Source organism: Crotalus tigris, unplaced genomic scaffold (assembly GCF_016545835.1).
Source record: "Crotalus tigris isolate CLP2741 ecotype Arizona unplaced genomic scaffold, ASM1654583v1 scf7180000017639.5415321, whole genome shotgun sequence".
Lineage (NCBI taxonomy): Eukaryota > Metazoa > Chordata > Lepidosauria > Squamata > Viperidae > Crotalus > Crotalus tigris.
In genome coordinates this window covers 4,496,050-4,629,329 of record NW_024096532.1, presented here as the reverse complement: position 1 = coordinate 4,629,329, position 133,280 = coordinate 4,496,050, and the positions used below count along the sequence as shown (strand labels likewise).

At 41.1% G+C, this 133,280-nt stretch overlaps 3 protein-coding genes, 1 long non-coding RNA gene and 1 other non-coding gene across 10 annotated transcripts; 2 read left to right on the top strand and 3 right to left on the bottom strand.

Moving 5' to 3' along the window:
* Positions 1-19,173: 19,173 nt before the first annotated feature.
* On the bottom strand, positions 19,174-29,694 carry LOC120304554 (integrin alpha-M-like). The gene is made up of 7 exons (XM_039335288.1): positions 29,537-29,694; positions 26,923-27,003; positions 26,078-26,205; positions 24,165-24,310; positions 23,776-23,926; positions 20,802-20,946; positions 19,174-19,510 (listed from the first exon to the last, which is right to left on the bottom strand). The coding sequence occupies exons 1-7, from the start codon at positions 29,586-29,588 to the stop codon at positions 19,338-19,340; spliced, it is 876 nt and encodes a 291-aa protein (XP_039191222.1). The 5' UTR covers positions 29,589-29,694; the 3' UTR covers positions 19,174-19,337.
* Positions 29,695-32,585: 2,891 nt separating this feature from the next.
* On the top strand, positions 32,586-51,038 carry LOC120304406 (testicular acid phosphatase homolog). Its single transcript, XM_039334904.1, has 11 exons — positions 32,586-32,672; positions 36,108-36,203; positions 36,365-36,451; positions 38,363-38,500; positions 41,186-41,284; positions 46,410-46,505; positions 47,162-47,294; positions 48,642-48,724; positions 49,482-49,588; positions 50,266-50,435; positions 50,523-51,038. The coding sequence occupies exons 1-11, from the start codon at positions 32,586-32,588 to the stop codon at positions 50,606-50,608; spliced, it is 1,182 nt and encodes a 393-aa protein (XP_039190838.1). The 3' UTR covers positions 50,609-51,038.
* Positions 51,039-52,269: 1,231 nt separating this feature from the next.
* LOC120304553 lies at positions 52,270-56,287 on the bottom strand. 2 transcript variants are annotated; one of them, XR_005555749.1, is made up of 4 exons: positions 55,891-56,287; positions 54,387-54,567; positions 53,314-53,415; positions 52,270-53,139 (listed from the first exon to the last, which is right to left on the bottom strand). It is a non-coding gene; the product is annotated as an uncharacterized LOC120304553 (long non-coding RNA). The 2 variants fall into 2 exon arrangements; XR_005555750.1 differs by having other exon boundaries at positions 55,973-56,287.
* Positions 56,288-58,190: 1,903 nt separating this feature from the next.
* LOC120304586 lies at positions 58,191-58,282 on the bottom strand. Its single transcript, XR_005555759.1, has one exon. It is a non-coding gene; the product is annotated as a small nucleolar RNA SNORD88 (small nucleolar RNA).
* A 1,063-nt stretch (positions 58,283-59,345) lies between these two features.
* Positions 59,346-130,684, top strand: LOC120304552 (protein kinase C and casein kinase substrate in neurons protein 2-like). 5 transcript variants are annotated; one of them, XR_005555748.1, is made up of 11 exons: positions 64,260-64,673; positions 97,021-97,088; positions 98,731-98,887; positions 102,013-102,248; positions 102,655-102,816; positions 107,691-107,866; positions 111,968-112,088; positions 114,745-114,842; positions 125,260-125,354; positions 129,519-129,788; positions 130,288-130,684. XR_005555748.1 is itself a non-coding variant. In XM_039335287.1 (11 exons), exons 3-11 carry the CDS (start codon positions 97,029-97,031, stop codon positions 129,632-129,634), a joined length of 1,221 nt encoding a protein of 406 aa, XP_039191221.1. In that variant the 5' UTR covers positions 64,565-64,673; positions 66,403-66,555; positions 97,021-97,028; the 3' UTR covers positions 129,635-130,684. The 5 variants fall into 5 exon arrangements, 4 of the variants coding, with proteins under 4 accessions (XP_039191218.1, XP_039191217.1, XP_039191221.1 ...); XM_039335287.1 differs by adding an exon at positions 66,403-66,555 and having other exon boundaries at positions 64,565-64,673; positions 129,519-130,684; XM_039335284.1 differs by lacking the exon at positions 64,260-64,673 and adding an exon at positions 59,346-59,382 and having other exon boundaries at positions 129,519-130,684.
* The last annotated feature ends 2,596 nt before the right edge of the window (positions 130,685-133,280 follow it).

The following is a 133,280-nucleotide window of genomic DNA, read 5'->3' as shown; positions in this document are numbered from 1 at the left end:
GGAAAACTGCAGTATCCACATACTAATGTTCCTAATTTAACACATCTCTGCCATCACCATAACTATTTATGTATATTTAGCAATAGGGGCATTAAACAACCAAGAGGATATTGCTCAATCATGTCTTGTTCCCTGCTCAATGTTAAATCATTTGCTAGGCATTCCATTTAGTTTAAAACTTGCTTTACTTTCATCATATACCAACAGGCTTCAAGTCTATACTTGCACAATAACTCAAGGCTGTTCTGTTTATCATATGTTTTCTTAACATCCACAAATACGCAATAAACATTTTTTTTCTCCCCCTGACCTGCTGAGGAGAAATACCCGGTTTGCACTCCTCCAGCTGACATGAAGCTATAGTGCACTTCCCAGAAGTTGTTTATGGTTTCCTCTGTACCTTCTTGATCAGAATTCTGCAAGACACCTTCTTAATAAACTAATGCCTCTCGTTTTTGCATTTGGTGTTGCCATCTTTGTAAACAAAAATGACATTTTTCCAATCCTCAGGTAGAGATCCTGCCTTCATGTCAAACAAGTCTCACAATCACTATATGCACTTCAATTTTGTAACATTTCTCTAATTATACCATATATACTCCAGCCTTACTGTTTTTCAATATCCTCATAGCTCGTTTTGTTTCCTTTTCAACAGTTTTTTTCTGGGGCATCAACTTTAATAGTATTTCTGCTCTCTGAGATATCACTGTCATTCCTATATAAATCTCTGAAATGTTTCTTTCGGTATTTCCTCCCTTCAGCTTTATCCCAGCTAATTCTATATTCTGCTTGCTTGAAACTCCTGATTTAGCTGCCTACACTCTCTTTTAAAAATATTATTTATATCCATTAAAATTGTTCTACATTTTCTCTGCCTTTTTAAACTTGTTTCTTGTTTTCTTCTAATAATTTTTTGCAATTTTTTCCTTAATACATTTAGGTAGTTTTCTGGTTACCAACTGCCTTGTTTAGTGACTTTTTGAAGTTGTAACAGTTGAAAAAAACCCTAGATTTGTGCTGAACCTTTGCATTGCAACATCTGTATGGTCACATGATCAATATTTGGGGGGTTTTGCAAGCAGAAGGCATTTACATCTGTCTCAGCGCCCCACAGTCATGTGATCATCTTTGCACTAAGAGATTATTCCACTAAGTATCTTTCCACTGTTTCCACAAATTTCTATGGCAGCTGGTAGCGTCCTTTTCCCTCTCTTCTGAGGAGCTTCCACATTTTTATGTCAATTTTCAGTTTGTCCTACTAAGAAATTAATCTGACTTTTAATACTTTTTCTCCCTGCAATGATTCTACTCTCATTCTAGTTTCTTTAACTACTTTCAAGTTCTTCTCTGTTAATTTTCTCCCAAGATCTGCCTAACATTTCTCCCTTTCTGACTTGAAAATGGATTTTTTCATGAATGCTTTCTAATGCTAGAAACTGACTTAGCAGCAGCAATGAACACCAAGTTAGGATGGCTTAGGACAGTGATGGCAAACCTTTTAGAGACCGAATGCCCAAACTGCAACCCAAAACCTACTTATGTATCATCGGATGCCAGGTGGGTGTGGTCCATTGGGTGGGTATGGCCAATTGGATGGGTGTGGCCAGTTGGGTGGATGTGGCTGTGGTGGTAACGGCAGATTGGGTGGGACTAAAAAGTTCAATCAATCAATTCCAACTTTGCGAGATCTTTTTTTTCCCTGTGAGAAGTTGAAATTGACTGATTGAGGGGTTTTTCTGCACATGGCGGCAGAGGCCTAAAGCAAAAAGGTTTTATAAAACCCAGCTGAAGTCCTAGGACTGGGGCGACAACGTGTGTGCCCACAGAGAGGGCTCTGCGTGCCACCTGTGGCACCTGTGCCATAGGCTTACCACCATGAGCTTAGGAGGTAGTCTGCTGCCTTCCAGAATTTGCACTGCATTATTTACTGTTTCTTGCCATTTGGGGATAAAATGAGCTAAATTTAGTTGTAGTGCCTGGCGGGTTTTTTTTTTTTTTATCGGTCAGTAAAGGCCATGAGCTAAGTTCGACATGTTAATTCACAAACAAGCATGCTAAGTTATATCTGGCTTATTTTTGTACATGAACTAATCTTCGGTAGTGACTGGAGGTTTTTTTCCAAAGGGAAAAAAGTTTACATAATAAAAATAGATTGTCGTCTGACTAGTTATAAAAACAAAGTTTAGATCAGTGGTTCTCAACCTGTGGGTCGGGACCCCATTTGGGGTCGAACAACCATTTCATGGGGGTCGCCAAACAAGGCTGTCCATCATTTTTCCCCCTTTTCTTTGGCCACACCGCTGGCACCGTTGATGTATAAGTGGTTGGGGGTCATCACAACATGGGGAACTGAATTATGGGGTCGCGGCATTAGAAAGGTTGAGAACCACTGGTTTAGATCATGTCTGCTTCTCCGTTTCCAGTTTGCTGCCTTTCATTCTAGATAACAATTAGTGAAACAAGGTGATATTACCAAGCAGCTGACATATCCATGAATGCTGAATGCTATAAATAATTTTAAAAAACCACAACTAATATTCATGTTATAAATAATAAAAAGAAATCTCTAAACTGAATGGAGACAGCAAGCTAAAAAGTAGTCTATGTTTTGGACACCAAGCAATTTAGCATTAATCCTGATTGTATAGACACCAAGAAACCATCTGGTAACCATATACACTTGTCTGGAACCGCAGGCTGGCTGGGGACTTCTGGGAATTGAAGTCCACTCATCTCAAAGTTGCCAAGTTTGGAAAACCCTGAAGTAGAGGGAGGGGATGATGAAGCACCCCTCTGGATTGAGGTTACAAAAGGTCAGGATGCAAACAGTACAGTAAAAATCCCATTATTGCGTGTAAAAAAAGGGCAGACTGTAATTGTACAGTTGTGGCTGCCATTTTGACTTCTTTGATACCTGCACCTCTGATCCTCGGTGAGGAATTTATATTCTATGTACCTTCATTACCCAGCATGCAAAGACTGAAATTCTGCCACTAACACAATTTCAGCTTTTTTGCCAGGCACTGGTTATAACTGCACAGCCCTTTAGGAAACAGGTTTTTAAAAAGGGTTTTGACAAGATTACTATAATACTTTTTTTAAAAACATCCTTTTTGTTATGTCCTGAGCCTGTGAAGGCAAGCTCGGGGCATTGCAACGGTCCCAGGCAGGTGCAAGCTGCCCGGGACCAGACTGGCTGTCGCCAGCACTCACGCGTATGCGCAAAGTGCAGGCGCGCCAAATGTTGCAGTTTGGCCCGGGAATCGCCTATAAAAGGGGCAGGGAGACTTGGGCGTTGTCGGTGTCTTGTAACCAGTATGCTGAACAGAAATAAAGAGGTTCCTGAGAACTACAACTGCTTCTCGCGTCATTGCCATTTCGCTGAGGACTTAACACTGGCGACGAAGGTGGGATGCCTTACAACGACTGCAGACAAGTTGTAAGCTTACCCTAGAGTCCTGAGCAGTAGGAAACGGCGTTAAACTCAGCAGCTGCCCACCAATTCAGCAAACATCAGGGGTAAGCTGGCTGATAGACCCTTCCTGTACTACAAAAATGGCAAAAGTTGGAAGACTTTCAGAATTCGATGTCTCGCATCCGGAAAAATGGGAGTCCTACGTAGCCAGGGTAGAAAACTATCTTAAAGTCAATCAAGTAAGAGAAGATAGTTTAAAAGCCGCCACCCTGCTGTGCATTTGCGGTCAAGACGCATTCGAGATCGCTGAAAACATTGCAGCACTTGCACCTCTAGAATCTGTTAACTACACAGATCTCAAAAAACTACTAAAGGAACACTTCCAGCCCAAGTTGTCCGTCATCGCTTGGCGCCACACCTTCGAACAGAGGGATCAGCGGCCCGGAGAATCAGCCAAAGAGTACATTGCTGCACTGAGAAAAGCTGCTAAACACTGCGAGTTCAAAGATCTAGAAGAATGGGTGAGAGATAGATTTCTTTTTTATTGTAAATATTTATTAAGTTTTTTTAAAATTTTACAAAAACAAAAACAAAACAACCCATCCCCAAACCTCCCCAGCCCTCCCATTCCCTCCCCCGACCTTCGCAGAGCTGAACATAGGCTTAATTAAAATTTCTTCAAATAGTCTAAAAAAAAATATAAACCATAAATAAATCTAAATACTAAATACATTAATTAAACAAACTATAAGATAATTAACAATAATATATGTATAAAAAACATAACTACCAAAAAAATAATACTTAAGAAAAAAAGAATAAAGAAAAAGAAAGAGGAAAAAGATAAAAGAAAGTATAATAAAAATAAAAAATAAAAATAAAAAAAGAATTAGAATCTATAAGATATTTTAAATTTTAAATATAAGTTATTGAAAAGCTAAATAATATTTTTTAATATCCAACTTATATTGTATAAAATCTATCCATTTTTTCCATACTGCAAAATACTTCTCCTGCGATTGATCCTTCAAGAAAGCCGAAATCTTTGCCATTTCCGCCAAGTAAGAAACTTTAAAAAACCACTCTTGCAAAGTAGGCAGAGATTCCTTCTTCCAACATTGCCCTACTAGCAGCCTTGTGGCTGTAATTAAGTTTAACATCAATGTGGTCTCTTTAGTGGATGACACGAGCTGCCCATAAACGTAAAGAAAAAGAGCAGTTGCATAAGAGTGGTGAAAGTTTGGTTGTTACAGAGCCTGTGGGAGGGGCAAGACCCAAAAGATCTTCGACAGCAGATCTGCAGGCCATGCTCCAGAGGCTCTAGGCCGGTGGAGATGGTCAGGTTCCTGACCTGGAATGTTAATGGCTTAAACGTGCCCCAGAAACGAAGAAAGATTTTCCATTATTTGAAACAACATAATAATGATTTGATATGTTTGCAGGAGACTCATATAACTTTAAAGGATTCTAAATTCTTGATGAATTCCCGTCTGGGCATACATTTTACTGCTCCAGCTCCTGGGAAAAAAGGGGGAGTGGTAATTTATGTGAAGAAAACTTTTTCAGCTAAACTAATTGAGGCTGATTCTGAAGGAAGATATCTTTTTGTGGAATTATTATTACAAGGCCGAAAGGTTCTTATTGTTGGACTATATGCTCCCAATCAACAACAGAAACAATTTTATAAGTTGCTGCATGGCAAGATATCTCAGTTGGATTATAAATCGGTAATTTTGATGGGTGACTGGAATGGGGTTTTAGACCCAACTATAGACAAAAGAAGTTCCTCTAAAACTTTTATTCAAACTAAACTACCTATGACTTTCTTTGATTTGAAGGAAGAACTGGAGCTTATTGATATTTGGCGAGAAAGGAATACAAGTGATAGAGACTTTACCTTTTATTCTGATAGACACCAGTCATTTTCAAGGATTGATTTTTTTTTGATTACTAGTGACTTCCTCCCTAGAGTGAGGAAGGTGAAAATTTTTCCTAGAACATTGTCAGATCATAGTCCGGTGTGGATGGAGTTATATTCGGAAGACGGGAATAGAAGATCCTGGAGATTGAATGAGAACTTATTTAATCGGGAGGAGTTCGTACAAAAGTGTAAAGAACATTTAAAGGACTTTTTTACTATAAATATGAATAAGGGAACATCGATGTCTATGGTGTGGGACGCTAGTAAAGCATATATGAGGGGAATTTTGATTCAATTGAATAAAGTTTTTAGGGAAAAAGGGTCACAAAGACGTAGAGAAATAGAAGAAGAGATCAAATCAAAAGAACAAGAGTTGGTTCTTACCCCTACTGATAATAATTTAAAGGTATCTATAAAGATGCTTAAGGAACAATTCAACATGTTGATGGCAGATCAGGTGGCTACCAATCTGTCGTACATGAGACATAATACTTTTTGCAATGCGAATAAGCCTGGGAGGTGGTTGGCTTATCAGTTACGAAAGAAACAGAAAGCTAGAATTATAGAGAAAGTAAAATATAAAGGTACTGAGGTTTTTCAGCAAGATTTGATTAGAAAAAGCTTTTTGGACTTTTACACAAAATTATATTCAAGTGATAATATAAGGGGTTTGGATATAGATAAATATTTACAATCAGTACATTTTCCTAGACTTTCAGAGGAACAACAAAATGGGATGAATAGTTCAATTACTGTGGAGGAAATTGGTTTAGCTATTAAGCAGTTAAAGGTTGGAAAGTCTCCTGGAACAGATGGATTGACTTCTAGGTATTATAAGATCTTATCTGAAGAAATGATAGAGCCATTAAAGGAACTCTTTAATAGTATTTTGTTGGGTATGCAAGTTCCTCCTTCTTGGAAAAGAGCCTTTATATCACTGATTCCGAAGGAAGATCAGGATCTTACAGAGCCTAAGAATTATAGGCCAATTTCATTATTGAATGTTGATTATAAGATCTTTACAAAAATTTTGGCAAATAGATTAATGCAGGTTATGAAAGACTTGATTCATAGTGATCAAGCAGGATTTATAACAGGGAGATATATGAAACATAATGTTAGACAAATTATTAACTTAATTGAGTACTTGGATAAGAATAATCAGATTCCTGTGGCTTTTATCTTTTTGGACGCTGAAAAAGCTTTTGATCAATTGGACTGGCAATTTTTATTTTCTTTGGTAGAGAAAATGAATTTTGGGGACAATTTTTTACATGCACTTAAAGCTATATATCAGCAGCAATCTGCACAAATTGTTGTAAATGGGGGATTGACTGAGAATTTTAATATTCAAAAAGGGACAAGACAAGGATGTCCATTATCCCCATTGTTATTTGTTTTAACATTGGAAATTTTATTGATTCAGATTCGGGAATCGAAGTTAATTAAGGGTGTAAAGATAAGGAAGAATGAGTATAAATTGCGGGCATTTGCGGATGATTTGGTTTTAATTTTGGAACAGCCGAATCAGGCGATTGATGGTTTATTAGAACTTATAACACAGTATGGGAATGTTTCTGGTTTTAAAGTTAATAATTATAAGACTAAGATATTATCTAAGAATATGTCAGTTAAAGAAAGGGAAAGTTTGATCGAAGCCACAGGTTTTCAGATGGTAAAAAAGGTTAAATACTTGGGAGTATATCTAACTGCTTCAAATGGAAAATTGTATAAGAACAACTACGAACCACTATGGGCAAAAGTCCAAAAGGATTTAAGAGATTGGAAAAAATTGCAATTGTCATTGTTGGGGAGAATTTCAGCTGTAAAAATGAATGTTCTACCAAAGTTTCTTTTTTTGTTTCAGATGATACCTATTCTTAAAAAAGAGGCAAATTTGGAGGAATGGCAAAAGGGTATCAATAATTTTATATGGGCCGGGAAGAAACCAAGGGTTAAATTTAAGATATTACAGGATGCTCGAGAAAGAGGGGGACTTAAGGCACCTAATTTGAAATTATATTACGATGCAGCCGCCCTAACTTGGTTAAGTGATTGGCTTAACTTAACAAATATGGATATTCTCTTTTTGGAAGGTTGGGATTTAATATACGGTTGGCATGCATATTTAATTTTTAATAAGAAAGTTGATCGGACTTTTAAATCACATATTTTGAGGAATGCCTTACTTCGTGTTTGGAAGAAGTATTATTATAGATTAAATTATAAAATACCTATCTGGGGGATTCCCAGACATGCAATTGAGGGAACCTCTAAGGGGACAAATTTTGATAAAATTTCATACAAAGAATTGTTAATTTGTTCTGGTTCGAATTGGCATTTGAAATCCCTAGATGTATTAAGGCAGCAAAATATTCTACAGTCATGGTTTCAATATTTACAAATAATGGATAGATGGACTGTAGACAAGAAAGAGGGAATAACACTAGAAGATAGACAATTGGTTATTCAGATTAAAAACCAAGGTCCGGCTCATATAAAAAGAATATATAATGTTTTATTAGAGTTAGATTCGGAAACAGAATTGGTTAAAGATTGTATGATTAAATGGGCTCAGAATATACAGGAGCCGATCTCATTGGATTTATGGGAGATAATTTGGATAAGAAATGTTAAATTTACACAAGCTCAAAATTTGAGAGAAAATTTTTATAAAATGTTTTATAGATGGCATTTAGATCCTAAAAAATTATCTTGTATGTATTCCAACATACAGCCCAAATGTTGGAGATGTGGCAATAATGATGCGACATACTTTCATATTTGGTGGAATTGTAAAAAAGTAAAGGCTTTTTGGATTATGATTTGGTGGAACATTCAAAAGATTTTTAGAAAAAAGATAAAGTTTACTTCTCAACTATTTTTACTTGGTATTTTTGTTGACTTAAATGAAAAAGAAACTACTTTGATGTTGAATTTATTAACTGCAGCAAGGTTACTAGTAGGTTTATATTGGAAGAAAGATTCTTTGCCTACTTTAGAAGAATGGATATTTAAAGTATCTAGTCTTGCAGAAATGGCAAAAATTTCTGCTTATTTAAAGGATCATACACAAGAAAGATATATTACTGTATGGGGAAGGTAGATAGATTATATTCAGAAAAAGTATGGAATTAAAAAGTTTTATTTATTTTATGAATGAATATCAAATATTATAGAGAATTGTTTTATAGGTTATGGAGTTAAAGGTTAATTATGATATTTTTTTTTCTTTCTCTCTTTTTTTTCTTTTTTCTTAATTATTATAATTTTCTTTTTTTTTTTTTCTAACCCTGTATTCTGCTCTGGGAAGTGAAGGGAGGGGGGGTGGGGTGGGAGGGAGGGTAAGGGGGGGTTCTCTATTCTAAAATTTTATTGTATTTTTATAAATGATTGTATGTTTTAAAAAAATAAAAATTTTCAATTAAAAAAAAATAAAAAATAAAAAAAATAAAAAAATAAAATGTGGTCTCTTTAGTATCACAGTCGATAACAATACCTAATAAAAACAATTGTGGGGTAAATTTTACCCTCCTTCTAAAAATTCTTTGAATATTCCACCATATCTTAATCCAAAAGGCTTTTATATTTTTACACGACCACCAAATATGATAATAAGTAGCATCCAAACAACCACATCTCCAACATTTGGGCTGTAAGTCCGGATACATACAAGACATTTTTTGTGGATCAAGGTGCCATCTGTAAAACATTTTATAAAAATTCTCCCTTAAGTTCTGGGCTTGTGTAAATTTGACATTCCTCACCCAAATAATTTCCCAGGTATCTAGTAGAACTGGTTCACCAAAATTTTGTGCCCATTTGATCATACATTCTTTAATTAATTCTGCCTCTGAATCCAATTCTACTAGCACCCCATAAATTCTCTTAATATGAGTTCGTCTTTGATCTTTTACTTGTTTAAAAAAATTTTCATCTCTAAGTAGGCCCACATTACAATCTAACTTCCATCTGTCCACTATTTGTCTATACTGAAACCATGAGTATATAATATTTTCTTGTGCTAGATTTTCCAAGGATTTTAAATGCCAGTTTTTACCATCCCATCTAAGTAATTGTGCATAAGAAACACCATCCATCTTAACTCCTCTCCTTATCCCCTCTATCGCATGCCAAGGTATAGCCCATAATGGGATTTTAAAATCACTTCTATAATATTTCTTCCAAACCCGAAATAGAGAAATCCTTAAAATATGAGATTTAAAAACCCTATCAACTTTTTTATTAAAAATTAAATAGGCATGCCATCCAAAAAGTAGATCCCAACCTTCCAAGAGGAGTATTTCTACATTTGTTAAATTAACCCAGTCACTAATTAATGTTAAAACCACCGCATCATAATACAATTTCAAATTCGGTACCTTGAGTCCACCTCTCTCACGAGTGTCTTGAATTATTTTAAGCTTTACTCTTGGTTTTTTCCCCGCCCAAATAAATTTGTTGATACCTTTCTGCCATTCATTTAAATTAATCTCATTCTTTAAGATAGGTATCATTTGAAACAAAAAAAGAAACTTTGGCAGGACATTCATTTTAATCACTGCAGTTCTTTCCAGAAGGGATAATTGCAATTTCTCCCAGTTTTTCAAATCTCTTTGTATCCTGACCCACAACCTTTCATAATTATTTTTATACAATTTTGCATTAGAAACAAATAAAGTAACCCCCAAATATTTTACCTTATCAACAACCTCAAAATCTGTCAACTTAACCAAAGTCTGTTTATCCAAATTGGTCATATTTTTAGATAATATTTTAGTCTTATTGTTGTTAATTTTAAAACCCGAAACCCATCCATATTGGTATATCAACTGTAATAACTCTACTACAGAATAAGTGGGTTGGGACAGGGACAGGGACAGGGACAAATCATCTGCAAAAGCTCTTAATTTATATTCTTTTTTATTAACTTCTATTCCTTTTATTTCCTATGATTCTCGAATTTTTATCAACAATATTTCCAAAGTTAAAACAAACTGCAGTGGTGACAATGGACATCCCTGTCTAGTCCCCTTTTCTATTGTAAAAACCTCTGATAAGCCCCCATTAAGAATAAGTTGTGCCGTTTGTTTGTGATAAATAAGGCCAAGAGCTTGTAAAATTTTTTCTCCAAAATTCATTTTCTCAATTAATCTTAACATAAATTGCCAATTCAGTTGATCAAAAGCTTTTTCAGCATCTAGGAATATCAATCCTGCAGGAACTTGATTATTTTTGTCTAAATATTCTAGTAAATTAACAATTTGTCTAACATTATTCTTCATATACCTTCCAGTTATAAAACCCGTTTGATCCTTATGTAGAACCTGATGCAAAACCCTCATAAGCCTATTAGCCAAAATTTTTGCAAAGATCTTATAATCTACATTTAAAAGAGATATAGGTCTATAATTCTTTGGTAAGGTGAGATCTTGATCTTCTTTTGGAATTAAAGATATAAAAGCTCTGCCCCATGACGGGGGAATCTCTAAATCCTGTAATATATTGTTAAAAAGCTCTCTTAAAGGTTGAATCATCTCTTGTACCAAAGTTTTATAATAAATAGATGTCAAACCATCCATACCCGGTGCCTTACCTAATTTTAATTCTTTAATCACTATCTCAATTTCCTCCCTGGTAACTAAACCATTAATTTCTTGCTTCTGATCTTCTGTTAATTTAGGGAAGTTGGCTTCCTTTAAGTAGTTATCTATATCTAAAACCTGTATTTTAGTACTCTTATATAATTTTTGATAATAATCTAAAAAAGATTTCTTAATCAAATCCTTATGGTATACCAATTTACCATTATAATTTATTTTATCTATAATTCTCTGTCTCTGTTTCTTTCTTAATTGATAAGCCAACCATCTCCCTTGTTTGTTAGCATTACAAAATGTATTTTGTTTCATATACAATAAGTTAGTTGCAGTTTGATCAGCCATCAACATATTAAATTGTGTTTTAAGCAGTTTTATAGATTCTTTAACCTTTTCATCTGTGGGATTTGAAATCAAAATTTTTTCTTTTGATTTAATCTCATCTTCCAATTCCTTACGTTTCTGAATCTCCTTTTGTCTATGAGCATTATTCATTTGTATCAAAATCCCACGCATGAAGGCTTTACCTGCATCCCATACCATTGACATTGAAGTTCCCTTATGCATATTTAAAACAAAATAATCCTTTAAGTGCTGCTTTAATTTTTGAACATTCTTTTCTTGTCTAAATAAATTTTCGTTCATCCTCCACGATCTCCTCTCCTCTCTTTCATCAACCAACTCCATCCAGACTGGACTATGATCCGTAAATGTCCTAGGAAAAATTTTGACATTCTTTACCCTAAAATATAAGTCAGTTGTAATAAAAAAAAAGTCAATTCTTGAAAAAGATTGATGTCTATCTGAAAAGAAAGTAAAGTCTCTCTCCTCCTGATTGCGTTCACGCCAGTAGTCTCGTAATTCCCAGTCCTCTTTCAAATCAAAAAAAGCTTTAGGTAATTTAGCCTGTTTAAAAGAAGTAGAAGATCCTTTTTTATCTCTTTGTGTATCTAACACACCATTCCAATCACCCATTAATATCACAGATCTATAGTCCAACAAAGTTAATTTCTGATGTAACAATCTATAAAATTGTTCCTGTTGTTGGTTTGGTGCGTACAATCCCACTATAAGTATTTTCTTACCATATAAACCAACTTCAATCATAACATATCTCCCTTGAAGATCAGATTCTACCAAACAGGCTGATAAGTTTTGCTTGACATAAATAACAACGCCCCCTTTTTTCCTGGGAGCAGAAGATACAAAATGAGATCCCAAATGAGCATTAACTAAATATTTTTGATCTTTAGCTATAATATGTGTTTCCTGCAAACAAATAATATCATTATTATGTTGCTTCAAATAATGAAAGATTTTCTTTCTCTTCTGGGGGGAATTAAGACCGTTAACATTCCAAGTCAGGAGCTTTACCATCTCCCTTAACCAGAAGCCTGGAGAAGACTGCTTGAAGATCTGCCATTGAAGAATGTGCCGCAGAACTCTTAGGTCTTGCTCCTCCCACCGGCAACGAAGCACTTTCTTGAAGAGATTCTTTAACCTCTTTCCTCTGTTGTTCCTTTTCCTTACGTCTATGCGCTGCACGGGTCATTCTTTGCTCTTTAATCTCTGCTTGTCGAGACCACTCCGACTGTAACTCTCCAACCGCCATCACACCTAGTCCTTCGGACTGTTGTTCAACCTCTTTAGCATCCAGAACTTTCTGCATCATAGATGATGGTGAGCCTGCTCTCAGGACCGAACTGTAAAACTCCTTTGCTTTAGTGACTGTGTTAAATCTGTAACGCGTCCCCGCATGGCTCAGGACAATACCCATCGGAATCTCCCATCTGAATGGCATCATTCTTTTTTTAAGTTCATTGGCTAAGAAAGCAAAATCTTTTCTCTTTCTTAGAATTTTAGATGGGATCTCCTTTAAAATAATAACATCTTGAGCAGCAATCTGGAATCTCTTATTATAAAAAGCTTGTATGATTTCATTGCGCAGAGATCTCTTTCCAAAATAAATCACCACATCTCTTGGTAAATTTCTCTGTTTTGCAATCCAGGAATTAACTCTAAATAATTTTTCAACCTCTCTGTGTATTTCCTCTTTCTCTCTGTTCAAAATAACAGCAAAGTCATTTACCACAATCTCTCTCAGATCTTGCTGCATGTCTTCTTTCAGACCCCTAATTCTTAAAGCATATTCCATTTCTCTGTACTGAGACATAACAATGTCATCCTGTGAAATTTCTATCTTTTTTTCCATACCTTCAAACTTATCTTCCAAGATATCAACCTTATCTTCAACCTCTTCAACTCTGGAGTCAAGCTTCTCAACCACAGAAGCAAGTCCTGATAAAGCCATAACTATATCTTGCCTCAAGATAGTGTTGTTCTGCTCCAACAGATTCTTCATTTCCCCTCTAATTTCAGTTTTATTCTGATCTAGAAGCTCCTTCATTTCCCCTCTGATTTGAGTTACAGCATTTCCCATTATGTCTTTCATATCTTGTACAGATATTGCTGGCAAAGGAGGAGAAGATGGTGGTGTAGCTTTAGGTTGTTGTACCGGTAGAATCGCAGGAGAAGAAGCCACCTTAGGAACTGTAGAAGCTGTTTGCCTCTTTGAAGCCATTTTAAAAAACAATTCTTGTTTCCTCTTTCTTCCTTCTTAAAAAAAAAACAATGATAAAAAAAATCCTCAAAGAATAAAAAACAAAGGAGAGTTTAAAAGATATTTCAAGAACACAAAACCACCTTCAAAGAAAAAAGGAAAAGTTTAAAAAGTTTAAAAAGAAAAAGCTATATGGTCCATAACGTTCCGTTTAACTCACTTTTTTCCGGAGGAAAAAAAAAACTTTCAAATCGCCATTTTACTTTCACTCTCCACACAAACAAAAAGCAAAGAAAAAAAAATCAGCCTAAACTAAAAAGCAAATAAAACTCAATAAATCCAATCCTTTATCCAGCTCTGTCCGCTTTTTTAAAAAAAATCACTCACCCAGTCCCTTTAAGCGCGGAGATGGTAACGGCGTTTCACTTTGTTCCCAAAGGAAACAAAGACAGCTGGGAAGCAGAGGCAACCCGAACTCCGAGGGAGCTCTCTTTCCACCCCCCCCAAAAAAGCCCTGGGGGGTTTGAGATGCTTTACCTCTATTCGGGTGATTCTCTTCCCCCTCCCTTCGCCCGGGAGGGGGATTTCGAACTGCGGGACAGCTGGTGTCTGCTGTGCTACGCGGTTCTCACGCTGTCCCAGGAGGACGGCTACAATGTAGCCGCCATCATCAACGCTAACCACCGGAAGTCTGAGAGTTAGATTTCTATGCGGACTGAGACATAGAGAATTGCAGCAGAGACTTTTCGCTAAAGAAGACTTATCATTCCAAGATGCCTTGAGAGAGGTTACTGCAGAAGAGGCAGCAGGTGGTGCCATCAAGAACATGAGGCCGATTAGAAGTACTCCAGAAGCTGTGTCCGTGCACCAGGAAGGAGTCCAAAGGAACCCAGAGGAGGATCCTGACGATGAAGTAGACCGTCTCTACCCCACAAAAGAAGGGAAGCAGAAGGAAAGCTCTTCAGCTGTCCCCAAGTGCCTCGGTTGTGGAGGTCGTCACAAGAGGACCGACTGCAGATTTCGCTCCGCTATCTGTAGAGCATGCGGAAAACAGGGCCACATTGCAGCTGTGTGTCTGGGCCGTCAGAAGGTACAACCTCGAGAAGAATTGTGCCTGAAAGGTACCAGGGTCCCCAGCCAAAACAGGGTGGGTTTCTGTGCTTCGCAAAGAAGCATTTATAGGACAGGCTCACACAAGCCCATTAAGAAAAAGTTGTCACTTAAAGTGAAGTTACAAGGGGTTCCATTGGCTATGGAACTGGATACGAGGTCTGCACTTTCAATCATTTGCATGCACACATTCAGGAAGATTTGTTCTGGCAGCGGATTTCAGGCCAAACTGAGGCCTTCCGACATTGTGTTAACAGACTTTCAAAACTCCAGAGTGTGTGTTAAGGGGGAGGCCACCCTTAACATGCAGTACAAGGATTTTGAAGGTCCATTAGATGTAATAGTAGTAGGGGGTGAGCGAACGAGTCTCATAGGACTCGATTGGTTTGAGGCCTTGGGAATACACGTCACAGGGCTCAATAGCTTGCAAACAGTAGACCTACAGGAAGTCTGCAAAGAATTTGCAGATGTTTTCAGCCCACAGCTGGGCACGTACAAAGGACCCCCTGTGTCATTAAAACTAGACCCCACTGTCACCCCTATTAGAATTAAAGCAAGAAGGGTTCCTTTTGCTTTGAAAGGTAAAATTGACACCGAATTGGACAAATTGATTCAGCAAGGAGTCTTAGAACCTGTCGACTCCAGTCCTTGGGAGACCCCCATTGTCACGCCTCTTAAGGCAAATGGGGACATTCGCATCTGTGCAGATTACAAATGCACTCTGAATAAGGCATTGCAGCAACATGCCTATCCTGTCCCCGTGGTCAGTCATATTCTGGCCTCCCTCAAGGGGGGGCGTGTTTTTGCAAAGCTTGACCTAGCTCAGGCGTATCAACAGTTGCCTGTTGATGCTGCTGCTGCTGTAGCTCAAACCATTGTGACCCACAGGGGGGCATTCAAGGTAAAGAGGTTACAATTTGGAGTAAATGTTGCTCCTGGAATTTTCCAAAGCATAATGGAAAACACACTACGGGGTATACCAGGGGTTTGCCCCTATTTTGATGATGTCTTAATTGCTGGAGACTCTACACACAACTTAGCTGAGAGATTAAGGGCTGTCCTGCTGAGGTTCAGGGAAACGGGCCTCAAACTCAAGAAGGACAAATGTAAAATTGGGGTGCCTTCTACAGATTTTCTGGGATTCAAAATTGATGCTACTGGGATTCACCCTGCTGAGTCCAAATTAAAAGCTATTATGCATGCTCCTAGGCCAAAGTCCAAGGCCGAACTACAGGCCTTCCTGGGCTTTTTGAACTTTTACAACTCCTTCCTTCCAAACAAGGCTAGTGTAGCCAAACCTCTTCATAGGCTCCTGGACAAACAGGCAGTGGTCACAAAAGCATGAAGCAAGTTTCAATAAAGTTAAGGCCTTACTCACTTCTAACAGTGTGCTTGCACATTTCAATGAATCCCTTCCTGTGTGCATCGCTTGTGATGCTTCTCCTTATGGGGTGGGATCCGTACTAAGCCACCTCAGACCAGATGGAACTCAGGTTCCTGTTGCATATTACTCCAGGACCTTGTCTTCTGCAGAGCGAAATTATGCTCAAATTGACAGGGAGGCTTTAGCTGTTGTTGCTGGAATCAAAAAGTTCCATGATTTCCTATATGGCAGGCATTTCACGGTCTTCACTGACCATAAGCCTTTGTTGGGGCTGTTTACCACACATAAACAAACCCCCCAAATCATCTCCCCCAGAATGCTGAGATGGTCTATCTTTCTGTCTGCCTATGGTTTTTCTTTACTTCACAAACCTGGGAAAGAAATGGGCCATGCTGATGTCCTCAGTAGATTACCCCTGCCAGTAGTAGAGGCTGACCCTGCACCAACAATCAATATCCTCTCAGTTCAAGCCTTGCCTGAGTCCCCTTTAGATGCCAAGGATGTGGCTGCTGAATCAGCCACAGATCTCACACTTTCTCGTGTCCTATCTTGGGTTTTATCTGAATGGCCAGAGAGCTGTCCAGGCACTGAGTTTCAGAGTTTCTGGTCAAAAAGGAACGAGTTATCCACTTTCCAGGGTTGTCTGCTTTGGGGGAGCAGAGTTGTCATTCCTACCTCAATGAGGACTAGGGTCTTAGGTTCCCTCCACAAGGGTCATCCTGGCATTGTACGTATGAAGGCGGTTACGCGCAGCCATTTGTGGTGGCCTGGGTTAGACAGAGACATTGAAGCTAAGGTGCATGCATGCCACCTTTGTCAACGCTCACGCCCTGAAATGCCCCAAGCTCCTGTACATAGATGGGAGGAAACACAGTCTCCATGGTCTAGGGTGCACATTGACTACGCTGGGCCCTTTCAGGGTCAATTCTTCTTGGTCTTGGTTGATAGTCATTCAAAATGGCTTGAGGTTGTACCTGTCTCTTCCACCACCACTGCAAAGACTATTCAAGTACTGAGGGGGATTTTTGCTTCACACGGGCTTCCTGATGTCCTCGTATCTGACAATGGCCCTCAATTCACTTCTTCCGAATTCCAAGCTTTCTTACAGGCCAACATGATTCGTCATGCCACCTCTGCGCCCTTCCACCCGTCCACCAACGGTATGGCTGAACGCATGGTTTGCATCACCAAGGATGCTTTGAAGAAACTAACCTATGGAGACTGGCATCACAGGTTGGCTGACTTCTTCCTTTCTTATCGCACTACACCTTCCACTTCTACCGGGAGGACCCCAGCTGAACTTCCTTTGGGGCGCAAACTGACTACCAAGCTTGACCGGTTGCACCCGGACAGACTACCTTCTACAATCACACACCCCAGGGCATCTAGACAACTGCTAGTGGGTGCCCCGGTTTGGACTCGTAACTACGGGCCTGGTCATTTATGGGTCCCTGCCACTGTGTCCAGAGTCACAGGTCCTTTGTCCTACGAGGTTTCCCTGGACGACGGTCGTGTCCTGCGACGACACATCGATCAGCTACGCACAAGACGGGACCTTCTCACTGAGACTCCTGGTTCTTTTCCAGGGGGGAGGGGGATCCCTATGGGCAAAGGGAAGGGTGTGGGCTGCAGCCTATCATTAACGAGGGAACCACAGACAGCTCATTCCAAAATTCCGCGAGTGCTCCAAACAGGAATTCATGGAGTCCAACTAGAACTCAGGCACCAGTGCCTACTCCAGCCAGGGAATCACCCCGGGGGTATAGTCACTACACACCAGCATCATTCAGTACTCCAGTCAGGGAGGATATCCGGGAGCATCCAAACAACCCACACCCTGCAAGAGAGCTGGCACACATTCCGTCTAGTTGGCCCAACACTGCCACTGCTCCTAGAAGGGGGCAAGCACATAGGGAGGTGGTCGAGGAACCGAATCCCGATTACAACACCTCTGGCATCACTCAGGGGACAACTGAGTTTTGGGACAGTACTGAAACCCTAGTAAGCCCAGTTACAGAACGGGAACATGAGGGAAGACAGCCTCTTGATAGATCTAGGACAGACCTGGGAGGTTCTACAGAGTTGCCCAACAGTGGCAGTCACTTAGGAGGGCCAGAGAGCCTGCAACCAGGCAGGACAACCAGGTCAAACAGAGAAAGAAGCCCTGGCCTGACGAGCCCGGTGGGCAAGCAAGCAGGCCAGGCATTGGAGCACAGTCCTTGGGAATCACCAGGGCCAAGCAAGGGGAACAAGCATACAGCACCCCTCAGTCAAGGGGTACTTGGAAGGTATCCAGAAATCAGGAGGTCACAGAGAGCTAAAAGATCTCCTAAGTATTTAGAAGATTTTGTAACCCTACTGGCAAAACAGAGTTAACAGAGAGTATTTTGTACATGTAGGAAAAAATGGAACACTGGGGAACAATAGAAGCAAAAGAGATAACTGGTACGAAAGCTAGTATGGGTATCACACTCATATTGGGTTGCATATTATTATTTGTATGATTATAGTCTTAGCCGGGGGGGAAGGGGTGTCATGTCCTGAGCCTGTGAAGGCAGGCTCGGGGCATTGCAACGGTCCCAGGCAGGTGCAAGCTGCCCGGGACCAGACTGGCTGTCGCTAGCACTCGCGCGCATGCGCAAAGTGCAGGTGCATCAAATGTTGCAGTTTGGCCCAGGGATCGCCTATAAAAGGGGCAGGGAGACTTGGGCGTTGTCGGCGTCTTGTAACCAGTATGCTGAACAGAAATAAAGAGGTTCCTGAGAACTACAACTGCTTCTCGCGTCATTGCCATTTCGCTGAGGACTTAACACTTTTACCTCAAAGGTTAACCAAATTTGGCTTGAACATTCACATGGGACTTGAAGAAAAGAGGCCTTTCCTGTTGTGAGTGCCTCAATGCAACACAGAATCTGTGATATACTATTGTACTGCTAACATGGAACATGTTGATTTCCTGGCGGTAACAAATGAAGGAAAAATTATATCTGTAATCCAGACATATGTTTGTAATATTTTAGACCTTATATTTCATATTTTATGTTTTTACCTCTTGTGTTTTTATTGAAATGTGATGTGAATGTGCCATATGATAAATAAATAATATGTAGTGAGTATCTCCAAGGTAATTTCTATAGGACAGGAATATATTGTTGCTATATTTAAAAAAAGCAGACACAAGCCTGAGGAGCTAATGGTTTTATTGCATCAAAGGGTCTTCAGCATCATATTGGAACCTGGATTAAATTCAGAAGTTTGGTTCCTTGAAACTCAACCAAAAATACAAAAACACTCCTTAAGCTTATCCTGCATTTCTTTGCATCACTCTCCTCCTGCTGCCAACTACATTAACCATGGGAACTCTGTCCGCATTTCCCAACCTTGGCAGCTAGCTGATCCAACTTGGATTTTACTTGATCCAGGCCTTGGACCAATTGCTCCAGTTTCTGCAGCACACCGGGATCCGAGCACGAGGTGCAAGAAATTGGGGGTGCTAATGTGGGCTGTGGAACCACAGTACCTAGAAGAAAACAAAGCAGACTTTCTCACATTGGATCTGCCATTTCAGCCTCTCTTTATCAGGCAAAATCAATTGCAATAATTCTTTCCTCACCACCACCCTTTATATAGAGACCCCCTATATTGACATATACCCAGAAATATAGCAGTTAAGGGTTCAGCCACATGGTTCCCTTTTGGGAAAGGGGTTATAATTGTTAGGATTTTAACCAATAAGGAAAAGCAGATAGTGACTGATAAGAACTATTTCTATCCCTAAGAAATGCATAATCTATGAGTGAATTTTTGCCCATCACATTACTCCAATTGAGGGGCAAGAATTTTATTAAGAAGAAAAATTGGTTTTGCTGGCTCATCTTGAGATGCTTAATAGCATTATCTTCCTTTATGTGGCAGTGATTTACTTCTTATGATCAGTATTAAAAGGTACAGTAAAGCTTCTTTAAGGTTAAGCCCAATTCCTGGATACATCCATGTAGTTTGGAAGTGATTTGCCATTGCCTTCCCCCAAGATAGATTTTCAGCTATACAATTTAACATATAATCTTGGTATCTTGCAATGGACTTCCATCTAAGTACCAACCAGGTTTTGTTTTGCAAAGCTTTTCAATATCAACCTAGTTGCTGACTTCATTTTCCTTCAGATTCCTGAACATCACCCCATTTGAGCCAGACAGGAAGGCAATTTTGCCTTCTCTTGGAATATAGCAAGTTACTTCAGCTACCCACTGGAAATATTGGTAAGCTTTGTCTCCATTTATTAATCTAATGCCATTTTGAAGCCATTTATGCTGCACACCACTTGGAATTAAATTCCTCAAATTAATTCTTGTGCAAATAAAATCATTATCAATCCAATCATTCACCTGATCTTTACTCTTTTAAAAGGTCCACACAGAAATTAAAATAAAATCATTTCCACAATCTTTGATATTCAGTCACGAGTGCCAGTGCTTTAGTAGCCAGAACAACACTATCCATATACAATAAACGATATCAGGTAGCCTGGCAGAACTTCGTGGTTTATAGGAGGACCAAAAAAGGCCCTTGTTAAAAAAAAAAAATTATGTGGTGGCCACAGAATATCCAAACCTGCTGCAGAAAAGGTTATAGGAGAGAAAGTGAATGGATTTTCAGGTGAAAACTGTGTTAAGTGGCTGAATTACTAATTAGGAACAGTCTTCACTGCAACATCACAATAATGCATGCATAGATTTGCAAGAGCCCTTAGCCCTTTCTGGGTATATGAATGGGTACCCTTCTCCGTTCCCCAAGATACCAAATCCTATTACCATGACTGGCACAAATCTTCCTTTTCAGTTGGATATCTATGAGATCTGAGAACTGTCGCAGGATGAAGGTATGCTCTGTGGCAGGACGGGAAGCCATGGCGTGAAGCTCCCGCTGAGCCAGTCTGCTTGAAAACGCTGGACCAGCCTTCCAGGAAAAAGAAAGTCAGTGAAAGACCATTGAGTACTGGTTGTCAAAGGAAGATTGTAGAAATGAAGAAGAAAATAGGGTTCTCTCCTACTTAGCCCTCTGCCCTGTTCGATGGTGGACTGAGCTTCAAGGACTACCTATGACCCAAAATTCATCTCCTCCAAATTCCCAATGCTCTACAATTATAGGAAACATTGCTGCCTTCATTTAATATATGTCCTTTAAGCACTGTAAAAGACCTGAATGCATGTCGTTGGCTAGTGGAACGGTTTGCCTTCAGAAGCTGTGGGTGCTCCATCACGGGAGGCTTTTAAGAATAGACTGGACAGCCATTTGTCTGAAATGGTATAGGGTAGGAGTAGGCAACCTTGGCTTTTTTATGACTCATGGACTTTAACTCCCAGAATTCCTAAGCCAGCCATGCTGGCTTAGGAATTCTGGGAGTTGAAGTCCACAAATCATAAAACAGCCAAGGTTGCCTACCCATGGTATAGGGCAGTGGTTCTCAACCTTTTTAATGCGGCGACCCCCAACTGGTCATAAGTTGAGGACTACTCAACCGGTCGTAAGTCGAGGACTATTCAACTGGTGCAGCACCGTTTGCAGAATGGGACTTTTGGCGGGCTCAGCAGGGCAGAGACAGCCTGGACAATTCCTATTGGCTTTTGAAAGCCAATAGAATTAGATTCTATTCAAGAGAGTCATTTCTATTGGCTTTCAAAAGCCAATAGAATAAAAGGGAGTAGCACAGCTAAGGAAAAGGGGAAAAAAATGGCGGACTGCATTGTTTGGCGACCCCCGTGAAATGGTCGTTCGACCCTAAATGGGGTCCCGACCCACAGGTTGAGAACCACTGGTATAGGGTCTCCTGCTTGAGCAGGGGGTTGGACTAGAAGACCTCTAAGGTCCTTTCCAATTCTGTTATTCTGTTATTGTTGGCTCCCACCATTTCTGAAAATTAAAATCTACCTATCTTAAAGTTGCCAAGTTTGAGAAACACTGCAGCAATGCAACCGTGCTCTGAAATTTATCTTTTAATCCAGGAAATCTGGAAAGGAAGGTGAAGATTGCTTCAGGGAGGAATGTTATGGCATCCTCAACGGGCAAAAACAGAACAAGGGGCAAGGATTTACCAAAGAGGACAACCAGAAACACAGCCTCTGCTTGATAAACTGGCCTAGAGGCATTGCAGTCAAGTTGCAGGAAGCTGGTGCATTACCTCTCACAAAGCAGCACCAAAACAGCTCTGGCAGAACATGTAAGGGAGTGTTCAGTTTGCAAATGTTGATAATTACATATCAACCCCTCCTCCTCCTTAGGTTTCAGACAGGTTAATTATTAACTGTTACCATCAAGCTGGACTGATTTTTGGAAAACAGTTTCCAAACACCCTTGGAAACTGTAGACTTAGCAGTTTGCCGACAGCAAGACAAGATTCCTCTTGGTTGCTACCCAATAAGCACGCTGTCCCTATTGAAACCTTGGCAAGCAGTTGCCATTAGAAAACTTTTGTGCTTAAGACTAGCTTTGGAAATACAGGTAGCTCTCATTTAGCAACTCCAACCGGGCCTGGCAATTTGGTTGTTAAGTAAAATTGCAACTGGGCTCATCATTTTCCTTTTAGCTTTCCTTTGCTTTACTGACCTGCAAAGGTCGTACATGCAAGCATTGGTCCCAAAGTTATTTTTTCATCACTATTGTAACTCCGAATAGTCAGTAAATGAGGTAGTCACTAAACAAGAAGTATTTGTATTATAGACAGACAACCTTTTTGAGTTCATTTGGAAGTCTGAGAGTGTGACATGGACATACTAACAAAATGGTTATTGTGGAGAGGAGAAATTTATGTATTGCTCTTTGGTAAAATAGGTGCTATAATCTGTCATATACTGTACAGCAGAAGACAAATTGGCAACAAAGCTTTATACTATCCTTTCCAGTTCTGTCTGGGATATTCCTTACCATTCTCATCTTACTTTTTTATTTTATTTTATTTATTTCAGTTCATTTATTTCATTTTTTTCCTGGATCAGTACACACATATTCACAGTGAGCACTGGGTTGGAGCCAATGACTATTTTTATTTTGGTAAAAATAAAATGTGTGATAATAATAGTTATTAATCTGTGCTTTTACAAAGGTGTGGTACAATTCCGAAGAACCTAGTAATTACAAAACTCCGTCCAGTAAAAGTAGTTCATGAAATAAAAGTCAAAGCGGTAAGTACATGTTCATACTAACACAGACCAAACACAACAACCACACACAGGTTTCAAACAACATCCCGTAATACTCCCATTAATTCCAACAAAATAAGAATTAATGTAGGAATAGTTAAAGAAAGGAAGGTGGGATAATCAGGCCTCATTGCAATTAGATACTTATAGATATAGGTGTCTATGTGTATGACTGCTGCACACATTGATTGATCGATTGATTTAATAAATGTATAGGCCACCCATTTCATATACGGTGGTACCTTGGTACTTATCAGTTCCAGGAGGCACGATGAGTATTAAAAACTATGAGTACCAAACAATTTTTCCCCATAAGGAATAATGTAGCAAATCACAAGGCAGCTGACACCGACAAGTTCTAGCTTGTGCCTTGAGTACCAAATAAACAATGGGTACCGGGATGAAATTTTCACATCAAAATGCATTGAATACCAAATTCAATGAGTTTCAAAGCAGTTGGGTACCAAGACATTGTACATAATTCTGGGCCGTTAACAATTAAAGCAAAGTAAAAACAATAAAAGCAATAAAAGAATGAAAAACAACAAAAGAGGGGATGGACAAGAAAGGTAAATAAGCTAGATCTCACCCCAACAGCAAAGCGTGTGATTCGAGCCCTGTCAGCCTCCTGGACAACCTCTGCATAGTCCAAGGGATCCCCAGTTTTTTCTCCACCAGTCACAATCACCAGGAACCTCTTGGCATTGTTGCGAGCGCCTTTCTGAGGGGTGAACTGTTCCCTAATAAATAGGAGAGGGAGAGGGAGGGAGAGAGGGAGAGAGAGAGAGAGACTGAAGTGCCATTGCCCACTTCCTTTTCCAGTCCTGTATCCTGGTCTAGCAGCAGACATTCCAAGGGTTGAGGATTCTACCATAGCCATGGCTCCATGATAGGGGATGTGAGCCTGCCTAGACCCAACCAAGCAGGAAGGAGCTCAGGCCAGGGTTGGGAAAGAGGAAAGGCTGCCCAGAGACCTACACAGCTTTCCGGATGGCAGTGGCCATGTAGGAAGAGCCATGCAGCTGACGGACTTCTTGTAGGACAGAGTTTAGGTTTCGGTCATTTTGGAAACTTCTGAAGTCAAAATGCTCCTGAATTATGTTGGAAAACTGCAGGAGGGAGAACTGAGGAGGAGAGGAAAAAGAGGATGAATGAGAAAACAGCAATCTGGAATTTCTGAACAATTCATATTCATTTACTAATTAGCTGCATTCCCACAACAGGCAAGGTCAGCCTTGCCCAAGCTGATGCTTTTTGGATGGTTTGTTAGATTATCCCTGAACTCTTATGAATCCAGTTCAAATAATAATAATAATAATAATAGTAGTAGTAGTAGTAGTAGTAGTAGTAGTAGTAGTAGTAGTAGTAGTAATGTTGGAAGGGACCTTGGAGGTCATTAGTCCAACCTTCTGCTCCAGTGTTGGAGCATCCACAACCTCTGGAGGCAGGTTGTTTCACTGATTAATTGTTCTCACTATCAGGAAATTTCTCCTTAGTTCTAGGTTGCTTCTCTCTTTGGTTAGTTTCCATCCGTTGCTTCTTGTCCTGCCCTCAGGTGCTTTGGATAATAGCTTGACTCCCTCTTCTTTGTGGCAACATCTGAGATATTGGAAGACTGCTATCATGTCCCCCCTCGTCCTTCTCTTCATTAAACTAGACATACCCAATTCCAGCAATCGTTCCTTATATGTTTTAGCCTCCAGTCCCCTAATCATTTTTGTTGCTCTTTTCTGTACTCTTTCTAGAGTCTCAACATCTTTTTTACATCGTGGAGACCAAAACTGGATGCAGTATTCCAAGTGTGGCCTTACCAAGGCATTGTAAAGTGGTATTAACATTTCACGTGATCTTGATTCTATCTCTCTGTTAATGCAGCCTAGCACTGTGTTGGCTTTGATTTTGGCTCCTTTACTGTTTGGATTATACTTCCAGATCAGGTTATTTAAGTGAATCCATTTTATCCAATGGATTATTATTATTATTATTATTTGCTAGAAACCAGAAGTAAATGCTGCAAACCGGCAACAAACATCAAAAATCACAGGCACATGACCAGGATGCTACAAATGGCACCAATGGTGAGCCAGTTACCAAGCACCAAAAATGAATTCACATGACTGGAGGAAGAGAGGGTGGTATGCAGTCATCATAATTTTGAAATCAGGTCATAAGTCAAGGACTATCTGAATATCTGTTGCAATGGACGCTGATCCCCTAATGCTCCATGGTCTGGTTTCCTTCCCTCCTTCCTTCCTTCCTTCCTTCCTTCCTTCCTTCCTTCCTTCCTTCCTTCCTTCCTTCCTTCCTTCCTTCCTTTCTTTCTTGTCTCTAAAAACTAAATTGTAACAGAATTCCCCAACTTTTCCAGCTTGGCGGCCCAGAAGGAAAAGGAGCAGCAGGGAAATTCAAATGGACCAGTGCACAACAGCGGCGCTAGCCTGGGTGTGCATGCACAAGTGGGTTGCTCGTACCCATGATGCATGTGCTGATGCCTGTGTGCATGCGCAAATGGTTCGCCAGTGCTTGGGTGATGCAGCGGTGCTAGCGTTCCTGCACATGCGCAAATGGGACTGCTAATGCCCGTGCAGGGGTGCTACCATTAGTGGTGTAGGGCTTGCCAGCTGCAGGCCGCAGCCCGGTACCAGGCTGCGGACCATAGGTTGGGGACCCCTGTTTTAGGCAGTTCTTTTCTTTCCACCATTTCTTATCATGGCTCACAAAGGTATCCCTCTCCTCTGTGATGGGTGCCTCAACTGTCTTATGAAAGTCCCGCTCAGAAGAACAAAGTATTTTCCCATTACTGCATTCCATCCCATTCCATTTGGCTTCAGAGAGCAATCCATCTTGAAAAAATTATCCCCCTTAGGGGATTCTCCATCCCTCCAACTGACCAGAGTATTTTCAGGAAAACTTTTACTGAAGAGTCCAACAAATAATTTCTGTGCAAGAAATTCCATAAATCGAACACTGCCTGACCCATCGATCAGTAACACAATGTCTCGGGCAATATTTGGACACTCTGGAAAGAAAGGAGCAAAGGGAAGAATCTCATTTCAAGATCAAAGCTATCCTCTACTGTTCTCAACTTATCACAGTCAATGTCCAGCTGAGCGCCTCCTGAATATATTAGTAGTTTCCTAACAAACAGAAATTCAACTGGTGATATTTTTTTTTTCATCTCAGTATTCTACTTCATTGTGGGGGGAGGGAGTCACAGGCTGAAGTTCCAGGTTTTAAAGATACTGTCATTTTGCCGGGGGGGGGGGGGAAATGCTGGCAACATCCTTTGTGATTTTTATAAAAAAAATCTCTTTCCAGAATAATCCTAATATATCTGAATGAGCAATAAAGAACTGCATTTGAGTACATAGAGAATGCCCTTTTCATGACTTTATAATCATTATTTTGATTTCCAAGTGGGGTTGATAGAACTTGGTTTTACCCATTTTCACTAACACTGAACCCCCTTTATTTCTAATCAATACAGAGCTAGAAATTATGGATGGCAATTCACTATATATATAGCTTATACCCAAGCTTGTCTTCAGAAAAAATCTAATTTGTTAACAAAAACTGAAGTTTCTAAAATGCTGGATTTAAAATAACGTACTCTACAAACGTTAATATAAAAAAAGAAATGTTACTTATTTTCAGTGAATCTTAAGGTCTCTCCCATTTAAAGATAAATTATAACATTTATAAAATGCAGATTTCAATTTTTACACTTTTTGCTTACCCTGATTTTCTGGCTTTCTCGGGGGAGCTGTTGTGTCATCATCAGAAAAAGCATCAGAAATAGCAAAAGTGACTGATGACACTACACAAAAGGAAAATAGTAAATCATTATCAAAAATATCAATGCAATTTTGAACAGAAGATACTAATTTTCTAAGGCCAGGAGAGTGCTAATGTGTGTGTGTGTGTGTGTGTGTGTGTGTGTGTGTGTGTGTGTATGGGTGTATTGCTCCTCGAAGCACGAAGCTGAAAACACCAGCCTGGAGATGATGAATGGGACTTCGTCGAAACGTCGCCAAGACACTTCCAATTTTACGCGGGAGAAAACTCGAACAACCAAAGACCTATATATATATATATATATATATATATATATATATATATATATATATATATATATAGCTATATGCATAAAATGCATATATCTAAGAGGAGAAAAAGAAATGTAAAGGATCTGGTAATTTGTGTCTCCATTTCTCTATCACTGTGCCTATTAACTATATAAATATTTGTAGATACTTAGGCAGGGTTGGCTAGATAACCAAATGGTTGTCTGATTTTTTTTTTAAAAAAATTATAACTCCCATTAATCTTAGTATAAGACAAAACCATGAAGTTTAGGCGCCACTAGACCAGTAACTGCATTTATCCTCATTCAACTGCATAAAACCATTAAATCCTTACCACAGCTTTAAATCATTACAGCACTATTTATATGCCAAGAAGGTATTTGTTAAATATTCTTAAATACACATGTAATTTTAGTCTAATAAAGATGGGGTAAGGGTGGTTTTCCAGCTGTTGTTCCAACTTCCATCAGAAACAACCAGCAGGGCCCATTATCACAGCAGAGTTTTTTCTTCGACATTATCTTGAGGCATCACAGATTCTTGAATTTTCTTTACAATATCAACAACAGGAGCCACAACATATGAAATGTCAGGTAGTGAATGCGGTCTTTTTTTAGATGTACAAGGGTCTGTTGGTATCTGCACTAGAAACACAGCTATTCCTGCTCAGAGATTTAATTGGTAAAGATGGATGTTTTGAAGAACCAGTAACCCATTCCAACAACAATATGAATTTGTATCCTAAAGAGGAAGAAAATGGAGGCAGATGTCCATTTATAGAGGCATCTGCAGGTTCTATATCAAAAAGTCACAATGAAGCTGCAATCACACAGTAAAAGCCCTCTTCCTTTTTTACATGTTTTGCAGTCACATTATACACACAAAAGGAATGGCCACAATCCATTCCTGACTTTTGTCACCTTCTTCCTGTAAGGCAAACAAATTCTTGGGAGCATGTTAGCAAAACAGAAATATAAAAGGAATGTGTACTAACTGGGCTAACCCTGAAGTGCTTGGTTCCGCCCCAGATGCCCTAGCTATTTAACTATAAATAATTTTTCCCAAAAAGAGGAACATCTTAGTGCTTGGAAAGAACAAGTTTGTGTGGGTTAATGACCATAGTAAAATAATTTAAACACAAGGATGCCCTAACATGTCTGAATTCAGGAACAAAGACTGAGAAAATTGGCAGTTGAACATCATTCCAGTGTTAGGAATTCAACAGTGTTTGCCTTGACACAAAAATGTGAGTCAATCAGAATAGAACTGGAAGGGACTTCGGAGGCCTTCTAGTCCATCCCGCTGCTCAAACAGGAGACTCGTGTGTATGAAAAATGTGTCCATCTATGGTCACTTGCATTTTTTTGCATCTCAGGTAAAGCAGCACTAATATATCTTCTTTTAAGTTTTCTCTGAAGCAAGTTGGGCTTATTTCTTCCTGTGGAAACTTCTCACAATAGCCATGTGAGTTGGATTGGGAGATTGTCAGCCATGTAGAGTAAACCAGACAGGAATCATCACCGGAAGTGCTAATTCTACTTTATTGTAAAGCTACATTGAAAGAATCTCTCCCCTCCATCTCCTTTGCAGCCCAAGAAACCAGGGAGGGTCACTTTTAAGTTTCTTGCCCCACCAACTATCCAGCTGTGGGCTATGTTGTCTCTTATCTCACCAATCCCTTGTTAGTGTCTCTTTGCCCAGAATCCCAAAGTCTTAACCACATACCATTACAGAGACCAAGGGATATTCCTGGTTTAATGGAGATTTAAATATCTATCTTATTTAATCCTGGACATTCTTAATTAGTACCCTATAGTGGTTTTCATGTTGGTTTGATTAAGATTATTTTCTTAGGGATGGGTGGGCTGTGACCCCCAGACTGCTGTTATGTTCCACATATGTGGTCCCTAGGGCTCGGATCTTGACTGTTCATAAAGGGAGAAGGATGAACGCAGACAACACAATGTCTTGGCATTTCATTTTCATGAAAAATATAACATTAACTCTAAAACAGCCATGTCGTGCAGAGTCATATCACCCTCAAAACCTCCCCCTAACTTTAGGTATGATGTGGTGACTACTACTGAAGGGGACACCTTAGGCTACCCTAAAAAAAATTAGTGATGCCAACTGATCACTGAAAGTTGGCTTTCAAGGAAAAGCTCAGAGAGCTACCCCCTGTGTCCATCAACAAGTCCTGCCTGACACAATGATCTCTCTTTACCTGACCACAGGACCAGCTGCAGTTGAAATATTTGTACCCACCTGCTACTCCAAAGAAAAGGAAGGTGACAATAAAAACTCCAAGTGCTCCCATGGCTGGCCTCTAAATTGTTGTCTGTAAGTTTTTAGTTCTGAGGGCAAAGGCTGTTTGGAGAGTAAGCTGGACACTGAAAGAGCACTGACCGGAACAGGTCATCTGAATAAAAAACAGCTTCACTTTCCTGGCAGTAGTAGTCACTCTCTGATATGCAAACATTTGCTCCATTAGGTCATTGAACTCTTGAGCAGTAGCCACGTTGAGTTACTCTATAGGTAGTCCTCAACTTATAATCATTCATTTAGTGACTGTTTGAAGTTACAGTGGCACTGACCATTTTTCACACTTATGACTGTTGCAGCATCCCCACAGATGCTTGGCAACTGGCTCATATTTATGACCGATTGAAGTGTCCCGGGGCCAGGTGATCCCCTTTTGCAACCTTCTGACAACAAAGTCAATGGAGAAGCAAGATTCACTTAACAACTGTGTTACTAACAACAACTGCAGCAATTCAATTAACAACTGCGGCATGAAAGGTTGTAAAATGGGGCAAAAGTCACTTAACATCTCACTTAGTAACAGAAATTTTGGGCTGAATTGTGGTCATAAGTCAAGGACTACCTCTACAGAAATGCAGAAATATGAAATGAAATGCCTTATGTAGACATCAGTGCCACCTTTAATGATGGATGGGTATCATTATATATACTTGGATAGATCCTTACTGAATATCCCCATGATTAGCTTGCCAGGCTTAATTCCAAGATTTGCTTTGACCCTTTGCACCTTTGATCTCACAGTGGATTGTGGTTCAGTTTCTCCCAGAAGTTTTGCTAACCAACAATTATAATACCAACCACCACTCTGTCTAATACTTATCCTCTTATCTTCTAAGTGCCCCACTGGCCACTATGCACAAAGATATGTTGTCACTTGTACGGTAAAGTTTGCAGGGCTTTGCCACTCAGATTAGAGTTTCAGAAATAGCACAAAGGCAATTATTTTAAATCCAGCACTCCTACCTTGCTATCATTTTAATATGAACCAAAAGAGCCAATTAATCCAGCATTTTAAAATCTCTCAATCAATTCAATCTGAAAAAGTATGGTTAATGTATACTTTGAAGTTCTATTTTTAAAGAAAAGCATCAATACAAAGTAACTTTGTATTCTGTATTTACAAACATTTGACTTCTATGCCTGGGGGAATCAATTCCAACTGTTCAGCTCATTTGTTCTATAAGGTTGAAATGAACATGATTTCATTTTGGATTATCTGTGCAGAAAACTCATGCCCTGCCCACTTATATGGGGAGCTGAACAGGTAGAATAGTTGTTGGCCACGAATTGGCCTTTTGCTCTGAAGCCAATCAACAGCTGTTTCAGGAACTGGTTCCAAGAATAGAAGAAAAGTAAGGTTTATCATGACCACAATGGATTTGGATTTAAAATGAATCTAGAAACTGGATTCAGGCAGATTTAAATTGTATATTTACACCACCATCTCTCTTTAAAAATTTGATCTTACCTAATGGAAATCAAGATAACCCTGGGATCAATGTTAAGCAAATATTTAGCTATGACAATGTCAACTGCTTGCATTTATTCATTCTACTGACCTATTCAGTTAGTGAAGGCCAATTTAATTGTGGCTCCCTTGCATTTAATGTTCTTGGGTGTTTGTATATATTTCCCCATGATCCAGCAATAGTACAGTATATCTGAATGGCACCTAATTCAGAAACCAATTGGATTCATTTGTGACAAAAATTGTCAAATGAAGTAGTGAGAGGCTTTCAAACAGAGACTGGATGGTCATTGGTTAGAGATACTCTGCTAAGTATTTCTCAAACTTGGCAACTTATTAAAGATAGTCTAGTGTTTCTCAACCATGGCAACTAGAGAAGACTTCTGGGAGTTCAAGCCTACACATCTTAAAGTTGTCAAGTAGTAGACCTTACATTGAGCAGGAGGGTGGGTTAGATTACCTTGAATGTTTCTTCAAAGTACAGGTAGTCCTTGATTTACAACCACAATTAAGCCCAACATTTCAGTTGTTAAGTGAATTTTGCCCCATTTTATGACCTTTCTTGCCACAGTTGTTAAGAGAATCTCTATAGTTGTTGTTAGTAAAATGGTTGTTAAGTAAATCTGGCTTTCCCATTGATTTTGCTTGTCAGAAAGTCAGAAAGAAAAGGTGTGACCCTGGGACACAGCAGCAGTCATAAATATGAGTCAGTTGCCAAGCGTCCAAATGTTGATCATGTGATCCTGGGGATGCTGCAATGGTTGTAAATGAGAAAAATAGTCATAAGTCACTTTTTTCAGTGCTGTTGTAACTTTGGTCACTAAATGAACTGTTATAAGTAGAAGACTACCTGTAATGATTCATTAGAAGCTGAGAACAGTTGCCTCGTACCCATAGCTGTGGAGGACAGACCCAGTTTTACTCACAGGATTTCTGTCTGTCATATAATCATGACAAGAGAAGAACTTTCAAACCAGCCAGTCAACCATGTTTGGCATTTTCTGACCAAAGTTCAGTCCTCCCTCTGAACTTTTCTCTGAAAAGCATCTGTGCCTAAACTTCCCGGGGAAATTAGCAGAATTCCACCGGGCACTTTGGCACATCTTCATGCACGTGTCCTCTGAATTTGGCTCAGTCACGCAACTTCCAATGGTGGAAGAGCTCAGCCTGAAAGAAGCAGAGTTACCAGTTGCCACACGCCTTGATCTTTCTCTGCAGCTTGAGTACACAAGACGTAATGTCTTGGTTGAGACTTATAATCATGGAGAATAATCCTCCCCCCTCATCTCACCTGTCCACAGAGAAATTGTTTTAAAGATGATGAGCAAGTGTGTGATGGGGAAGCATCATATCTGAGATAGAACAATCCCCTCACCTCCACATGCTTTGTGGTGGGGCACCTGTTAAATCTGTCAGCAGGGGGGAAAAAAAACAAGATAATTACAAGGTTCCCTGGAAGCTAGAGCTATATAATTGGAGCCCTCACTCTTCTTCTATGTTTATGAGGGCAGCCCACTCAAGACCATGAGGCTCCCAGCTTGGATTCTTCTCCTCCTGGAGATGCTGTTTCCCTCAACTGCCCAAGGAAGAATACTCCGCTTCGTTACGCTGGTAAACAGACTGGGACAATGGCAGAACTAGGAATCCCAGGGTCTCTGGCTGAACAAGATGATTTTGACTAGCCTTCTCCCTTAAGTGCTCAAACCCATTATTTTCTCCCAGTCAGGATAGCCAAAGGGAAAGCTGGCTGGAGATAGAAGAGCAGAATCCAGCAGCTAGGGAGAACATCCCGTTAGAAGAGAAGGCTGGTCTTTTGCTAGGGTTTTTAAAAAATAGACTGGACAACCATTAGATGGTGGTGTTATAAGACTTCTGCCTTGAGCAGGGGGGTTAGACTAGAAGACCTCTGAAGTCCCTTCCAGCCCTTTGATTCTATGTTCTGTGTTCTCTTTAGCCCAGCCTGTAGCCAGGGATTGGGAATCACGGTTTTGTTGGTTCTTGGGATGGCTTAATTAGATCTCAGGTGAAAAGGGTGGCCTGCCCAACATTAGAAGTTCAACAAAAATGCTTTATGTGATTACTTTGTCATGTCTCCACTTACGTTGCATGAAAAAAGGAAAGCAAAAAAAAAAAATCAAAGTTGTGCCTATGGCAGAGAGAACTGAAACATACTCCAAAAGGATGGGTCTTATAGCAAGAGAAGTTCTAATATGTCGTTAAGCACATGATCTCTGATGAAATGTAGAAGAATGTTTCTGTATATATATTTATTTTCAAATGCTACTGGAAAACCTACTTCTTAAACAGTCTGCTGCTTATTTTCTTTTCATGTTAGTTTAGGATAGGTTAGAAACAACTTTGGTTTGGGATTATATCTTGACTCATCAGCTGCATTATAGCCATCTTCCTCAGAAAGAAGAAAAGATGAAAAAGAAAGCCTGGGAAGAGTGGGGAGGAAAAGTGTGTGTGTGTGTGTTTGTGTGTGTGTGTGTGTTTCTATGTCTAAGTGAGAGAGAGAACATGGTTCGAATATGAAAAGATAAATTATAGTAGGGCCTATTTTGTATTTGTGAGTCAAGAGGGTTCTTACCTCATGGCCCAAAGTACTTTATTTTCTTACTTCTGAACATTATGGATGAGCCCAGATATCACAGCCCCCCACTTGTAATTTATGCTCATTTGGGTGTTGATTACTGGTAGGGTGGCATTTTGGTATTTGTGTTCCCTTTTTAGAGTTTATTGGCATGGCTTGCCCTGTCAATATTGGTGAGAGTGGTCTTGGTTCTTTGGTTGGGCTGTTTACTGTTGGCTTCTTTGGCAGTTCCTTGCTTGGGGTATTGTTTACTTCTTGAGTGTTGGTCTGATGTTAATCTTGCGGTTAATCTATGCTCATCTGGGTGTTGCTGAGGAAGTATTTTGATCTTTTTGTTCCCTTTTTGGCTTGTTCATTGCCCCTTTTTCACAGTATGCAGATGTTGTTCAGGTTTATGTGTCAATTGATGGCTTATTTGTCAGAGTGCCCAGGCTTCCAGGAATTCTCTAGCATTTTGGGACTTGGCTTAGTCTAGGATGGTTTCCCAGTTGAAACTGTGGATTAAGTCTGCCTATATCTTGTGAAACTAAAGAGTTTTCATCATGGCTTCCGACTGCTAGTTGGTGTTCATGGATGCACGCTGCTAGTCTTCTGCCTGTTTGCCCTATGTAGTTGCTATAGCAGTCCTTCCACAGTATGTTGTAGATGACGCCTGTTTTTTCTTCTTTGGCTGTTGGGTCTGGTTTACTTAGGATGGTTTCATTGATTAAACTGAAGTATTAAAATAAAGATACAAGATAATACAAGAAGTGCAGTTTAATTTACTGAGACTTATCATTTCAAAAACTACAAGCTGTTCTGTGAAAAATTCTCCTACCTGTGGAATCTTATAAATGTTCAAAATGTGGGCTATGTGGAAAGAGCTACGAGAGGCTAGGCCACCAATGATATCCTAGAGTAGGGGTCTTCAAACTTGGCCCTTTTGTGACTTGTAGTCTTCAACTCCCAAAATTCCTCAGCCAGCATGCCTGGCTGAGGAATTCTGGGAGTTGAAGTCCACAAGTCACAAAAGGGCCAAGATTGAAGATCCCTGCCCCAGAGTCTTCTCTTCCCCCTTGAAGTTTAAGGCACTCTCTTGGATCCAAAAGAGAAGTTTTACAATGTTCTGAATTGCAAAGTCTTGCAAGAAAACCATTGTCTAAATTCTCATGCATCAATGTGATGTTGGATAATAGATTAATATTCTCAATCTCAAAAGTGGCAAAATACATAGAAAAGCAATGCTGATAGTTCTGGGGGATCAGTCTGAAATCCAAATGCAGAAGTGCACATTATTACATTAGAAAAAGAAGCAAACCAGTTGTAAACAAGCTAGGTAATCTGAAGAATTTTATAGAGAGGCCATTAATGTTGGAATTTATTCAAAAGAGTGTCTGTCCTTCACACATTAGCTGATGGCAAATAAAATCTACCGATATTATAGCAACTGAGTAGAGCCATGCATCTCAATCATTTGTAAACTTGCAAGAAATTTGTTGATTTTTTTTCCACTTTAGAATTCTGCTTCTAAGAGGTTATTGGAAATGTTTTTATCTGTCCCTATTTAAGTTGCTGAATTTGACTTCCCACACAGATAAATGTTGCAAAAGCCCCCAGTATTTGCTCTATGGAAAAAGGCAGGTATGCCTATGATGCCATGTGGTTGTAATAGTCTGTTAGTGGTTTCTGAGATGTTTTTGATGTATGGTAGTGTTATCCTTTTTACAACGTGTTTGTTGTGCTGTGTTGGGTTAAGCGGTCAGGCACTTTTTGATGAAGTTGCAGACTAGTACAGAGACACAGAGACATAAACAACATCTACCACTGTGCAATAGGGACAATCAACAAGCCAAAAAGGGAACAAAAAGACCAAAACACCACCCTAGCAGCAATCAACATCCAAATAAGCATAGATTAACCGCAAGATTAACATCAGATCAACAGTCCACAAGTAAACAATACCCTAATCAAGGAACTACCAAGCAAGCTAACAGCCCAAAGAACCACCAAGACCACTCCCACCAATATTGACAGGGCAAGCCACTAGAATATAAATTGAGAGCAAACTCCACTCCCTACTAGCACTGATGATGTTACCTAGTTTGGGCAATGAAATGTCTGCAAGAAAGCAACCAAGCTCAGAGAGCACCAAGGACCCCTCCTGTCCACCCTGAACTACTAATATTCTCCATTATCTTCTAAATAGGTTTCCACAAGTTGCTGTGTTTGGCTAAAAAGTTGGATAATTTGTGGTTCAGCATATTATGGGATTTTAGCTTTGGCACACGGTATAAACAAGGTCATTCATGCTAAACTATAATTGTTTACTTATTTGGGCATCCTATGTTGGATAAACAGAGCAATAGTGCTTTACTGATCCTGGTTTAAGGTAGTTATGTGGGGCCCTCTTTAGAGTCAAAGAAAAACTACTTGGATGTCTATAATTGCCAATCCTGCAACTCTTCCTTTCTCAGGTTTATCGCCATGGTGACCGATCTCCCCTCAGCACCTACCCTACAGATCCCCACAAAGCAGCAGCTTGGCCACATGGTTTCCAGCAACTGAGTGAGGTATATTCAGGGTTGAATTTTAATTATTGTTATAGCAGCCTGTGCTGGCATGCAGAAGAGGGGTTCAAATGACAATCCTTGCTTGGTGCCAGCTGAGTCTTACCTTACTTTTCAGCCCCAAAGCAAGCAGGATCTTAATATTTGCTCTTTCCCTGTCATAGGTGGGCGTTTTGCAACAGAAGGCCCTGGGGCAATTCCTCCGAGAGAGATATGCTGGATTTTTGAGCCCTTCCTACAAACCACAAGAAGTAATCTTTCTTTAATAATACATTGGTCAACATAATTCAGCTTCTTTGAATTCCAGGGGCAGCAAACAAACTGAATGCAACCATAAACAGGGGAGACAAATAATAATTAAAAATAAACAGCAGCAACAATGGATCCAAGCCCTAACCGCAATCTTCCTCAGACTTTTTAGTTTGTGTGTGTGTGTGTGGGGGTGTCTTTGGCTAAATCCTGTGAAAACCAAAACATCTTAATCTAAGACCAACATTTCTCAAAAAGTTATTCTGAAAATAGTCAGGAAATCTCCCAAATGTTTCTCTCTTATTCGCTCAAGTTGCCTTGGGCAACTTGGGTATTTGAAGAAAATTCTCTATTAAATATGTAGATTAAGGTCAAACTAATGGAAGGAAGTAAGCAGTGTATATAGGTTGGTACATATGAGTTGCAAGGGATTGTATTACCTCTGCTTTTCAAATAAAACCCATCAGTCTCTTTCCTTGCTTAGTTATATTTATACATGCAGAATAATGATTGGCTTATTAATAGTTCTTAGTTTGTGTTCAGAAATTAAATAATACAAGTAAGGGAAGATTTAGAATGCACACAGTGTGCACATAAAGTGTGGTGTACGGTATCAACTTACGACTGTAATTGAGCCTGGCAATTACGATTGTAAATTTTGACAGTTGTAAAACAGGTCATCATGCAACCAAGCTAATTTTATGACCTCTTTTTTTTTTCAGTAGTTGTTAAGTAAACATGGTGGTTGTTAAGCAAAAACATCATAAATCACAGTCACTTGACCCCAGGACACTGAAGGCATAAATTCCAGCTGGTTACCAGGCACCCAAAATGCAGTCACTTGACTCTGTAGAATAGAATAGAATAGAATAGAATAGAATAGAATTTTTATTGTCACCTTAAATGTACACTAATCAGCATACATTAAAATGAAATTTTGTTGCATTCAACTCTCAAAAAAATAGCATTATGCATATACCCACATATACACACATATCTGACACAGAGGGGCGGGACTGTCCATCGGTCCTTTGGAACAGGGTTGTAAATAAATTTTGGTGTGTCTGTTGTAACTTTGAACAGTCTCTTAGTGACTGGTGATAAATCAAGGACTGTCTATAGTGGTTAAGGAGTCAATGGGGGAAACTCAGCTTGTAGTCTACCCCATTTGTTTAGGCATGGAAGAGAACGGGGCGATTTGGGGCCAGGTATTCTCTGTCAGCCCAACCAACTTCACAGGGTTATCGAAGGAAGAAATAGGAGAAATGGTGATTTATGCTGCCTTGAGCTCCCGTACCAAAGAATTTAACTAATAATACATGTGAATGCTGCTAATATCTTACAGCAACTGCTATTATTAATAATCCATTCATGGTTTTGCCACAGATACCAGTACTAGTCATTTTTTCGATTAAGACACAGATAAAAGTAGTCCTTGACTAACAACTATTCGCTTAACAACTATTCAAAGTTACAACAGTGCTGGAACAATGGACTTACAACCAGTTCTCACACTTAACAACTATCACATGTTCCTTGGGGTTACACAATCAAAATTTGGGTGTTTGTCATCCAGCATATATGACATGCATTCACCACTGTGACCTTCCCAGGGGGCTTCCAACAAACAAAACCAAAGGCAGATTTGTATGATTTACTTAACTGTGTTATTCACCTAACAACCACAGCAAAAAAAAGGTCATAAAATCAGACAAAATTTACTTAATGACCTCATCACTTAGGCATGGAATTTCCGGTCCCAATTGTGGCTTTAAATTGAAGACAAGCTTGGTCTTACCATCCCCCTAGATTGTGTTCCCCAAGAAAGGCTACACTAATGTGTAGAATGTCAATATTTTGATCACCTTGTTGCCAATAGAAGTAGCTCACTGCATGGTTATCCACTGTTTCAGATCTATGTCCGCAGCACAGATTATGACCGCACCATCATGAGTGCCCAAGCCAATCTGATGGGACTTTATCCAAATTCACATCCGGAAATTCCTTGGAAACCTGTTCCCATCCACACTGTGCCTACTAAGTATGACAAAGTAAGTGAACACAACCTGTATGTGCCCCATTAAATGTTTTCCCACCCTGTTTAATGGCTGTTCATGATACATTGCAAGGTGCAATTTAGTGAAATGACATTTGGAAGAGTAGAAAAGGAGTTTACAACAATAAAAAATATAAATATGTAGCGGTAAATTGGTGGAATGGTTGTTTAAAAAATATTTATCATACAGATTACAAGATATGTATCAAAAACTTGGGCAAATGGGTAATAGCCCAGAGCACCATTTGCTAATTGAAAGGTTCTCTATACATAAAATACAGGTAATCCTCAACTTATGACCACAACTGAACCCCAAATTTCCATTGCTAAGCAAGACAGTGAGTCATGCCCCATTTTATGGCCTTTTTTGCCATGGTTATTAAGCGAATCACTGCAGTTATTAAGTGAATCATGCAGTCGTTAAGTGAATTTGGCTTTGCTTATCAGAAGCTCCCTAGGAAGGTTGCAAATGACAATCCCAGAACCCCAGAACACTGCAGCCACTGTAAATATATGCTAGTTGCCAAACACTCAAAGTTTGATCATATGAGTATGGGGATCAGTAGTGGGATTCAAATACCTGAACAATCGGTTCTCTTATTGGATGCAGGCCTGGGCCTTCGAGGCCTAGAACGGTCTTCTACAAATGACATCCACGCACTTCTGGTGGGCCATTCTAGGCCTAAGAGACCTCCTCCAGGCCTCCGAGGCCTAGAACAGACTTCCAGAAGTGGCATCCATGCACTTCCAGCAGGCTGTTCTAGGCCTGGGAGGTCTCCTCCAGGCCTCCGAGGTCTAGACTGGACTGCTGGAAGCAGTGTGCATTCAGCTGGTTCTCCGAACTCAGCAAAATTTAGCTACAGGTTCTACCGAACTGATGCGAACCGGCTGAATCCCACCACTGGTTGGGATGTTGCGACTGTCATAAGTGTGAGAACCGGTCATAAGTCACCTTTTTCAGTGCCATTGTAATTTTGTATAATCATTAAATGGATTTAAATTAAGGACCACCTGTAAACACTTTCAGTGCACTTGTGACAGTTGAGGTGAATCTGATCAGTTCCGTATATGGAAAGAATATATTATTTTAGAATATATCCTGATAGTGACTTTAGGACAGTCGATCTATCTAACCCTAACCTTTCTTATGGAGAAAAACAGGAGGATGAGAATAGAGAGCACTATATGCATTATATGCTGCTTGGATCTCCAATCTGAATGGCGGGACATCAATTTAACAATGAATAAATAAAATGGATAAGGATAAACTGGAATTATGTGCATTTATTTTTTCTTGACCCTAAAATATCCAGGGGTCATTATTTTTCTACAAGACTAAAAAACAGGGCTATGTAGAAAGTTAGTTTTACTTGGAAGCAAACATTGGTTTATCATAGAAGAGAGTTATAGCACTGCAATAGAGGGGTTTTTTTTATCTTCCTTTTAGAATGCTAACTATGGTAATCTTAGTTTTAATATTATAATTTTATTTTTATTGTATACGCTTCCCTGGAAGTCTTGTATATTATAAAGGTAAATTATAAATGTATGGGAGCAAAGTTTTCATCTATGTATTTCTTGAAAGAGTCTTCTTGTAGAAAACTAGGAGAAATTACATCCCTAAATCCATCTTTAACAATGTTATAAGTCAGGGGTCTTCAAACCTGGCCCTTTTATGACTTGTGGACTTCCAGTCCCAGAATTCCTCAGCCAGCAATGCTGGCTGAGGAATTCTGGGACTGGAAGTCCACAAGTCATAATGTGGGAGTTGAAATCCATAAATCATAAAAGGGCCAAGTTTGAAGACCCCTGTTATAAGTGAACTCATCCTTACTTTTCCTTTTGCTATTCTCCTACATTTTCTTTGCTATCTTACTATAAAGCACATGTTTCTATTATTCCAGTCTCTTTGCTACATATTTATTCCACTCCACAAATACTGGGAAGGCTCTCACCTTGTCTCTTAAGTCTATTTCAGTTATCTTCAGCTCTGCCTGTTTTGTTTTGTTTTCATAGCTATTGAATCAAAGGCTAGCACAACATTACTACAACAGTAAAACCTTAATAAGGTTTTAAAACTGGCACAAAACAAGGATTTGATTTTGGCAGTTGCAAATCTGCCATTCAAATCTATTGGAAATAAAATATGATCTGGACTGAGAATGAACATATAAAAGATTTAGTAGTACAGACAGTCATCGACTTACAACAATTTGTTTAGCGACTATTCAAAGTTACATTGGCATCGAAAACTGAGATTTATGACCCTTTTTCACAATTACGACCTTTGCAGCATCCCCAGGATCATCTGATCAAAATTCAGATGCTTGGCACCTAGTTTCCGTTTATAACCGTTGCTGTGTCCTGGGATCATGTGATCCCCTTTTGCGACCTTCTGACAAGCAAAGTCAATAAGGAAGCCAGATTCACTTAACAACCGGGTTATTAAATTATCAATTGTAGTGATTCACTTAACCATGGCAAGAAAAGTCATAAAAAGAGGCAAAACTCACTTAACAAATGTCTCACTTAACAACAGAAACTTTGGGCTCACTTGTGGTCATAAGTTGAGGACTACCTGTATTTAGTCAAAGTTCCCGATTTCTAACAATGAAGTACTACCCAATAGTTTCAGCCTGGGACAAATCTAATTCTCTATATTCCCTACTTCTGTTCCTAGCTTTTAAAACCACCAACCAGAAGTTGCCAACGATATCAACAATTGATGGAAGAGACTATTAATTTGCCAAGCTATCAAGCTAAATTGAGAGAATGGAAGGTATGATGGACGAGGGCTAAGATAAGGAGAATAATTTAAAGCCAAATTCTAGAAGTAGAATTCCCCACAATCCAAAATTGAAAAAGAAGTTGCTGAATGGTAAAGCCAATTTTATCTTCTACGAGTTGTAGAATATGTAAATTGGTAGAATATCCATTCTATCACCAATATGTTTTGTTCATGATTACATCTAGAAAGTGATATTTTTTCATACAATGTTTAATTGTCCTTTTTTGTGGGGAATCATTAAAATTATTAAGATTTTCTTCTTTGATTACCCTCATAGTTTCAGTCTCTGAATTTCTTAGATAGTCTGAATATCTGAGGATGGAGGTTCATTCTCCGAGCTTGTAGGTTGGTTTCCGAAAGTTTTGTTACAAGGTAACATCTTCAGCGAAGTTTAGGGGATGTCAGTGTCATTATTCCTCTATTTATAAGTCTGTGTACTATTTTATGAATAAGTCCTGAAAACAAAAGTCTGGAAGAGGTCTTCAGAATACATTCACATATTTTCAGGAATCAATCAATTAGTTAACCATTTGCCTGTCCAACATAGTCTAAATAAATTAATGAATATCTATACAATTTTGCTTCAAGGTGCCACCATCCAACAGATTCTCCCAGCCGTCTACTTCAATATTAGGTCTAGACACTTTGGCTGTAATTATCCTTCTTTGAAAGCCATGGTAGACAAAGCAAATAGGTTGTCTTCTGTCTAGTAGTTGAAGTCTTGCAACACATTAAGCCTAGATTAACAAAATATAATTAATATTTCACATAATATGCTATGTCCAAACAAACTATATTATGCTTAATATAATATACGATTTCTACAATATGCTAGGATAACGTTTGGATTCCCTAAACCAGGGGTGTCAAACTGCCTGCCAGTGGGCCAGTTTCATCATATCGAAGCTGCTCCCACCCCATTGCTGGTAATGCAAAAAAAGTCATAATACATTGTGACACATCATGTGATGTGGCGAGTTTGAGACCTGTGCCTTAAACAAATTGGGAAACAAATTGTCCAAGTTCATTTTACCTAAATTTTGCATGTTGTATGAATTATGTTTTTAGATATTTGATTTTTGAAAAGAACAAGATCATTTCAGATGTTGTTGAACTATAGTATTTAATAGATCATGCCAGACAAACCTTATTGCATTCTTTGACCAAGTGACAAAATTAGTAGATCAGAGGAATGCTGTGGACATAATTTACTTGGACTTCAGTAAGGTATTTGATAAAGTAGATCACAACCTACTACTTGACAAGATGAGGGGTAGAAAGCACACCACCAGAGGGATCCATAGCTGGCTGACTGGCCATACTCAGCGTGTGGTCCTCAATGGAACCGCATCTACATGGAGGGAAGTGTGTAGTGGGGTGCCCCAGGACTCTGTTCTAGGCCCAGTGCTCTTCAATATCTATATCAACGATTTGGATAAGGGGATAGATGGGGAACTCATCAAATTTGCAAACGACACCAAGCTGGCAGGAATAGCCAACACTCCAGAAGATAGGCTTAAGATACAGAAGGATCTGGACAGACTTGAACACTGGGTGCTATCTAACAAAATGAAATTCAGAAATTCAGCTCCCTATTCCTCTGTCTTGGTGCTACTTGACCTCTCAGCGGCTTTCGATACCATCGATCATGGTATCCTTTTGCGACGACTCGAAGGGGTGGGAGTGGGAGGCACTGTTTTATGGTGGTTCTCCTCCTACCTCTCTGGCCGGTCGCAATTGGTATTGGTGGGAGGGCAGAGGTCAACCCCGAGGCCCCTTGAATGCGGCGTGCCACAGGGGTCGGTCCTCTCTCCCCTCCTATTTAACATTTATATGAAGCCGCTGGGTGAGATCATCAGACAGCACGGGGTGAGGTTTCATCAGTATGCTGATGATACCCAGTTATATATCTCCTCCCCGAGCTCTCTCAGTGAAGCGGCCGATGTGATGGGCCGTTGCCTCGAAGCCGTGAGGGTCTGGATGGGGGTTAACAGACTCAGGCTCAATCCTGACAAGACCGAGTGGCTTTGGATGTTGCCTCCCAAGGATCATGTCGACTGTCCAGTGTTGACTCTTGCGGGGGAAAATATACCCCCTTCGGAGCGGGTTCGCAACTTGGGTGTCCTCCTTGATCCACAGCTGAATTTGGAACATCAATTGACGGCTGTGGCTGGGAGGACCTTTGCACAAGTTCGCCTGTTGCACCAGTTGCGACCCTACCTGGACCGGGAGGCTCTCCTTACAGTCACTCACGCCCTTGTCACCTCACGTTTGGACTACTTCAACGCGCTCTACATGGGGCTACCCTTGAAAAGTATTCGGAGACTACAGTTGGTCCAGAATGCAGCCGCGCGAGTGATAGTGGGTGCTCCTCGATACACCCACGTTACACCTATCTTCCGTGAGCTGCACTGGTTGCCTATTGGTCTCCTGGTCCAATTCAAGGTGTTGGTCATTACCTTTAAAGCCCTATATGGCTCAGGGCCAGGCTATTTGCGAGACCGCCTACTACCTCATAGTTCCCTACGTCCGGTTAGATCCCACAAGCTGGGCCTCCTTCAGGCCCCGTCGGCCAAGCAGTGCCATTTGGCGGGGCCGCGGAGGAGGGCCTTCTCTGTGATGGCGCCCACGCTTTGGAATCAGCTCCCCCCCGGAGATTAGGACCGCTCCCACCCTGTTGGTCTTCCATAAGCTACTTAAGACCTGACTTTTCCGGCAGGCCTGGGGTTTATAAAACCTTACCCCTGGATGATTGTTTTTGTATTGTTGTTTTGTTATGTTTTATGTGTTTTTTATTGTTAGCCGCCCAGAGTCCTTCAAGAGTGGGACGGCTTATAAATTTAAAAAAAAAAAAAAGTGGTGAAAAAAGTAAGGTTCCACATTTAAGCAAGAAAAACCAAATGCACAGGTATAGTATAGGGGGTACCTTGTTCAACAGTGAGAGGGACCTCGGAGTCCTAGTGGACAATCACCTAAATATGAGCCAGCAGTGTGCTACAGCTGCCAAAAAGGCCAACACAGTGCTAGGCTGCATTAACAAAGGGATAGAATCAAGATCACGTGAAGTGTTAATACCACTTTACAATGCCTTGGTAAGGCCACACTTGGAATACTGCATCCAATTTTGGTCACCGTGATGTAAAAAAGATGTTGAGACTCTAGAAAGAGTACAGAGAAGAGCAACAAAGATGATTAGGGGACTGATGGTTAAAACATATGAAGAACGGTTGCTGAAATTGGGTATGTCTAGTTTAATGAAGAGAAGGAAGAGAGGGGACATGATAGCAGTGTTCCAATATCTCAGGGCTGCCACAAAGAAGAGGGTGTCAAGCTATTTTCCAAGGCGCCTGAAGGCAGGACAAGAAGCAACGGGTGGAACTAAGCAAGGAGAGAAGCAGCCTAGAACTAAGGAGAAACTTCCTAACAGTTAGAACAATTAGCCAGTGGAACAACCTGCCTCCAGAAGCGGTGAATGCTCCAACACTGGAGGTTTTTAAGAAGAGACTGGACAGCCATTTGTCTGAAATGGTATACGGTTTCCTGCCTGAGCAGGGGGTTGGACTAGATGACCTCCAAGGTCCCTTCCAATTTTACTATTATTATTATTAATAGCCTGGCCATCAGGAAGAAATCCTGGGACTTGTAGTTCAGCAACACATGGAGGACCACAAGTTCTTTAATACTGATTGACACATTTTTATTTTACCATATATCTGGATGGTTCCACAGTGGCCTGAAAAAAATAAGAACAAATCAAAATCCAAAGCATTTGTAATAACAAAACAAATGCAAAACATATTAATAATGGCCAGAATATAAAACTATAGCAGTACAGTGAAATTTCAGTTTATGGACTCCAGTATAGTAGACCAAATGCAACAGATCAAATTACAATTTGGACATCTTGGAATAACAGACAAGTCTGTGGCATCTTAAGTACTCCAGACAAGATAATTGTATGTCATTTGCAGTTATTTGTGTCATTTGACCATGAATGACAAAAATTATATCATTCATCAGTTTTAAAACAAAGTAATCCATTTTGTAATGACATTTTTATGCATGTATCATTTCCACCAATTTTAACACCTATTAACACAAATGAAGTTAGTTATTTGTAAATGAATCTCTGGGTTCCTAACAACAAAACAGCATGAAATAGAAATAATCAAAATCTAGGAAAAGCAATAGCACAAAAAACACACATGCTAATTTGTATCATTTCCATAGCAATGTTATTATATGGGCTGATATATTGTGCTATTTAACAGGCATTTAGGAATAAAAAATTCACTCTTTCATTAAATTTAGATCTGCTTTATTTGAAATAGTTGACAATGTGAACCATTTAAGAAAAAACATCCTCTTGTTATCAGGACCAATTTGATGAAGAGAGGATTAGTGATTGATTTGCAAGGGAAGAGTTTTAGTATTAAAAGGAGACAACCTAATGTTAAGCTTCCTAAAGGGAGAAAAGTTTCTTTTCAGCCATCACTGCCTCAGAAGTAATCAGTACTATTTTATATATGAAGAGAAGGACCCAGATTGTTGGGGGCAATGTAAATATATATATACATTGCTTACTGGTGTACACCGCTTAAAGAGTGCTTGCACTTAAAGCGGTATATAAGTCTCATAAATAAATAAATATGGCTTATCCCAGATACAGGACAGAGCTTGAGTAGGATTACTTCAGTGCAGAGAGAAATGGCTCAATATAATGTTTTCTTGTTGAATTTTTTTTTCAAATTTCAAATCCTTCATAGAATAACTGTAATACCTCAAATAAGGAAAATAGCAAATAGTTTGATCAGGTTGTAGGAAAATCTACAAAACCACCCAATGAATCTATCCAGTCCAGGACCCAGATAATTCAGTGGATTCTGAAATTAACCTCTGTTTACTGCTACAGTGAGAGGAACCACTTTGCTAGACAGATCTAAGTTTGGGAAAGCAATCATAACTCTCTCTTTAAAAAATTGGACCTAAATAGTTTGTGTCTGCTTAGGTTTGCTCTGAAGATCTGCAATGAATGCAAATAAGAATGCAGGGTTAATTGAGATAGAAATAATTGAGCGCAGTGAACCTTAGTTATTTCTGTTTTCCTCTCTTGCAGGGCTTTATGGAAAAAATGGCTAATTATACAGGGCTTAAATCTGAGCAATTGACCCTGAGAGGCCTCTGGAAGGTGCATGACACACTCTTCTGTCAGGTAAGAGCCTGCATCACAGATAGTTCTCAACTTACCAGCATTTGTTTAGCGACCATTCAAGGTTATGATGGCACTGAAAAAAGTTACTTACAACCGTTCTTCACGCTTACAACCATTGTAACATCCTCATGGTCATGTAATCAAAATTAATAATAATTAACTGGCATACATTTACAAAGTTTGCGATGTCCCAGGGCAGGGGTAGGCAACCTTGGCTCTTTTATGACTTGTGGACTTCAGCTCCCAGAATTCCTGAGCCAGCATGGCTCAGCTTGGAAATCTCTTCCTTTTCCCTCAGCATGGCTGGCTCAGGAATTCTGGGAGTTGAAGTCCACAAGTCATAAAAGAGCCAAAGTTGCCTACCCCTGTGTCATTTATTTGTAACCTTCTCCAAAGGCTCCTGACAAGCAAAGTCAATGGAGGCAGCCAGATTCACTTAACAGCCATGTGATTCACTCAACAATTGCATTGATTCACTTAACAAAATGGCAAACAAGGCTCTAAAATTGGGTGCGGCTCACTTAATAAGTCCCTTAGAACAGGGATCCCCCAAACTTGCCAAGTTTGGAAGCCCCTGCCTTAAAAATTATGGTCCCAATTACACCAAGGTCACCATTTCATTAGAAAACTCTCTTTTTTTTTCATTTTTCACACAGAAAACCCATAACATGACTTTGCCTAGATGGGCTACACCACAGGTTTTGACAACTCTCTCAGAGATAGAAGTGTTTAACATTGAAGCCCATGTGGGAATGCATGCTACCCAGGAGAAGGCTCGATTCATTGGAGGTACAATTACATTTGAATTATTTGCTCTGTTTGGAATCAAGACCTAGATGTGTATGGTAAATGTCTCAAAGGTGCTTTTTTTTCCTTCAAAAGGCAACTGGACTGTTGTTTTTTTCCTTAAGAAAGAAGAAACAAACATTTTGCTTGCCATCCAAGAAGCTTCATCAGTTCTGATGATAGGAAAATGGAAGGACTGATGAAGCTTCTTGGATGAGAAGCAAAATGTTTTCTTCCTCAAGTGAAAAAGCAGTCCAGTTGCCTTTTGAAGGGGAAAAAAAAAAGCACCTTTGAGACGACTATGACCTGGATGACTGAGAATCTCCACAGATATATGCAGGTAGTCCTCAATTTACCTCTGTTCATTTAGTGACTGTTTGAAGGTACATCACTGGAAAAAAATGATGGCCATTTTTCACACTTATGTCTGTTGCAGCATCCTCATGGTTAGATGATCAAAATTCAGATGCTTGGCAACTGACTTATATTTATGACGGTTGCAGTGTCCTGGGATCATGTGATTCCCCTTTTGTGACTTTCTGACAAGCAAAGTCAATAGGTTAGCCAGACTCACTTAACAACTGTGTTACTCACTTAACAATTGCAATGATTCACTTAACAACTGTGGCAAGAAAGGTCATAAAATGGGGCAAAACTCACTTACCAAAGGTCTCACTTGGCAACATAAATTTGGGGCTCAGTTTGGTCATACATTGAGGACTACCTGTACGGTAAAATGTGGCAATATTAAAGTAAAAAGTAAACACAGGACAGTTTGAAGGAAAACGATTGAAAGTACAAAGTGTGTACCAGCTTGGAAATATGTATGTATGTACGTACATATGTACGTATTTGTTTATTTAATTTCTGTACCACCAATCTCCCCTACAAAGTGACTCTTAGCTGTGTAAACCTAGGACATTTCCTCATTAGCAATGTGTAGAATGAAACTAGCATACTTGTGCCCAATGAGGACAAGTTTTCTGTCTACAGTGATGGCTGAATAATGCCATAGTGATGCTATTGCTCACTAGCAAGGAATAGCGTAACATTCCTTCATTTCCTCAATCTCATTGGGGATTCTGCATTTCAGGGTCTAGCAACTAGCCCTCAAATATCAAGTTAGCTTAATAGCACCACCATGTGGCAGGAATTGTTATTTAACATGCCATAACAAAGCCAGCGCTCGAGGGAGATCAGGATCCCTTCAACTTCCTTTCTAAGCTTCGGTATACTTTCTGATACAACACTGTGCAGTTCCTCTCTTCTCAGCATCTTTCAGCCTTGTGCTTTTCTGAATGTCAGATACATGTCAGTATATTATCTACCAATATATTTTCCTCTCTGCAGGTTTGCTGCTGGGCGCTATTTTGAGCAACTTTTCCAAAATGGTGTGCCAGGATCTGCCTCTTAAGATGATAATGTATTCTGCTGTAAGTTCTCCTGTTCCTTACAATTCCAAAGATCCACTTTGGAAAATGAGATAATCCAGAGAATTTACAGCACTCCTCTCCTCTCTGCAGCTATCGTTACCTACAGCACAGAATTGGTTTGGGGCAGAATTTGAGCATTTTTCTATAATCTTAAGAATTCTAGCTGCTAGTTTGTAGGGTTGTTGTTAAGGCAAAATGTCAGGGCTTAGCAGAAAAAGAGGGAGCCTTACTTCCCTCCTGCCCCAGCTGAGTGGACATCTTATTTCAAAATAAGCAAAGGAATCTAAACAGGGTTGGATCAAATCCAGTCATGCTTCCTGATATCAGTGATGGAATATTTTCCCATTTCTTGGTTTATTTCATATATATATATATGGCTACCCACCTCACCATGGTGATTTGGGGCAGATAACATAAACAAGCAAAAAGGAAAATAGGTATAATTGCCAGTGAAAGAGATAAAACTGAATATAGCAAGCAGAAAAATTACTTATTTTTTTACTTTCTCTGGACTTAAATACCTTTCTTCACTTTGAAAATACCTAGCCTTTAATTTCCTTCCATGGGGCACTGGCACTCTGCTACAAAATCCTGCCTGAGGATACAGAGAGTACAATTTGGTATGCCAAGTTTTATTCAAGAATAAGGATAAGGATTGGAAGGCAGACATGGACATGAGAAGTGTGGGAAGAAGGGATGTTCTGGTCTATTCTAATATGTAAATGGCATAATAATTATTTCTGCTTATTTTCTTTAGCATGACAGCACCTTGATTGCTCTCCAGGCAGCGCTCGGGGTTTACAGTGGCCGTCCACCACCCTATGCAGCTTGTCATGGATTCGAATTCTACCAAGAAGGCAATAAGTAAGTTTAACACAAGAAGGATGGGCAGTTCTTCCTTTTGCAACTGTCAAGATGCAGACATGGTGCGTTGTTCTCCACCAAGTTCAGGACAATCCTTAGGATCCCATTAGAAGTTTCAAAGGCTGAACACATACAAAAACCTTATGAATATTGAACCATAGGATCTAAGACTGGGCAGATTAGTTGGTGTTAATTTGACATCTTCAGCTTGCAAAGATGTCCAGGAGCTTAAATCGGGCAGAATCATACACACACAAAAGATGATTTAACTTTTGGCTTCCCGCAATTATTACCTAGTTCACTGAAGTATGTTAAAATGGAAGTTTTTGCACACCCTGAACTCAAGAAGGTAATTAGATTCTAGACAAAGCTTATTTCCATTTTGTCATTTCATTTTCCTCTTCCTTTCTTACAAGATCCCTCCCAAGCCAGACTTTGCATCATTTTCAAAACCATTTCCTTGCAGCAGAGCTGGCTGCCTCCAAACTATCTGTCAGCAAATTTAATTGCTGACGCATTAGTAAGGCTGTAGCATCAGAAATTGTTCTGAGGTGGCAGAACAATTTCAAGGATTGTGCAAGGGGAAAAGCAGCAGCAAATGTATCTTTTGGCAGGTACGTTAAGGAGATAAAGCAGATTCCAGGGCGGTGCAAAACTTTTAAATTTTCACATTTCAGCTCTTTCAGCGTTGCCATGTTCTACCGCAACAGAAGTGACCAGAGGCCCCATATCCTACCTCTGCCTGGCTGCCCCACACCTTGCCCATTGCCACTGTTCATTCATCTCACCCGTATAGCTGTCCCAGAGGACTGGGATGCCGAGTGCCAAAATCCTCAGAGTGGTCCAGGTAATGAGATCATCTTTCCCCCCTCCTCTCTGGCACAGAGCTAGTTAATTGAAAACCATTAAGCCCGATCCAATATTCTGTTTGCAGGGTGTGCAGTGATAGCCCTGGCTACAACAGTAGGTGTGCTGAGCGTGGCACTGATTGGCATGGGTGTCTTGTACTGGAGAAGGTGATAATGAAGATAAGTTGAATGGCAACCATCCAACGCCCATGGAGTAAGCAGCAAACTGCCTTTTTGTAATTTTTTTTTTAAAAAAATGTGGTGCAATGCAGCCATCTCGGGACTTCTCATCTGCCTTACTCAGCTAGCATTCTAATTGGGAGACCGTGCCACGGGGGGAGTTGACACCAACTTTGTGCCAGGCAGTTCCTAACCAACAGCTACCTGGAGGTCAACATCAGCAGGAAATTCAGCACGGGGTATTACTAGGGAAAGGGCAGCACAGCGCTCAACTGAAATGCATTATAAATTTATGGCACAATGACTTCACCTACATGCCCTACTCTCGAAATTCCTTGTACATCAGTGGTTCTCAAACTTTTTAATGTCGCAACCCCCAACCGGTCGTAAGTCAAGGACTACTCAACCGGTCATAAGTCGAGGACTACTCAACTGGTGCAGCACCATTTGCAGAATGGGACTCTTGGCGGGCTCAGCAGGGCAGAGACAGCCTGGACAATTCCTATTGGCTTTTGAAAGCCAATAGAATTAGACTCTATTCAAGAGTCTATTCTATTGGCTTTCAAAAGCCAATAGAATAAAAGGGAGTAGCACAGCTAAGGAAAAGGGGGGAAAAAATGGCGGACTGCGTTGCTTGGCGACCCCTGTGAAATGGTCGTTCGACCCCAAATGGGGTCCCGACCCACAGGTTGTAGATGCTACCCCTTTAGCAGGGTTTGGGTGTCTTAACCCAATTAAGGTTCATTTAAATACGCTGTATCAGCTTGGTTAAAGGAATATTGTCCTCACTCATTTCCCCTCCAGTCTTGCTCAATAATCCATAAACTCTGCACAAGCAAAGCTTCATTGTGTCATGTCTTGCTTTCCCATTCAACGCTGTCTGTACTCAGTAATTTGGAAGAGGTGTCCTTGGCCACAAGATCCCATATTTTCAGCCATTCTATAGCTATATCATGCCTTCAGTAGTTTCTCACTACCATGTTTGGCTTTCCACAACATACTACAGTAAGAAATTTTTAATTCAGTTATTTGGGATTAAAACTGTCCATTTTGGTCCAGGGAGTTACCAGGTTTGCAGAATATACTATATAGGACACAATTGTTAAAAGCTATTGTGTAAAAGCCAGTTTAGCATTGCACTACACCCAATGGTGCAAGGGCAAGCCAGATTCACCCACCTACTCAAGGAACTAGTTTCCTATCCATAAAGAATACACCCTGTGGGGGGGGGGACCCCAAACCCATTTCAATGATCAGGTTCTTGGGTCTACTTGACATAAGGCAAGTTTAGAAAATGAAGGGTAACAGAACAGTTTGAAGGCAGGGTTTATCCACTGTCACCCAGTGGTACAGTATAGCTACGACATCACTGTACCAAAGGCAACTGCTATTTTCCCATTACAGAGACTCATCGTTGATACTCCATTAATATTTAGTCTTGCCACTAGGACAGGCATGCCAAACCCGCGACGTCATGTGACATCACGTATCGGGCAGGTTTTGCCATTGCCGGCAATGGGGTGGGCGCAGGTTCCATGTGATGCGTCCAGCTCATGGGCCGGCAGTTTGACACCCCTGCATTAGGAATAACCAACCCTGCCACCCTTTTGTTTAGTAAGCTTGCTTGCAAACAAATGACCCAAAAAATAAATGTACTTTTTATTGTAGTGTTTTATTTGTGACGAATACTTGGAAGTACCATGAACTCCCATGAGACAGACTACATTGTCTCCCTCGGAATCTCTCAAGGGGGCACAAATCCACAAACACAGGGAGCAGAAAAGGTTGCAGACACTCAATTGTAGGGAAAGGCAATGTCCTTGAAAAGAACATTGCTTGGAGATTTTCTGACTGGGCAGCTGTGATACATTTAATAGTCCAAGAACACCTTCCAAATAATTGCTAACATTTTGCTGCAAGTCAAGAGATTCCCCAACTCTGCAGAGTAATTTTTTGTTGTTCCTTTCCCAGCCACTGAACTTGACCCAGTTCTAAGTAGCATCCACAGTATCATATGGTACTTTAAGTAAGCCGTATAGCTCTTCAAAGGCTACTCTTTTCCTGCTACTACCATAGGAGCAGGGACAGGACAGAAAAGAACAGCTACACATGAAGGAAGGGGTTAGAAAATAACCCCTTTTAAGAAGGCGTGCTTTGCAGCAGCATTACCAGCAAGAGTTTACTCAGATGGGTGTGTGTATAATGCTGCTACTGGAGTCCAAAGTTATCACCAGTAGGAACTATTTTGCAGGAGTAAGTGACATTGCCCTTTGCAGCTTCAACAGACATAGCAAAGTCATTCATCTTCCCATTGCTTTCTAATCAGGCTCTGATAAGGAAGCCTCTCACTTCTGCAGGAAAAACAGAATAAGGGACATAATGGATAAACAATGCCAAATCCTTCCCATCCCAAACAATGGATCCAGGAAAATTTCTTAGTTGCATTTCTTCTTGGGAAGAAGGTCCTCCACTTAGGCATCTTCGGTGCTCTCGTTAAAATGTGGACAGGCAATTCGGCCCAGTCTGAACGAAACAAGTAACATAACATACATCAGTATTATAACATCTAAAAGTTTGGACAGCCATCCCCAATCAAGTATCCAGAGATTAGTTGGATTTCAACTCCCATACATTTGATACACTCCAAAATGGGATAGACCAGTGAAAATTACCTAACCACAGTACATAATTACTTACCAATAGTCTTTTAAGGGTCCAAGTAGTCTACACTGCATACATTCCCAGAAGAATCTGGCTCACATCAAGCCTGCCAGCAACTGCATAATATTTCATCTTCACCTATGAAAAATATCCAAATTAGAATTCTACTGGCCTTCTCCATAGTAGCTCCTTCCCTGTGGAACATCATCCCTTCAGAGATAAGATTGGCCCCCACTTTGGCACTCTTTCCCAAGACCCTGAAGACATGGTTCTGCCAATGAGACTGGGAACCCCAGAGTGATATGGATCTCATCAAGTGGCTGGTCTAATTGTCACAGGGGAGGGGAAGAGAAGTAGTTGTTTGTACTGGCATTTTGTATTGGTATTGTAAGCCCCCTCCCCGAGTTAGGTGACTTTATACATTTTCTTAATAAAATCTTTAAAATGTGCTTTGTTTAAATTCCATTCTCAAACAATATCATGTTCTGAGTGTAATAGAAGCAGTTTCAAAGCAACAAGGTGATTATTCAATGTTGTGCCTCATTTCCATTTCCAAATCTTCCCAAGAGTAATTGACATTTTTTGGCCCATTAAACAAAATCAGTGGCTACAATATTCAGCACTTAAAGCTTTTCATAAGTCCAGGTAGTGCTCAGTTTACGACCACACCTGAGCCCAAAATCTCCATTGCTAAAGAAGACAGTTGCTAAATGAGTTTTGCCTACTTGCCACAGTTAAGTGAGTCACTGCAGTTGTTAAGTCAGTAGCACAGTTGTTAAGTGAATAGGACTTCCCCAGTTTCAAAAAAGTGAACACATGATCGGGACACTACAACTGTCATGAGTCAGTTACCAAACGTCCAATTTTGATCACGTGACCACAGGGATACCGGGTGAAAAGTTGTGTGAAAAATGGTCATTTTCAGTGCTGTTGTAACTTGAAACAGTCACTAAATGAACAGTTCTAAAAGATTACTTATATAAAAGCATCCTACTCTTTGGAAGGGAAAAGAGGCAGAAGAGGACAAACATGGCATGAGAAAAAAATATATCTGGAGATGGTTCTAACATGGAGTCCTTCCCTTCTGCTTTTTAATATTATATCCTTACCTTCCACTATGAGATCCCCAGTCTCTCAAAAGCAAAGGACAAACGGAGAACGGGTACTAGGAAAGGAAGGAAACAGCAGGCCAGCCCATTCCAGTAGGCAAAGTGCAGATCATCTTCCTGGAAATCCTTTCCTTTGTAAGGTTCTGTTGGAGGTTAAATCCAGTTCGTATCTTATTCCAAGCTGGAAGAAAAAGGCAGGCAGAGGAAATTAAGTCTGAGGCAGGCTGCGTTTTGGAAAGAAGGTCTCCATTTATTTGATATCCAGAAACAACGACAAAGCATACGCACTTAAAAATCAAGCATACCTTAGGGGGAAAAATTAATATTACCTACAAACCCAGAATATCAGGATATATGTTCCCAGAACTCAACATACAGGGAGGCTGGGAAAGGGGAATCATATCTGCAGCCCTTTCCCTACTTTACCAACCCTTTTGAATCCCCACTTCAATTCTGGGATAATCTGCAGGTGAAAATGAGCAAGCACAGGAGAATGCACATTGAAAAATGCCTCGGCCCTCTACTTCCAATTGCTCAGAACACAAGAGACTCTTTGAGATCAAATTAGGCTCAACACCTTTTAGGGAAAATGGCTTATAAAGTAACTTCCCTCCTAGAATATGCAGAAAAACAAACTATTTGAACAAGTTTACACTTTTCATTGCAAACATCAAGTTTTCCCACTCATTTTCTTTTCAAATGCAAGTTTAATTGCAAAAGGTTGTTCCTTTAGCTGCAGTGCGGTAATCATTCAGATTCTATTATTTAATTCAGCAGGAATTGTAGAGCAACTGGGTGGGAAATGAGGAACGGATACTCAGGGGAAGAGATGGAGAAGTGGAATGGGGTGGGGTGGTCTGAATCGTTTGCAGGCAGAATTTGGAAAGTCTAAAGGTTAAAGATGTTATTGGAAAAGAGTGGTTATTTCCCTGCTTGTATACTGAAATGAGCTAACAGAAGACACACGCATACACAGACTTGAGGGCAGAAATAAGTAGGCATCTACGCAATCCAAAATAAAACTTTACTTTTAAATAAGTTTAGGACATTCCCTCCTGACAAACTTGGACTGTTCTTAAAAGCACAGGGAGAGAAAAGGGGACATGGCTTTTTGCCCCATTTTGCTGACCAAGCAAACTGGGGTTAAAATATGGCTTTTTTTTTTAAATATTTTCTTAACAGGATTTAAAAATTCTTGTCTCTAGGGCAGGGGTAGGCAACCTTGGCTCTTTTATGACTCGTGGACTTCAACTCCCAGAATTCCTGAGCTAGCATGGCTCAGCTTGGAAACCTCTCCTTTTCTTCTCAGCATGGCTGGCTCAGGAATTCTGGGAGTTGAAGTCCACGAGTCATAAAAGAAGCAAGGTTGCCTACCCCTGCTCTAGGGCTTACAGACATTTAACAGTTACATTTACCTTGAGGGCACACAAAGACTTTGACACACATACAGACCTAAAGACAAAAGAAACAGAAAAGGAAGAGAGAACTCTCAGGTCATTCTCACTGTAAATCTTGTTGTTGCTAAGTCGTGCGTTCCTCCAGGTCTTCCTGTCCTCTAGCATCTTCTGGAGTCCATTTAAGCTTACCTTCAGTGACTCCATCCAGCCACCTCATTCTGTCATCCCCTTCTTCTATTGCCCTCAATCTTTCCCAGCATTAGGCTCTTCTCCAGTGAGTCCTTCGTTCTCATTAGGTGGCCAAAGTACTTGAGTTTCAACTTCAGGATCTGGCCTTCTAAAGAGCAGTTACAGTTGACCTCTTCTAGGATTGATCGCCTTGTAGTCCAGGGGATTTGCAGGAGTCTTCTCCAGCACCATAGTTCAAAGGCCTCAATTCTTTGGCACTCAGCCTCTTATGGTTCAACTTTCACAGCCATACATTGTAACTGGGAAAACCATGGCCTTAACTATATGTATTTTTGTTGGCAGGGTGATGTCTCTTTTTAGTATGCTGTCTAGATTTGCCATAGCTTTCCTCCCCATGAGCAAGTGTCTTTTAATTTCTTGGCTGCAGTCCCCATCTGCGGTGATCTTGGAGCCCAGGAAGATAAAATCTATCACTACCTCCATTTCTTCCCCATCTATTTGCCAGGAATTGAGAGGGCCGATGCCATGATCTAGTGTTTTTCCCTACTTTCAATTTAAGTCTAAATTTTGCAAGGAGAAGCTCATGATCTGAGCCACAGTCAGCTCCTGGTCTTGTTTTTACTGACTGTATAGAGCTTCTCCATCTTTGGCTGCAAAGTACATAGTCAATCTGATTTCTGTGTTGACCATCTGGTGATGTTCATGTGTAGAGCCGTCTCTTGGGTTGTTGGAAAAGAGTGTTTGCTATGACCATCATATTCTCTTGACAAAATTCTATCAGTCTGTGCCCTGCTTCATTTTGCACTCCAAGGCCAAACTTGCCTGTTATTCTGGTTATCTTTTGATTTCCTACTTTAGCATTCCAATCCCCCATGATGATAAGGACATCAGTTTTTGGTGTTGATTCTATAAGGTGCTGTAAGGCTTCATAGAACCGGTCAATTTCATCTTCTTCAGCACCAGTGGTTGGGGCATAGACTTGGACTACTGTGATAGTGAATAGTTTGCCTTGGATTCACAATGGGATCATCCTTTCATTTTGGGAATTGTATCTCAGTATTGCTTTTTCTACTCTTTTATTGACTATGAAGGCTACTCCATTTCTTCTGAGGGATTCTTGCCCACAGTAGTATACCTGATGGTCCTCTGAATTAAATTCACCCATTCCTGTCCATTTTAGTTCGCTGATTCCTAAGATGTCGATGTTCAGTCTTGTCATCTCTTGTTTGACCAGCTTGCCTTGATTCATGGATCTTACATTCCAGGTTCCTATGGTGAGTAGATCTTTACAGCATCGGACTTTCCTTTCATCACCAGATGCATCCACAGCTGAGCATCCTTTTGGCTTTGGCCCAGTTGCTTAACTCTTTCTGGCGCTACTGGTACTAGCCCTCTGCTTGCTCTTCCCCAGTAGCATACTGGACACCTTCCGACCTGAGGGGCTCAGCTTCTAAAGTCATATCTTTTTGCCTTTGGGATCTGCTTGTGGTTTGCTAGTAATTTCGTTTCCAGGATCTGGTATCATCAAATCTGCAAAATCCAGAGGAGACACAGATGGGAGGAGGGGCAAATAAGCAGGTCACTTTCACCAAGTTATATTAAGGCAAAAATCAAACTTTCTAACATGCTCTCCTCATTGTACCCGCCACTCAAGATATTTGTATCCCATTTTTATTTTACAAATAACCCAACAAAGCAATACTATTTTCCCCACAACCACCTTGTGCAGTTAAGTTGGGCTGAGAGTGACTGGCACAAAGTCATCCAGCTAGCTTTCATGGCTAAGGCAGAACTTGAACTCATAGTCTCCTTCTAGTCTGTTGCCTTAACCACTATACCAAACTGGTTCTCTTTGATACAATTAATTTATTTGGGACATAAGGCAGTATTTTTTTTCCTCTGCTGCTTGGCCTTTTTCATGACACCAAGAAAGTCTATTCATTAAATGAGTATGCATGCATGTTTATTCTATGCTGCCACACATCTGAATTTTGATCATGTGACCATGGGGATGCTGCAATGGTCCTTAAGTGTGAAAAAAAAATCACAAATCACTTTTTTCAGTGCTGTTGTGACTTTGAACAGTCACTAAACTAACTGTGGTTAAGTAGAAAACTACCTGCACTGGTGTTTCCCTGACATGACAGTCACTACCAGCGATCAAGCACTCCCAAGAGCTTCTTCCTCAATCACAAATTCTAACAGGCAGGCCAGGATTCTGTTCCTCAGTCCCCCAAGATGTCAAAGGCAAGGGGGGGGCACGGTTATCATCACAGCAGTCTGTGCCCAGTGCTAACATCATTGGAAGAACCCTGTTGCCACATTCTTCTCACCTAGATATAGCAATATTCCTATCCCACCTACCAAGGGAAACGAAAAAGGCAGCTGAATTCAATTCCCATTCCACGGATCTTCCAGGGCTTTTTCTATAAGGGCAGGGATAGGCAACCTTGGCTCTTTTATGACTCGTGGACTTCAACTCCCAGAATTCATGAGCCAGCCATGCTGAGGTTTCCATGCTGAGCCATGCTGGCTCAGGAATTCTGGGAGTTGAAGTCCACGAGTCATAAAAGAGCCAAGGTTGCCTACCTCTGTATAAGGGACATCATATCCTCTCGCCCATTATCATAGTCCTATTTCTTATTCCAATTGTCTATGGAGATTCTCAGTCATCCACAGGTCATGGTTGTCCCAAAGGTGCTTTTTCAGGAGGTAACTGGATTTTGTTTTTTCTTTGAAGACGTTTCGCTTCTCATCCAAGAAGCTCCTTCAGCTCACACTGGATGGCGGGGAATGGAAGGATTTATATTCCTTGCAGATAGCTAGTCATTTGCATGACTTTCCCGAAAAATACCAATGACCAGCTGTCTGCAAGGAATATAAATCCTTCCATTCCCCGCCATCCAGCCAGAGCTGAAGAAGCTTCTTGGATGAGAAGCGAAACGTCTTCAAAGAAAAAACAAAATCCAGTTGCCTCCTGAAAAAGCACCTTTGGGATTCTTATTCCAATCCTCCTTTGCTAAAGGAGTCCTTTTTATTCCCCTCCCCGACTTTTTAAAACAATCAACAGGTCCAGCTTTCACCTTCTCCTTGTTTAAAAAAACTCATTGCTAAAAGTATTATAGCGGCAAATAAAAATGATCCAAGAAAACCTTAAACACGACCCCCCCCCTCCGCCGTCCCCGCCGCCACAAACACCCACCTGAAGCTGGACGCCATTTGAAACAGAAGGGAACGCCGGCGCACGTGGCCTTTTTATACTTTGGCCCCGCCTCGCTTTTCCGGACCTCATTCTCGCCATCCCACCGCTTTGCGCATGCGTACAACAAAGGACTGGGCGCCTTGCGCGCGCGCGATCAACCTAATCTCCGCCCTTCGGCCTGTCTAAATGCGCGTGTGCGCGAAGGGAGGTAAAGAGAAAGCAAATCGAAAATTTATTAACGTCATAAAGGCACAAAGGCGAAGAGGAAGCGGGTTGTGAGCTCGCTTGTATTTTGTTGAGTTTCTTTGGCATACGGTTGCCTCTTTGTCAAGGCACAGCTTAATTAATAGAACCGTAGGACTGTTGAACTAATCGTCTTGTCCAGCGTGACTCAACTTTTCAAGATGTCTGGACTTCAACTCCCAGAATTCCCTTGTCAGCTGGCTGGGGACTTCTGGGAGTTGAAGTCCACACGTCTTTAAATTGCTAAGGTTGAGACACAACTGGTTTTGGCGATGTAAACTGGAAAAGTGCATGTGCAAAGGAGTAAATTGTAAGCAAATAGGCAGCAACCTTTAGAAATTTTAAGTTAAAAACCTACTACTGATTGCTTTCTTGTAAATACAAAAAGGAAAAAATGCAGTCCTGTTGGAATGGACTATATCCTCTAGGTCTAATTTTGGTTGTATTACTGATTAATGTATGCTTATTGGCATTTAGGATTAATGATTTGATACTGTCTTTCTGCTTACTAACCCCGTGCTCCTTTCCAGTGTATATGATGAAACAGAGGGCAAATTATTGACTTGCAATGCAAATTTTAAGCCTACTAGCCTATATCATTTTAAAGATGAATTCTTCAGATTTGTGAAAGAAATGCGTATTACCAATTAAGGTTTAAGACAGCCATTTTTTTAGTGTAGTGGTTAAAACCACAGGCTAGAAAATGAAAGACTTAAGTTCTAATCCTGTTATAGCACAAAAGCCAAGTGAATGACTGGGTCAGTATGCTCTCTCAGCCCTAGGACAAAAGCAATGCAAACCACTTCTGAAAATGGGATCGCCAAGAAATAATGAGTCACCTGGAGTCAAAACTGACTTGAAGATGCACAGGGAAAATTTTATTCTTAATGGAACTATTAACTATCATTTTCCAGAAAGAATACTGTGTTTCCCAGGTGAATATAATTGGCCACAGAGGCAAAATGCTATAAAATTGTCTTTCCTAACCATAATGATTTTATTGTTATTAAAATGCTTCATTCTGTCAGAGAGGAAGATAAAGTATTAGTTGTGATATCTATAGCTGTAGTGCCAATTTGGCTTACAGTTACCACTAAAAAGAGTTATGATGCTTCATATATCACTCACATATTTGGAAACAAAACTAATTTAAGGAAACCTAAATCTTTGACTCTCTAGGGATGAATAACCTTTTGTGGTAGTAAGCAGAAAAAATATAGACAAAATCAAATGCATTAACATGCTCAAATAGCTGGCAAAATCACAAGTGCTAGGAAATGTCAAAATCAACTAATCAGATGCTAACTGTACAGCTTTAAGAAACAAAAAGCTCTGTCACAGAATTATTGTAAGTCAAAATCCTGAGGGATATTTTCAGACAAAGTAAAAATAAGTCACATTAAGTACTGCAGTAGAAATTATTGGTGTGAAGCGGTGCTGATTGAATTGTTATTTTAAAGCCAGAAATTTTCTAAATTTGGCCAGCAAGTCCTTGAAAGTGACGTGCATCTAGAACTTCAGGTGTAACAATACCCAATTAAAGAAAGCTAGTGAAATATAAAATATATATGATGTGATCAAGAGAGTAAAAGAATTGAAATGGAAACAGGGCTGGTCACATAGTAAGAAGAACTGATGGCAGGTGGACCAAGGCAGTCATAGAATGGATCCCACTTGATAAAAAGCATCCACAAAAGAGATAAGATTGATGGATGACATCAGCAAGTATGGCGGGCCCAATTGGCAAAAGAAAGCTCAGAACCCTATAAGTTGCAAACACGTGGAAGAGGTCTTCATCCTACAGTGCGAATCTTTTAGAGACCCGGTGCCCAAAAACCAGCCCCGCCCCTGCTCCACCCCCTGCCCCGCCTCCACCCGGCCTGCCCGCAGGGCCACTCACCACCTCCAGGCCCCGCCGCAGATTGCCCAGGAAGCCCAGCAGTGCCATGGCGGCCACGCCCTCTGCCCGTGCCCTGCAGCATCAACTGCACGATCGGGCGTGAGGGCAGAGTCTTGTCTACGCTGCTTGTCTGCCATGTCCTTGGCTGTGCTGCTCCACTTGGGCCACACTCGGGGGTGACTCTCCTCCAGGGGGGCTGCTGGTGAGGAGGGGGTCGCAGGGGGAGGCAAGGCTGGGACAACAGCATGTGTGCCCACAGAGAGGGCTCCAAGTGCCGCCTTTGGCACCCGTGCCATAGTTTCTCCACCACTGCTACAGTGCATAGACAATAGCTAAAATGATGATGATATACAGGTAGTTCTCGATTTAACAACAGTTCGCTTAGTGATGGTTCGAAATTACAATGGCACTGAAAAAAAGTGAGTTATGACCATTTTTCACACTTATGACCGTTGCAGCATCCCCATGGTCACGTGATTTACATTTGGAAGCTTGACAACTGGTTCATATTTATGATGGTTGAGGTGTACCCGAGGCATGGGATCCTCTTCTGACAAGCAAAATCAGTGGAGAAGCCAAATTCACTTAACAACCATGTGACTAACTTAACAACTGCAGTGATTCACTTAACTAATATGGCAAGAAAGGTCGTAAAATAGGGCAAACATTCACTTAACAAATTTCTCACTTAGCAACGTAAATTTTGGATTCAATTGTGGTCGTAAGTTGAGGACTGCCTGTATATTGTGTGTATATGTATATAGATGAAAATATGTATAAAATTACCCTTGCATCTGGGGAGAAAAACCAAGATAATACTTTTATTAGCTCTATCAAAGTTGTAGAATGTCTTGCAATATAAGAATATGAGAATTATATATGTAGTCCTCAGCTTATGATGAATTCTTTAGTGCCCATTAGTGCCAAAGATACTTATGACCAGGTTTCAAAATTATGAAGGGTAGCCCCCCCCCCAGACATATGACCTCACTTTAGATGCTAAGCAACCAGCCTACATTTACAGATATTTGCAGCATCCTGCAGTCTCATGACCGCAATTTACGATTATTTAACTGAAAATCAGCATTTACTGTCAGTTTTTGGCAAAAAAATGCTCCATAGCAAACAATGAGTTTGCTTAATGACCCTATACTCTGTTAGTTTGCTTAACAATCACCTCAAAAAAGGTCATAAGATTGGGTTATGGTGATGTCCTGCTTTACAACCATCATGATTTACAGCTGTAGTAGGCAGCCCCTGTTTTTTTTTAAAAAAAAAAAAAATCCCTAAAACCAAAAGAAATATATTCTGTCTTTCACAAACCTCTTCTTCTCTTTGACAATTTAGAGAAATCTTTGGCTTATCTTGCTGCCAATTTTCTGAAAATTCCTAGCATGCTCTTCCTCCAAACGGCCAAAAGACAGGCAGTCATTTTTCTCTGTGGTCTTTATACAAGTACATACTCTGGGCAGTTCATGCCCTCAAAATGGCAACACAAGGGACTGAAATCAGATATGCCCTCAAAATAGATGGTTGGTGAATTCCTGACCCTGAAGCTAGGCTAGGCTGTGGAAGCAAATGTAAGGAGCTTTCTAGCTGTGTACAGGGAGAGGGAACAGAACAAACAACACCTAAGCTTTGATTTTCTGCTGGACTTCCTAATATAGCAATTCCCACTCCCAGGAGTGGATTGCAACAGCTGCTAGAGAAGTCACTGCTTTACCCACAGAAGTTGTAGGTAAGAATGCACAGGGAGACTAAGCTTCTACCGTAAGGACCATTTTGCCAGCCCAGAATGGGTTACCTTAATTTGGAGTTTGGAATCTGAGCTTTCATTGCTTTAAAAAGAATAAGTGCTTAGTTCTCATAATCATTGGGGGGGGGGAATTGTTGGTATTTGCCAATGGCAGGGTTGTGAATAAGAATTTCTGTACAGGAAGTCCTTAACTTATAACCATTCATTGAGCAACTATTCAAAGTTACAATGGAACAAGTGACGACCAACCCTCACATTTAAGGCCATTGCAGCAAGTCACATGATCAAAATGTGGACATTTGGCAATGTACATAAACTCTATTTATGATGGCCACGGGCAGTGATAAGATTCAAATATGTGAACAACCAGTTCTCTGTTTGGATGCCACTTCCGGAAGTCCATTCTGGGCCTGAGCAACAAAAAATTAGCTACCGGTTCTGCCGAAGTGGTGCAAATCGGCTGAATCCCACCACTGGTTGCAGGGTCCTGGAGTCATCTGATCGCCATTTTGCAAACTTCCCAGCCAATTTCTGACAAAGTCAATGGGAGAAGCCTGCTTCGATTATCAACTGTGCAATTTATTTAACAACTGCAATGATGTTCTTAAGAACCATGGCAAACAAAGTTGTTAAAATCAGGCAAACTCAACAACCGACTTGCTTATCAATGGAAATTCTGGTCCCAGTTGTGATTATAACTGGTGCCTTCTTTAAAATGGTGCCTTCTGTTTTTTTCCATTATTATATGCTACTTGCCAGCCGCTCATAATATATCCCAATGTCCTCATGTTCCTTTAATTCTCACAGTAAACATGCATACATATGGAACCTACGTTCCATGCACATGCTTCAGACGGTGAAACTAGAATTCGATATGCTGAAACAAAATAGATCAGCCAGTTTTATTGACAACCCCAGCATTTTCCTGGCTCTGCACAGATCAGTTACTTTGGTTTTATGTTTTCCATTGTAGTTATTTGTAGCTTTAGGGTGGAGCTTTATACTTTGGGCTCTGTGCCCCCCTTCCCTATATATTACATGTGATGTGGTGGCTTTCATTTCTAGTATTCCTAGCAAAAATCAGTCACAGAATAAGAAACTTCTCTATCCTGGTGTCTTAGAGAATTTGGGGGGGGGGGGACTAGAATATGCTCCCTTATGTGTGTCCTGTCATTTTCCTGGAATAGAAGAGCTGTTCTCTCCCAGGTTTTGGAAAAGATCCAGGGGTACAGCTGTGGCAGCTGTCAGGGTGTGGAGGGACCAAGAATCTGCTGGGACAGCACGTAAAGATCAATGCTATGCCTGTCTGGGGCACTGAGTAGGAAAGGTAACTATGCTTCCTCTCAATATGTCCCAGCTATAGGACTGTGCAATGCTCAGAGCTAGCTAACATCAGTGGCTTGTTAATAAAGGGTTAACTAGTCCTTCCCCCCCCCCCCCACTCCTTAAGTTTGACATTCCCCAGCAAGGAGGAATTTTCCAGGCCTAAATTCATCTCCTACCAGCAACAGCCCTTTTTCCAAGTTTGGAAAACACTGGAAGACTGGAAATTGCAACAGCATGAAAGAGAAAGCAGAATCGAGCAAGGAAGACGGGAAAGGTAGGTTCAAGTAACTTGAGCTTACTTGTGAATGCTGTGCAGCATTTATGACAGAGAATGAGTATAACTTAGACCATCGGAAGCTATGGGAAGAAAGACAGAGCTGGGAGGGAGAGGAAGAAAAAGCAAAGAGAAACATGAGAGGAGGAAACATTAAGGGATGAGTGTGCTGAGAAGGGAAAGAATGTGCAGGATTCAAATCTTTCTTTCATTGTCCATGAATTGGATCACTGCATCAGATCTCCAGTTAGGATAGTGAAAATCGTACAAGTTGCTTCATAGTATTGTAAAAATTAGGATCAGTTAATTAAAAAAATTACCCGTCATGAACCACCACCACAGTATTTATCTGTGGAACATCATGCTCTTTATAGTGTAAAAAGAATTGTTGCGTTTTGCAATTTGGCAATAGCAGAACCTTTACTGAGTGCTCTAAAAATAGGAAGAAGGAAACTAGGATTAAAACATTAATTAGGTCATTAATGACTGGCTACTAGCCAGCTAATCAATTTAGTAGTATTTTAAGCTGGAGTAGATGATCTACCCTAGACAATTTAGCAGATTTATCTGCATGCACAGGAATACACACACATTTATTTGTGGAATAAATGTCAGAATATAATCAGCATAAGATTGTTGTATCTGGACAATAATAAAATAATGGTGCATCACTTTAACAATAAATAGATGATTGATTGATAAGCAATCTGCAAATTGTTAACATTAGAATTTAAAAAAAACATTCTTGAGGAATATATTTCATTGACTTAGTAGTGATTATTTAAGTGATGATTACTTCTAGTTAAAATCACTGCTGAGATTATGTTTATTCAAAGTTGTATTTTACCATGGTTTTTTTATTGCCATAATTTTTAATTGTTTTGGTGCTTGTTTTTAATATTACATTATTGCCTGCTCTTAGGGTTTTTAAAACACCTTTAAATAGAAAATTTTAGCTATCAGGAGCCTCCCAATGAATGATTGACTGAAAAGATTAATTGTATAAATGAGTCAGAAAGATACATTTTCAGGATAAAATAGGGTTAGGCAGGAAGATATATCTCTCTTTGAAAGGAGAAAGGGGTGCACACTACAGAAGGTGCATTCCTCACAAAACTTGTAAGGAGAAAAAAAAGCAGAAAAACTATTTAGGTATAGCTGATTTAAGAAAGTAGAAGTTAACTATTATTTAATCTTAAATATTAAAAGAGAAAAGACAAATAGTAAAAAGGAAAGTTGTCAGGGATAAGTGTGAAAGGGGGAGAGATAAAGGGGGAGGATGATACTGAACAGGAAGGAGGTGCTATGAATTAGTGAGGGTGGCAGGCACGGATGGAGAACTGAGAGGCAAGGAAAGGCAAGAGAGAGAGAGAGAGAGAAAGAAAGAAAAAGGGGGAAAAGAGATGGCGTGAGTGTGGCTGGGAAGAAGAGTGATACAGCTAAGTCCTCCCTGGCACCTGCCCCAGCTTTCTCTCCCCTCCACCATCCCACTGGTGCTGAGCCACCACCATCTGTTGCTTGGAGCGGAGTGAGTGGAGGACAGTACGGGCAGGATGGGGGCTCCACCAGAAGGTAGGTTTTCCAGCCAGAAGCAAAATTGCTCAATGGGCATTTGTAGAAGTGGGGTGGGGGGAAGAAAGGGATGGGCCCATAAAATGGAAAACTTGGGATGCACTCAGAGAGTGGTTGGGGAGTGTTCAGCCTTCTTCAAACTGTACCTTCCACATAGGTTGAATTGTAGCCCCTATCGTATCCAGTGGGCCAAGGATGATGGGAATTGTAATCCAGAACACCTGAAGGCCTTTTCCAGGCTGGGGAGAGTTGGTGTCCATTTCCATGCCTGTGATTGTTATGCAGAGTAAATGGAGAAAAAGTTTATAAGGTAGATTTTACTATAAAATGGAGTGCAAATGAAGAGACCTAATTACTTTAAGTCAAGGAAGAGGTATTATTTGTTCTTGTTCCCCAAATATTGTCCCCAGTCTTGTATAAAAGACCACAGGCTTTTGGAGAACCTATGAACATTTTTTTGAAACAGTTTACAAAAAAAATAAAAATAAGGGGATATCTGTCTGTATGCTTGATGGAGGATAGAGTCCAAAATTCAGCTTTATTTTAATTATTCTTACATTGTTTTTGTTTTTTTTTCCTCTATTAAATTTTTATTGCCTTTCCTCCAAAGAAGTCTGGGTGGCTTCTGTGGTTCTCTCTCCTCTCCATTTTATCCTGACCACAACCCAATGACAGGAAGGAAAAGCTAAGAGAGAATGCAGCATGGAGGTTTATAAAGCAAGACTATAATTTGTGGGGCTGATATGGGAGAGGGGGCAGGAGAGAGAGATGGCTGCTTGTGGTAGCTAGAATGGCTGGGACTGTAGATGACAGTAGGACAGTATTTCTCAACCTTAATAGCTTGAAGATGTGTGGACTTCAACTCCCAGCATTCCTTAGCAAGCATGCTGGCTGGGGAATTCTGGGAGTTGAAGTCCACACATCTTCCCAGTGGACAATTCTTAGCACTGCTTGTTAAAAATATTATGTAAACGAATGGATTTTCGGGGGGGGGGGGTTAAAGATGAAAGAACCAGTATGAAATAATTGAAGGGATATGTGCAGAAGTTCCTGAGTATACAAAAAAATTGTGGGGTTTCAATCACATATTGGTGGCTGCCATCGTGACTTTTTGGACACCCCCCCAACCCGCATCCATTGTTACATTGGAAGGTTGGACTTGCTTTTCAATAAAATTGGGTAAGAAAAGCCCCTTCTAGGAAAGCAGTATAGAGAGATTGGTGGGTTATTGCATTTTAAGCAAGATCTGGTTGTGTAAATTATTTTAGTTTGATTTGGATAAACTTAGTAAGTCCTGATCATACATTGATCGGGAAAGCTGCCATAATTAATTTTTCTACTTGTAACTGTAAGAAACAGTCCCCAAATTAGCTTTCCCCCACTCTTTTCTCCCCATTCCTCTGCTTTGTATAATATACGTCCTCTTGGTTTATTCATCAAAAGACAGGGAATATCCCACAACCCATATCTATAAGCCAATTTGGGAGCATTTATTTTTCCTTAATGAACAGGGAAGAAATTAGTAATGATTCATACGATCTGAAACCAAAACAGAACTGAAGTAATAAACTTTAAACAGCTTTGAATGACTTGGAACTGAGTGTCATGGACAGTTGGGGTGCCAGTTCTTTCATTCTGAACCATCGAAGAAAATTTGGGTAGATCTTGGAAAGCCAGCAAGTCAGTTCCTAGAATTTACTTTCCCTCCACCCTGCTGTGGGAAATAAAGAGACAGCCTCCATTTGGCAATTTTGACTAGTTTTTTTTTTTTTTAACCCACTTTTTTCTTAGCTGGATGGAAAACTGCAGGCAGTGCAGCCAAATCTGAGAGGCAGAGAGGAGCCATTTCCCTTAGAGCAAATCCTGAGCCATCTTTGCAGTCCAGCCCTTGCCAACTCCAGCTGGGAACTGCCTTCTCTTCCCTCTTCTTATTTTCCAGGGTGGTTTTTTTTTAAATTTTTTTTTTTTTTTTTGGCTTGTGGAAAAAGCAATTGGAGCCAAAATAAAATTAAATTGCAGTGCTGGATCTCAGTGTTAGAAGGGGAGTTTAATGTAATCCTAGAGGCTATAATGAATAGAAAATGGAATAAAAGGCCATTCTGTCTACCCCAATAATGGATCCTGGATGAGGAGTAACTTTGGTGGGACTGAGGTAGATGAAAAATTGCCATTAAGAGAAATGATAAAGTACTTTTGAATTATATTTTAATTAACAGGAGTGATGTTTTGAAAGCATTAACTAATATTATAAACTGGCTGAGTGTGATGACCTGTGTGCAATTCTATGAAGAAAACATTTTACAAGAAGTGTCAACTGAAAGTCATAGATGGTGTAAGATATTACCCGTGTAGGGCCATGTGGTAAGATAGTCATTTGTGTGAACTTCTCCTTTTCCTATGTGTGTGGTCTCAAGATATGAACTTCTCTCTTTTAGTATGTTAAAGGTAGATAAGAAGTCATCCCTTGGGTAAAAGCATGGGTGACAACCTGTATAAAAATGACACCCTGGAAGTAACTCAGGGTTCAGAATTTGTCATATGAATACTCTGAACCTTTGCGCAAATAAAACCTGTTTTCTCCAACCCTTCGTGGTCTTGTCTTCTGATGTAAGTATCGTGGTTTTTCCACTACAATTATCTGGTGACCACGGCAGGATGGCAAGGAGTCTTGGGGCTCTCTGGAGGGCACACCCTGGTGCCAGGGGCCTGTAGTGTTAGGGGGAACATCCCAGGCACCATCGGACCTTTTACTCTGAGGGACCTCCCTGTGGTGCAGGGCTCCAGCAGCGGTGGTCAGCCACTTCAAGAACCACAGGTGAAGGGGAAGGAGACTAGGATACCTTCTAGCTGGCCAGAGGACGGGAGATTGGCCTGCAGGCAAGTATTGGATGGAGAAAAAGAAATTCCTCCCTGTTAACAGGGACGGAGGAGAGGACTGATCACCCTCTCTTTGGAATAAGGTGGGAGGATTGTTGTGAGTGTTTGCTGTGAAAGGCTACTGAGTTTCCCAAAGGTGACCGTGAGTGTCCGACACCCTGGGCCAGTAGTGAGTGAGTGGCATTCGCAATTCCCATTGGAGACCGTGATCTTCTGGCTCCCTGGGTCGAGCGTGAACAAGTGTAAATCCCAATGTTATCCTGAGTGGAAGCACCCCTTACCTTCCTCTCATCCCTTTTCCTCATTTGTCTTGTCTGGTGCCCTGGGAGGATCATGAGGGGTGGTGAAAGTGTGCCCCTCATTCCGTTGAGGTGTATGTTAAAGCATTTTAGTTCTGCTTATGGGACCCAGGACTACGGTATTAAGTGGAGCAGGCATAAGTTGAGGATTTTTTGTGAGGTAGACTGGCCAAGCTTTAATGTAGGCTGGCCAGGCACGGGGACGTTAGATCTGTCTGTTGCCTTAAAAGTACATCAGCTAGTGTTCCATCCCACGTTAGGGCACCCAGACCAAGCACCCTATATTGATGTGTGGCTCGGCTTGTTGCAAAGACCTCCACAATGGATCCAGAAATGCAAAACTGTCCCCTATGTTAAAAAGTTTTGAGGATAGAAAAAGCTGGGGACAAGCCATAATCCAAACAGATGTCCAGGATCAAGGGACCCAAGGTGGGCCTTCAGCAAGAGGTGCTGAAGGTGGGGTGAGGCAGAGGAGGAATGGACGGGACTGCAAACAGAAGACAGAGAAGTGGGAGGACCGATAGCCGAACGAATGAGGGTGAAAACTGAGCAAACTTCTTTGAACGCTCCCCTCAGACAGGTTGATCAATTGGTTGCCAGTAAGGACAACCCGGCAGACACTGCTACCGCTCCTCTATTCCAACATGTGCCTTTTACTACATCAGACCTTCTTAATTGGAAATTCCATTACAGCCCCTTTAGTGAGAAACCACATGAAGTGGCAGACTTGGTGAAGACCATTGTAGACACCCACAACCCTACCTGGATGGATATGCAGCAGCTCATGGGGACTATGTTTAATCCTGAGGAAAGGGAAAAGATTAGGATGGCTGTGACAAAAGTAGTGAAGCCCTGTCTCCCACTGCTTCATTCTCTTGAGGAACACGTTGAGAGAAACTTCCCTTCTAAAGATCTCTCATGGAATCCATATCACGACCTCAGGTATCTGCAGGCTTATCAACAGTTAGTGGTGCAGGCAGTCCGTGCAGCAGGAAAACCATCTGTTAACATGTCTAAACCATCCTTAGTAGTGCAGGAAGCCACAGAGAGTCTGGAAGCAATTTACACTCGATTGCTCCAAGCCTACCAAATGTATACATCTATTGATCCAACAGAGCCTGACAATACTCGAATGCTTGCCATGGCCTTTATCTCACAAAGTGCCCCTGATATCCGTAGAAAGTTGCAAAGATTGGAGGGAGCCCTGGAAAGCCCATGAGTGAACTAATGGAAGTGGTCAGAAAGACTTTTGTTAATAGGGAAAAAGAGGAAGAAAGAAAGAAGGACCAGAAGATGAAAAGGAAGGCTGAATTGCTGGCTGTTAGTATGATGGAAGTGCCAAGAGGAGGTGGCAGAAGTAGGAGAAATGGAATGACATTAGGATGAAACCAGTGTGCCATATGTAAGAAGGAAGGACACTAGAAGGGTGAATGTCCAGAAAGGGAGCAGGATGAAGAACAGGGAAGGGGAAGAAGCAGGTTTGCGAAGAGCTACAGAGATAGCCCAGGGATAAGCCAGGGAGGGAGAGAGAGAGAAGAAGAGGATTTTCAAGAACTCCCTTCATAGGCCTGGCAGAAGTGGAGGACTGGGACTGAGACCGACCGGGTTCAGCCCATCTCCCAGAACCTGCGGTCAGTCTAATAGAAGGAGGCAAACCTATTCCCTTCCTTGTGGATACTGGAGCTACCCGATCAGTCCTAACTCAACCCTGAGCCAAGCTTCTCCCCACTCTATCAATATACAAGGAGCAACAGGAAAAATCTTATAGCAACCATTTTTAGAACCCTTAAGTTGCACTATGGGAGGAAGAACCATAACTCATCAGTTTGTGTATATGCCAGACTGTCCCATCCCTTTATTAGGTAGGGATCTGCTATGTAAGTTAAGGGCGCAGATCTCCTTTGAAGAGGATGGCACCATGGCAATAAAATATGGAAAGGTACTAATGGAAGTACCTCGTGCAGAGAAATGGAGAATGGTGATGCTGGCACAAACAATAGAGACGAATACCAGTTGGGAGGAATTTGATGTACCGAACCTGTGGGCAGAGGACAACCCCCCTGGTTTTGCAAGGCATCATCCACTATCTGCCAGCTGCCTGTACCAAAGAATAGGAAAGAGTTAAGAGGATTTTTAGTTGCTGATGACTTCTGCCGAATATGAATACTCTGAACCTTTGCGCAAATAAAACCTGTTTTCTCCAACCCTTCATGGTCTTATCTTCTGATGTAAGTATCGTGGTTTTTCCAGTACAGAACGAAATCTCTGAATAATCTCAGAGTTGTTCAGAACCATTTAAACTGAGAAATATAGTTTAGAAAGGCAAATATACACTTCGTGGCAGGACTGCTAAGTCTTTTAACAACTTCTGGCAAACAACAGTTCAACAGATGTAGATTTTGGACACACTAGCAGAGAAGACTGTATCTGCTGATGATATCACATTATTCAGGGAAGTTAAAAAACAACATAGGGGCTGGACAGAGCTCAAAACGAACAACTCCAGAATGCAGAAATGTGCAAGAATATGGCAAATGCAATGCAATGTAACTAAAGATAAAATGCTAAGGTGAACAAGAATATAAAGTATAAAACATAAAAATATAAGTTTGATCTAGTAGTTAAGTTGCTGGCCAAGAAACCAGGAAATTATGAGTTCTGGTCCTTCCTGAGACATAAAAGCCAGTTGGGTGACTTTGCACCAGTCACTCACTCTCAGCTCATTCCACCTCACAGGGTTGTTTTTGTGGGGAAAATGAGAAGAGGAAAGCGTATTATGTATGTTTGCTGCCTTGAGTTATTTATAAAAATAATAAAGGGATAAAAATATAACAAATAATAATGAATTTCTCTAGAATATTTGTGACACTGAGAGATACTTGGGGGACCTGATGGGATCACTAAATTCTGACTGTTGAAATAGTGTATGCCTCCCTCCCACCTTCCAATGTGGCACTTGGTAGATATGAGATTACAATTCAGGGGTGCCACTTTAAACAAGGCTGCTGAATTGCATTAGAAAATCTCTAGACCTATATCTCCCACCTAGCATCTCTCATTTTAGTGACAAAGCATTATTAACCACATTGATTGAAGACTCCTAAGAGGTCTGGGCATCTGAAGGGCTACGGTTTCCAAAGCAGTTCTGATTGTAATTTAAAAATGCTATTGTGGACTAGAAAAAAATAGGAAAATTGAAAGAAGAAACAACATTAATTGTTCTTGGAGGAAATGTTACAATGCTTGGGCTTTTTTGCTTAAGAAAAAATAGTAAAAGGGGGCATGATATATAATAATATCTCAATTTCACAGACACCACCACCCATTTAGTAGATTCTGGATGCAATAGGCCAAATTTTTATAGGATTTCTGCAAAGCCTGAAAAATGGGTTCATTGAATAAACTATATTTTTCTGGGTTTACAAAATATACAGTACCATCAATTCACCACAGAATCTAGGTTTGGACATTAGGCTGCAATGCAGTTGGTTAAGCTGTGACTTCATATATTGTATAAATCAGGATTTGTTATGGAGTTTCCTATGATTCAGGAGCTTGCAGAAGAAAGAATTTAAGAGTCACACACAGAGAGCAGCTCTCCTAGACCTAAGCCACATGGAAGGGGATATAGAATAGATCCTGTATGAAGTTGCCTGTGGAGAGCTAGAGGAGAAATATCTGTATAATACACCATAGACAGTAGCTAGACTATACATATTAGGTATTTTGGTAAACTATATAACTTGTTGAGTTTTGATTGAACATTAAGCTACCAGATCTGAGCTGTAAACTCCAGATGACTACCAAATGGCAGCAAATGTTTCTTTAAAGCCCAGATCCAGTAACCCAACTGAGCAAGAAAGCAGAGTTAAAACCATCATTGTTGTTGGCTTATGGAATGAAACTCTTGCTTCTATGCAATGGCTTAGAGATACTTGCTTAGTACGTAGACCCTGTCTCCTTCTTTCTATGTTTTTGAACTCCATTAAAAAAAAAATCTACCAAATTATAAAGAAAAGAGCTGCTAAAAAATTAGAAAAAACAAACCATGGTTGCTTTGTTCTGCTCATCTGTGAGACTGATTACCTTATTTCTGGTTTTACAAATGTAATTAAAATATAGCCTTCATCTTCAAACCTGAATGCTCCGTAAATACTTGGGCAGAAGAGAGAAGAATGAGGGGTTCTGTCTGAATGCAAAGCTAGGATTCACATCTCAACTTCATCATATGACTTATTACAGCAGTGGGAATGCCACACCTGTGTACCTTCTTCCTTATGGGTTGCTGTGGATCCCCCCCTGTGTGCAGAGCAAAAGTTTCCTTTCCATGCACCAGACAATGATCTTTCAGGACAAAAATATTCCTGCATCTTTGGCCAACAGAAAACACTGTGGCACAATATTGCTTGGTCTTTCACAACACAGAACTTATCAGTCATCCCTTGGAGATGGCTCCCTCATGCCCCACTTCTTTATTCAAAGTGTTTCAAGAAGCCTCAAATGATATTTGAGCTTCCATTGTAATTATTCTTAGTTTTCCTAACACTGCTTCCTTTGTTCCTGGAAGGAGAAACTCCAGTTAAGAGGGAAATGAAATGGCAGCACCACCATGATTATTTTCCTCCTTTGATCAGGAGTTCTTCATCTTGATTCTTTATCCCCACGGTAAGGCAGTGGAAAATGAATATTGGAACAATATTTGATTTTATTAGATATGGTGGAACGAGGAGTAGGTAGGAGATGCATACAGCAGTTAGATTTTGAAGTCTGATTGTCTTCTTTGCACATTTGCTAACTGTGTGGGGCCGTTTGTTGGATCCGCAGCCTATTGGAATTCTGTATAAGTAAAGTAAGAATGAACAATGCGCTTCTGTTTTCCTGTGCGTGAAGAAAATTTAATGTTGCAATGTACTGATATTGTGCCAGAGGCCCACTTCCCTGCTTCTCTTTGTCAGCATTCTTTACTATTTGTGTAGTCCACATGTACCAGGACAGAGAAATTATGCTAGGGCCCCTGCACATTACAGGTAGTCCTTGATTTATGACTCTGATGAAGCTGGACAACTATGGTCATAAGTTCTGATAGTTGTAAAACAGGTCATGTGACCAACCTGATTTCACAATCTTTTTTTGTGGCCCTCATAAAGCAAACACCACAGTTTTTAAGTGAACACTGCAGTCATGAAGCAAACCCATTGTTTGCTATGGGGGCATTTTTGCTGGAGACTGGACGTAAGTGCTGGTTTTCCAACAAAAACTTCATAAATTGGAGTCACATGCAACAGCCATTAGTTAGGGCCGTTGCCCAGTGCCCAAAATGCAGTCACATGACCGCTGGTGGGGAGCCGCCAGCCACCAGAGCCTCAGAACCAGGTCCTAATACCTTTGGGGTGGAGTCCGTTGTCACTTTCAACAGTTGCTAAGTGAATGATTGAACGTCGAAGACTACCTGAATTGCCTCTATCACAGTTGCTCTTTTAAAGTTTTTAAATTGGTGGGGCTTGCTAGAGAGTTACATGGATAGGGCCACTGTTGATAGTGGGAGTACTTCCCCTTTCTCGTAGATGTGAAAGGAAGAGAGAAATTTTCAACTAGAAGTGGAGGTAGAATAAAGTTATACAACAGTTGCGTCTTGAGTTGCAAATGCATAGCAGGTAGCTGAAGTGTGTTCCTCCTCCGTCGCTCTGCTGGCCTAGCCTTGCCAACCATATGGAAATACGGCATCTATCATGACAGCACATCTCTCTCATTCTGCTGACCATGAACTTATGCTTAAACCCATCACTCCTTAGCTGGCTGATCTCTTGGCATTTTGAGCCTTTGTAAAGTCCCAAATACTTTTCAAGTTAACATGCAGGATTTGCTATTTATTTATTTATTCATTTATTTTGAAAGCTGCATGCAGTTTTTGACCAAATTTGGTTTTAGCCAAGGGGGAGGTTACAAAATTGACTTAACAGGAGAAGAATTTATATCTGAGTGGTATATTTTTAACTTTCCTAAATAATTTCTTAGGACGGGTTTCAAATATATTAACACAGAGTGGTAATTCTTTGCATATTTTGGAGGTCTAAAACAAAAAGGATCAAAGGAATGTTGGGTGCCCACCTATATTGTGCTAGGTGCACAATATATGTGGACAATGACAGTGTTGTTTGAATGTTAGGAGTTCATTTCATCATAGTTGGTTGAATAAACCATACGTAGTTGTGTTTACATAATATACTAACACATATTATGTAAAAAAAACAAACTAGGTTCCCATCCTTCCTCAGTCACCACTTTTTTAAGTATAAAAATACATTCATTCAATTCAAGGTTAAAGATTTATAGGATTAGAAATATAATCATCACTAGAAACCATTACGGTTGAATATATTTTGCAAAAAAATATGATAGCAAGTTCCAAATGTTTTGGTTAAATTTAGTTATGCCTTCATAAATTTACCAGAATATTATAACCTTGAAGAACATTTGAAGAATAATGCACAGAAACTTCATTTAAAAACATATTAAAACATTAAGCATAACAGGCTCTTTTGAGAGTTACAAAAATTGCAGGAGGGGGATTTGAGAATTGAATGTGATGAAATCTCTTGATGAACTCTCTGTGCCAAAAAAACTGGTTTAGAATCAGTTTTGGTATACTTTCGTAACTACTATGAAGATAATCCACATAACAGCACTATAGTCAATTTAATTACATAAATTCTACCTTTCTAGACTGTCTTAATGATATTGTAAGCAAATTAATGCATGCTATGTTTGTATGTTTGGGCCTTTAAGTCAGCTTTTTACCCCTGATGACAGGTTGGACTAATCTCTGAAGTTTTCTTAAGGTTTTTCAGAAGTGCCATTGCCTCCTTCCTAGGACTGAAAGAGAGAGAGAGAGAGAGATCGTAGGCCCAAGCTGGCTTGGTGCCTAAAGTGGGACTAGAACTCCCAGGCTCCCGGTTTCTAACCAGATGCCTTAACCACTACAGCAAATTAGTTCTCTTATTATCTTTGATGTAAGTAGCCAACTACAATATTTGAGAAAATCACAAAAGTTACCAAATAATATTGGGCAATTTATTAGATTCATATCCCTCCTAATTTAGTTCAAGATCATCCTACTGATCCTTTCTCCTATCTGTTCCCACAAACACAACTCTGTGTGGTAGGTTGGGTTGAGAGAGCGACTGGGTGAGAATGAGTCCTTGCCCCTAATCTAGCATCTTCAACTCTATACGATCCTGACTTATATTGTATTTGTTGGTTTGTGGTCCATTTTTAAAAAGGAGAAACACCAATGCAAAATTTTAAAAATATTCATTTTCTGTTTTTAATTGCTAAGTTTGCTATCACAAATTACTAGAAAATGATAATGCATCTTGCTTTGGCTTGGTAATATTTAAAATATTCTATTTCCTTTGGCTGAAAAATTATCACGACAGCAAAGAATTATTCAAAACCTAGTTTAATTTCTAAATCTTTTAACTTAGTCTTTTAATATTTTAAATATTATCTTCGTCTGTACAAACATCTTTCTGGAAAAATACATTGAATATGGATCTTTAAAATGTTTGTGCTTTTCCCTAAGACCACGTACATATTATACGAATGATAGGTTATGGCATAAACCATGATTTGCAAACAGCAAAGTTGCTAAATCACTAAACTGAGATAACCACTTTATGGTTTTATGTCACTCACTTGTCTGGATGGGCTTCAGGGGAGTTCACAGGCCAATTGTGCAGTGTTCACATCTTGGGAGTTGTCATCGTGATAAACAAGATAGCAGTTGCAGGCCAGACCACAGAAGCAGTCCATATCTAATCCCACGATTTAAGAGAAGTCAGGTGCCAAGCATGGAACAATCTGCAATCAGTAATAACCAAAGTCCATGTAGAAACGAAGGTTCTGCTTTCAGAGGAAAATAGTAATTTTCCAGTATTTGTTTCCACTTTTGTCCCATTTAGTTGCATAGTCTTATCTAATTGAAACATACCCCATTACAGGACAAAACTGTTGTCTTCTTCTTACAGTTGTAGCAGATTTACTATTTCTAGGTCTCCCACGTGAAGGGAAAGGAATACCAATTTCCAACACTTCTCTTACTTAAATTAAGCCTGAAATTGAAAGAATGGGGTGGAAGCAGGGTGGGGCGTGGAAAACTTGTCAGTGGCATGCTGACAGCTGCGTAGCAGAAGATAAATAACAAAAATGTGGGATAATGGGCTAATTGCTAGGAAGCCTCTAACATAACCCTTCCGTCACTCAAAAATAATTAGATGGACTTAAATGAAAGGTGGGCAATTTGGCCAATCTATTAGCTAAGCTCAAAATTCCTACACAACGGATTAATTCAAATTTCCAATAAGAGACATTTATCCCTTTGAGGTTTGCTGGTTGGGCAAGATTATAAATATCAAAGCAAATATTGGGCATCAGGAGAAAAAAATGAAAACACCCGTTTCCCCCAATTCTGACACTGATGCCAGTCCACTTCCTCACAGTTCTTGCAGCTGAATTTCCTCTATGGAGAGGCTACCAGATATACAGATAATTCAGGAATTATCACAAAGATGAAGTTCCAACTATAGGATCATATGGTCAATATGATCTGGCCTACCATTGAGCTGCACCCCCCATTTAAAAGAGCCCCAGATATTGGCATCTATGACAACTCGCCACAGGACAACTCACTGCAGGACAAGAGTTACATTAATATCAAAGAAATGGTAGAATAGAATCATTAAAGAAAGGATGAAAAAGGAGGGACAATGAAATATGAATGATAGAAATTTTGAAAAAAAATATTTTAAATAATTAAATTGAATTGTTAAATTTTCCCACAGCAAGTTGCCCCATGGAAAGAGTTGGCCACAGTGAGTTAGCTGTGGCGAGTTGTCCCATTCTGCAGATATGGAGGAACACAACTCCATTGGCCATGCTGGTTTGGAATTCTGATAGCTGAAAAATCAGGATGGAAAAAACTATCCTAGAACAAAAACCCTCAAAGAACATAACGATGACTTTTCTCTAGCTTAGTAATCACAGCTGCAAAATTCCAGGTGCCTAGTGTCTCTAGTATCTATGGAGATTCTCAGTCATCTAGGTCATAGTTGTCTCACAGGTCCTTTTTCAAAAGGCAACTGGACTGTTTTTTCCTTGAAGAAAAAGACATTTTGCTTCTCATTCAAGAAGCTTCATCTTGGATGAGAAATGAAACCTCCTCCACCTTCTCCTCCTCCTCCTCCTGGAAAAAGCAGTCCAGCTGCCTTTTAAAAAAGCACTTTTGAGTCTCTGGTAGTTCCTGATAGCTATTAAGTAGTGACCACTGGCACTTTAGATAGATGCAAAAAACCAGTTCATTCTTCCCTCTGACTCCTAGAAAATTATACTAACTTGGTTCACTCCTTTTACTAACCCAGGGTTTGTTTAGGTTGTTTTTTTTTTCAATTGTGTTTAATCACAATTGGTAGGTTTAGAGAAACAGTAAACTCCAAATCAAACAAACATTAAGGTTTAAATGCAGCATAAGAATCCAGGAAATGCAGACTTTTACATTTCAAAAAATAATAATATGTGCTCCTGATTTGTTATTTGAGATTAAAGTCACTTTCAAAGAAGGAATAGCTTTCAGACATTCGGAAAATCCAGTTGTCTACAGCACATTTCATTTTATGGAGCTGAACAGATTCTGATTTTTCTCTTTGCATCCTTGCTTGGACAATGCTACTACTGCGCTTTTCTCTGCAATATGCTATTTATTTTCCAGCTTGCGGTCCCAGTTAACTGCAAACACATGTTCTCCCATCTGCAGCCTTTCCATCCCACATTCCTCTTTTTCAAATAGCTTTTCCATCCAGTGTTCAATGGATCAGTCCATTTTCAAGCCATGCTGTCCAAAATCCCTTGGCAGACTGGCTGAAAGTTCAGGGAGAGGAATGGTGGGGGATGAGAAGGAGAAGCACAAACACAGCCAAGGAAAGAAAATGAAAACCCACAATCGGGGAATACTTTTATTGGGGCCAACCAAGTACAATTATGGGCAAGTTTATATGGTTTTCAGATCTCTTCATCTGATAAAGATCTTAAATAAAGTAAGGAGAATGAAAAGGCTACATACAAATCCTGAAGTGTGCATGGTTAAGGTCTTATGGTGGAGGAAAGGAAAAAAAAAACAGACTTCAGTGTATTACCTTGGGGTGGATCTCTAAATCCTTAAAGATTATGCCAAAAATTACTGTAGTGAAATGACTTTTTGGAAGGAAATTAAATGGAAGAAATGCATTCTAGCCCTAATCAGTTCAATATTACTTTAGAAGTTAAAAAAAGTTCTTTATTAAAACTGGGGTTTTCTAAATATGGTAGATTTCAACATTTTGGAAATAGCAATATAGTACATCTGGAAGGAACCAGGGTGAAGAAGGCAGTTGCATTAGATATCATTTGTTTGGATACACAAATTCAAAAATGCAATACTTAATCTGAACTATCTCCAACTTTAGACTATGATCCAGTACATACTGCTGATGTTATGTCCCGAGCCTTTGCAAACGGCTCGGGCGTTTGCAGGCAGTCCCGGGCAGGTGCAAAGCTGCCCGGGACCAGACAGGCTGTCGCCAGCGCCGTGCGCATGCGCGGGTGCTGGCGCGGGAAAAGTAACCCATTTACCCGGGAGTTGCCTATATAAGAGGCTGCGAGGCGTTTGGGTGAGGCTGAAGCCATCTTCCTGTAAGCTGAACGCTGAATAAATGAAACTGAGAACTCCAGCTGCTTCTCGTGTCTGTTTTCCCGCCACGGACTCAACACTGGCGACGAGGATGGGATGCTTTGCACTACCTGGAAAGGAAGAAGTGTAAGCTTACCCAAGGAGTCCTGAGCGGCGGAAGAGGAACGGCATCGACTCGGCAGCTGCCCGCCAATCCGGTGCGCATTCGGGAGTAGGCTGGCTGATAGACCCGTCTCCTGAAGATCCGAAGATGGCGAAAATCGGAAGGCTTTCGGAATTCGACGTCTCACAGCCAGAGCGGTGGGAGTCCTACGTATCCAGAATGGAGAACTACTTCAAGGCAAACCAAGTGAGGGAAGATAGCTTGAAGGCGGCCACCCTGCTTTGCGTTTGCGGCCAAGACGCCTTCGAAATCGCAGAAAACCTTGCAGCACCTGTCCCAGTAGAGTCTGTAAGCTACGCAGACCTGAAGAAGCTGCTGAAGGAGCACTTCCACCCCAAGGTGTCCGTTATCTCATGGCGCCACACCTTCGAACAAAGGGATCAACGGTCCGGTGAGTCAGCCAAGGAATACATCGCCGCGTTACGGAAGGCCGCCAAGCCCTGCGAGTTCAAGGACCTCGAGGAACGACTGAGGGACCGATTCGTGTGCGGGTTAAGGCATCGCGAGCTACAACAGAGACTTTTCGCAAAGGAAGAATTATCCTTCCAAGACGCCTTAAGGGAAGTCACCGCAGAAGAAGCAGCAGGCGGCGCCGTCAAAAACATGCGGCCGATCAGAAACAGTGCAGAGGGTGCGTCCGTGCACCAGGAAGACGTCCGATGAAACTCCGAGGAGGATCCGGACGAGGAAGTCGACCGTCTACACCCCGCGAAGGAAGAGAACCAGAAGGGAAGCTCTTCGGCTCCGCTCAAGTGCATCGGCTGTGGAGGTCGCCACAGGAGAACCGACTGCAAGTTCCGCTCCGCTACCTGCCGGGCATGCGGTAAACTAGGGCACATTGCAGCTGTGTGCCTGGGCCGACGAAAGGCACAACCCCAAGAAGAACGCCTGAAGGGTACCAGATTCCCCAGCCAGAATAGGGTAGGTTTTTGCGCTTCGCGAAGAAGCATCTGTAGAACAGGCACACACAAGCCCATGAAGAAAAAGCTGTCACTCAACGTGAAGCTACAAGGGGTTCCATTATCTATGGAGCTAGACACAGGGTCTGCCCTGTCCATCATTTCATTGCATACATTTAGGAAGATTTGTTCCAGAAGTGGGTCTAAGGCCAAGTTAAGGCCTTCTGATATTGTATTAACAGATTTTCAGAACTCAAGAGTGTGTGTTAAGGGGGAGGCCACCCTTAACGTGCAATACAAGAGTTTTGAAGGTCCACTAGACTTATTAGTAGTAGGGGGTGAACGAACGAGTCTCATAGGACTCGATTGGTTTGAGGCCCTGGGGATACACGTCACAGGACTCAACAGCTTACAAACACTCGACCTACAGGAAGTCTGCAAAGAATTTGCAGATGTTTTCAGCCCCCAGCTGGGCACATTCAAAGGACCACCTGTGTCCTTAAAGCTAGACCCCACTGTCACTCCCATTAGGATTAAAGCAAGAAGGGTCCCTTTTGCTTTAAAAAGTAAGATTGACACTGAACTAGACAAACTAATCCAACAGGGAATCCTAGAACCTGTTGATTCCAGCCCGTGGGAGACCCCCATTGTCACGCCTCTAAAGGCAAATGGGGACATTCGCATTTGTGCTGATTACAAATGCACACTCAATAAGGCATTGCAGCAACATGCCTATCCTGTTCCTGTGGTCAGTCACATCCTGGCCTCTCTCAAGGGGGGGCGTGTTTTTGCAAAGCTTGACCTAGCTCAAGCATATCAACAGCTGCCTGTTGATGATGATGCTGCCATAGCTCAGACCATTGTGACCCACAGGGGAGCCTTTAAAGTAAAAAGGCTACAGTTTGGAGTAAATGTCGCTCCTGGGATTTTCCAAAGCGTAATGGAAAACACACTACGAGGTATACCAGGGGTCTGCCCCTACTTTGACGATGTCTTGATTGCAGGAGACTCCACACACATTCTAGCTGAAAGGCTTAGGGCTGTCCTGTTAAGATTCAGGAAATCAGGCCTCAAGCTCAGAAAAGACAAATGCCAGATTGGGGTGCCTTCTACTGAATTTCTGGGATTCAAAATTGATGCTGCTGGGATTCATCCTGCTGAATCCAAACTAACTGCTATTTTAGAAGCACCCAGGCCAAAGTCTAAGGCCGAACTTCAGGCCTTCCTAGGCCTCCTGAATTTCTACAATTCTTTTCTTCCACATAAAGCTAGTGTAGCTGAGCCTCTTCACAGGCTACTAGACAAACAAGCTGTGTGGCTGTGGTCACAAGCACATGAGGCTTGCTTTAAAGAAGTCAAGGCCTTGCTCACTTCTAACAGTGTTCTTGCACATTTCAACGAGTCTCTCCCTGTGTGCATCGCTTGTGATGCGTCCCCCTACGGGGTTGGAGCTGTCCTGAGTCACCTCAGGTCTGATGGAACTCAGGTTCCTATTGCATACTACTCCAGAACACTGTCTTCTGCCGAGCGCAACTACGCTCAGATAGACAGGGAGGCTCTGGCTGTTGTTGCTGGAATTAAAAAATTCCATGATTTTCTATATGGCAGGCATTTCACGGTCTTCACTGACCATAAGCCTCTGCTGGGACTGTTTACCACACGTAAGCAGACTCCCCAAATCATTTCCCCTAGAATGCTTAGGTGGTCTATTTTTTTGTCTGCATATGATTTTTCATTACTCCACAAGCCTGGGAAAGAAATGGGCCATGCTGATGGCCTCAGTAGATTGCCTCTGCCAGTAGTAGAAGCTGACCCCGCGCCAGCTGTCAACATTCTATCAATCCAAGCCTTGCCCGAGCTCCCTCTTAGTGCCAGGGATGTTACCGCTGAAACAGGTACAGATCACACACTTTCACGTGTCCGCTCCTGGGTCCTGTCCGGGTGGCCTGAGCACTGCCCTAGTCCTGAGTTTCAGAGTTTCTGGTCCAAAAGGAACGAACTGTCCCTTTCTCAGGGTTGTCTGCTTTGGGGAAACAGAGTTGTCATTCCCACCTCAATGAGGACTAGGGTCTTAGAATCCCTCCACGAGGGTCATCCTGGCATTGTTCGTATGAAGGCTCTTGCACGAAGCCACTTGTGGTGGCCTGGTTTAGATAAAGATATTGAGGCTAAGGTACACGCATGCCACCTGTGCCAACGATCTCGCCCAGAGATGCCCCAAGCTCCTGTGCATAGATGGGAGGAAACACAGTCCCCATGGTCTAGGGTGCACATTGACTACGCTGGGCCCTTTCAGGGCCAGTTCTTCTTGGTCCTTGTTGACAGCCATTCAAAATGGCTTGAGGTTGTGCCTGTCTCATCCACCACCACTGCAAAGACTATTCAGGTACTGAGGGGGATTTTTGCTGCACACGGGCTGCCAGATGTCATTGTGTCCGACAACGGCCCTCAATTCACCTCCTCCGAATTCCAAGCTTTCTTACAGGCAAACCTGATTCGTCATGCCACGTCTGCGCCTTTTCACCCGTCCACCAACGGTATGGCTACTGAACGTATGGTGCGCATCGCAAAGGACGCCTTGAAGAGACTCACCTACGGGGACTGGCATCACAGGTTGGCTGACTTTCTCCTTTCTTATCGCACCACACCGTCCACTTCTACAGGGAGAAGTCCAGCTGAACTTCGTTGGGGGCGCCAACTTACTACTAGACTTGACCGGTTGCATCCGGACAGACTGCCTTCATCTACCTCACATCCTAGGGCACCTAGACAACTACTTGTGGGTGCCCCGGTTTGGGCTCGCAATTACGGGCCTGGTCATACATGGGTCCCCGCTTCTGTGTCCAGGATCACAGGTCCTCTCTCCTACGAGGTTGCCCTGGACAACGGTCGTGTCCTGCGTCGGCACATCGACCAACTTCGCTCTAGGCGAGACTTTTCTGCTGAGACTCCTGGGTCTTTTCCAGGGGGGGAGGGGGACCCTTTGGAGCAAAGGGAAGGGCAAGAGCTACTGCCCATCTCCACTGAGGGAGCCACAAACGGCTCGTCCCAAGGTTCTGCAATTGCTCCGAAAAGAAAGTCATGGAGCTTACCCACACAACAGGCACTCACGCCTACTCCAGCCAGGGAGTCACCCCGGGGGCATACTCACTTTCCACACACATCACACAGCACTCCAGCAACGGAGGATACCCGGGGGCATCCCAACAAATCATTCCCCGCAAGAGAGCTGGCACACAATTCCCCAAGGTTGGCCTGACCTTACCCCAAATCCTACAGGGGGTCAAACATACACAGAGTTAGTCGAGGAACCAAGTCCCGACTACAACAACCCTAGCACAAATCAGGGAACACCTGAGTTTTGGGAAAGTACAGAAACCCACACGAGCCCGAACACAGAATGGGGTTCAGGGAATGGACAGCCTCCTGACAGGTCTTGGACTGACCTAGGAGGTTCTACAGAGACGCCCAGCAGCGGCTATCACTTCAAGGGGCCTGAGGGTCTACAGCTAGGTAGGTCAACCAGGTCACAAAGTAACAGAAGCCCTGGCCTGACGAGCCCGGTGGGCAAGCAAGCAGGCCAGGCATCGGGGCACAGTCCTTGGAAGACACCAGGGCACAATAGAGAGAACAGGCTCACGCCTCCCTCCAGTCAGGGGACTTATGCCAGTAATCCAGAGCTAAGAAGGTCACAGAGAGCAAAGAAATCTCCCAAGTACCTAGAAGACTACATAACATTGCTGGCAAAGCAAAAGCCAGTAAACAGTGGGAACATTGGGGAGCAAAATGTCGTATAAAATAAATGTTGTATGTTGGTAGTAGTTTTAGCCCGGGGGAAAGGGATGTTATGTCCCGAGCCTTTGCAAACGGCTCGGGCGTTTGCAGGCAGTCCCGGGCAGGTGCAAAGCTGCCCGGGACCAGACAGGCTGTCGCCAGCGCCGTGCGCATGCGCGGGTGCTGGCGCGGGAAAAGTAACCCATTTACCCGGGAGTTGCCTATATAAGAGCTGCGAGGCGTTTGGGTGAGGCTGAAGCCATCTTCCTGTAAGCTGAACGCTGAATAAATGAAACTGAGAACTCCAGCTGCTTCTCGTGTCTGTTTTCCCGCCACGGACTCAACAGCTGAATCATCAATCAGTCGTTTATTTGGTTTTGGCTTACCATGTTATGTGGACTTATCCAAAAAGGGATTTTAAATCATCGTTGGTGGTGTAGTGTTATAGGTACTCAGCCAGTCAGTTTAATCAATAAGCCATTGTTTAAAAATCACTCAGGTCAAGGTAGGGAAGTGGATATGGTTATTGAACAAGATTGTGCACTAGAAATGCGTAGTCAAAAGCCCAGGGATCAGAAATAGCCCCCAGGTGCCTTGGGCAAGACCATCCGAGACCTCTAATAATTATTACAAAATTATATTTTTTTAATATAATAGAAGTGGGAAATAATGAAATATGTAACAACTGAGTTTAATGATAATTTAAATTTGATTAAATCAGATTTAATTGTTCTGTAGGTCCCAACACACCACTTAAAAGTGAAATGTGGCATTGGCTCAGAAAAAGTGAGGCATTCCTGTACCAAAATTCTAGCTCTCTAGCTCAGTGTCCCCAACCGATTCCATGGAGAGAGTTTTTTTCTGCTGCCTGCATCCAGTGGATGGGGCTTTGCTCATTTGTGTGATCCAATTTCTGGCACGCTATGGCCTGGTGCTGGTCCACGGACTGGGTGTTGGGGACCCCTGCTCTCTCACAAAAATTAGCTGATTATATATGACCCATCAAGTTCCTTCCTATTTCCAATAATAGGTTCCTTTCCTCTATACATTTTCGATCTATGGCAGTTCTTGTTAAAGGACATCAGGTAGCAAGTACCCTTATATAAAATATCTCAAAGTTGTATACAGTCCAATTCAGTAATTAAACCCAATAGTTTTTGAAGTTCTGTTCCGTTCTTCGTCCTAAGAATTTATTTTTGGAATGGTAGTTGTATTATGATTTTCATCCCTATATTATAATTTTCATTCCTATATAAAACATGCTTATTCTGGCAAAATGCAACAACAATGCTATTTTTAAAGCCTGGTCCATAACAAATTTTACTTGATAAGTAGGATTCTTACATTTCTTGAAAGGTTTCAAAGAAAGGAAAATCAATCATTAAAATATGTCACATCAACAATATGTATGTCTATAATTCCTTTGCCAGTCTTTAGGTTAACTATAAATTGTCAGGATTAGCTAAACTGACAGTGGATAATTAAGCTTAGAATATTGTACAATACCTAAGAAAAGATCTGAAACATTTCAGACCAGGGGTTCTCAACCCTCAGTCCATGAATCTGCATGCCAGAAACTGGGCTGCACAAACAAACAAAGCTGCATCCAGAGGATGCAGGCAGTACACAAAACCACATCCCCTCAGGTCTGTGAAAAAACCTCTCTTCACAGAACTGGTCCCTGATGCCCAAAAGGTTGGGGGGCCACTGGTTTATCTAATCAAGCATATTCAGATGCTTCTAGACAGTCAGTAATTAAAGCTGTGCTTCTTGAGTTTTAGTATATGGTATATACCAGTGATGGCGAACCTTTTAGAGACCGAGTGCTGAACTGCAACCCAAAACCCACTTATGCATCGTTGGGTGCCAGGTGGGTGTGGCCCATTGGGTGGGCATGGTTGTGGTGGTAACAGCAGACTGGGTGGGACTAAAAAGTTCAATCAATTCCAACTTTGCAAGATCTTTTTTTTCCCACGAGAAGTGGAAATTGACTGATTGATTGAACTTTTTTTTTTTTTGTACACGACGGTGGAAGCCTAAAGCAAAAAGGTTTTATAAAACCCAGTTGAAGGCCTAGGACTGGGCCGACGGCACGTGTGCCCACAGAGAGATCTCTGAGTGCCATAGGTTCGACACCTATGGCACTATATACAATCTATCTATTGTAGAATAAGTTTGGAAAGTTTTGGCTTCACTTCAACCTCCTGATCTTCAAAGGCCACAGGAAAGAGTTTAGTGATGCTACAAATAGGATATTTTTTGGTGTGGGAGGAATGCAGTTGGCTGCATGATGCCCACCCCTACATTGTAATTCATGTATTGTGTGAACTTAATAAATGTTTATTCAATTAACTGTATTTATACAGATCATGGATTAACACCGTGATCTTATACTCAGCACCATTCACTTTGTTAAAAAACTTGCTAAATTAATTTAAAGAAAAGTGTAGATACCCATAACAGTCATAACAAAAATATAATGTATAATTAAATAATTGTAATAATAAAAAGGGAATGGGTTTGGCGAATTACTAATAGAACAACTCTAATATTTAGCCATATTTTCTGAAAGTTTTCTTCTTTGCTCTTTTGTAAAATAAAATATTCAAATAGTGACAACACAATTGTTAAAATTGGGTGCAGATACTACTTCTAGTGATGTATATCTTTGTATATTAATTGATTCCAAATACAGGAATCAATATCTCAAAATAATATGTGATTTATTAACACAGCAATCAATCCACACTTACAGTAACAGTCTTGTTGATTTCAACCCTATATGTGACATTAGCAGAACAAGATCAAACCATATATGTTAATATTTCATATCCTGTGTGTCTCTCCAATTACAATCAAAATCAACCCTTATTAAACATTCCCTGAAGTGTCCAGTATACGCCTAATTTTAAATTGAGAAAACATTCTGATCTTAAAATGAGATGAATACCTTCAGTGCTTAATCAACTGAAAGACTGACATTTCCTCTACTCCATCTTAAGACTTTGACCAAACAATTGCCATTACTATGCTGGCATAGTACATTCAAACCTGTTATTCCAGAGGTGACATGTATGACTAATATACATTTTATCTATTTCTGTAAAAAAAAAATGATTGGAGCCAAGCCACAGTTAATTCCTCCAGTGAAACTCCAGATGCAGCAACAGCATCTGGAGTCTGGACTAACTAAACAATCTGTAAACCCTTGAATCAACTGCCAAGAAACACTCAGAAATAAATTAAAGTCATTTTTAATGCTACAAAAAAAGCAGCTTCATCAGAACAGAGTTGATCCAAAATTGCAGTATTTGAGAGATGCAATTTAGATGCTAATTTTAAGCTCAGATTAACCCTAGTATCCCTTCACCATTATTTTCCATATATGGCTTGAAGCTTTGAGTTCAGCTAATCACCATCATTCTTAAAGAGAATTTTCATTAGTTATCCTTTACTTTTTCCTCCTGCCCCAGACGTAGTCATAAACTAAAAGAGTCCTTTTTTCCCCCCTGTATGATTAAATCTTGGAAAGAAAAAGTTATCCCCAAAAGTCCAGGGAGAACTTTTGATGAAATTCAGAGTGGGATCTGGACTGCAGTCAGCCATGATAGGCACTGGGTTGCTAACTGCCACAACACTTTATTTTTAATACATCATATAAAGCTCCCTTTTTTTGAGCTGTGTAATCCTAAATTGTTTGATCTGACTGGCCAGATTCTAAGTAAATATGGTCTTGTTACTTGGAGACTGAATCTAGAACATGTGCATCACAAATATGGGCTTGTTCTCTTCAAAGGTTCCTACTCTAAACACAGGAATATTTCAGTTCTTAGAACATGGTCAATCTTCAAGTATAAATATGAGGTTTTCTTGGAGGGTGGGTGGGGGAGAAGAACCCTATATTCACAGAACTCTTATATAGAAACAGACGTTTAGTGAAAATTAGCTGTTTTAATATCCAGAACAGCATCCCCAATTTTTTTGATCAGCAAGTTTAGCTGAACTTAGACTCTTAATGGATCCTTCAGTTGACTGCTAATAAAATGGATCTATTTGCAATGGGATCACTCATGGCAAAAAAAGAGCATAGATGCATCTTGAAGACAAGCATGGAAAGTGACACCAAAATCAATATAGCAATTGAAAAAAGATGTGGACTGTTATTCTTATATAAAACTCATCTAATACTCTAGGGTTTCTTATATAAAACTCATCTAATACTCTATGGGCACCGTTGAGCTATATGTAAGTACTTTTTAGAAATATACAATTTCTAAAAGAGCCACCTCTATACTTCTGAAAAGAGAATGCTGAAATAATGCATGTCATATGATGTTAATTGTTATAGTTAGGATAAGCAACTTCTAAAAGATCAGAAGATAATATATGGAGAAAGATAATTTCCTAGGATTCGTTTAGACCTTTTGTCATTTGCTCAAGGGAGATCACATGAGAACTAAACATATGAAGGGTAGATCCTCAAATTGTCAAAAATCAGGCAACTCCCAAGGGTTTTATCTACTGCTTTATAAGGTTCAAGATTGGGAATGACTGAATTGGGTTCAGATAAGTAGCAATGGATTTAATTAAAAGCTCGGCTACATTTCTTCTATAGTTTGCATATTCTGAATCTTCTATACCAGTGGTGGAGAACCTATGGCACACATTCCAGAGGCGGCATTCAGAGCGCTCTCTGTGGGCACGTATGCCACGCCCCGGAGATGGCAACCATCCTTCTTCAACCAGCTGCCCACTAACTCGCTGAGGTCCCACATGGCTGGATGCATCCCAGCACCCATGCGCTCGCTGGCCTGTGTGCAGGGACTGATGGTGTCAGGCAGCAGCTGCCCCTGCCTTGCCTTGCCCTGTGACAATGGCATCCCCGCCCTGCCTCACCTTGCCTTGCCTCACCCCGCAGGACGAGCCTACTGCCTACCGCCCCATCTGCCAGAGACCCCCTGGATCTCCCCCAACCTGCCGGGCCCCCACAGGCATCCCTCTCCACGAGCGACATCGAAGTGATCATGCCCACCTGGCGATAAATAAGTGGGTTTTGGGTTGCAATTTGAGCACTTGGTCTCTAAAATGTTTCCTATCACTGTTCTATACTGTTAATGTATCGACTTTTATGTGATCTACTTGGTTTGAATCTTTCTTGTAATTAATCAGAGTTGCAAAAAAAAAGTTCTTATGACAAGTGTGCATATGTGTGCAGATGTATTTTCCATTTGTTGAAATCTGATCAACGGAATCATTTATTTCATAGAGGGGAGGAATTCTACCTCATCTCATATGAGGAAAGTCTGCCTATCTGCATGAGACAAACTAAGGGACTTGGGTAAAAAACACCCAGCTTTTCCCAGCTGTTGGGACTTTTAGTTCCAACATACTTAGAGGTGTCAATATGAACAAAGTTATTCTAACTCAGTGGTTCTCAACCTTTTTAATGCCGCGACCCCCAACCGGTCGTAAGTCGAGGACTACTCAACCGGTCGTAAGTCAAGGACTACTTAACTGGTGCAGCACCATTTACAGAATGAGACTTTTGGCGGACTCAGCAGGGCAGAGACAGCCTGGACAATTCCTATTGGCTTTTGAAAGCCAATAGAATTAGACTCTATTCAAGAGAGTCTATTCTATTGGCTTTCAAAAGCCAATAGAATAAAAGGGAGTAGCACAGCTAAGGAAAAGGGGAAAAAAATGGCGGACTGTTTTGTTTGGCAACCCCTGTAAAATGGTCGTTCAACTCCAAATGGGGTCCTGACCCACAGGTTGAGAACCACTGTTCTAACTCACTGTAAGGCACTTGTGAACATTCCGGAGCAAATACTTGCAGTTTTCTTCTGCTTTCAGAGGGATTAGTTGATTTAGTAATTATCCTAAGTCCCAGCAGATGATTGTATGTATGTATGTATGTATGTATGTGTGTGTGTGTGTATATATATATATGTATATATGTTTCTGAGGTTTTCGCGGGTATTTGTATGTAGGTCTTTGGTTGTTCGGGTTTTCTCCCGCGTAAAATTGGAAGTGTCTTGGCGACGTTTCGACGAAGTCCCATTCGTCATCTTCAGGCTGGTGCTTTCAGCTCAAAGCACGAAGCTGAAAGCACCAGCCTGAAGATGACGAATGGGACTTTGTCGAAACGTCGCCAAGACACTTCCAATTTTACGCATGGGAAAACCCCAACAACCAAAGACCTACGTGTGTGTATGTATGTATGTATGTATGTATGTATGAATGTATGAACAAGCGAGATGATACCTCCCGCCTACCAGCCATTTGGAAACCCGCCCTTATTGACAAACGACTCCCTAACACAAAAAATGATACCAGACCCACACTCACAAAAACCACACAGGAGGTCACCACCACACATCCACGCAAAAAACAAACCCAAAGCCACACCGATGACGAGGCACGACCACAAACCAGAAGCCAGACCACAGCTGAATCATTAGCCACTTTAAACCCCTCCAATCCATACATGAAGCAAACTGACACCCTCCATGAAGAGGAGACACAACCACGAACGAGAAGCCAAAAAATAGCAAGGCAGCCCAAAATCTTAAACCCCTCTGCAACTCAGACTAACCTGAGCACAAACAAACAGAACACTCCCCCAGCCAATCAGAGCACAGCCAAGCCCCTAACCATTCAGAACACACCTCCACCCAATCAGAACACAGCCAAGCTCCCACCCAATAAGTTCATACCCCCACTGGCAGTTAAAAGGAAGAAACAGCTAAGACCACACATTGCTGCTCAAAGCAAGAAGCTAAAAACACCAGCCTGAAGATGACGAATGTGACTTCGTCGAAACGTTGCCAAGACACTTCCAATTTTACGTGGGAGAAAACCCGAACAACCAAAGACCTACATACAAATACCCGCGAAAACCTCAGAAAACATATATATATATATATATATATATATATATATATATATATATATATGTAGGTCTTTGGTTGTTCGGGTTTTCTCCCGCATAAAATTGGAAGTGTCTTGGCGACATATATATATATATATATATATATATATATGTCCAGGAATATGACTCTCCAGCCAGATCCAACAGGATGGATAGACACCACTGAGGAGAGATGGTCCTGTAAATGGGTTGTTGTAAGGATTTTCAGAGTCCTTTCCCAAAGATCTGTAAAAACAAAAACAAAAAAAACCTAGCTTGGCAGCTTCCTGTCATTTGAATTGAACACATTTGGAAGAGAGAAGCATGTAAAAACTGTAATGGAAGCCCTAAAAAACTGTTAGAATATTCTTGAACAGGAAGAGTCATGTGGTAACTCAGTCAGCCAATGTGAAGAAAGTGCTACTGAGTCTGTGCAAAAAGAGTATTGAGTTAGGAGCTGGATTTCCAGTCTCAGGTCTGTCTCTGATCTGTCTCTGTAAGAAGTCTTCATTAAGCTATGTTGCTGTAAAGAAGAATGGTATTGTAAATATTTTTATATAAATATAAAGTTATTTGAATCAGCTAAATGCAGTCAACTGTGAGAGCTTCTGATTTATTTTTCACCAATAGAGAAATTAAAATTCTCTAACAGGTTATGGGCCCAGAGCTTAATAAGGACTGCATTGTAATTTAAAGCTGGAAGAAATTGCCTGTGTTTAGAAAGTATAAGAACAAGGCAGAATTAGCAGAATGGCTGCAATGGAATTTAAGGAAAGCCGTGTGCCTCGTTTAGGCCAGAAGAATTACATTGTATAGGCTGCAAAAATGGAATGTTTGCTGAAAGCTAAAGAGCTGTGGTATATTGTAGAAAATCCACCACAAGTGTTTGCAGCAGTTGATCAGAAAAGTCATGATAGAGCAATGGCTTATCTCATCTTGAATTTAGATGATGCACAATTTCTAAATGTTGCAAATTTAAAGACTGCAAAGGAGATATGGTTAAAATTGAGAGCTGTGCACGTGAATGTTTCTGCTTGCAACATAGTGCAATTGTCAAGAAAACTTTACAGAGCCTGTTTGCAACCAGGTGAATCTGTGGAACAGCATTTAAATAAAATACAAAGTTTATTTTTGGACTTAGAACAACGTGGGATTAAATTCCCTGAGTCCCAGAAGGTTTTATTGGTGTTGAACAGTTTAGATAAAACCTGGGACACAGTTTCTGCAATATTTGAGTGCAAAGAAGAGCAAGACTTAAATTTTAAGACTTTAAAGGCATGTTTGCTTAATGAAGAAGAAAAACGCCATTTTAGAAGCAGCCATGAGGAGGAGAAATTCCTGAGGAGGGGGTCCAGACTGCAAGTCTCCAGAGGAGAAGAAACAAGCAGATCAGACCCGGACCAAATTGCAACAAAGGAGAGATTTTGCAAGCAGAGAGCTGCTCAGCGGGAAAAGACATTTGTGGAGCGAGCACACATTTGCAAAGGAACTGTTTGCAGAGGAACTGTTTGCAGTAAAGGACATTTGTGCAACCAAAAAGGACTGCTTTGCAAAAGGAACATTTTGGTGTTGCAAAAGTTTGCTATAGCAACAACAGAGACAAGTGGCTAATAGATAGTGGGGCAAGTCAAACAATTGTTAATGACTCTGAATTATTTTGCAGGTTTGTTCCAATAGCCCAAGAAGCTGTGGCTTTGGCAAATGGCCAGGAAGCAAAAGTCATTGGAAAAGGCGATGTAAAAATTCCATATTTGGAATCAAAGTTTACCAATGTGCTTTGTGTACCTGAGATGGAACATAATTTGTTAAGTGTGTCTAATTTAGACAAACAAGGTTTTGAGGTCATTTTTGTAAATGGGAAATGTCTCATCAAAAGGAATGGGAATATTTGTGCAGAAGGCATAAAGGAAGATAATCTATATGTATTGCAGGGACAAAGGGTTCAATGTTCCCATATATTTAAGAATGTTACAGATCATGATTCATGTGTTCATCTTCTGCATAGAAGACTTGGTCATGCAAGCTTTAAAGTTTTGCAGCAAATGCAAGATTTTGCAGAAGGGCTAAATTTGAAGGGATGCAAAACATATTTGGACTGTGCAGTATGCAAAGCATCAAAGTCAAAGGCATTCCCAGTTAGTAAATGTAGCACAAGACAAAAAGAGTTCAAGAGCTGGTTCATGCAGATCTGGTGGGACCTATGCAAGCCAGTTTGGGAGGAGCAAAATATGCACTGGTAATTGTTGATGATTATAACAGGTATTCATTTTGCTACTTGCTTAGAGCAAAGATAGAGGTGCTACAATAATTCAAACAGTGGGTAAGTTTTGTAGAGAGAAGATACAGACAACAAGTGTGTCAGTTGCAAACTGACAGAGGTACTGAATTTATGTCAACTAAATTCCAACAATGGTTGGGGCAGTTGGGGATAAGACACAGACGTACAAATCCTTACACAGCAGCAGAGAATGGTGTAGCTGAAAGAAGGAATGGTGTTTTGCAAACAATGAAAGATTCATTATTGGAGGATTCTGGTTTGAGCAGGTCATATTGGGGAGAAGCCATATTGCCTACCAATTATATAGTTAACAGGCTGTGGAGTTCCTCCATTAATAATACTCCATATGCCATTCTATATGGGAGAAAGCCATCACTGGCACATTTGAGAATTTTTGGAAGTACTGCATGAGTACATATTCCGAAAGTAATCAGAAGAAAGGGACAGCAAAAGGCAAGAAAGCTCAGGTTTGTGGGCTATGAGCCAGGGTCAAAAGGATATCGCTTTAGCGATGGAAGTAAAAGAATTATAATTTCAAGGTCTGCTAATTTTGCAGAACAAAATTGGGACAGAATTAATGCAAATTCTGGGTATGTCTCACTTAATGACAGTGATCTGTTTAGTGACAATAACTCATCTAATGATAAAAAAATGATGATTGAAGATGTCCATGTTCAGGGAGGAGAGGCTGAACAAGACATGAAGCCAGAAAGACTTGAGACACAGGAGCATTTAATACTACGTAGGTCAGAGCGATGTAACAAAGGAATTCCGCCTGATAGATATTCTGCTAGCAAGGTAAAGGTTTGCAATGTGTGGTATGAGCCAAGAAGTTATAAAGAGGTGCTGGCATTACCAAAAGCTGAACAAGAAAGATGGAAGGAGGCCATGGATAAAGAGATGAAATCCATGGGAGACCATGAAGTATTTAAATCAGTGACTTTGCCACAGGGAACCAAAGCTGTGGATTGTAAGTGGGTATATAAGAAAAAGGTATTGCCAAATAATGATGTACAGTATAAGGCCAGGTTAGTGGCACAAGGTTTTTCATGATTAAAGAATGTATTAAGTCAATAGGTCTGATGTCTCTTCCTGTCATGAAGGGAGGAGTATTGGAATATTCATGAACAGGAAGAGTCATGTGGTAACTCAGTCAGCCAATGTGAAGAAAGTGCTACTGAGTCTGTGCAAAAAGAGTATTGAGTTAGGAGCTGGATTTCCAGTCTCAGGTCTGTCTCTGATCTGTCTCTGTAAGAAGTCTTCATTAAGCTATGTTGCTGTAAAGAAGAATGGTATTGTAAATATTTTTATATAAATATAAAGTTATTTGAATCAGCTAAATGCAGTCAACTGTGAGAGCTTCTGATTTATTTTTCACCAATAGAGAAATTAAAATTCTCTAACAAAAACTTATCATAATTTTAAATTCAAAGAACTTCATTCTTATCACCCCCCCCCCAAGACAGGAGGGAAATCAGAAAACTGAGCCATCGTCAATGTGTATAACAAAGCACCTTATAAACTTATCTCTGGAGATAAAAAAAGAATATCTCCATTTACCAAAAGTTTGCCTGAGAGACAGGAAGCTATTTTACAACAGAGGCTGTCTATGTTAACACAACTCTTGTAGATAGGCCAGGCAAAGTGATTCATCTTGGTTATGGTTTAGACTTAGCTTGGTTAGTTTATTATTCAGATTTTTTAATGCAAACTAATCCAAGGAAAATAAATGAAATTATATTTTATAAATGCAGGATCTGGGTGTCTTACCCAATGCTTTGGTTTATGAAAAAACTCTTGGAACTCTGACAGAAAAGGATTTTTTTTAAAAAAATCACGCTTTACCTGAAAATATTGCATGTAGATTAGATGGTATACCTGTCATTAGCTGGCTTATATTTAAATCAAAAGGATCTATTATTTATGCAGGGAGTACATTCTCTCCCTACATCTTTTAAAAGTTCAGGGTTTCCAAAGAACTCTGGACAAGGGAGCAGAGTAAAGATGAAATATGTATATAACCTAAAGATAAGTGTTTAGTTCTTCAAAGTAGTCCAGACAAGAAGCACAATCATGAGAACTAACCGTGTCTTTATTTTAAGGTTACAGTAATGGAATCTTTTAAAGCCCTTCATGGCATGGGCCCAGGTTGCTTGAGGGACTGTCTCACCCCACTTGGATTGACCCACTCCCGCTGGTTCTGTCAGCCTGCATATTCTGGCTAGCGGGATCCAGGAGGAGGGCCTGCTCTACTTTTGCTCCTGCCCTCTGGAACATCTTGCCCCTAATGTGAGGTTGGCCCCAATCCTCTTATCTTTTCATAAGGGCCTAAAGACCTGGCTCTGCCAGTTGGCTTAAGGCCCCAATGGGAAAACAGCACAGTGGAGGTAGTTGATTGAGTAACAACAGATCCCACCTCCCTCCATTCCACCTCTGCCTCCCCATGTGTCCTTGATTTTAATTTTTGGTTTTAATTTATTCATGTTTTAATGGAGATGCAATTTTTATGTCTGTAAGCCATCCAGAGTTGCGTTATGGTAAGATGGGGAATCAATAAATTTTATGAAATAAAATATAAAGTATTTCTCCCTTCTTTTCCTTTTACTCTCCAAAAAATAGAGGGGAACCCTTCTGTAACATGTCCCACATCCTTCTCCTTTGATGCACTGAGATACCTTTTATGTGCCGGTTGGTCAGTCTGTGCTCTTCCTTCTGTCTTCCAAAGTCATTCTCACATCCTGTTATAATAGGTTCTTCATTATTACATCTGGAATATGATTCCAAAAAAATTGTTGAAGACGGGTACTTTATTTGATACTTTTGGATGCACTATGAGACCTGTTCCCTCTAAACAGGTGACACCATGTCTGTGATATACAGTGAGGTGGCTGCTGATGAGCCAACTACCAACAGCTTCTGGATGGTAAGTAGCTGATAACAGGGATGGCTTGTCAGAAGGGGAGGAGATTCAATTTATATTTATGCAACATGTTTGACTCATTTACTGAGCTAACTACAACACCTTGACTCTTAAGATAACCAAATGGGTTGAGTTTGCATTGCATGCCAAACTACAAAACAAAAAACAAAACAATATGCTAATTGGGAAGGGAAGGGAAGGAAGGAAGGAAGGTCACCTGAGATACTTGCCATAGTTCTCAGATGCCAGGTTTACACGATGCTCCACCGGATCAGAATGTCTCTATCACATACCAGGCTTCCATTGGACCTAGTGGGGTGAGTGGAAACAACCAGGAAGAGGCAAATAACCCAACCATGGGTGACAAATTAGCACATCAGGGTTTTCTTTTAAATCTTCTATTTATTTTTTTGATTATTTATATCCTGCCTTTATTATTTTTACAAAAACTCAAGGCGATGAACATATCCAACATACTTCTTCCTCCTTTTCCCAACAACAACCCTGTGAGGTGAGTTGGGCGAGAGAGAGTGACTGGCTCAAAGTCATCTAGTTGGCTTTCAAGGCTAAGGGGAGATTGAACTCACAGTCTCCTGCTTTTCTAGCCTGGTGCCATAATCACTAGACTAGACTGGCTCCGAATTTCACCCAGAAGCAAACTGGAAACCTGTGTGGGTTCAGAGGAGAGGTGTAACATGGGCAGCCCAAAGTCCACCTGTAACACACTGCTGTATTCTGCAACTTCTGGACTGGCTACAAGGGAACCCCATATTAATTCCTTGGGATAAAATTCAGTGAAGTCAAGACTGCATGACATTGATGAAAGGGTAGCAAAAAGATAAATTGGGAGAGCTGAGGTGCTGAAGGTTTCTGATTTCCTAAAGGCATGAAGGCATGTCCAAGTTGTAGGCTGATTGTAGGCATGTCCAAGTTGAAAAAAAAATAGAAGAAAAAAAGTAACAGTCCCAAATTGTTGCGAAGAAAATCACATTAGGACATCAACAGTCAGCTGATTCAAGATTTCCCTTTCTCTTAATGTGGTTTTTTTTTTAATGATCACATCACTTGATCTTAAACTGAAAAAAAGAACTTGACTATAGCACTGCAACCTTTGGTATCAGAATTTTCTGTTATGTCTGGTTACATTCCACCCCCACCCTGAGTTTTTAAAAATAAATGATGACTTAAAAACAATGTTCCTTGAACTTCAAACCAGCTACTCATACTTTAGCCTACTGTGTTGAGTGAATCCAATTCATAATTTATGATTCTCTGTGTTGTGCAAATTCAGAGAACTGGGTTAATTGAGTACACTGTAATTTGGTAAATTATGGACTAGCATGTTGTGCAAAGACTTCCAGTTTTGAAAACACATTTATCCTATTACCCCATATTCTTCTAAAATAATTAAAAGACATAATACCTAAATTATGCTTGTTTTCCCAGAACATTTAATGATAGTGCTTGGGTTTCTCTGTCAAGAACCCCAAGAGATTGGTTTGATTCTGGTTGGAATTCACAGGAGGACCCCAGAGGAGGTGATTTGGAAGGAAAGGCATTCAATGGTAGGCATTTTGAAGGGGCATTCCTGCACCACCAGACTGAGACCACTCCCCATCCATTCTTCCCATCCCTTCTCCTGCAGCCCAGTCACTACCAGAGCACTGTCAAACGTCTGGATGATGGGTACCGTGTCTGTGACCAGATTGTAGCCTGTTTCCAGGAACGGGCAAAGATTGAACGTAGCTATGCTCTGATGATGGATGAATGGACTCGCAAGTGGAGGCCCCTGGTTGATGCAAGTGAGTGGTTTCGTCCTTTTTCTGTGGATGTTCCAAATTCTGGTCTGCTTTATATGCAGGTTTGAAAGAACTGGGGGTTGGGAAAAAGAACTTATAGAAACATATGTTCTAACTGTAAATTAGTATGCTTGCTATTTTCTTCACGATTAAGGCCAAAACTGTGCCACATCTATAATGTTTATTCTCAAGTTATTTACAACATAACTAGAGTGCATTGTAAATCCAACTCTGTTTCTTGTGTCTATGATGTATTGTCTCCAAGTTCTGAGTTATGCAGCTTTACCCTGAATTATTTCTGTAGGCAAAGCATCAGCCCACCACAAAAACAGAATACAATATAGGGAGTTAGGATGATTAATTATTATCCCACCAGCCTTTTCGGGTCTTTCCCCACTTATACCCAACTATTGCCCCAAAGAACCCTTGCAACATCTTTTTTCTACCATGATGCTGCCTTCAATTTGTCCTCAGTCCATGTGTGAAACCTATTATTCCTTGCTGTACTAATAGGTATTTTCCTTTTAGTCCAACATCATTCAAGGATAACCTCGAGGTATATAAAATCAGGTTTTGTCACCCATTACACAAAATGGTGATTGCAGTGAGTAGAAATGGTGGAAATAAGGGACAGCAAATGTTGTATAGTTTTCTAGAGATCACATGGATATAAAATGCTTCAGCTCAGCAACAGGAAAAGTTTCTTTTTCTCTATTTCAAGATCTTCTAAAGTTTGTTCTTGCCACAAACTTTTAGCTTGTTCTTTTTATTCCTAGAATATACTATGAAACCATTTCAAAAAAGGTTCCAGGAAAATTCTCCTTTCAACTTTCCTAGCTCTGCTGTATTTATTCTAAATGTTGATATAGCTAGTTATAATACTTTAATGCAGTGGTTCTCAACCTTTTTAATGCCGTGACCCCAACTGGTCATAAGTCCAGGACTACCCAACTGGTCATAAATCGAGGACTACCCAACCGATCATAAGTCGAGGACTTTCCCTGCCCGGGAGCACCACGCATGCGTGGTGCCTCCCCCTGCGCTGGCCGAGGCGTAGCCGGCAAGGGGCAGTGACAGCACAGGGCAACCACCGGCTGGGCCACCAGCTGGCCCAGCCCAAGGGAGGTAAGGCACCCGCCAGGCCCCACGTGCACCAGCAACCCTCCCTGCGCCCGCCGGCCTCCCACCTCCCACCCCTGGCCCTCTTTTACTTACATTTTTAGTAGTTGCTCAGCAGGAAGGGGTGGAAGCTTCCAGACAGCTCGCCTTCATTGTAGCACCATTTGCAGACTGGGGCTTTTGGCGGGCTCAGCAGGGCAGAGACAGCCTGGACAATTCCTATTGGCTTTTGAAAGCCAATAGAATTAGACTCTATTCAAGAGAGTCTATTCTATTGGCTTTCAAAAGCCAATAAAATAAAAGGGAGTAGCACAGCTAAGGAAAAGGGGAAAAAATGGCAGACTGCGATGTTTGGCGACCCCTGTGAAATGGTTGTTCGACCCAAAATGGGGTCGCGACCCACAGGCTGAGAACCGCTACTTTAATGCATTCTGTAGTCTAAAACTAGCACCAGTTGTAACTTCAAAAGATAGATAATAATTCCCATGATATGGGAGTGGGTGACTTTCCCCCCCCTTTGAAATGATGATTTCATCTTGATAAAGTGTATGGGAGGGTAAGTATTACTGACGAGATGGTAATATCTTTGCTCTGATACCTACAAAAGAAACCGGTTTTTCCATGGATAGTTGCTGTTGACAACCTATGCAAATGAAAAGCCGAATAAACTGTGCTTTCTAAAAGTTATCTAAGAAAATCTAGATCAGTGTTTCTCAACCTTGACAATTTTAAGGCATGTGGACTTCAACTCCCAGAATTCCACAGCCAGCAATGCTGAGAAACACTGATCTAGATGTTCTACCGATATATTCCAGAGATTTGCCCTGCAGCATTTTAACAACTATTATATGAGAATGCTGTTAGGTTTTCTTTTGTTTTTAACATACCTGAAACTGCAGTCTTGAGCAATTAGTAAAATGCTGGGACTCATCTGCAAATAATTCAGGATGCATATATTTTTTTGGAATTATCTCCTAGAGTCCAGGTGATGTCATTCCAAAGGATGCTGTCATAGTATTATTATAGACTGTAAACCATAGATGGGTAATCTGTTTCCCAGAATGCTCTGTACTCAGGAAATGTCCTGCCAAAAGTTAGTGATAAATGTTGAATTATAGAACATAGTGAATCCTATTTCTGTAGCCCGTGTGTATAGCTGAAATACCTGATATAAAATACCTGATATAAAATTCATAACTGCCGGTTGGCCAGTGGTGTTTCATTTAAAAAGTCAAGCTGTTGGCTGTGATAAGGCAATCAAAGGACCATGATGAACATAAAAAACAAAAAAACAGAGTTTCAATTACACAGTCACGGCTGCTACCTTGACTTTTTTAACTATAGTCTGTAGACACTCTACAGCTGCCATATCATTTATCTGGCTGATTGCACTTAAATAGCAGTAGCATTTAGACTTATATACCACTTCACAGTGCTTTATAGTCCTCTCTAAGCAGGTTACAGAATTAGCCTATTTCCCCAACAATCTGGGTTCTCCTTTTGCCAACCTCGGAAGGATGGAAGGCTGAGTCAATCAAATTCCTGGCAGTCGGCAGAATTAGCTTGCGATACTGCAGCCACTGTGCCACCATGGCTCTTGTAGTAAAGTAGGGCTTCTCAATGTTGCCCCCTTCAAGATGTGTGGAAAGCATGGGTGGCTGAGGAATTCTGGGAGCTGAAGCCCACATGTGGCCAAGGTTGAAAAAGACTCATTCAGAGTAGGCCAATTTTTGGTCTACCAATCTAAATAAAGGTCTCTGCCTACCCTCACCTTCTATGCACTAACATCTGTGTCAGTGGGGAAAGTCCTGCACACAAGTACAACAGAGTAAAAGTTGCCAATGAAGTCAATTTTTCATTGGCTTCTCTACCTAGATCACTTTTCCAGTTCTCCAATTCCTCAATAAAGCATCAAGGTTGCATTCTTCAAATCCCAAGGAATCAATGTTGCTGCAGTGAAGGAATTTATGAAATCCTGTCATTCCTTATCCTTCCTCCTTCACTTCTAGGCCCGGCATATGGTTCCCTACTTCGGGCATGGCAAGCTTTCCTGGGGGCCTCTGAGCGGTTAAGCCGGCTACACATGGAGATGCAAAGGGCTTTGGTCTCTGAGGATGCTGGAACCATCCGATCCTGGCAGCACAACTCTTATCACCGCAAGCTCTTCGGGGGCTTCAAGGAGGCTTGTGAGCTAGAAAATGGTTTCCAGCGGGCTCAGAAACCCTGGACAAAAAAGCTCAAGAAGGTAGGAAGAATATGATCTTTGGAAGTTCTTTGGAAGTGTAGAGAAAGGTAAGGACATGAAGGAATAGAATCCAAGAATTTAGGTTGTTTATGAAGCAAAAGAAGCCTGGTGAACCAGGTTTATCTTTATTGTGAGCTTGTATCCTTCATTCCCTTTGCCCTGATCCCTACCCTTTGCCACCCAGGTCCAACTTGAAGCCATAGAATGAGGTTGGAAAAAGTCCTCAGTTTATCAATAGTAGGAGGTTGGTGTTGGCTGCTTACAGAGAGGACACCTTTCCTTCCTACTGACTCCATAAATTAAGGGTATATGGAAACTAAGAAACAGGATTGCTGGGATTACTGGGTCCCAAATGCCTTGACTTTTCATTCCCTTCTTCCTCATGACTGTCGACTCCTACATTCAGGCAGAGAAGGCCAAAACTCTGTATCACAAGGCCTGTCGCAAAGAGCACATTGCAACACTGAGGGAGAGTGGAATTCAGGCAGCATCAGGGGCTGAAGTATCTCCAGATCGGCAACGTACTTTGCGGGAAGAACATCAACGTTGCAGCCAAGAAACCAACAAGGTAGGGGATTTTTCCTACCTCTCCATGTTCTCCATTGCTCCTGGCTACTGGGGCAATTTGTCAGATAGGCCAACAAAATTCTGTCCATCTATTATATGCTACTGTTGGTTCCACCATCAGCTGGCCATTATAGATAGTCTTCTGTTACGACCACAATTGAGTCCAAAATTTATGTTGCTAAGTGAAACATTTGTTAAGTGTGTTTTGCCCCGTTTTAGGAACTTTCCCCCCCCACAGTTATTAAGTGAATCATTGCAGGTGTTAAGTTAGTAACGTGGTTGTTAAGTGAATCCGGCTTCCCCATTGACTTTGCTTATCAGAAGCTGAAAAAAGGGGATCACATGACCCCAGGACACACTGCGACCGTCATAAATGTGAGTCAGTTGCCATGCATCTGAATTTTGATCACATGACCATTGGGATGCTGCAACGGTCATAAGGGTGAAAAATGGTCATAAGTCACTTTTTTCACTGCCGCTGTTACTTCAAACAGTCATTAAAGGAACTGTTGTAAGTCATGGACTACTTGCATATTCTCTTTAAAATATTAAAGCAGAAACAGAAGTACAGTTCCCAGCATTCTTCATTTTAGGCCAGAGTTGTTGTGAGTTATAGTTTAGTAACATCTAATTAACAGTTCCCTGATACTTTTGTCAAATTATCAATTGATTGGTGGGGTAAGGAACATGTCCCCCTCTGGTGCCTTCAATATAGGGGCGGGGGTGGGGGATCTTTGACTTAGGACCAGAATTTCCATTGCTAAGCAAGGCAGTTAGTCATACCCAATTTTATGACCTTTTTTGCCATGGTTGTTAAGCAAATCACTGCATCTGAATCCCACGGTTGTTAAGTGAATCATGCTTCCACCTTTGATTTGGCTTGTTGTAAGCCAGCCGGGAAGGTCGCAAAAGGTGATCACATGACCCCAGAAACTGCAACTGCTGTAAATAAATGCCAGTTGCCAAGTGCCCAAATTTGATCATGTGACCATGGGACTACTGCAAGAATCATAAGTGCGAGGACCAGTTCAAGTAAGTTTTGTAAGTGCGGTTGTAAGTTTGAGCAATAGCTAAATCAATGGTTGTAAGTTGTTTTTACTGTGCACCAATGATTGAGATCTCTTGCTGATATCTGGGTAATGTTTGGGGCTTGGGGATTTATCTGGAATAAAAAAATCCAAAACAAACAGTTTTTCTTTCCTCTGATTGGAAATGCAATTATGCAGAACAATATTGTTGTTGCTTGAGTTCAGCAAACTAAATACAAAATCTGTTTGAAGAACAGTGTGACCTTTTAATATTCTGGATTGGGTTCAAAAAGAAAATTAAAAAATTATGAATTGCAGATTTTTTTTCAAGTCAGCCAATTCAAACCTCTTTTGAGCTCATCAAGGTGCTGGGTGTGCAGAGTTTTTTTTACCAACAATTATAGAACAGTAGGAACAAGTTACAAACTTATATTACAATGTGCACAATTCTACACATATGATGTGTGTGTGTGTGTGTATGTGTGTGTGTATCTATCTATCTATCTATCTATCTATCTATCTATCTATCTATCTATCTATCTATCTATCTATCTATCTATCTATCTATCTTATCTGTTGGGTGAGCCTGAAATAGCTATAGTAGTCTCCCACTAACTCTTTGTCAGCCACAAAATTTTGAATATATATATGTGTGTGTGTGTGTGTGTGTGTGTGTTTTCTGAGGTTTTCGCGGGTGTTTGTATGTAGGTTTTGGTTATTCGGGTTTTCTCCCGCATAAAATTGGAACTGTCTTGGCGATGTTTCGACAAAGTCCCATTCGTCATGTTCAGGCTGGTGTTTTTGGCTTTGTGCTTCTAGGAGCAATGTGTGATCGTAGCTATTTATTCCTTTTAACTGCCAGTGGGGGTATGAACTGATTGGGTGGGAGCTTGGCTGTGTTCTGATTGGGTGGAGGTGTTTTCTGATTGGTTAGGGCTTGGCTGTGCTCTGATTGGATGGGGGGTTGGCTGTGCTCTGATTGGATGGGGGAGTGTTCTGTTTGGGTGGGGGCTTTGTTGTGCTCAGGTTGGTCTGAGTTGCAGGGGGATTTGAGATGGTGAGTTGCGTTGCTGTTATTTGGCTTTGCATTCGTGGTCGTGCCTCATCTTCATGGTGGGTGTCAGTTTGCTTCATATATGGATTGGAGGGGTTTAAAGTGGCTAATGATGCAGCTGTGGTCTGGCTTCTGGTTTGTAGTTGTGCCTCATCATCGGTGTGGGTTTGGGTTTGCTTTTTGCGTGGATGTGTGGTGGTGACATCCTGGGTGGTTTTCATGAGTGTGGGTTTGGTGTCATTCTTTGTGTTAGGGACTCATTTGTCAATAAGGGCGGGTTTCCAAATGGCTGGTAGGCAGGAGGTATCATCTCGTTTATTCAGGCTGTGTGGTCATTTTTCTATCTCAATGGCTTCTCTGATTATTCTGTTATTAAAATGTTCAGTTTTGGCGATAGTTCTGGTCTTTTTAAAGTCAAATTCATGTCCAGTAGCTTTAAGGTGTTGGACCAGGGAAGAAGTTGGTTCCTCTTTTTTGACTGAGTTCTTGTGTTCTTCAATGCGTGCACTTATTCTTCTGTTGGTTTGTCCGATGTATGCGGTGGGGCAAGCAGTCCATGGGATTTCATATACTCCTTGATTTTCTAATTTGATTTTGTCTTTGGGGTTTCTTAGGATGGTGGATATTTTTCTGTTTGTGCAGAATGCTGTCTTGATGTTGTGTTTGTGGAGGATCTTGCTGATTCTGTCTGTAGTGCCTTTTATTTATGGGAGGAGGGCTTTGCCGTTTTCTTGTTCTCTGTCTTGGATTTTAGTGGGGGTTTCTTTTTCGATTAGGTTGGTAATCTTATTTCTTTGGAATCGTTGGATGTTAGTACATTAGTGAGAATGCATGGCCAATCAGAGCACAGCCAACCCCCCATCCAATCAGAGCACAGCCAAGCCTTTAACTAATAAGAACATACGTCCACCCAATCAGAACACAACCAAGCTTCCACCCAATCAGTTCATACTCCCACTGGCAGTTAAAAGGAATAAACAGCTACGATCACACATTGCTCCTAGAAGCATGAAGCCGAAAACACCAGCCTGAAGATGACGAATGGGACTTCGTCAAAACGTTGCCAAGACATTTCCAATTTTATGTGGGAGAAAACCCAAATAACCAAAGACATACATATATACATACATATATATATATGTGTGTGTGTGTGTGTGTGTGTGTGTGTGTGTGTGTGTGTGTTTTCTGAGGTTTTCGCGGGTGTTTGTATGTAGGTCTTTGATTGTTCAGGTTTTCTCCCGCGTAAAATTGGAAGTGTCTTGGCGACATTTCAACGAAGTCCCGTTCGTCATCTTCAGGCTGATGTTTTCAGCTTCGTGCTTCGAGGAGCAATGTGTGGTCTTAGCTGTTTCTTCCTTTTAACTGCCAGTGGGGGTATGAACTGATTGGGTGGGAGCTTGGCTGTGTTCTGATTGGGTGGAGGTGTGTTCTAATTGGTTAGGGGCTTGGCTGTGCTCTGATTGGCTGGGGGGTTGGCTGTGCTCTGATTGGCTGGGGGGTTGGCTGTGCTCTGATTGGCTGGGGGAGTGTTCTGTTTGGCTTCGCGTTCGTGGTCGTGCCTCATCTTCATGGAGGGTTTAAAGTGGCTAATGATGCAGGGTTTGCTTTTTGCATCCACGCAAAAAGCAAACCCAAAGCCACACCGATGATGAGGCACGACCACAAACCAGAAGCCAGACCACAGCTGCATCATTAGCCACTTTAAACCCTTCCAATCCATACATTAAGCAAACTGACATCCTCCATGAAGATGAAGCACGACCACGAACGCGAAGCCAAAAAATAGCAAGGCAGCCCATAATCTTAACCCCCCCCCGCAACTCAGACTAACCTGAGCACAACCAAACAGAACACTCCCCCAGCCAATCAGAGCACAGCCAACCCCCCAGCCAATCAGAGCACAGCCAACCCCCCAGCCAATCAGAGCACAGCCAAGCCTCTAACCAATTAGAACACACCTCCACCCAATCAGACCACAGCCAAGCTCCCACCCAATCAGTTCATACCCCCACTGGCAGTTAAAAGGAAGAAACAGCTAAGACCACACATTGCTGCTCGAAGCACGAAGCTGAAAACACCAGCCTGAAGATGACGAATGGGACTTCGTCGAAACGTCGCCAAGACACTTCCAATTTTATGTGGGAGAAAACCCGAACAACCAAAGACCTACGTGTGTGTGTGTGTGTGTGTGTGTGTGTGTGTGTGTGTGTGTGTATGTATATATATATATATATATATATATATAACAAATATCAGAGATAAAACATTTTATACAAAAGTTAGTGTCCCCACCAAAATTGCCCCAAATATTACCAAGTATTGGCAACCTCATCCCAAGATCTCACAAGCTCTCAGAAATCTCAAGAGACTATCAGAATCTTGTGAGATTTGATGAACTTGTAAACATTCAGCAATTACAGAGATACACACACACACACACAGATATTAAATGCTTATTTAATTTGAAGTGTTATGATGCGATTTGAGTGGGAGTACATATTCTAACACCCACAAACACTGATCTCTGTCTACATCCTATAGTCATTCAGGTTCCCTGGTCTAAGGCAGGAGCTAACTCATAAATCATATTCAGCTCCTCAAAGAGGATGAGTTTCTTCCTCCCTCTCCCTGCAATGCAGCAAAACAAACCCGTCTGGTTACTATGGGCCACAAGGAGTGGCCTGCAGGTGAAGGAACATTGCCTTGTCCAAGAGATACTGTATGCTTAGGGATGGGGATCCCAAAGATAGGAGAATCTGAAAGCATATGAATTTTCTTGGCTCTGGTCAACAGATCCGGGAACGCTATGAGAAGGCTCTGAAGGAGCTTGACCGTTGCAGTCCTCGCTACATGGAAGAAATGGAGTCTGTGTTTGAGCAGGGACAGGCTCTGGAGCAGAGACGGATTGTCTTCCTCAAAAGTGCCTTCCTCGCCCTGCATCGGCGTCTTGATGTTTCTGCAGATTCCAGGTGTGGAAAAAGGAGTCTTGCATCATCCCAAGAATAATATGTGGAGTTATTTCTTTATAGTTTTTTTATTATTGTTGGCCTACAGACAGATTAAAACCACAATCTGCATAGCTATAGATATACTCTGTGAACTGCTAGAGAGAGTCCTTTTTTGCCCTCTTCCTGCCTACCAGACTTCATTGCCCTTTTGCTCTCTGGAAAGTGGCCTTTCCCTCCTGTGATTCTAACAACATTCCATTACATCTTGTGTGCTATATAACTCATACAGCTGAGTTATTGTTTAGATAACTTTGTTAAAATGAATAAGTTGGTATTAAACTTCATACAGCAGTATTTTCTCTCATGAAAGAAGCCATTGCACATTGAAAGGGATGGTAAAATGGCCATTATTGAACACCAGGGGCATTTTTCTTAGTTATTTATGCAATTTATCTACTTCATGCTTGACTGAGGAATTCTGAGAGTTGAAATCAGCATATCTTAAAGTTGCTAAGGCTGAGAAACAATGATCTACTACACTCTTTATCCTAACGGATGTCAGATATGGATTACTAGCTAAAAATGGACGAATTCACTCCTCCAGATGTACAGTACCAACATTTGCCATTAGATGGAGGAGTAAAGCCAAGGGTGACCATTGAGGAGGGATAAAAAAAAGACAAGATGCCCACTTTAATTGTATAGTCAAACCATCATCTTGATTTTTTTGATCACCAGATATCCTGATGTTTCCTTCATTCCCTTTAGTCTATCTCTCCATGAGCAGCTGTAAATTCACTTGTCCCTCTCTTGAGTTATCCCACAATCAATGGTCCCACAGTGAACTGTCACACAGTGAGTTGGCTGAAGCAAATTGACCGGGATGAGACGGCTGAGGCAAGTTGGCCACAGTGAGTCAGCTGCAGCGAGTTGTCCTAAACCCCTGTAAAGACCCACTTCAGCTAACCACCCAAGAAAGCAGAACTCTTGAAACAGGCTTTGTCTCAAAAGGAAACTTTTATTAGGGGCTAGTGACAGTAGGGAAGTCAAGGCGAGATCTGGGGAAAATCTTGCTTGAACGGTATAATTAAACCAGCAATATTCCTCCTCCCACCAAAATCATAATGTCCAGTGGAAATCCAGCCAATCTACAGGTGAACAATGAGCGGGTAACTAGTACAGTTGATGCGCATCTCAAGATCTTCTCCAGCTTTCATTTCTCTGTAACTGTCTCCCTGATAAGGGAGACATATCCCTTCCTCAAGTGGATAGAGGTGGAAGAAGCAAAGCAGAAAGTGAAAGTTATCCCAAGCGAAAGCAAACATTCCTCCTCCCCCCAGCTAAATGGCAGACCCTAAAGCAAAGCACAAGAATATATATATGGAAGGGAGACAGATAAGGATTTGGGGACCTAACATACCTCCCTAAAAGAATGGAAAATCCACCTAAAAGACAAAAAGGGGGGGGACAACAATATATACACATTAATTTGGCTTATCAGGATATTGGGAATGGAAACGTCTAAGAAGTTTAAGGGCTCTAACATGTCTCTTGTACACCCACTCATTCTGGGCAGAAGAGAGATTCTTCCAAGCCACTAAGTATTGTGTCACCCCATGATGTATTTGAGAGTCCAAAATGTCCTTAATCTCAAAGTATTGTTCACCCTCAACCATGATAGGTGTAGGTGCCTGAGGAGCAGGAGGCCTAATGTGAGAAGTGATTTCTGGCTTGAGTAAACTGCAATGGAAAACGGTGTGTATTTTCCGAAGGTTCTTTGGCAAGTCCAATTCAACTGTCACAGGATTGATGATGCGTTTGATAGAGAAAGGTCCGACAAATTTAGGCCCTAATATCTTAGAAGGTTGTAAAGATTGCAAATACTTCGTGGAGAGGTATATTCGGTCTCCAACTTTATATGGTTTTTGCTCCACCCTCCGTTTATTGGCCTGAGTCTTATAAGCTTCTCTGGCTTCATCCAGAGCTTTCCTGATTATTGGCCAGGTATTTTGTAATTGCTTAATCCATTCTTGCAAGGAGGAGATTTCAGACTCCTTGACAGGAAGTTCAGACGTAGCCACAAATGCTTGACCATTAGCTATTTGAAATGGAGTAAAACCTGTACTGGAGTGCACAGCATTGTTATAAGCCACCTCAGCAAATGGTAACAGGTCAGACCAATTGTCTTGCTGATAATTAATGAAACATCTTAGGTATTGTTCTAGAGCTGAGTTCAATCTCTCTCCCCCCCCCCATTCATTTGCGAATAGTGCGAAGTTGATAGCCCTTGACTAGAACCCATCAAGTCTAGAAAAGCTTTGCAGAATTTAGAGGTGAATTGAACTCTGTCTGAAATTATACGTTGTGGGGCCTCATGAAAAAGATATATCGGTTATGACCCAAATTACAGTGTTTCCAGCACTTTCTGGCAGCTCTACAATAAGATCCATAGAGATCTCTCTCCAAGTGCTGACGGACTTGTTATTGGTTGAAGCAATCTTGGGGATTTAGCTGCTGCACATGTGAAGTAGCTGGCTACATAGCTTTCTATGTCTTTTTTCAAAGCAGGCCACCAAAACTGTCTTTTAATGAGATGTAAGTTTTTTACAAATCCAAAATGTCCAGCAGTTTTTGAGTCATGCCCAGCTTGCATTACTTTACGTCTTAAAGTGGCTGGGACATAAAGTTTCTCCTTCTTTATCAGGAGGGGCAGGTTCTGGATATTTCTTCTTTGCTTTTTTCTTCCCTCCACCTCGGGTAAGAGTGACTTTTGGGGCTTCCTCCTCCCACCAAAGTTATAATGTCCATTTGAAATCCAGCCAATCTACAGGTGGCACAATGAACAGGTAACTGGTACAGTTGGCGTGCATCTCAATGTCTTCTCAGCTTTTGTTTCTCTGTAACCGTCTCCCTGATAAGGGAGACATATCCCTTTTCAAGTGGATAGAGGTGGAAAAAGGAAAGCAGAAAGTGAAAGTTATCCCAAACAAAAGCAAACATCCCTCTTCCCCCCAGCTAAATGGCAGGCCCCAAAGCAAAGCACAAGAATGTATATATGAAAGGGAGACAGATAAGGATTTGGGGACCTGACAATCCCTTAGTGTTAAGGCTTAGGTAAGTCTTCCATTTCCCCTTTTCCTTTCTCTCTTATCCAAACTTCTTATCCTTGAGCTACCTCTCCCAACTTCTCAACTTCTCATAGATGAAATTTTTCATAGACGAAACCTCACTGCTAGTTGATTATGTGATCAATTATGCACTATCAAGTCCAACTCTTAATGATGGCTCTAGGACAACTTTAGGTTTGAACCTTCTCAAGTTAGAAGTGATCGAGGCTGGAGTGAGCCAGAGTTCAAGTCTCTTATCCCTCTTGTCCCTCTCTTCAGTTATCCTATACTGAATTGTCCCACTGCGAGTTCTCCCATGGCAAGTTGACCATAGGAAGTTGGCCATGGTGAGTCAGTTGCAGGAAGACAGCCCGGGCAAGTCAGGCGGGGTGAGTTGGCTGGGGCAAATTGGCCAAGGCAAGTAATCCCATTCTGCTTAGTAACCACATAGGGAGGTTTTCTCCATGACAATCAGTGCCTAAGCTGTTCTTGCCTTCACCATTTCTACCAAGAAAAGCCTCCATTCTATGCTATCTCCCATTTCATGGCCTGACCTTTAGAATGGGAACTAGCTAAGCTATACCTTGGCATCTCCCTGGGGAAAATCTTATCTATTCCCAAAATATGCACCTCCATTCTCCCCCCACCCATCTGGTTCTTTTTCTTACATCCTTCAATCTAGCCTGCCTTGCCTTGTAGCCAACTTTCCTGAAAAGCACCAGGTTGTGCTATCAATCAAAACGTAAGACTGTTCAATCGTTCTCTTTTGGATATATACATACATACATAAATAAAAATGGTTGGAAAGCTCAGTAGAATTCCATGAGGCAAATGCTGCAACTCAGTACATCCTGTAAAAACCTGTAAATCAGTTTCACAATATTGGTAACCGCCCTGAGGGCAGCATCTGGGATCAGACTTATACTGTACACATTGTGCCTAAGTGGGAACGTTTTCTGCATCTGTGCACAATTGTATGCACGATAATCTCATCTCTATTTCTCCTTTTCTTCAGTGTCCAAGCTGTTTATAGTGATTTGCATCAGGCCATTGAAGAGATAAATGACCAAGAGGATCTTAAGTGGTGGCGTAACCGACATGGCCCAGGAATGCCTATGAACTGGCCAAAATTTGAGGTGAGAAGCATTTCTTCTTTAATGGTAGGAGAAGAGCATGCTGCATGTTCTCGGACTCTTTCCGATTTCCATTTATGCACATAAAAAAAAATGTCCCAACATAGTGATACAGATAGTCCTCAACTTACAACAGTTCATTTAGTGACCACTCAAAGTTACAGCGGCCCTGAAAAAAGTGACTTATGACCATTTTTCACATGACCATTGTAGCATCCCCAATGATCACGTGATCAAAATTCAGACACTTGGTAACTGACTCATATTTATGACGACTGCAGTGTCCTGGGCGTCATGTGATCCCCTTTTGCAACCTCTGACAAGGAAAGTCAATGGAAAGGCCAGATTCACTTAACAACTATGTTACTGACTTAATGACTGCAGTGATTCACTTAACAACTGTGGCAAGACAGGTCGTAAGATGGGGCAAAACTTACTTAACAAATGTCTCACTTAGCAACAGAAATTTGGGGCTCAATTGTATTCATAAATCAAGGACTATCTGTAGTTCCCAGTAAAAAAAAAAAGGAATCCACTGTTCAGTTGATTCTAAATCCAGATAATCTCACTTCTCCATGCTGCTTTTTCCCTCAGAAACAAAGAATTCTTTTTCTTCAGAGCCTTCAGGTTGATAACCTACTACTGTTTTTAAACATCCTCTGTGACAAAACATTCAGCTGATAGCTAGGGAAATATTTCAGATTATTTGATAACAACGTAAGCTCATTTGTACCTTTTTTGACAAGTTACCAGAAATATCTTGGAAGAAGTAAAGATTTTTACTTTTTTTTAACATCCTATTTATACCTCTTAACAATTATGGCTTAGTGCCCTAAAAATTAGATTATGAGTTAAAAATTAGAGCTAAACCCCACAGCTCGGTTTAAGGATCTCCAGGCCCTTCAGGCTGATTTACTTAATTATACTGTTTGCCTTTGTATTTCTTTCAAGGTAAATTATGGGATTTTACTGTAAAAAAAATTCTTAACACCAAATGGAATATAAAAGACACCTAAGTTATAATAGTGCAAAAATCTTACACCTATGTTCTTCTCCAGCATTTTGTATAGTCTGGCAAATGGAGCCCGGTTGAAGGAAGGCTTCAGGAACCTATTTATATGGAATACAGAATAACAGAGTTGGAAGGGATCTTGGAGGTCTTGTAGATCTAGTCCAACTCCCTACTCGATCAGGAGACTTTACATCATTCTGGACAAATGGCTATCCAATGCCTATTTCATGCTGGCTCAGGAATTCTGTGAATTGAAGTCCATGAGTCATAAAAGAGCCAAGGTTGCCTACCCCTGGGCCCTATTTAAAACCTCCAATCATGGAGCACCCACAACTTCCGGAGGAAAGCCGTTCCACTGATTAATTGTCTTTGAGAAATATTAATGGCTTCTGAGAAATAGTCACCAGAGGTAGTTCTCAACCTACAGCCATAATTGGGAGCAAAACGTGCATTGCTAAGTGAGGCTAGCAAATGTGCCCAATTTTACAACTGTTTTTGCAGGGTCATTAAATGGATCACAAGCTTCCATCATTGACTTCGTTTGTCGGAAGCTGGCTGGGAAAGTTGCAAATGGCAATCACATGACTCTGGGGCACTGCAGCTGTCGTAAATACATGCCAAGTGCCCAAGTTTTGATCATGAAGACACTGTAACAGTCATAAGTGCAAGGACCAGTTGTAGATCACTTTTTTCAGCACCAACTTAATTGAATGATCACTAAATAAATGGTTGTAATCTGAGGTCTACCTGTATTCCACATAAAACAAGTAAAAAGCCAAATTGCAAAATAATGCAGGTAGTCCTTGACTTACAACAGTTCACTTTAGTGACCGTTTGACGTTACAACAGCACTGAAAAAGTGACTTATGACCATTTTTCACACGGGCAACTGTTGCAGTATCCCCATGGTCACATGTTTTATATGCAGATGCTTGACAACTCACATTTATGAGGTTTGCATATTCCCGGGTCATGTGATCCCCTTTCGCAACCTATTGGCAAGCAAAGTCAATGGGGAAACCGGATTCACTTAACAACTACATTACTAATTTAACCACTGCAATGATTCACTTAACAAATGTGGCAAGAAAAGTCATAAAATGGGGCAAAACTCACTTAAGAAATTTCTCATTTAGCAACAGAAATTTTGGGCTCAGCTGTGGTCATCCGTTGAGGACTACCTGTACCGAAAATTGTTGGGGGCACTAAAAAATAATAATAAACAAATTGCCCCGCATGTTTGGATGGAAACTTTTTCTCAGGGGAAATGTATTACTTTATTAAAGTTCCATACATTTTTCGATCCTTTTTTGGAAGGGCAGATTTTATGTTTCTCCTTTAGACTAGCAGCCATCTATCTCTTGAAATAATTTCTTGCTGGAAAACCCACTTCACCTATCTCCAAAATATTACAATGCTTTTTGTGCTGTGGTGATTAGAGACTTCCTGCAAGTAACTGACAGATCCAGCTACCCAAGGAAGTATAAATATCAACAAAGTTCTGCATATCGCAAGGCTGCCCTTTTGATTCCTAACCCGTTTCAACTTTTCTTCTTCTTTTTCATTCTGAATGAGATGCTGTCAAGAAATGCAGCCTAAATTCAGATTTGACATTTTCCCTTCTTCCTCTCCTCTCCTGCTATCCAGGATTGGAGTCCTGATCACGAGCGCCCACAAGTGAAGGTCAAGAAAGCAAAAGAACCAGAGAAAGTGACACCCTGCAATATCTCCTCTACCAAGAGCTGGTGAGTTGTGTATTTCCCCCCCCCCTTCCTTCTCACCCTCCAAAATCAGCGAAAGAGATAAAACAATAAAATAATGTTGGACAATGTGTTCCTCGTAGTGTCCATCCTCTGAACTCAATAAATCTCATCTTCCTAGGATAAGAAGACCCCTCCTTTTAATGATTGATAATGGGTTAAAAATCAGAAAGCACAGAATAAGAATGGATGGGAACTTTTCCCAATTTTGGGGGTGGGAACAGGAGCGGGAATGATTTTGTGTGACCTACAAGTTGCCCACGTTTGCAGATATGATTATAAACAAGGTGGTGAAGACGGGACATAATTATGAAGTGACTGAATGGTCAAATGGCAGCTATGATCCAGTTTAAATAAGTGTAATATGATACCCCAGTGGAGCAGAAACCCCTAACTTTGCATAAACCCAGAGATGATTTAAGCTGCTTGTGACTAACTGAAAAAGGGTATTGGCCTCAAATGGAGAACTCAGTGAAAATGTCAACTCGATATGTAACACTGGTGAAAGAAATCAAATTCCGTCATTAAGGGCCACAAGGAAAAGGACTGAAAATTGCCAACATTGTAATGCAATATATCAAATTCCATGTTAAGGACCACAAGAAAATGGATTGAAAATTGTCAACTTGGTAAAGCAATAACACAAATTTATGTCTACAGCCGGAATACCATATATAGTTCTGACTGCCAGGTTTAAAAAGGATACAATAAGCTTTAAAAAAAAAGTGCAAAAGAGAACACCCAAATGATCTTGGGGAATCAAACATTCTTTCTGCCAGAAAAGAAAAAACTGGAATATTTGAACTTGAAAAAAGGAGGAAGGCGCCTGACTGAGTATATGAAAATGGCATGGGGCATAGGAAAACCCTAACTCTTAAGACATTAGGGTCAGAGGTCACCCAGTAAAACTGAGGAGATTTAGAAAAGAAAGAAGCAAGGGCTTCTTTATAGACCATATAATTAAAGTATTATGAGGTACAGCAGTAGCCACAGATTTGGATAGTTTTGAAAGTCATTGGGTATCTTGGCATGGAGGCGCATCAGAGGAACAATGGGGAGAGGGAGGAACAAGAACTTCAGAGACAGCTGGTTGATCACTGGAAAGTTGTGGTGTGATATAGTAGGGTAGTCTTTATGTTCCTAGTGATCAAGACGCTCTTCTACCGGAATTCTTGCTACCTCGTAAACTAAGTGAATAATACTTGCAACAGCAGGAAGCCTGTAATTAAGAGAGGATGATTTGCCTAGAGCCACTTACTTGTCTGATTAATGCAGCACACCATTAATCATTGATAATGATTAAGCATGGTTTGCTTAATCATTATCAAATAAGCCACATTTGGCTGGGTTTAAACTCCATGCTGAACCATAAAGCACAGTATAGAAAACAAGATGGTTGGATTCACACAATATGTGCGTGTGGTTTTGGCTTAGTAGCTATGAAACTGCTGAATTTCATCATCATCATCAAAAAAAAAAAAATTGAGCCAGACCCTCCCAGACTAATAGTCTAGTCCAGGGGTGTCAAACTGCCGGCCCATGGGCCGGTTTCATCATACCAGAGCCGCGCCCACCCCATTGCCGGCAATGCCGAAAAAGCTCTGATACGTTGCGTGACGTCACGTGACGTTGCAAGTTTGACATGTCTGGTCTAGTCCAGTGATTTTGTTTCTGCAACTTTAAGCTTTGTGGACTTCAATTCCCATAATTCCCCCAGTCAGTCTGTTGCATCATATACTCTCATATTTTCCATTTATCATTAATATTGTAGGTACAAGTGGAAGCAGAAAGGCACTTCTCACTTGTGAGCAAAGTCAAAGGATGTCTTCCTTGGCATTGCTAAGATATTCCAAGCTAACCTGACATTGAAAGTTTTGGATCTAATGAAGTCTCTTCTCTTCCCAAATACCATCCCTGACTGGCTGCAGGGCTTGCCGTGCCCTTCAACCTGCTTGGATGGCCAGTTCTTTGAGACAGTTCCACATGACTCCACAGGGGGCATTATTTATTTCTGAATGCATAAAAGTTCAGTTGACTTGAAACAAGATCACCGAAGCAAGGTCAGTCGGAAAACATGCAGTTTCTTGTTTAACACATGAATATTGAAATGGGCATGAGAATGACAGAGCAGACCCATGATCCGATCTCTTGATATTTTGGAATTGCTACTTGATAAAATGTCTGTAAGAATCTGCGCTTGATCAGAGAGGGAACATTTCACAGCTATGCAATTTATTAAACTTTAATGTGGTTAGCTGGTTTTGTGTACTGTGCTATCCTTGCAAGTGTGGTTTATTGATTTTAAAAACTATCTTGACATAATATGTAATGTCACCTGCTTTGGTTAGTAACCATGATTAAGGCTTAGCTACTTATGCGGACCTAGCCAACTATATTTCATAAACCATTATTTTAAAACAGTTGCTACAATGTACATGTCGCATTTCTATGTATATGGTCACATATTTCTTGTTGAGCCTTTATTATAGTACAATAATACTCTAAAATGTGTATTGGACCCACTAGAGAAGAAAACAGGAATCATAACTATCTGTGCCAACAGCAGCTCTGTCGTGGGAATTTATTCAACTTCTTGCAGCTTGTCCTTCTCCAATAAGATTTTGAACCTCTGAAAATGCTTTTCAGGAAAAAAAAAATAAACATTAGTATCGAGACTTGATTCATCTGTGGTTTGATCCTTAGAAAACTTCTGAAAGCCCTTTCAAGTATTCAGCAAATTTTATAATATGTGCTAGGAGATGAATGTGATAATTAGAGATTTACTCTCGGTTGCTGTGTTGTTATTATAACAAGAAGAAAGTACTTCTGGTTTGGATTTAGTTTTATTGGGAAGGGATCTTTCAGGTTGTGGTATTTTATAAAACTTTACTGTATTTACAAATATCCAGGCTGAGCTTAACTATTCCATGAGACAGCCAAATCCATTTTAGAAATTTGTGCTGATTATTTTTCTGCAGTAAGTTTTATGTTTTTGGGTCGCAGGCATTAAACAAAGACACATGGTGAACACCAAGCTTTCTTTATTGACTCCTCCTTACAACCAGTTACCACCAAAAAGACATGCAGGCCTTTTACACTGTCCTGAACCCGGACAGTATCAGCCAATAGGAATCTGGCTGTTTCCTGCCTTGCGCATGCGCACAAGGCTGGTGACAGCCAGTCTGGTCCCAGGCAGCTTTTGGTCTGCCCGGGACCATTTGCAACATTTCTGAGTCTGCTGAATGCTTCAGGACACAACATCTCTCCCCCCTAGATAAAACAATATACCTTATGATGTAACAGCATAGGTATATGTGTTCAAGGGACTGGGGGTTAATGGAAATCACAGTTTGTCTGCACACAGGCAGAACACTCATACATTATAATTATTCAAAAGAAAATACAACTAATAATATCCTGAGGATAACACCCCTTACTGAGTGTTAGAACTGCATCTTGTTAAGGACCAGCAAAGTTCCCTTAGAATTGACAGAAACCTCACATAGTCCTCAAGATGTTTAGATGGGCCCTTGGCCTGCTGTGACCTTCTGATGGCCGGTGAATGTGCCTGGCCTGCCAGCTCGCTTGCCAGGCTAGGCAGACCAGGACTTTGATGCTCCAAAAGCTCAGATACCCCACCCAGCTGCTGATTGGCTGGACCCTCTAAGCCCTAGCCAGAGTTCCTTGGGGGGGTGAAATTCCCCAAGTCCCGAGGTGGGGTGGTATTCCCCAAGTCCACAATGGACTCCTCTTGGGAGCACTGTCCCTCGAGCCCGAGACCAACAGCTGGAGTGGCCTGAGTGGCGGATGTGCCCCAATACCCCGTGGCCCCCGTGTATGTGTCGGAGGTGCCAGAGTCAGGAGCCGCCTCCATGGCAAACCCCCTTTCAGGAGAATTCCTGTTTGGAGCACTAGCTGAAGTGTGGGATGACCCCCTTTCTGGAGACTCCCTGTCTGGAGCAATAACTGATGTGCGGGATGACCCCTTTCTATCACTGGAACATGTGCTTTAGCATGTGAGAAACTGCTGGAGATGGGAGACTGTGGCCCAGAATGCAAATTATGGTCCTCCTCCCCCCAAGAGTAGAGCCAGGCGCAGAAACGTTGCTGGAGAGCCTCCAATGCAGTTGGTCAATGTATCGTCTGATGACATGCCCATCGTCCAAGGCCACTTCGTATGACAGCGGCCCAGAGATCTTGCATACCACTTCTGTGACTCAGAGATGTCCAGGGCCATAATTCCTTGTCCAGACTGTATTGCCCACCTGTAGTCTCCTAGGTGCCCGCGGCTGTGACATCTATGAAGCCACCCTGTCTGGGTGCAACCAGTTTCGTGATGAGGCGGTGACCCCAGCGGAGTTCTGCTGGGCTCTTCCCTGTGGCTGTGCAAGATGTGATGCAATGTGCGAGAAGGAAATCAGCTAACCTGTGATGCCAGCTGCCATGAGTCTCTTTAAAGCATCTTTGGTAGTAAGCACCATCCTCTCTGCCTGGCCATTGGAAGAAGGGTGGAAGGGAGCAGAAGTCGCATGCCAGATCAAGTTGGCCTGAAGAAAAACCTGGAACTCAAAAGAGGTAAATTGGGGGCCATTATCTGAAACCAGGACATCTGGAAGTCCATGTGAGGTGAAGATCCCTCTCAACACCTGGATGGTCCTGGCAGTAGTAGTGGAGGAAACAGGAACAACCTCTAGCCACTTGGAATGGCTGTCAACAAGGAGAAGGAAGAATTGCCCCGAAAGGGCCCAGCGTAATCTATATGTACCCGTGACCACGGAGTTTGTGCTTCCTTCCACCTATGTACTGGGGCCTGAGGCATTTCAGGTCTTGACTGCTGGCACACTTGGCACCCGTGTACCTGGGCCTCGATGGCTTTATCAAGCCCAGGCCACCAGAGATAGCTGCATGCAAGCGTTTTCATCCTTACTATGCCTGAATGTCCCTCATGCAGAGAGAGCATTCTAGACCTCAATGAGGCTGGGATGACTACCCTACTACCCTATAACAGATACCCCTTGAAAGTGGAAAGTTCGTGCTTCCTTTGCCAGAAGCTTTGAAACTCCATATCTGGACACGTGTCAGGCCATCCTGACAACACCCATGTCAACACGCATATGAGCGTGAGATCAGTGGCAGTTTCAGCAGCCACGTCCCTAGCATTGAGGGGAGATTCAGGCAACTCCTGAATGGAAAGAATATTAATAGCAGGAGCAGGATCTGCCTCTATCTGTTTAAGGTAATCTGCTGAGGCCATCTGCATGGCCCATCTCTTTTCCAGGTTTGTGAATTAGAGTGTAGTCATATGCTGACAGAAAAATGGACCATCTCAGCATAAGTGGAGAAATAATGTGTGGTGTCTGTTTGTTAGTAGTAAACAAATTCAGCAAAGGCTTATGGTCTGTGTAGACCATGAAGTGGCGGTCATATAAGAAATCATGGAATTTCTTTATGCCAGCCACTATTGCCAAGGCTTCTCTGTCAATATGAGCATAATTCCGCTCTGCAAATGAAGAGTCCTTGAGTAGTAGGCCATAGGAACTACTACTGATGGCTAAGTACTGCTCCCACCCCATAAGGAGATGCATCGCATGCGATGCATACAGGCAGTTGCTCATTGAAATGCGCTAATACAGCATTTGAAGAGAACAAGGCCTTAACCTCATTGAAACTCCTTTCATGGACTTTAGTCCACTGCCATGGAGCTTGTTTATCTAAGAGCCGGTGTAACGGCTCTGCCACTGCAGCCTTGTGTGGAAGAAATGCATGATAGAAATTTAAGAGCCCCAAGAAAGCTTGCAGCTCGCTTTTGGACTTGGGGCTTGGGGCCTGCTGAATCGCTTGAAGCTTCAATTCAGCAGGATGGATGCCTTGAGCATCAATTCTGAAACCTAAGAATTCAGTGGAAGTGACTCCAATCTTACACTTTTCTTGCTTCAGTTTCAGACCTGCTTGGCGGAAACGAAGCAAGACAGCCCTTAATCTCTCAGCTAAGTTTAGAGATGACTCCCCAGCAATGAGGACATCATCAAAATAGGGACAATCTCCAGGAATACCGCAAAGTGTGCGCTTCATGACATTTTGGAATATGCCAGGGGCTACATTAACCCCAAACTGCAATCTTTTAATCTTAAAGTCTCCTCTGTGTGTTACTGTTGTTTGAGCCTCAGCTGTTGCCTCATCAACAGGTAGCTGTTGGTAGGCCTGTGCCAAATCAAGTTTTGCAAAAATGCGCCCGCCCTTGAGGGAGGCTAGAGTGTGAACTACCACAGGGACTGGGTATGCATGCTGTTGCAGTGCTTCGTTGAATGTACATTTATAGTCCGCGCAAATTTGGACTTCTCCATTAGCCTTTAAAGGTGTTACAATGGGAGTTTCCCATGGACTAGAGTTCACAAGTTCTAAGATGCCCTGCTGGAGCAGCTTGTCCAGCTCTGCAAAAGGCACCCTTAATCCTAATAGGTGTGATAGTTGGGTCTAAGCGTAGAGCAATGGGAGGCCCCTTGTAAGAGCCAAGCTCTGAGCTAAACACATCAGCAAACTCCGTGCAGACTTCTGCAAGGCATGGCGTTTGCAGGCTGTGCAGCCCAGTCACTTGGATTCCAAGGGCCTCGAACCAATCGAATCCAATGAGACTTGTGCGATCACCCCCAACACCACCACATCTAGTAGGCTTTCAAAAGCCTTACACTGCACTTTGAGCATAGCCTCCCCCTTCATGCTGACTCTGGAATTCTGGAAGTCAGTGAGGATTAGGTTCGATGGCCTGAGTTTGACTCGAAGGCCACTACTACTGCTCCTTTTGAAGGTGACATGTGAAATGATCAATAGAGCGGACCCTGTGTCCAAGTCCATTGATAAGGGAACCCCTTGCAGCTTCACGTCAATGCGAAGCTTTTTTTAAAGGGGCTTGTGTGTCCCTATCCTCAGAATACTCCTGTGCAATGCGCAGAAACCCACCCTGTGTTGGCTGGGGACCCTGGTACCTTTCTGAAGCAATTCTTCCTGAGGTTGGACTTTCTGGCAACCCAAATAGATGGAGGCAATGTGGCCTTGCCTTCCACATGTCCGGCAAATGGCGGAACGGAATCTGCAGTCCGCGTGCTTGTGGCGTCCTCTATACCCGAAGCACTGAGGAGATGCTGAAGCCTTGTCTGGATGCTCCTTTGGCCTTCTCTCAGCTGGCTGGTGTAGCCTATCCACCTCCTCTTCAGGATCTGTTTCTGGATCTTCTCTAGCGACCTCTTGATGGACGGTCACGGTGGCTGGAGGGTTTCTGGCGAGCTGCAAAGCCTTCACAGCTCTGCCTGCTGCTTCTTCAGCTGCAACCTCTCTCAATGCATTTTGGAATGAAAATTCTTCCTTGGAGAAGATCTTCTGTTGCAGCTCCCTACTTCGTAGGCCACAAACAGAACAATCTCACAGCCTCTCTTCCAGGTCCTTGAATTCACAAGGCCTGGCTGCTTGTCTTAAGGCAGCAATAAAGTCCACAGCACACTCACCCGGTCTCTGGTCTCTCTGCTCGAACACGTGCCTCCAAACAATTACAGAAAGTTTAGGCTGGAAATGTTCTTTAAGCATTTTCTTTAAGTCAGTATAAGTTACTGACTCTAAAAGTGCAGGGGCCACCAGGTTCTCTGCTATGTCGAACATTTCCTGCCCACAAACACACAGCAGGGTTGCCACTTTAAGGCTGTCTTCCCTTATCTGATTGACCCTAAAGTAGTTCTCCACCCGCGCCATGTATGAATTCCAGCGCTCCGGGTGGGAGACATCAAAGTCAGATAAGCGGGCAATCTTCGACATCTTAAGTCTTCACAGGCCTCGTTAATGCCTTTCGCTGCAAGGCTTGTCTTACTGGGGGGAAGGGGTCCGTTTGCCAAGCTCACCTTCAGCGATGCTGTACTGGCAGGCTGAGTCATAGAGCTGGACACCAACTTCCCAAGCTTCAGGACCTTCAGTGAGTCTTTGATTCAGTTGTGAATCTTCCGCTTGCCTGCAGCGATCCCACCTTCGTCGCCAGTTTTATGTTTTCGGGTCGCAGGCATTAAACAAAGACACATGGTGAACACCAAGCTTTATTGACTCCTCCTTACAACCAGCTACCACCGAAAAGGCACGCAGGCCTTTTATACTGTCCTGAACCCAGACAGTGTTAGCCAATAGGAATCTGGCTGTTTTCGCGCCTTGCGCATGCGCACAAGGCTGGCGACAGCCAGTCTGGTCCTGTGCAGCTTTTGGTCTGCCCAGCACCATTTGTAACATTTCTGAGCCTGCTGAATGCTTCAGCAGGCTCAGGACACAAAGTAAGTGATTTTGAATGTTTATGGTTTACTTAAAAAAAAAAAACAATCTTGCTTTCCAAAGAATGGAGACTTAAGTTTGCTTTCAGGGTCAAGGAATATTTGAAGACTGATTTTGCTCCTTTACGTCCCTTAAGAGAGCAATATCTACTAGGCAATGCAGCCTAGCAATTACAGAGCTGAAATATATTCTCTCTGCTTAATAATGTCAACAACACTTGCAAAAGTACAGGTAGCCCTTGAGTCACAACCATAATGGAGCCTGCTATTACGGTGATAAATTGGACAATCAGAAAGTGAGTCATAACCAAACCTGATTTTACGTTTTTTTATGGCGGTCATTAAGTGAAAATTAAGGTAATTAAGTGAACTCATTGTTTGGTAGGAGGCAGTTTTTGTCAGAAACCAGAAGTAAACTCCGGTTCCCAGCAAAAAGATTGTAAATCATGGTTATGTGACCATAGGGCACTGCAAATGGCCATAAATGTGGGAGAGTTGCCATGCTGTCATGTGACTATGGGGGGGAAATACGAACATCAGAACTTTGGAACTGGGTCATAAGCAGGTTTTGACGGAGGCCGTCATAACTTTGAATAGTCACTAAACAACCAATCATAAATCGAGGACTACCAGTACAGGAGCAGGAAGCTAAATGGAATAAAATGCTAACTTCAAAATTAAACCTGTTCTCAATTTATCCTAAGACAGGAACCATTTCCCCCCAAGAATAAGCACTTCCCCTCTTAGCAAGGTTACCAGGCCCAAGCAGTTTTGAAGCATAAAATGAGAGATTAGAAGTCCAATAGTGGAATAACCATGAAAAGGATTTTTTTTTTAATTTAATGAAGACAACAAAGGAAAGATTTGCAAGGAGAGTTTCACTGCAAGCAGTGTGTAAATGAAGATTCAGTCATCCAGGCCAAAAGTCTCAGTTTTAATAAATGGTCCAGTTACTATGATTTAACTTTTTAAGATACAGTACTGCAAGCAGTTCTATGAAGCTGAGATCTGTTTGCCAAAATCAGTAATTTGTAAGTAATCCAAGCAAACAAAGAGACAGAGGTATAGAATTAGAATGTAGATAAAATTACCCTTGTAAAAAATGAAATCTCCTTCACAAGATTAATTAAGCAGCCTGTCACAATTTTACTAACTTCCTGGTTTTCTAGGCCCAGTGACATTAAATATGTTCTCAGGGACTGGCGATCCATATCTCTTGCAGACCTCCAAGCCAAGACTTCCTAAAACCAAGGAATTACAAGTAGTTCTCGACTTTGTTCATTTGTTTAGTGACTGTTCAAAGTTACAACAGAACTGAAAAAAAAAGTAACTTGCAACAAGTTCTCATCCACATGATCATTATAGTATCCTTGTGGTCATGTAATCAAAATTCGGGCATTTGGCAACTGGCATGTATTTATGATGGTTGCAACATCCTGGGGTCATGTGATCACCATTTGCGACCTTCACAACCAACTTCCAACAAGCAAGTCAATGGGGGAAACCAAATTCGCTTAAGGACCACATGATTCAATTAACAACTGCAGTGTTCACTTAGCAACCATGGCCAAAAAGATTGTAAAACAGGGCATGATTCACTTAATAACCACTGTGCTTTGCAGTGAAAATTCTGGTCCATAAGTCAGGAACTAACTAGAATCTCTAACTTCTTCTTGGAATCTCATCTTGGAAAGACAATCCCTGTATTTATGGAGTCCTTAAGAGTTCAGCTAGCTAGCAGGCCATCCAAAATTAAGAATCCTTTTAACTATTTATAGATCTTCAGTCCTTTGTTAGTTCCTACATTTATGATTCTCACTCACATGATTAAGCAAAGAAATAACCAGATGCTAACATTTGCAATGGTTCCACAGAAATCCAGATGTATATTTCTATTTGGCTATGAAATTCACTTGGTGATCTTCCATAAGTCAATGCTTCATACTTCACATTAAACTATAATATAATAACACCTAATATTTGTGGCTTACCATATACATTGCCTTTGTCTCTTGTTGGATAAGCAGAAAGATTAGGGTAGGTGTAATAAGCAAAGGTTGAACAAGGTCACTTATAGTCACATTTTTCCCTCCTTTCTACAGTCCGAAGCCAGCACCTGCACCAATACCAGGCCAGCGGGTTCGTGCCGTGTACGATTATATTGGTCAGGAAGCAGATGAGCTAAGTTTCAAGGCAGGTGAGTGTTATCGTCATAATTCTTCCACACAACGTCAGTCTTCCAGCCATCTCTGCAGAGACTGACTGGTATTAAAATGGACATGAATCTGTTCCAACTTCCTGAAATGGACTCTGGTTTCCCTTCTCTTGTCATTTATATTCTTTCATTCTCTTCATTTTCCTATAAGAAATTCTAAGCATGGGGTTAAGCAATCAATTGTTTTGGGACTGTTGGGAAACTGTCAGCCAGGCTGGAAGGAGGAGTCAAGCAAGGGCCTAGCTTGGAGTCTTTGTGCAGCTGCAAGTGACATAAGCTTCACACACATGCACGTGCACACGCGCGCACACACACACGCACACATACACACATACACAAACAATCCATGAAGCATTCTCTAGTTGTTCCCAGGGGAAGGCAAGCTTCCTTGTGAGATTCTTATAATACAGTGGTAGATAGTAAAGTTGTTGGCTTTTGTTATTCATGAATCGGCTCTAGCTGCTTGCCGGATCAGGAATTAGTGGCATTTCCAGTTACAAGGTGATAAGTACAGCCTTATTTGTCTCGTATTATTTATTCCTATACCAAAGTGGTCAGGATTAACTGAGAATAGTCCTGCCTCTCCCCAACACTCCTACAAGCAGCTTAGATACAGTGCTATCTATCAGCTCCTCAAATGACAGAAAACAGTACGTAGCATAATGCTTGTTATCCCAGTGTTGACCCTTATTCTGCCATAGAAGAGTGCCATTAAATGGTATCCTCATTTACAATGAACTAAGGAAAGAACATGAAGGGTACTATTGACTTTGGTTTCCTTCTGTCCCATTAAACATACCAGGCAGTGAGAAAGCATCCATCAATTCCTGCACTTGAATGGGTTGAGGCTGGGTAACCAGTGAGTTTTGACAGAAACTCACTGGTTACCCAGGATGAGGGTAACTCACTGGTTACTAAGGATGAGGTTCTGTTTGTTAGAGGTTGTTCCAGCCAGGGCTGAGAGGGGTGGTATTAGGCATGCAATTTTATCCAGACAAGAAACACAACTAGGGGTGATAATTTTATCTTTATTGTAAGTTTGGGTTTGGGTTTTGATCTGTTTTGAGTCATTGTTGAGGCTTAGCAACTTCCTGAATTATTCCCTGCAATTTTCTTGGCAAGATTTTGGAAGTGGTATGCCATTACATGCTTCCTAGGACTGAGAAGGTAAGATTGGTCCAAAGTCACTCAGCTGGCCCAGTGCCTTAACCACTACTCTTTTGTAAGGTTACATTAAAAGAATCTTGCGAGGTAAAAGTTTTCTCCCCTTCTTTAATTTCCAAAAAACTAGTTTCCCTTCTGAAACATCTCCCACACCATTCCCCCTTCTGTGGCTGAAATATCTTTTACACGACAATTGTCCCATGTGAGATTCTCCCTTCCAAAGTCATTCCTCCATACCATCTAGACAAGATGGGCAGCATACAAATCTAATCAAATCAAATCAAACCATAAACAAATAAATAAATAAATAAATACAGGTGGCAGGAGAAAGAGGGAGCTGTCTCTTTTTCACTAGCCTCCAACCCTAGGGCGCTCATTCATTGTCCACTGGGTGGGTAAAGACTTGACTCCCTCCTTCTCTACAATTGCACTCGGCCTGGGGACCTACTGTTAAGGCTGAGAGGGGTGGCAGGAGAAGAGGGCGGCCAACTCATCATTAGGGTTCTTGGGAGACAAACTTTATCCATCCCCACCCTTGCAGTACTGAAAAGTGCCTTATCTTCAGTAGAGTTGGCAGTACAAATTTGGATTTGCATAAGGCAGGTAAGATTAAAGTGTTCCTCCTTCTTTTCTCTCACAACCCTATTGAATATTTATTTATGCAGATTCTAATGGGAAATCTATTTGCCTTTCGTCCAACTGACTAGCTGAGTTTCTTCGGCCAGGAGACCATGACCAAGGAAGGGTCTTCTCCTCCTTTTTGTGGGCAGAGGGGAACACTAATACAGCTAGTCCTCGACTTACAACAGTTCATTTAGTGATGTTCGAAGTCACAACGACACTGAAAAAAGTGACTTCTGACTGTTCTTCACACAACTGTTGCAGCATCCCCATGGTCAGGTGATCAAAACTCAAACGCTTGGCAACTGACTCATATTTATGATGTTTGCAGTGTCCCTGAGTCATACAATCATCTTTTGTAACCTTCTGGCAAGCAAAGTTAATGGGGAGGCCAGCTTCACTTAACAACCATGTTACTTACTTACTTAATAACTGCAGTGATTCACGTGACAAATGTGGCAAGAAAGATCGTAAAATGGGGCAAAACTCACTTAACCAATGTCTTGCTTAGTGACAGAAATTTTGGATTCAATTGTGGTCATAAGTCGAGGACTACCAATAATATTCGTGAACGAGGCAGATGCCTTACAAACCAGACATAGAAGGCAAATATCATGCCTACTACTTCCAGTGTCGGAGTTATTACTGTATTCCAGATCTCCAAGATACTTCAAGCCTCAACTAACAGGCATCTCTGACTCTTGTTCCAGAACATGGACTGTGCACGCACGTCATTTCATCCTGTTACTCATTCAGGCTCAGCAAGGCACATGTGGCTCATTTTCTCAAAGCTGTGGGGGCTGATTCCTGAGAGAGATCTTCCCCAAACATTAGCTTTCCTTGAGGAAATATCAAGACTCTGGGCCATTAACAAGCAATCTTCTGAACAAAGGCATGGCTAGCCAGCAATCACAATGCTATTGTGAAAGTATTGTAACACCACAAGAACAACCAGTTTAGCTACAATTGCCTACTTGTAGGCATAATTGAATTGGTGGGCATGCTGGCTCCCTTGAGCAATAGCTAACCTGAGCTGGGAATTAAGGAAGCGTTCCAGGAAGGGAAAGACAATTCTAAAATCTGATTGATTTCAGTCTGCTTTTAGCTGGATAAAATAGATGGTGTATTATAACTTCTTATTTTTGATATGTTGGAACTTAAGATGGCTGGTTTTGAAGTTGTATGTTTTTTGTTTTTCTTTTACTTAAAATTCATGTTAAAAAAGATGCAGAGAGGAAGATGGGTCTGAAAAAGGATGTAATAAACAAAATGACAAAAAAATGTTACCATATAAAACCTTTTTATTTTTCTCTTTTGTTAAAAAAACATAACAAAAAGAAAAATTCATTGCTCCAAATCAGATCTACAGTTTTTCTTCCAGTAATGTATGTTAATTCTTTTGGTAAGTCTTCATGCTTGCACAATCCACCCTTTTGCCTGAATAGATTCTAAATTAATCTCTGGGAATATAGCCAAGAAGAACAAATGTGTTTTCAACAAATAGTAATCAATCCAGAATCATATTAAAAATCTGCCTATTCTAAATGTAACAATAGCAGAATAAGGCTGGAATTAACAATAGTACTGTTTTATGTATCTGTTTTATACAGATCTTTAGTTAATTAGTTCCTTACAATAACATTAATAAATATTTAAACGTTTTTCACTATATTTGGATACCATGTTGAAAAAAATGTTTCTGGAAAGCAACCCAGAAATCTTGTTATTTCAGAATATATACCAAACCATTTTCTAATACAGGTAGTCCTCGACTTATGACCACAATTCAGTCCAAAATTTCTGTTGCTAAGTGAGACATTTGTTAAGTGAACTTTGTCCCATTTTAGGACCTTCCTTGCCACAGCTGCTAAGTGAATCATTATGACATGGTTTTGATAAATGAGACCAATTAAAACAGAACTCCAAGGTTTGAGTTTTCCTCTAAGAACATGTTTATTTTGTGGCAACGAAAACGAGCAAAATGACTTTGGCCAGGTCCATTGCAAGGTTGACACACTGCAGTTGTTAAGTTAGTAACACAGTTGTTAAGCGAATCTGGCTTCCCCATTGACTTTGCTTGTCAGAAGGTTGCAAAGGAAGGGATCACATGACCCTGGGACACTGCAACCTTCATAAATATGAGCCTGTTGCCAGGCATCTGAATTTTGATCAGGGGATCATGGGGATGCTGCAATGGTCATAAGTGTGAAAAACGTTGCAACATCAAACGGTCACTAAATGAACTGTGGTAAGTCAAGGACTACCTGATTTATGGAGGTTGATAGCAGATCAGTTCACTTAATCAAACTATTTCATTATCTGAAATAATTTATGAGATTCTCCTCTGCTGTTTCTTTCCAGGAGAGCTTCTCACCAAATTGGAAGATGAGGATGAACAAGGCTGGTGCAAAGGAGTGACCGACAGTGGACGTGTGGGCCTCTACCCTGCCAACTATGTGGAACCCATACAGGGCTAGATAGAATGGGCAAAAAATGGGGGGGAGGGACTTACCCAATCAGTAAAATTACATCTATGTATAGTTTGCATTTCTTAGATCACATTATCCAAGACAGAATGATGCAAAATTCAGTTTCTTCAGAGATCCAGTTGCAAGTTCCTAGCCTATGCAGGTGCGAAGTTCACCCCGAAAACTGTGTGGGAAATGCTAGTGAAATCTCAGAAGCTGCAGTGGGTTGGTGGGTGGGTCCACGTGAAACCTCACATGGGTGGTTCTGGCTTCTGCATTCAGCATAGCTTTTTGTCCGTCCCTTTAGTTGTAGAATAAATGAATTGCAAAGCAAGCCCTCAGAAGCTTCATTTACATATTGTATTCACAGAAAGGAAGCCTTTCATCATTTTGAGGGTGGCACAAATTGGTAAAATAGACCTGAATAATAAAGACTCAGAAACAAAGCTGGGTAAAGATATGGCCATCAGATTGCTCTACATACCACTTGTAACATAAACACACACTCATATACATCTACTGGACACATACATCCGGTCTGATTTACCACTTGGTGTGCCTGCAGATTTTTATTTGCTTACGTAGTTATTCATCCTTTCTTCTTGTGTCTCTGACACACAAACAAATCAAGATGCCTTAAAGCTCTCCTTTATTTTCCACAGAGATTGAAAACACCCTGCCCTGAAGGGCTGGTCAAACTTCACAAGAAGCACAAGAAAGATGTCTCGCAATCCCACAAATTCTCTTTAATCGTTTCTTAATCCAAAAATCTGCCACACGTGAGAGGAATGTACATTTGAAAATTGTCCTCACATGGCAAGTTAGTGAAGTATAGGAGATTTGTAGGATCCAATTACACTGTTCTTTCAGCACCTCCCTAGATGACTGATATTTGGAGAAGAAACTATTCAGAGGCAACTGCTCCATCCACTAAAGTGTGAAAACAAGGCTAAGACAACTAAGATGAATATGTGAACATCTGTGGGGATTTTTAAAAAAGATTCGATCTTTTAGATCTGTGGAGTTTGGAAAATAAAAAATAAATAAGCGTGGTGGCCAGTTTTAGTTTTCTTTTTGTTTCCAAGCTTCTACTCCTTATGACCACAAATGTAATCTTAAAAATATGTGGGTGGGCCTGATGAAATCCAGTTGGTCTACCTGTGACTTGTTCCAGCATTTTATTCACCCTTTTTTCAAAGTAGTATCACACCTTATGATTTTCTGTGAGCTGCACTAACATAACTTCCTAGGATGAATTGGGGCATTGGTACACAAGGCCTTGCCCTGCACCTTCAGCAACAGCACCTGACCTGTGTTCAGCAGCTGAGCTGAGTTCATTCCAGCTCAGCTATGATTCAGTTGAAAAACAGAGATGACAATTTTTTTTCTTTTGTGATGAGTGCTGCTATCCTATGCTATGCTACGCTACGCCATGCCATGCCACGCCATGCTATGCTATGCAGAACCATAGGTCTGGTTGGCAGGAGCTCTCAACTCAATCCACTCCTAGATATACATTCAAATGAACTTCCTTTCCTTCCCCACAGAGGTTCAGATGTTATAGGATCAGAATAATAACAGAATAACATAGTTGGAAGTTCAAGCAGGAGACCCTAGACCTGTCCAATCTCTTCTTAAAAACCCATCAGCCATTCCACTAATTGTTCTAACTGTAAGGAAATTTCTCCTTAGTTCTAAGTTGGTTCTCTCTTGATTAGTTTCCATCCATTGCTTCTTATCCTGCCTTCAGGTGCTTTGGAGAATAGACTGACCCCCCTCATCTTTGTGGTGGTCCCTCAAATATTGGAACAGTACTATTATGTCACCCCTAGTCCTTGTTTTCATTAGACTAGACATAGCCAAATTCTGCAACTGTTCTTTACCTGTACTCTTTCTAGAGTCTCAACATCTTTTTTATATCGTGGTGACAAAAACTGGATGCAATATTCCAAGTCTGTTCCTACCAAGACATTATAAATCACATTGGGACACTATTAATTCACAGATTTTCAGAGCAACAGAAGGATGATGCCTGGATGTCTATTAGCTCTCCCTTATAGAAACCTTTCAGTTTTATTTTATTTATTTTATTTATTTATTTATTTGCAATTACAGATGTACATAACATAAACTATATAGGGGAGAACTATTGACTAATATGTTCTTTGCATTCCGTCCTTGATTAGTTGGAAACCCATGTGGGTGTTTTGAAATCACCAGCAATAGATTGATTCCAGACCACTTTTGAGGGACTTGAGAGCAGAAACATGACAGTATGAAAATGTTCCCAAGAAATTTAGGTCTTCTCTGGGATCAGAAGACCAGGATCTAAGAAAGTTAATACTACAGGCAGTACTCGGCTTACAAATGGTCACCTAGTCATTGAAGTTACAACTGACCTCCCCAGAACTACTTACAACTCAGATTCAAAGTTTCTATAGAGGCCCGTTCCCTGCAGGAGGCCACAGTCATGTGATCATATTTTGGCTGCTTGGCCATTTATAGATGATTGCAATATCCTATATCATAAATATCTATAAATATCTATATCATTTATAGATGATTGCAATATCCCACAGTCACATGACTGTGCTTTGTGATTATTATTTTTTTGCTTCCAGTTTCTGGCAAAAATACCCATTAAGGAAAATGGGGTAATGACCATTGCAAAAAAGTCAGGCACATGGTGACCAGTTTAATAAAAAGCACAATTTATGACTATAATTCCCGACTCAATTAGAGTTGTAAGTTGAGGATTATCTCTATACACAAGAGAATGGGCATGAACTTACTGGACTTAAGTTCAAGAAAGACTAGCAAAATGAAAAAGTAAGTCATTCTTGAGTCCTTTTTGGTTAGCTGTTTCACTCTGCCTAACATAATCAGCAATTGCAGCGATCTCAGTGCTGGTCTCATAGACAAACAGTTCACAATTAGTTGTCTCCAAAAGCCTTGAGTGTTTCCTCAAGCCCTTCCTTAGTTGCCATAAATATTTTAAAGTGAGATTGAGGTAAAATAATAAACACGCTGGAGATTGTTGCAGTAACTTCATTTTAATGAAGTGTAGTTTTTATTCTCACCTGAACAAAAGGTTTGCGACATCTGGGACAACAGAAAAAAAGGGGTGGATTAGTAAGACCTCTTCAATTGCTACAATATAAAAAAATTACAAAGTTAAATTAAGGAGACATCAGAGCTAAGAACCCACAATTTTATCGAACTTGGATGGATGTTATGGTTTATCTCAATGGCTAGATTATAGTCTGGTGAGTGAGAGAGAGAATTTTTTTGTATGTCTAGTACCTGTCTCTTTATTCCTACTGCAGCAGATTTCCTTGGTATTTTTATATATTTTTTTTCTTTTCTTCTTTATGTATCTTGGATTTATGTAAGTGTAGTTACCTGATTTTATTTATTTTTTAAATAAAAGTCTTCTCCGACTCATAAAATATTTTCTGCTGATAAATTAATCTCTCTATCTTGATGGCAAGAGAGATATTACTACACCCACAGTGGCTCTACCTGTTTAAGATCTTCAAGGAAAATCATTTTGTTTCCGAATCCTAAAGTTTTGCACACCACAAACATGGAACCCCCACAAGTGCTAGCCAAACATTAAGGAGATCCACTGGCTGAGCTCACCTGACGACCAATG

Bases quoted from the DNA above. Each gene is read 5' to 3' on its own strand.
- LOC120304554 (XM_039335288.1), bottom strand. From the start codon at position 29,588: ATGGGAGCACTTGGAGTTTTTATTGTCACCTTCCTTTTCTTTGGAGTA. The intron at 27,004-29,536 runs GTGGGTACAAAT...CCTTTTGTGTAG, and splicing joins CCTTTTCTTTGGAGTAGCAG to TGTCATCAGTCACTTTTGCT. The intron at 24,311-26,077 runs GTCAGTTGGAGG...TCTCCTCCTCAG, and splicing joins GTTTTCCTGAAAATACTCTG to TTCTCCCTCCTGCAGTTTTC.
- LOC120304406 (XM_039334904.1), top strand. From the start codon at position 32,586: ATGAGGCTCCCAGCTTGGATTCTTCTCCTCCTGGAGATGCTGTTTCCC. The intron at 47,295-48,641 runs GTACAATTACAT...TCCTCTCTGCAG, and splicing joins GAAGGCTCGATTCATTGGAG to GTTTGCTGCTGGGCGCTATT. The intron at 48,725-49,481 runs GTAAGTTCTCCT...TATTTTCTTTAG, and splicing joins AGATGATAATGTATTCTGCT to CATGACAGCACCTTGATTGC.
- LOC120304552 (XM_039335283.1), top strand. From the start codon at position 64,634: ATGAAAGAGAAAGCAGAATCGAGCAAGGAAGACGGGAAAG. The intron at 98,888-102,012 runs GTGAGTGGTTTC...CTTCACTTCTAG, and splicing joins GAGGCCCCTGGTTGATGCAA to GCCCGGCATATGGTTCCCTA. The intron at 102,817-107,690 runs GTAGGGGATTTT...TCTGGTCAACAG, and splicing joins GCAGCCAAGAAACCAACAAG to ATCCGGGAACGCTATGAGAA.